The sequence below is a fragment of the Hyperolius riggenbachi genome, chromosome 11 (genome assembly GCF_040937935.1).
Source record: "Hyperolius riggenbachi isolate aHypRig1 chromosome 11, aHypRig1.pri, whole genome shotgun sequence".
NCBI classification, from domain to species: Eukaryota; Metazoa; Chordata; class Amphibia; order Anura; family Hyperoliidae; genus Hyperolius; species Hyperolius riggenbachi.
The window spans coordinates 188,661,778-188,793,126 of record NC_090656.1 but is presented as its reverse complement, the minus strand read 5'-3'; the positions used below and the strand labels follow the sequence as shown (position 1 = coordinate 188,793,126).

At 45.5% G+C, this 131,349-nt stretch overlaps 1 protein-coding gene across 2 annotated transcripts; it reads right to left on the bottom strand.

Moving 5' to 3' along the window:
- Positions 1-11,662: 11,662 nt before the first annotated feature.
- On the bottom strand, positions 11,663-86,222 carry C11H11orf24 (chromosome 11 C11orf24 homolog). Of its 2 annotated transcripts, XM_068261695.1 has the most exons (5): positions 86,011-86,222; positions 76,449-76,514; positions 33,054-33,232; positions 19,621-19,731; positions 11,663-13,099 (listed from the first exon to the last, which is right to left on the bottom strand). In XM_068261695.1, exons 3-5 carry the CDS (start codon positions 33,190-33,192, stop codon positions 11,814-11,816), a joined length of 1,536 nt encoding a protein of 511 aa, XP_068117796.1. In that variant the 5' UTR covers positions 33,193-33,232; positions 76,449-76,514; positions 86,011-86,222; the 3' UTR covers positions 11,663-11,813. The 2 variants fall into 2 exon arrangements, with proteins under 2 accessions (XP_068117796.1, XP_068117797.1); XM_068261696.1 differs by lacking the exon at positions 76,449-76,514.
- Positions 86,223-131,349: the final 45,127 nt, after the last annotated feature.

Genomic DNA, 131,349 nt, shown 5'->3' with positions numbered 1-131,349 from the left:
CATTATACTACTTCTCCCGAGTACGGCGATACCACATGTGTGGCACTTTTTTGCACCCTAACTGTACTAAGGGGCCCAAAGTCCAATGAGTAACTTTAGGATTTCACAGGTCATTTTTGTTTCAAGACTACTCCTCGCGGTTTAGGGCCCCTAAAATGCCAGGGCAGTATAGGAACCCCATTAATGACCCCATTTTAGAAAGAAGACACCCCAAGGTATTCCGTTAGGAGTATGGTGAGTTCATAGAAGTTTTTATTTTTTTGTCACAAGTTAGCGGACATTGATTTTAATAGTTTTTTTTCACAAAGTGTCATTTTCCGCTAACTTGTGACAAAAAATAAAATCTTCTATGAACTCACCATACTCCGTACGGAATACCTTTGGGTGTCTTCTTTCTAGAATGGGGTCATTTGTGGGGTTCCTATACTGCCCTGGCATTTTAGGGGCCCTAAACCGTGAGGAGTAGTCTTGAAACCAAATGTCGCAAAATGACCTGTGAAATCCTAAAGGTACTCATTGGACTTTGGGCCCCTTAGCGTACTTAGGGTGTAAAAAAGTGCCACACATGTGGTACCGCCGTACTCAGGAGAAGTAGTATAATGCGTTTTGGGGTGTATTTTTACACATACCCATGCTAAGTGGGAGAAATATCTCTGTAAATGACAATTGTTTGATTTTTTTACACACAATTGTCCATTTACATAGAAATTTCTCCCACCCAGCATGGGTATGTGTAAAAATACACCCCAAAACACATTATACTACTTTTCCTGAGTACGGCGGTACCACATGTGTGACACTTTTTTGCAGCCTAGGTGCGCTAAGGGGCCCAACGTCCTATTCACAGATCATTTTGAAGCATTTGTTTTGTAGACTACTCCTCGCGGTTTAGGGGCCCTAAAATGCCAGGGCAGTATAGGAACCCCACAAGTGACCCCATTTTAGAAAGAAGACACCCCAAGGTATTCTGTTAGGTGTATGGCGAGTTCATAGAAGATTTTATTTTTTGTCACAAGTTAGTGAAAAATGACACTTTGTGAAAAAAAACCAATAAAAATAATTAATTTCCGCTAACTTTTAACAAAAAATAAAATCTTCTATGAACTCGTCATACACCTAACAAAATACCTTGGGGTGTCTTTTTTTCTAAAATGGGGTCACTTGTGGGGTTCCTATACCGCCCTGGCATTTTACAGGCCCAAAACCGTGAGTAATCTGGAAACCAAATGTCTCAAAATGACTGTTCAGGGGTATAAGCATCTGCAAATTTTGATGACAGGTGGTCTATGAGGGGGCGAATTTTGTGGAACCGGTCATAAGCATGGTGGCCTTTTAGATGACAGGTTGTATTGGGCCTGATCTGATGGATAGGAGTGCTAGGGGGGTGACAGGAGGTGATTGATGGGTGTCTCAGGGGGTGGTTAGAGGGGAAAATAGATGCAATCAATGCACTGGGGAGGTGATCGGAAGGGGGTCTGAGGGGGATCTGAGGGTTTGGCCGAGTGATCAGGAGCCCACACGGGGCAAATTGGGGCCTGATCTGATGGGTAGGTGTGCTAGGGGGTGACAGGAGGTGATTGATGGGTGTCTCAAGGTGTGATTAGAGGGGGGAATAGATGCAAGCAATGCACTGGCGAGGTGATCAGGGCTGGGGTCTGAGGGCATTCTGAGGGTGTGGGCGGGTGATTGAGTGCCCTAGGGGCAGATAGGTAGCAGTGACAGGGGGTGATTGATGGGTAATTAGTGGGTGTTTAGGGTAGAGAATAGATGGAAACACTGCGCTTGGGTGGTGATCTGATGTCGGATCTGCGGGCGATCTATTGGTGTGGGTGATCAGTTTGCCCGCAAGGGGCAGGTTAGGGGCTGATTGATGGGTGGCAGTGACAGCGGGTGATTGATGGGTGGCAGTGACAGGGGGTGATTGATGGGTGGCAGTGACAGGGGGTGATTGATGGGTGATAGGTGATTGGCAGGTGATTGACAGGTGATCAGTGGGTTATTACAGGGAAGGACAGATGTAAATATTGCACTGGCGAATTGATAAGGGGGGGTCTGAGGGCAATCTGAGCGTGTAGGCGGGTGATTGGGAGCCCGCAAGGGGCAGATTAGGGTCTGATCTGATGGGTAACAGTGACAGGTGGTGATAGGGGGTGATTGATGGGTAATTAGTGGGTGTTTAGAGGAGAGAATAGATGTAAACGCTGCGCTTGGGTGGTGATCTGATGTCGGATCTGCGGGCGATCTATTTGTGTGGGTGGGTGATCAGATTGCCCGCAAGGGGCAGGTTAGGGGCTGATTGTTGGGTGGCAGTGACAGGGGGTGATTGATGGGTGATAGGTGATTGGCAGGTTATTGACAGGTGATCAGTGGGTTATTACAGGGAAGGACAGATGTAATTAATGCACTGGCGAATTGATAAGGGGGGGGGGGGGGGGTCTGAGGGCAATCTGAGCGTGTGATTGGGTTCCCGCAAGGGGCAGATTAGGGTCTGATCTGATAGGTAACAGTGACAGGTGGTGATAGGGGGTGATTGATGGGTGATTGATGGGTAATTAGTGGGTGTTTAGAGAAGATAACAGATGTAAACGATACATTTGGGAGGTAATCTGACGGCGGGTTTGCGGGCGATCTAATGGTGTGGGTGGGTGATCAGATTGCCCGCAAGGGGCAGGTTAGGGGCTGATTGATGGGTGGCAGTGACAGGGGGTGACAGGGGGTGATTGATGGGTGATAGGTGATTGGCAGGTGATTGACAGGTGATCAGTGGGTTATTACAGGGAAGAACAGATGTAATTAATGCACTGGTGAATTGATAAGGGGGGGTCAGAGGGCAATCTGAGCGTGTGGGCGGGTGATTGGGTGCCCGCAAGGGGCAGATTAGGGTCTGATCTGATAGGTAAAAGTGACAGGTGGTGATAGGGGGTGATTGATGGGTGATTGATGGGTAATTAGTGGGTGTTTAGAGGAGAGAATAGATGTAAACAATGGATTTGGGAGGTGATCTGATGTCGGATCTGCGGGCGATCTATTGGTGTGGGGGGGTGATCAGATTGCCCGCAAGGGGCAGGTTAGGGGCTGATTGATGGGTGGCAGTGACAGGGGGTGACAGGGGGTGATTGATGGGTGATAGGTGATTGGCAGGTGATTGACAGGTGATCAGTGGGTTATTACAGGGAAGAACAGATGTAATTAATGCACTGGTGAATTGATAAGGGGGGGTCAGAGGGCAATCTGAGCGTATGGGCGGGTGATTGGGTGCCCGCAAGGGGCAGATTAGGGTCTGATCTGATAGGTAAAAGTGACAGGTGGTGATAGGGGGTGATTGATGAGTAATTAGTGGGTGTTTAGAGGAGAGAATAGATGTAAACAATGGATTTGGGAGGTGATCTGATGTCGGATCTGCGGGCGATCTATTGGTGTGGGGGGGTGATCAGATTGCCCGCAAGGGGCAGGTTAGGGGCTGATTGATGGGTGGCAGTGACAGGGGGTGATTGACGGGTGATTGACAGGTGATTGACAGGTGATCAGGGGGATAGATGCATACAGTAAACAGGGGGGGGTGGTCTGGGGGGGGGGGTCTGGGGAGAATCTGAGGGGTGGGGGGTGATCAGGAGGGGGCAGGGAGCAGGGGGGGGGGGGGGGTAAAAAAAAATAGCGTTGACAGATAGTGACAGGGAGTGATTGATGGGTGATTAGGGGGGTGATTGGGTGCAAACAGGGGTCTGGGGGGTGGGCAGGGGGGGGGGTCTGATGGGTGCTGTGGGCGATCTGGGGCAGGGGGGGTACAAAATCAGTGTGCTTGGTGCAGACTAGGGTGGCTGCAGCCTGCCCTGGTGGTCCCTCGGACACTGGGACCACCAGGGCAGGAGGCAGCCTGTATAATACACTTTGTAAACATTACAAAGTGTATTATACACTTTGTATGCGGCGATCGTCGGGTTAACATACCGCCGGCGCTTCCGTACGGCCGGCGGGATGTTGCGGCGGGTGAGCGGCGCCAGGCGGAGGCGGAGGATCGCGTCACGAATGACGCGATCGCTCCGCCCATGCCCCTACAAGGACCGCCGCCATTTGTCAATACGGCGGTCCTTGCGGGGTGCACTTCCCGGCCGCCAATTGTACATACGGCGGTCGGGAAGTGGTTAAACGTCAATAATTTTAGATCAATCTCTTCAATAGGTTCAAAGGGGGGACCAGAGAGAACATTGAGAACTAGTGACAAGTCCCACTGAGGGACCACTTTTTGTTTGAGAGGCGTTGATCTCTGAACTGCCCGAAAAAAAATCTGAGCAATTTTTCCTGTGCCAAGGGTCTGTCTAAGAGAACTGATAGAGCCGAACACTGCACCTTCAAAGTACTTAAGGCCAAATTCATTTCAAGGCCCTCCTGTAAGAAATCGAGAACAGTCCCGGTCTCATTTTGATTCCGACTATGTGTAGTACACCAAGATGTATACACCTTCCAAACTTTTCTATAGATCTTGTGAGTGATCGGTTTTCCGCACTTTAATAAGGTGTCAATGGTTTTGTCTGAAACTCCTTTACTCCTTAAAATCATCCTTTCAGGATCCAGGCCGCCAGATTGAAAAGTTCCGGCTTGGGATGAAAAAGCGGACCCTGACGTAGAAAGTCTGGCCTGACTGGAAGATTCAGAGGAGTTTGAACTGACAACCGTAGTAGAGTGGAGAACCAGACTCTTTTGGGCCACACAGGAGCTATGAGTATGAGACTTACTTTCTCTCTTTGAAGTTTGTCCAAGACATGAGGAATTAATTTGAGGGGTGGATATGCATATCCCAGATTGAACGTCCATGGGACAGACAGCGCGTCCAACCCCAGAGAACTCGCATTTCTGTGAAGAGAAAAATATTGAGGAATCTTGGTATTGACTGGTGAGGCAAAAAGATCGATGTCTGGGAAACCCAATCTTTCTGTGACCCAGAAAAAAAACCTCCTGGTTTAGTTCCCACTCGGCATGGTCGATTTCGTGGCGGCTCAAAAAGTCCGCCTCGATATTGAGAGACCCCTTCACATGAATGGCCTCGATTGTCAAAAGATTGGCCTCTGCCCAAATAAAAATTTCCGTTGCCAGACGAGAAAGACTCAGAGATCTGGTCCCCCCTGTCTGTTGAGATATGCTACCGTCGAAATATTGTCCGAGAAAATCAGGACATGATTGCGTCGAATCAAGTCCTGAAAAGCCAGAAGCGCCTCTTTCACTGCTGAGAGTTCTCTGAAGTTGGAAGATTTTTTGGCCATCAACCTGGACCACCTCCCCTGGTAATGTTGGCCCATCGTCGTCGCCCCCCAACCCCAGGCACTGGCGTCTGTGTGCATTCTTATAGGGTCTATCTGTTTCCATACTCTGCCCTGTGTTAGATTCCGTGGTTGAAGCCACCAGTGAAAACTTCCTTTCACCTGCGCTGGCACCTGAACCTGCGAGTCCAAAGACTCCTGGGTCTTGTCCCATACCTTCAATAACCAGTTTTGGAGAACTCGAGAGTGAAAATGAGCCCAAGTCACTGCCGGAATGGATACTGTCATGAGACCTAAAATCCTCATAACTTCTCTTATTGCCACCTCCTGGAGTAGGAGTAACTCCCTGACCCCCCCTTGCAATTTCTCTACTTTCCCCGGAGTCAGAAAAATCCTCTCCTGCATGGAATCAATCACATACCCCAGAAACACAATCGACTGAGAGGGTTCCAAATTTGACTTAGGGTAGTTTATGATCCATCCCATCCGAGAGAGAACCCCCATGACCATGTCTCTGTGGGCTCTGAGGTCCGTCTCTGTCTTGGAAACAATAAGCAGATCGTCCAGGTAGGGAATAATGCTTACCCCCTGACTCCTTAACACCTTCATTATCTCTGCTAGTACCTTTGTGAAGATACGCGGGGCTGACGCTATTCCAAATGGCAGGGCCTGAAACTGGTAATAACACATCCGATCCCTCATTCGAATTGCAAACCTGAGAAATTTCTGATGAGATTTTGCAATCGGAATGTGGAGGTAAGCGTCCTGTAAATCTATTGATGCGAAATATTCGCCCCCCTGAAGAAGTGCCCTCACTGAAAAAATGTTTTCCATTCTGAATTTTCTGTAAACTAAAAAGGGGCTCAGAGACTTCAAATTTAGACTGAATCTGAATTCCCCGTTGGTTTTGGTCACCAAAAAAACACGGGAGTAGTAACCCTGCAACTCCTGACTTTGAGGTACTGAAATGATCACTTCCTTTGCAATCAGTTTCTGTATCTCCGTAAGAAGGTCCTGAGCCTTGCTCGGATCCTTTGGAAATTTGTCTACAAATACTCTGGGGGGAGAAGGAACAAAAAATTGTGGACGATACCCGTCTTTTATAATCTTTAAAATAAATGGATCGGGATTGATTTTTTCCCAGTGGGACAGAAAATAACTAAGTCTCCCCCCCACCGGAAATTTTTCATTTACCCCCTTTAGGGTCGGTTGGTTTCGCAAGCGCAAATCCCCCACGCCCTCTACCAGCTGGAAAGGACCATTTCCGCTGCTGGGCTGGCTGTTTGGCCTGGCTCTGTGAAGGCTTCCTAAACAACCCTGGTTTATTAGCTTTAAATGATTTGCGTTTATTAGGAAATTGCTTCCCCTTCTCTGCAGACCTAGAAAGTATATTATCCAATTCTTTCCCAAATAATAAATTACCCTCAAAGGGAACTGCACATAATTTATTTTTAGAAGTCAAATTTCCATCCCAGGTCTTGAGCCGGAGAGCCCTCCGCGCGGAGTTAACTAAAGCGGTAGTACGTGCAGAAATACGCACAAGCTCTACTGCTGCATCCGCTAAAAAGGCTACCGACTTCAAGACCACCGGAAGAGACTTAACATAAGTATTTAAATCCGAACCTGTTTTCACATGAGAAATTAAATTGTCCATCCATTACGGGAAATGCAGGCGGCGGCCACACCTGGTATAAACGCAAAAGAAGCGGATTCCCAGGCCTTCTTTAATAGAAGATCTATTTTCTTGTCCATAGCATCTTTTAATACCCCTGCGTCCTCAAAAGAGAGGTCCACGTTTTTAGAATATTTGGACAAGGCCGCGTCTAATTTTGGACATTTAGTAAATTCATCAATGTCCGAAGAGGAAAAGGGAAATTTCCTCTTAGCAGATTTGGGAATTAATAATTTGCGCTCCGGCTCCTGCCATTGTGACTTTATAATGGCCTTAAGAGATTGATGGAAAGGAAACACTCTACCTGATTGTTGGGTCAAACCTGAATAAACCTGGTCCTGAGCTGTAAACTCTTTTTGAACCTCAGGAATCTGTTCAGTGGAATAAACTGCTTTTAGTAATTCACTTGTTTCTTCAGTACTAAAAAAGGAACCTGGCTGCCTTCTTTAAATCGCTATCGGACTCCTCCTCAGAAGGAGCATTCTCCCCCTCTTCCATGTCTGACACATCTCCTCTACCCTCCAAATCCTCCTCCTCCCCCTCTTCCCCTAAGAGATCCACATTTAGTGCCCCCTGAACCGAATCGGAGACCGGGACAGAAATAGGGACAGAAAGGTTAACAGGAGGATCAATGGGTACTGTCGAGGGACCTGGAGCTGAAGAGGGACCTGGTATAGGATAGTCAGAAAAAAGAGATTCTTTAAATTTTCCAAGAGTTTCATCCATATCTTTTTTAACAGATCGCATAATATTTTTAAAAATGGAAGAGGATTCTGCAGTAATGACTGCATCTATACATGACTGACAAAGTGTTTTAGTATAACTAGATGAAAGCTTAGCTAAACACTGACAGCATTTTTTTTTATCTGGATCTAGTACTAGAGGAAAAAGACCCAGACTCCACTCTAGCCTGCATAAACAAGGGAAGAGAGAGAGAAAAAAAACACATACAACCCAGTTAAAAACTCATCATAATAGATCAACTGGAAGTATGAAAGGGAGAGTACTCTCCCACTCACCACACCATCCGTCTGCTGAGGCTTAGTGTCAGAAGCTGCAGCATTCGAGGAGGCTGTGGGAACAGAAGTGCCTTGACCTGTTGCTGGAACAGTGGCAGCAGGGCATTCGAGGAGGCTGTGGGAACAGAAGTGCCTTGACCTGTTGCTGGAACAGTGGCAGCGGTGGTAGCAGCACTTCGATTCTGTCCCTCCATCTTGCCGCCGCCCGCACGCCCCAGATGCGCTTAAATGAGGAACTTCCTTGCGCCTTCCGGTCCGCCTCCTCTAACGTCATCGGAAGTGACCTAAGCGCTCCGGCCAATAAATCTAAAGGAAGTGGCTCGCGCAGGAGGAAGGCGGAAGCTGAACAGCCCAATTCCACCCGTGGGCGTTCAGCAGTGATGGCGGCAGCCTGCACTACAGGGACTCTCTCCTTCCTTCTGAGACTCACCCCGCAAACACAGGTACTACCGCCGGATTAAAACACTCACCCTCCGGTGAGGATATCAAAATAATAAATGGGAGCTGCATGTTCGTGTGTTCCTCGGGCGGAGACACAAATAAAAACTGGGGATGAAGGGAGGGCGGGAGCTTTTTATACTTGTTCTTGTGTTTCCCCAGGATTGGGCAGGGACCAATCCTCCAGAGGGTGTCCCAGCTGATGAATGGGAGAAAGTAGGTATATAGGTGTCCCCAGTTTAGGTAGTAGGTATATAGGTGTCCCCAGTTAGATAGTAGGTATATAGGTGTCCCCAGTTTAGGTAGTAGGTATATAGGTGTCCCCAGTTTAGGTAGTAGGTATATAGGTGTCCCCAGTTAGATAGTAGGTATATAGGTGTCCCCAGTTAGATAGTAGGTATATAGGTGTCCCCAGTTTAGGTAGTAGGTATATAGGTGTCCCCAGTTTAGGTAGTAGGTATATAGGTGTCCCCAGTTTAGGTAGTAGGTATATAGGTGTCCCCAGTTAGATAGTAGGTATATAGGTGTCCCCAGTTTAGGTAGTAGGTATATAGGTGTCCCCAGTTTAGGTAGTAGGTATATAGGTGTCCCCAGTTTAGGTAGTAGGTATATAGGTGTCCCCAGTTTAGGTAGTAGGTATATAGGTGTCCCCAGTTAGATAGTAGGTATATAGGTGTCCCCAGTTTAGGTAGTAGGTATATAGGTGTCCCCAGTTAGATAGTAGGTATATAGGTGTCCCCAGTTTAGGTAGTAGGTATATAGGTGTCCCCAGTTAGATAGTAGGTATATAGGTGTCCCCAGTTTAGGTAGTAGGTATATAGGTGTCCCCAGTTTAGGTAGTAGGTATATAGGTGTCCCCAGTTTAGGTAGTAGGTATATAGGTGTCCCCAGTTTAGGTAGTAGGTATATAGGTGTCCCCAGTTAGATAGTAGGTATATAGGTGTCCCCAGTTTAGGTAGTAGGTATATAGGTGTCCCCAGTTAGATAGTAGGTATATAGGTGTCCCCAGTTTAGGTAGTAGGTATATAGGTGTCCCCAGTTTAGGTAGTAGGTATATAGGTGTCCCCAGTTAGATAGTAGGTATATAGGTGTCCCCAGTTAGATAGTAGGTATATAGGTGTCCCCAGTTTAGGTAGTAGGTATATAGGTGTCCCCAGTTTAGGTAGTAGGTATATAGGTGTCCCCAGTTTAGGTAGTAGGTATATAGGTGTCCCCAGTTTAGGTAGTAGGTATATAGGTGTCCCCAGTTTAGGGAGTAGGTATATAGGTGTCCCCAGTTTAGGGAGTAGGTATATAGGTGTCCCCAGTTAGATAGTAGGTATATAGGTGTCCCCAGTTAGATAGTAGGTATATAGGTGTCCCCAGTTAGATAGTAGGTATATAGGTGTCCCCAGTTAGATAGTAGGTATATAGGTGTCCCCAGTTAGATAGTAGGTATATAGGTGTCCCCAGTTTAGGTAGTAGGTATATAGGTGTCCCCAGTTTAGGTAGTAGTATCAGTGCTGCAGCTAGCTAAATCAGCTTACACCAGCAGTGAAAGGGTTACACACTAGAGACAGAGAGATGCTGGACTGTGTGATCAGGGCTGACATGTGACAGGCAGATAAGTCAAATGAAGTGGAGAGGAGGTGTCCTCTTACCATATAGAGTGCCTGTGATGTTTGTGCAGCCAGTGTCCCTCTCCCCTTGAGCTTGATGAGGCAGGAGGCTGGGATTGAGGGAGAAAACCTGACGTTGCGCAGAAAAGCTGCAGACATCAGGCAAGACAGGGACCCTTGCAGAATCATTTTAAAAGATGCGCTGCCTGCTAAGCTGTCAGGAAATGAATTATGCACTGCAGCTTCAGGTCGCACTTCCGACCCTGCCCGCCTGCAGTTCATTGGCCAGTGGTGTGCTCTGTCACACACTCACAGGCTCAGCCCCGCTGAAGAGGAGATCGGGACTAAACCACTGCCAGGCATGGATGGGGAGGGCAGGTGCCAGCTGCAGCTACCCTGGGCTGGACCAGACTCGCCCCCAACCCCCCCCCCCCCCCCCTTAAAAAATAATAATAATCCAGAGATACACTCCAGAGGACCAGAGGAAAAATTTTACATAAATTAAATAACACACCATATAGGAGGCTGCCCCCCCCCCCCCCAGGGGCCGCCCATGGCACCTGCCCACGGGTGCCTCTTAAGAGATACGGCCCTGGTTGTAGGCTCATACTGGCAGGCGTTCACAAGTCAGGAACTCCCTGCATTTAGATTATAAGACGCAGTGACTTTTTTCCCTCACTTTTGGGGGAGAAAAAGTGAGTATTTTATGCTGGGCATACACGGCTTGTTTCTTCTTCTTAATCGAGCCGCTGATGGCTCGACTGATCATTTCCGACAGGTCTGATTGCCCGCCGGATCGATTCCGCGCTCGATCCCGGCGGGCAGAACAATAGAAAAAACGAAGTGCTGATTAGAAAGCGCTCGCGGGGACGAGCGGGAATCGATCCGTGCGGACGAGCGGTGACACGCCGGCATCGAGCGCACTATCTAGCCGTGTATGCCCAGCAATAGTCCACAAAATACAGTAATTTGAAGTTCCTTTTTAAAACACTTTATCATAGTAGGATTTCAATAGAATTTTTTTTAACCAAAAAGTATGTGAATGGATTATAGGAGATGAATAAGGCTGGAGCTTTCTACGGTTACATATTGCTTGCTGTTTAACCACTTTAGTAGCAGCGGTCTCTGGCCCCTTAAAAACCAGAGACCACTGACACCAAAACCCACCACATACCGATGAATCGCTGCAACTGAAATCGCTGCTACCACTGTACACCTGTCGCCTCAGGCCACCCACTCTGCCATCTCTATGACGACAGAGCTCTGTGAGCCGGTCAGGAGCCAATTTCATTGGCTTCTGACCCTGTGATCAATGTAAGCCAATGGGAATTGCTCACATTGATGACAGGGTCAGGAACCGATCAAGTTGTCTCCTGACCTGCTCATGCAGCTCTACTGTCATACCGACAACAGTGAGCTGTGAAAAGCAGAGAGTGACCAGATTGGCAGGAGCGACGAGAACACGCGGCGGCGGTAAGGTGGAATTTATGTCCTGGCAGGAATAACAGCCTCCAAACGGCATTTATTTCAATCACCGCCGCCCGGAAGCAGTTAATAAAACCAAACAAAACATAAATAAAGATATGATGTATATGTTCTCTGAGTGCAAATTGTTACATTACTTAGTTATTAGAAAACATTTAATAAAACTAGTTGTAATAAAAAACAAAACTACAAACATTAAGGCAACCAATCCTTTATTTACATCATTTTTGGAAAAAGTTGCCTTCCGAAATGCACTGCTGGTGTTAAAGGCGAATCATAAAAAGAGAAAAAAAAAAGTGCTTGCTAGGCGAAATGTAAAATGAGGTCAAGTCTTGCATATGCCCAGTCACATCTCTGAGTCTGCATACATCCCATTTATTAAATAATCTACTTGAGTGTAGTCCTTTTTTTTGTAGCTTTCATAAGCTTGTACAACAAGAAGTACTATAACCGCTAGAAAGAACAGGATTCCCAACATCAGCACTGCCAGCAAAAAGCTGGTATTCTGGATACTCTTTGTTACCTCTCCGGCAACATTAAAAAAGCCATCAATATCCTCATAGTCATCTGGTGTTCCATCTCCGCCTTTAGTATCTGTACTGGGAACTGGCTTAGGAGAAAATGGTTTTGGCAATTTACTGGTGGTGGGCATAATGGTGGTGGCTGATGTTGTGCCTGGCAAAGTTACAGAGGTAGTTTTATCTGGTTTCCTTGGCACAGTAGTCGTCACCTTTGCTGGCGTGGTACTGCTTTGCTTTAAAGTAGTAGGAGGAGCTGGGGTCAAGTATTGCTTGGTGGGCAATAAAATCGGTGATGGAGCGGCAGTTACATCTATGTTAGTTGATGTAGTTTCAGCAGGCGTGGTGATTTTTATAGTAGGACTGACTGGCTGAGGCTCAGCTGTAGCGTTTGTTGTTTCATGTTCTACACTGGTTGTAGATGGAACCCCTGCTATTTCTGTTCTTGGTTCAGCGCTGCTCGCATTTGTTATTAGAGTAGTTATTTGTGTTGTCGTTAAAGTAGTGGTTTGTGGTGTTCTCGTCAATTTTGTGCCAGCTGCTGTTGTAGTTGTTTTGGTTGTTACCACTATTTCTGTAGTTTTGGCTGTTGGAAAAAGTTCTTCTGTTGCTGGTTTCTCTGGTTCTCTGCTGGTGGTTGTTGTTGCTACAGCTGCATTTGTTGTTGTTACTAATTTTATTTTGGCTATTGCTGTTGGAGAAATGTCTTTTTCTGCGCTAGGTAAATCAGTTTCTCTAGGTTTTACAGGCTCTGTGCTGTTGGTGGTGGTTGATGCTGGAGTTGTTGTTGACGTTGATTTGTCTAAGTTTGGATTAGCGGCTACTGTGGTAATTGCTGGATTTGGCATGGCTGTTGTCTCAGCTGGAGGTACAGCATTAGTATTAGTTTCTAGCTGTTTGTTAGAAGCATTGTTGCTCCTTACAGTCGTGTTGCCTTCATCAGCATTTTTAACGACTGGCTTAAGCACGGATTTAGTATTTGCTGCTTTTATCATTATTGTTGTAGTTGTGCTAGTTCCAGTCGTTCCTGCTGTCCTCCTGATCTTGCTTTTACTTTTGCCACGCTGAGATTTTGAAGTGCTTCTTCTCCTCCTCCTCCTCTTCAGACTCATATCTGTTGGAAGTCAATAATTGAAGATTTTATACTATATTTAAAGTACAGTGTACATCAAGCAAAGAGATGTTTCAGTGTAAAAATTAACAGAATGATCTCCCTAGGGGATTCTTACCTCCAAGAAATGCCACCTGGCTGCTGCAGCTTAGAGGAAACAGCTGTTCTCCTTGCCGCAAGATTATGGAAAACGGACAGAACACTCTGTGACTGAGCCGTACCATGTAGTTCGGGGAGGAAATGACTGGATACCGGTGTTATGGCTGATCCTGCTGCCCGGAAGCTGCCTTCCACACTGAGTAACATGCATGCTCAATGGGAACTTTAATATAATCCCCCTGAAATATCTCTGCAGCCACACATCCTACACCTTTTATTTTCAGGGTAGGGAGGGGACTCCCCGAACTACCTCTGTGCCAAATCGCAGCCCTTGAGCCCCGCTGGTTCCAGAGATAGAGTACAAAAACCTATCTTGTGAACCAGTGGGGTTTAGGGGCTGCAATTTGGCGCAGATGTAGTTTGGGGGGGGGGGGGGTCTCCTCCCTACCCTGAAAATAAAAGGTGTAGGATGTGTGGCTGCAGAGATATTTAGGGTGTTTAGCCCTGGCAGCATAAATGAATAGGAAATGTGGCAGCACAGGCTCCTTCTGCGCAGGCAGGGCAGCGTAAATCATAGGGCAGCACGATCAAACACAGCACCGGCTGTTGGAATGATCCTACAGGTAGTGCTGGAGAAAATCACCGGCTGGGCTACACGCAGAAACCGTATCAGGGAAATGGGCGGGCACATGACTAATCTCTATATGGTAAAAGTGTATTCAGCAAGATTGGGCACGTGAAAAAGACCAAGCCTCGCTAGGAGCTGTAATAGTTTGGGCCTGATTTACTAAAGCAAAGGTCTACAAGTATCAACAGAGGTGACACCAAAATGTGATCCAGCAACACTAAACTCAATTGGACTCCCAGTTCAGACACAAGATGTATTTAACACTGTATTTTAAATTTCCATGCGACAACACCTCCTCCAGCACCTATAAATACAGGTTCAATATGTGGCTAAGCTTATTGAAAAATTGTTCAGCAACTATGTGATGTGCCGGCTTACCTGTAGAGCGTGGGAAGGCGAGAGACGCATCACCTTACTTGCTGCTCAGTTTTTCAATTAGCTATGACCTTCTGCAAACTAAGCACTGTATGTACTAGGGCTGTGGAGTCAGTATAAGAATCATCAGACTCCAATTCCTTAGTTTATAATTCCACCAACTCAAACTCAGACACCTTTCATTTGCATATAACAATCTTGATGATAAAGTATGTAACATAAAAAGGTATATCATCACTGCAAATGCTTAGGAATTATAAAGATATATTAAGGTGGCTTCTGCTTTTGGGAACAAAATGCTCCCGGCCAGCAGTGGCGTAGCTAAGGAGCTGTGGGCCCTGATGCAAGTTTTACAATGGGGACCACCCAAGCACTATGTACATAACAATTGATACGGCGCACCAAAACCTGCTAATGGCAACTACAGTGTTAGAGGTGCAAGAAGGGGATGGGGAACAGTTTGTTAATGATTACCACTATTCAATGTATCTATAGAAGTGATTATTATGAGCACAAGACCAATAGAGAGCTATTACTGCAGTTTAGGGAGGGCCCTTTGGGGCCCCTCTGGCCCAAGGGCCCCAATGCGGTTGCAACCTCTGCAACCCCTATTGCTACACCCCTGCCGGCCAGGAAGCTGACATTCTACCCGTGTCGGCCATCCCGACCGGTTATTGTCAAGGTAAATATCACAGCATGTCGTCTGTATACTAAGATTCATTTTGCAGAAAAAGGCCTCTACCTTTTCTATATGCTGTAGGGTATTGTACCGTGTTAGCCATCAACAAAAGAAAGACGTTTTGAATCAGGAGGATACCATTTATTGGCTAACTTAAAAGAATAAGAGTAAGCAAGCTTTCTGCTGTATAGCCTTAGTCAGGCTCTTGAATCAGGATTGAAGCCTGATGAAGGCTATACAGCTGAAAGCCTGCTTACTCTTATTCTTTTAAGTTAGCCAATAAATGGTATCATCCTGATTTAAAACTTTGTACCTTTTCTATACAGTGGTGTGAAAAACTATTTGCCCCCTTCCTGATTTCTTATTCTTTTGCATGTTTGTCACACTTAAATGTTTCTGCTCATCAAAAACCGTTAACTATTAGTCAAAGATAACATAATTGAACACAAAATGCAGTTTTAAATGATGTTTTTTTATTATTTAGTGAGAAAAAACCCTCAAAACCTACATGGGCCTGTGTGAAAAAGAAATTGCCCCTGAACCTAATAACTAGTTGGGCCACCCTTAGCAGCAATAACTGCAATCAAGCATTTGCAATAACTTGCAACGAGTCTTTTACAGCACTCTGGAGGAATTTTGGCCCACTCATCTTTGCAGAATTGTTGTAATTCCGCTTTATTTGAGGGTTTTCTAGCATGAACCGCCTTTTTAAGGTCATGCCACAACACCTCAATAGGATTCAGGTCAGGACTTTGACTAGGCCACTCCAAAGTCTTCATTTTGTTTTTCTTCAGCCATTCAGAGGTGGATTTGCTGGTGTGTTTTGGGTCATTGTCCTGCTGCAGCATCCAAGATCGCTTCAGCTTGAGTTGACGAACAGATGACCGGACATTCTCCTTAAGGATTTTTTTGCAAACAGTAGAATTCATGGTTCCATCTATCACAGTATGCTTTCCAGGTCCTGAAGCAGCAAAACAACCCAAGACCATCACACTACCACCACCATATTTTACTGTTGGTATGATGTTCTTCTGCTGAAATGCTGTGTTACTTCTACGCCAGATGTAACGGGACACGCACCTTCCAAAAAGTTAAACTTTTGTCTCGTCGGTCCACAAGGTATTTTTCCAAAAGTCTTGGCAATCATTGAGATGTTTTTTTAGCAAAATTGAGACGAGCCTTAATGTTCTTGTTGCTTAAAAGTGGTTTGCGCCTTGGATATCTTCCATGTAGGCCGTTTTTGCCCAGTCTCTTTCTTATGGTGGAGTCATGAACACTGACCTTAATTGAGGCAAGTGAGGCCTGCAGTTCTTTAGATGTTGTCCTGGGGTCTTTTGTGGCCTCCCGGATGAGTTTTCTCTGCGCTCTTGGGGTAATTTTGGTCGGCCGGCAACTCCTGGGAAGGTTCATCACTGTTCCATGTGTTTGCCATTTGTGGATAATGGCTCTCACTGTGGTTTGCTGGAGTCCCAAAGCTTTAGAAATGGCTTTATAACCTTTACCAGACTGATAGATTTCAATTACAGTACTTTTGTTCTAATTTGTTCCTGAATTTCTATGGATCTTGGCATGATGTCTAGCTTTTGAGGTGCTTTTGGTCTACTTCTCTGTGTCAGATAGCTCCTATTTAAGTGATTTCTTGATTGAAACAAGTGTGGCAGTAATCAGGCCTGGGGGTGACTACAGAAATTGAACTCAGGCGTAATAAACCACCTTTAAGTTATTTTATAACAAGGGGGGGCAATCACTTTTTCACACAGGGCCATGTAGATTTGGAGTTTTTTTTTCTCACTAAATAATAAAAACCATCATTTAAAACTGCATTTTGTGTTCAATTAGGTTATCTTTGACTAATAGTTAACGGTTTTTGATGAGCAGAAACTTTTAAGTGTAACAAACATGCAAAAGAATAAGAAATCAGGAAGGGGGCAAATAGTTTTTCACACCACTGTATCTGATATAAAAAAGGCTAGGGCCATTTTCTGCAAGGGGGCAGATCTATGCACCAGAACCTAGCTGATATGGGGTTCCAGTGAATCTTATTAGACAGATAATGTGTTGGGACACTAAGTTTTAAGCATTAGCATACCTCTGTGGCTTGTTTATGTACACCAGGGATGCATTTTACCTAAAATTAGGATATAACTGTAGAGTAGCTGTTAAATAGAAATCAAAACTAGTCCTTGGTAAGAATACTTGTACGTGGTGAAGAAAGGAAAAAAAAAAAAAAAGAATACCGATTGTGCCCTAGGCAATCGAACTGTGGGTACATCTAAAAGTGATGTGCAGGTATTCTGCAGGAAAAAGAGGGGATTCTTCCTCTATTACACATTCATGCACAATCTGAACCAGGATTACGGGTGATAGACAACACCTCTGCGATTAGTGTGCACAGCATTCTCAGTGGATTCACAACAGCTCTGCGGGGAATGCATAACTAGAGTATTGTGCTGCTGTGTAACTTGATTTGCAGTCACCAACCCCAAATTAAACAACATATCAAACTGATGTCATGAGCAAAGGGAGTGCATACATTTGCAAACAAAATTTGCATAAAACTTGCATCAACGCAGAATTATTGTCATCTCATTGACCATTCGTACTAGTGACAACTACTAACCAGGCCTTATTCTTATAGCACATATGTTATTATACATAAAAGATTCATGTGTACACATCAGCTATATAGTCACAATCAGATATGTATATCGAAATATGGTGACTGTACACAGCAGAGAACACCTTCATGTCTCAGTCATGCTTTCATGCCTCCTTGCAGTCCAGCATCCCCAGTACACCTGTATAACATCTATACAAGACAGACTGAACAAAATGGTTGATTCAACATATGAGGGTATGTTTACACTCCAGCTAAACAGCAACCCCTATACTTTTTTTTAATATAAGAAATTCATTCTTAGTAGTAGTTATATGCAATGCATCTCCGGAAAGTATTCACAGCGCATCACTTTTTCCACATTTTGTTATGTTACAGGCTTATTTCAAAATGGATTAAATTCATTTTTTGCTTCAGAATTCTACACACAACACCCCATAATGACAATGTGAAAAAAGTTTACTTATAACATAACTGAGAAGTCACATGTACATAACTATTGAGAGGCACAGACTAACCAGCAAGCTCATGGTGACCCAGAACTCATTGGGGTGTGTAAGGGACTACAATGGTCCTAAAAGCCCCCTTACTAAGATGTTAAGAAAAACAAAAGTTTGCTTTCCTAAAACAGAAAGAATTTGCGATAATTCAGGTTGGAGTGAGCTCGAGATGTCTCCCAGGCACCACTGCTGAATATATGCAAATCAACCATTGTACCCTTAGAAGCTAAACACACCTCCAGAACCGCTGGAATGCAATGATGTGTCAGCTTGTTAATATGTACAGAGCCATAATAATCCAACATGCATACAGACTGTTTCGGATTGTTTGATCCTCATCAGTGCATTGCATGGATTAATTTGGCTCTATGGAGTAGGGCTTGTAAATGCGAGAGGCACAGACTAACCAGCAAGCTCATGGTGACCCAGAACTCGTACATAACTATTCACAGCCTTTGGTCAATACTTTGTTGATGCACCTTTAGGAGCAATTACAGCCTTAAGCCTTTTTGAATATGATGCCACAGGCACACCTATCCTTTGTCAGTTTCACCCACTCCTCTTTGCAGCACCTCTCCAGCTCCATCAGGGTGGATGGGAAGCATCGGTGCACAGCCATTTTAAAATCTCTCCTGCGATGTTCATTCGGATTCAAGTCTGAGCTCTGGCTGGGCTTTTCAAGGACAGGTTTCTTCCAAATGTGACTGGCATTCATGCTAAAGAGTTCAATATTTATCTCATCAGACCAGAGAATTTTGTTTCTCCTGGTCTCAGAATCTCTCAGGTGCCTTTTGGCAAACTCCAGGTGGACTGCCATGTGCCTTTTACTAAGGAGTGGCTTCCATCTAGCCACTTCCCCATACAGGCCTGATTGGCGGATTGCTGCAGAGATGGTTGTCCTCTCTCCAGAGGACCTCTGACAGCGAGACCGTTGGGTTCTTGGTGACCTCCCTAACCCCCCCTTCTGCCCCAATCACTCAGTTTAGAAGGCTGGCCATCTCTACTAAGAGTCAAGGTGGTTTTGAACTTCTTCCACTTATGGATGATGGAGGCCACTGTGCTCAATGGGACATTCAAAGCAGCACACATTTTTCTGTACCCTTCCAAAGATTTGTTCCTCGAGGCAATCCTGTTTCAGGGGTCTACAGACAATTTATTTGACCCCATGCTTGGTTTGTGCTCTGACATGAACTCTCCACTGTGGGAACTTATATAGACAGGATTGTGCCTTTCCAAAGCATGTCCAATCAACTGAATTTACCACAGGTGGACTTTAAGCTGAAATTAAGCTGCAGAAACATCTCAAGGATGATCAGGGAAACAAGATGCACCTGAGCTCAATGTTAAGCTTCATGGCAAGGGCTGTGAACACTTCTGTATATGTTTTTTCTCAATTTTTATTTTAATACATTTGCCAAAACCTCAAGTACATTTTTTTTTTACGTTGTCATTGTGGGTTGTTACATAACAACATGTGGTAAAAGTGATGCATTGTGAATACTTTCCAGATGCACTGTATGGCATGTAGAGAGTGAAATAATGAGAATAAGTATTAGATGCTATAGGGAACAAGTTTGCTTCCCTGGGGTTTTATAGATTAGCTCAGTTGATCTTATATCGTCTTACCTAATGGTTCCTGTGTAATGGGTTTTGTACTTGACTTATGGCACATTCTGATGCAATGCTTTAGGACATGCCAGTACCGTATTAGTGGTCTTGTACAATTGTGAAGATCACCTGCATAAAAAAAAAAAAAAGTATAATTTATAAAACAAACCCTACAATGGCATATAATTATCTGTGGATTGACCCAATCTTTACAAAAGTAGGCATACACTTTTAAAGCAAATCTGGAAAAAAAGGCCACAAATTTACCTATGGACAGAGAAGACACTGTTTCATATTGAGCCTTCCCTGTCCCTCTCAGTCTCCCTGCGTTCCAGCGATGCCCCCCCCCAGTAAAGGTATGTGACCCTCTGCAAGCCCTCAGAAGGCTTTAGGAGCACTTGTGTCCCCGAATGCTCCTGAAGACGGGCGGCTTCGTACTGCACATGTGTACTCAAGCCCGCATGCACAGTATGGAGTGGCCCGTCTTCAAGAGCACTCGGGGACACGAGTGCTCCCAAAGCCTTGCGAGGGCTCACAGACGTGGAGTATCAGAGTTTTTTCCCTCTTCACTATTACTTTAAAGTGGGAGTATCACCATAAAAATCTAATTTCAACAGCAACTGGTCTGAGTGTATAGTGATAAACTTTTTCTGCTGTTATGATTTGGAGTTATCACATACTTAACCAGCTGAGCGGTCTGGACGAGCTCAGCTCGTCCAACACCGCCAGCGGCTGCCGCTCAGGCCCTGCTGGGCCGATTTTAATGAAATAAAAAGCAGCACACGCAGCCGGCACTTTGCCAGCCGCGTGTGCTGCCTGATCGCCGCCGCTCTGCGGCGATTCGCCGCGAGCAGCGGCGAAAGAGGGTCCCCCCAGCCGCCTGAGCCCAGCGTAGCCGGAACAAAAAGTTCCGGCCAGCGCTAAGGGCTGGATCGGAGGCGGCTGACGTCACGACGTCGGCTGACGTCGATGACGTCACTCCGCTCGTCGCTATGGCGACGATATAAGCAAAACAAGGAAGGCCGCTCATTGCGGCCTTCCTTGTTTATTCTGGGCGCCGGAGGCGATCGGAAGATCGCCTCCGGAGCGCCCTCTAGTGGGCTTTCATGCAGCCAACTTTCAGTTGGCTGCATGAAATAGTTTTTTTTTTATTTAAAAAAAACCCTCCCGCAGCCACCCTGGCGATTTAATCAGAACGCCAGGGTGGTTAAAGAGGAACTGTCGCGAAAATCCTAAAATGTAAAACACAATAAGAAGTACGTTTCTTCCTGAGTAAAATGAGCTATAAATTACTTTTCTCCTATGTTGCTGTCACTTACAGTAGGTAGTAGAAATCTGACATTACCGACAGATTTTGGACTAGCCCATCTTCTCATAGGGGGGTTCTCAGGGTTTTCTTTATTTTTAAAAGCAGCTAGCGAATGGCAGTTGCTCCGTCCAACTGCCAAAATAGTGTGCAGCGAGCAGGTAGGCTGTCCAGCATCTTTGTATAAAGATTTTTTAAGGTATGTATTTATAAAGAAAAAAAGCTCTGCTGAGAATCCCCTACAGAGGGATGGACTAGCCCAAAATCTGCCAGTAATGTCAAATTTCCACTACCTACTGTAAGTGACAGCAACATAGGAGAGAGGTAATTTATGGCTCATTTTACTCTGGAAGAAAAGTATTACTTATTTGAATGTGTTTTAAATTTTACGATTTTCGTGACAGTTCCTCTTTAACCACCTGCCGCCCGCGTCACGCCAGTAGGCGTGGCCGCAGCCCCAGGACCGCCTAACGCCGATTGGCGGAAGGTCCTTTCTCTCAAAAATGCGCGCATCGCCCAGCATCCCTTGCGGCCCCCACGTGTCATCAGCCCGCCGGCCAATTAGCAGCGCCGGCGGGCTGCGATCTTTAAATCCGGCCAATGCAAAGCGTATAATACACGTTGTTATGTAAACAACGTGTATTATACTGGCTGCCTCCTCCTCTCCTGGTAACAGCGTGCCCGGACCACCAGGAGAGAGGACGGCAGCCCTGCTGATCATATATCCACACTGATCCTGCTCGATCCCACCTGCGATCGCCGCTGATCACCCCCCACAGCCCCCCTCACTGCCCTGCCAAGGCGTCTGACTGAGGTCTGAGTGTCATCTGGTCACCTGTCACAGCTCTGATCGAGGTCTGAGTGACATGTGAGTGACATCTATTGCCTGTGAACAGGATTTTGACATCTGATTGATTGCATTGTGATTGGTTATTGATCATCTGTGATTGCCCTGTGTTTTCAATTGCTGTTTACATTGGTTGGCATCTGACAGCTGCACTGTGATTGATATCTGGTCGCCTGTCACAGCTCTGATCGAGATCTGAGTGACATCTATTGTCTGTGCACTGATTTTTGACATCTGATTGATTTATTGATTAGTGATTGGTTTTTGATCATCTGTGATTGCCTGTGATTTCAATTGCTGTTTACAGTGGTTGGCATCTGACAGCGGCGCTGTGATTGATATCTGGTCGCCTGTCACAGCTCTGATCGAGATCTGAGTGAGATCTGAGTGACATCTATTGTCTGTGCACTGATTTTTGAACGCTGATTGATTAGTGATTGGTTTTTGATTATCTGTGATTGCCTGTGATTTCAATTGCTGTTTACATTGGTTGGCATCTGACAGCGGCGCTGTGATTGAAATCTGGTCGCCTGTCACAGCTTTGATCGAGATCTGAGTGACATCTATTGCCTGTGCAGTTTTTTGGCCAGTGAGTTAGCTAGGCCCCTTTTGTTAGGTAGTTAGCGCCCAGCCCACTACACCGCAATCACTAATGCATCGCTGATTAGCGTCGTCACTGTCGCTAATCAGCATTGGTACTATATAGTATCTGTAAGTGATCAGTACTGATCGCAGTCAGATCTATATAAGAACGTTAGGGTCACCTTAGAGTAGGCTCCACTAAAAACGCAGTGTTTGCCCGATCAGGCCTGATCGTTCTGCCGCACTTGCGTTCAGCCACGAGTGAAAGAAATTTTTGTTTTCTGATCACTGCAAAAAACCAACACCATAGCTGTGACGCTCAAAACTGAGCGATCGCAGCTGTTTACTTAACAAATACTCCCATTTGCTAGACAGGTGCATTTTTTTCCTGGGTAGTTTCAGAGGAATACCCTCTAAATCAGGGGTGCCCACACTTTTTCGGCTCGCGAGCTACTTTAAAATTCGCCGAGGCCAGGAGATCTACCGATGTTTTAAATGCACCAACCCCCCCCCCCCCCCCCCCCGAAACGTAGCTAGGTACAGGTCCCCTCAGTACAGGTTAGCTAGGTATAGGTCCCCTCAGTACAGGTTAGCTAGGTATAGGTCCCCTCAGTACAGGTTAGCTAGGTATAGGTCCCCTCAGTACAGGTTAGCTAGGTATAGGTCCCCCTCAGTACAGGTTAGCTAGGTATAGGTCCCCCTCAGTACAGGTTAGCTAGGTATAGGTCCCCCTCAGTACAGGTTAGCTAGGTATAGGTCCCCCTCAGTACAGGTTAGCTAGGTATAGGTCCCCCTCAGTACAGGTTAGCTAGGTATAGGTCCCCCTCAGTACAGGTTAGCTAGGTATAGGTCCCCCTCAGTACAGGTTAGCTAGGTATAGGTCCCCCTCAGTACAGGTTAGCTAGGTATAGGTCCCCCTCAGTACAGGTTAGCTAGGTATAGGTCCCACTCAGTACAGGTTAGCTAGGTATAGGTCCCCCTCAGTACAGGTTAGCTAGGTATAGGTCCCCCTCAGTACAGGTTAGCTAGGTATAGGTCCCCCTCAGTACAGGTTAGTTAGGTATAGGGCGGGCACATGTAATCACTTACATCCCTTCAACTGTGGAGGCTTGTCATCTCCCCGTACAGGCCTCCCCGTACAGGCCATGTGCAGCAGCGATGCGGGCAGCCATGACACCTCGTGCGCGCAGCCATGACACCTCGTGCATGCAGCCTTCATTACACAGGCTGCTGAGGGAGCGCTCCAATGGCCAGCGTGAGAGGAGGCGGAAGTGTTGCCAGCGCCGCCCCCAGCCATGACACTGCCGCCCTGGCCTCTCAGCCGCGCCTCTCTCCTCTCCTGAACAAATCAGCGGCCAGCAGCAGAATCTGATAGGCCGCGTTCTACAGCTGCTGGCCACAAAATTCAATGGGATGCGGCCAGGAGGCCGCGATCTACCAATCAGTCGGTCGCGATCTACTGGTAGATCGCGATCGACCTATTGGGCAGCCCTGCTCTAAATTTAGCAGCCCAAAATGGCAAAAAAGATGTATTCCCTGCAAGAGGCCTACAGTATTATGGCCGAGTCGGGTGAGAGTGATTGGGACTTCTCATCCGACGAATCATCCGGCTCAGAATATGACCCTGTAGAGGACAGTGACTCTTTGACCGATAGTTCTGATGACGAGGTTGTGGTCCCTGCTAGCGCCAGGCGTACCCTACCCCATGTCAGTGGACCACAGGTTGCGCAGGATCAACCTCAAGGGCAGCAGAGTGGTGCTAGCGCTGATCCAGATTTTGATGGTGAGGCATGCACCAACAGCGCAGCACATCCTGGACTTGAAACCAGTACTGCCGTAGACCCTGGTGAAGTGGCGAGCACCAGCATGGCAGTTGAAACTGGTTCGGTGGTACGTGCAGTAAGACCCCAGTCGCAGCCACCAGAAACACGGGCCCGTAGTACCCCTAGGCTCCCAGAGGTGCTGGCAAACCCTCATTGGAAGTTCCCTAATTCCGCCGCACCCGTAGTGCCCCCTTTCACCGCCCAGTCTGGAGTCCAGGTGGAGACAGATCATCTAGGATCGGCCCTAGACGCTTTTCATCTGATCTTCACCGAGGATCTCCACGACTTAGTCGTGGCAGAGACCAACCGTAAGGCCACACAATTTATCACTGCCAATCCGAACAGCTCTCATGCCCAGCCTTTTCGGTGGAAACAGGTCACAGTTTTCGAATTTAAAATCTTTTTGGGCCTTCTCCTTAACATGGGTCTAACTAAAAATAATGTATTGCGGTCCTATTGGTCTACGCACCCAATACATCACATGCCCATGTACTCTGCTGCCATGTCCAGGTCACGTTTTGAGGACATCCTGCGCTTCCTGCACTTTAATGATGATACAACCTGTCATGAAAGAGGCCACGCTGACTATGACCGGCTCCACAAATTTCGGCCCCTCATAGACCACCTGTCATCCAAATTTGCAGATGCTTACACCCCTGAACAGAACATCTGTATAGACGAGTCCCTTGTACATTTTACCGGGCGCCTTGGCATTAAGCAGTACATCCCAACCAAGCGCGCCCGGTATGGGGTCAAGCTGTATAAGCTCTGTGAAAGGGCCACAGGCTATACATATCGCTTTAGGGTCTATGAGGGAAAAGACACAAAATTGGAGCCGGTCGGATGCCCTGACTACCTGGGGTGCAGTGGCAAGATTGTGTGGGACTTGGTGTCACCCTTATTCCACAAGGGGTACCATCTCTATGTGGACAACTACTACACAAGTGTGGCCCTTTATCAGCATTTGAAGATACTCGGAATTCCCTGCTGTGGCACCGTGCGGCCTAGTCGCCGGGGCTTCCCCCAATATCTCACTGCTACCCGACTTGCACGGGGGGAGAGGGCTGCCTTGTGTAATGACGACCTTCTTGCAGTGAAATGGAAGGACAAGAGGGACGTTTACCTTCTGTCGACCATTCACGGAGACATGACAGTCCAAATTCAGCGAGCAACTGAGGTTGTTGAGAAACCCCTCGTCGTCCACGACTATAATTTAAACATGGGAGGGGTGGACTTCAATGACCAGATGTTGGCTCCCTATTTAGTTTCCCGAAGGACCAGCCGCTGGTATAAGAAAGTGGCTATTTACTTGATTCAATTGGCAATGTACAACAGCTTTGTTCTCTACAGTAAGGCTGGGAGAACAGGATCCCTCCTTAAATTTCAGGAAGAGATTCATTTCGGAACTCCTGTATCCAGGAGGGGCCGTGGCCAATCCCCCTAATGTAGTTAGCCGGCTACATGAAAGACACTATGCTTATGTCTTTCCGAGTACCCCAGGTCAACGCACCCCAAGAAAACATTGTCGTGTCTGTAAGAGGGATGGAATGAGGCGTGACACCACTTTTTATTGTCCCTACTGTCCTGACCAGCCTGCCCTATGCATAGGGGAGTGTTTTGAAAAGTTCCACGAACACATTCGCTATTGGAGTAGGGAACGTGAGACACAGTAGTAGTCTCTCAAGGCTCTTTCACACTGGAGCGATGTGTTGCAGCATATTGCCTAGCGAAAGTCCCACTTCGCAATCCCCCCTTACGCTGGAAGTGGTTGACTTAAAGCTAGTGCATACCTACGCTACTGCGCGGCTCCTGTGTGTGAAACCAGACATCTGCTTTTGAGAGACCCAAATACACTGGAGTGATGGTTGCAGCAAATTGCCTAACGAAAGTCCCACTTTACGGTCCCCCCTTACGCCGGAAGTGGTTGACTTAAAGCTAGTGCATACCTACGCTACTGCGCGACTCCTGTGTGTGAAACCAGACATCTGCTTTTGAGAGACCCAAATACACAGGGCTGCCAGAAACCTCTCCTTTCACTTGGGACAAAGTGCATAGTGTACTTTGCTACATCTCTGTGCGATTTGCGCTTTGCATACTGTCCCATGGGGAAGGAGAAGTTTGTCCTCGGAAGGTAAGTTAAAAAAAAACAAACAAAAAAAAAACAGGTAAGCAAAAGTTCCAAATGTTATTGTTTGGTTAAAAAGGTTTAATAAAGTCTACGAAAGTTAATGTTAATGAATTTCTTGCATTGCTGCTTGCTTGGTTTTTTTTTGTATGTTTTTTTCTCTCTTTTTCCATCCTTTACCCTTCCAGGTGGACCGAGCGAACGACTGATCGACCAACCAGCTGCAGCACTGATGGTGCATCCTGATAGAAGCATTGCGCGTCTGTCAGATTACACACAAGTCGGTGCATGCAGCGCTGCAGGACGAGATTTCTCCTCCGCAGTAAGATACGTTTGCCAAGGCATATGAGCTGAGGGGCAGTGTTGGAGTTCCTATGCTTTGGCAAGCACTTTGTATCAAAACTGGCAAAGGTTTTTTTCATCCACATCGATCGATGTGAATGGATTAATCTGGTTTGCCAGGGCATAGGAGCAAAGTGGGTTTGGAAAATTTTGTGGGCGGTGCTCCTATGTCCTGGCAAACGCCATGCCCCCCTCTTTTTTCACATATTTCAGCAGATATTTTTTCATCCACATTGATCAATGCGAATGTGAGAATCTTTGCCGTTCATTTTTCCTTTTATGGAGAAAAAAGTGCATCACCTGTATGCCCAATATAAGGAGTATAGCAGAAACTCCTAATACTGGCCATACATGTAATGATTGTGGAGACGCTAAAATGCCAGGACAGACCCCCACAAGTGACCCCATTTTGGAAAGAAGACACCCCAAGGTATTTGCTGAGGGGCATGGTGAGTTCATAGAAGATTTTATTTTTTGTCATAAGTTAGCAGAAATGGATTTTTTTACCCACAAAGTGTCATTTTCCGCTAACTTATGACAAAAAATAAAATTTTATATGAACTCAGTATGCCCCTCGTGGAATACTTTGGAGTCTCTTCTTTCCAAAATGGGGTCATTTCTGGGGTGTTTTACTGTCCTGGAATTGTTTGGTGGGGGCCTAAATTGTGAGCACCCCTGTAAAGCCTAAAGGTGCTCATTGGACTTTGGGCAAGTTTGCGCAGCTAGCCTGCAAAAAAGTGTCACACATGTGGTATCGCCGTACTCAGGAGAAGTAGTATAATGTGTTTTGGGGTGTCTTTCCACACATACCCATGCTGGGTGGCAGAAATATCTCTGCAAATGACAATTTAGTGTAAAAAAATGGAAAAAAAAATGTCATTTACAGAGATATTTCTCACACACAGGATTGGTTATGTGTGAAAATACACCCCAAAACACATTATACTACTATTCATGAGTACAGCGATACCACACGTGTGACACTTTTTTGCAGCCTAGCTGTGCAAAGGGGCCCAAAGTCCAATGAGTACCTTTAGAATTTCACAGGTCAATTTTAATTATTTGGTTTTCAGACTACTCCTCACAGTTTAGGGCCCCTAAAATGCCAAGGCAGTATAGGAACCCCACAAGTGACCCTATTTTGGAAAGAAGACACCCCAAGGTATTCCATGAGGGGTATGGTGAGTTCATAGAAGATTTTATTTTTTGTCACAAGTTAGTGGAAAATGACACTTTGGGAGGAAAAAACCTAAAAAATCCATTTCCACTAACTTGTGTAAAAAAATAAAATATTCTATGAACTCATCATACCCCTCATGGAATACCTTGGGGTGTCTTCTTTCCAAAATGGGATCACTTGTGGGGTTCCTATACTTCACCGGCATTTTAGGGGCCCTAAACCGTGAGGTGTAGTCTGGAAAACAAATGAGTAAAATTGACCTGTGAAATCCTAAAGGTACTCATTGGACTTTGGGCCCCTTTGCACAGCTAGGCTGCAAAAAGGTGTCACACATGTGGTATCCCCGTACTCAGGAGTAGTATAATGTGTTTTGGGGTGTCTTTTCACACATACCGATGCTGGGTGGGAGAAATATCTCTGTAAATGACAACTTTTTCAATTTTTTTACACACAATTGTCCATTTACAGAGATATTTCTCCCACCCAGCATGGGTATGTGTAAAAATACACCGCATAACACATTATACTACTTCTCCTGAGTATGGGGATACCACATGTGTGGCACTTTTTTGCACCCTAAGTGCCCTAAGGGGCACAAAGTCCAATGAGTACCTTTAGGATTTCGCAGGTCATTTTGAGAAATTTGGTTTCAAGACTACTCCTCACGGTTTAGGGCCCCTAAAATGCCAGGACAGTATAGGAACCCCACAAATTACCCCATTTTAGACAGAAGACACCGCAAGGTATTTTGTTAGGAGTATGGTGAGTTCATAGAAGATTTTATTTTTTTGTCACAAGTTAGCAGAAACTGATTTTTATAGTTTTTTCACAAAGTGTCATATTCCTCTAACTAGTGACAAAAAATAAAATCTTCTATGAACTCACCATACTCCTAACTGAATACCTTGGGGTGTCTTCTTTCTAAAATGGGGTCATTTGTGGGGTTCCTATACTGTCCTGGCATTTTAGGGGCCCTAAACCGTGAGGATTAGTCTTTAAACCTAATTTCTCAAAATGACCTGTGAAATCCTAAAGGTACTCATTGGACTTTGGGCCCCTTAGCGCAGTTAGGGTGCAAAAAAGTGCCACACATGTGGTATCGCCGTACTCAGGAGAAATAGTATAATGTGTTTTGGGGTGTATTTTTACATATACCCATGCTGGGTGGGAGAAATATCTCTGTAAATGGACAATTGTGTGTAAAAAAATCAAAAAATTGTCATTTACAGAGATATTTCTCCCACCCAGCATGAGTATATGTAAAAATACACCCCAAAACACATTATACTACTTCTCCCGAGTACAGCGATACCACATGTGTGGCACTTTTTTGCACCCTAGCTTTTATTTTTTTGTCACAAGTTAGCGGAAATTGATTTTTATTGTTTTGTTCATAAAGTGTCATTTTCCGCTAACTTGTGACAAAAAACAAAATCTTCTATGAACTCACCGTATTCCTAACGGAATACCTTGGGGTGTCTTCTTTCTATAATGGGGTCATTTGTGGTGTTCCTATACTGCCCTGGCATTTTAGGGGTCCTAAACCGTGAGGAGTAGTCTTGAAACCAAATGTCTCAAAATGACCTGTGAAATCCTAAAGGTACTCATTGGACTTTGGGCCCCTTAGCGCAGTTAGGGTGCAAAAAAGTGCCACACATGTGGTATCGCTGTACTCGGGAGAAGTAGTATAATGTGTTTTGGGGTGTATTTTTACACATACCTATGCTGGGTAGGAGAAATATCTTTGTAAATGGACAGCTGTGTGTAAAAAAAATTTAAAAAATCTCATTTACAGAGATATTTCTCCCACCCAGCATGGGTATGTGTAAAAATACACCCCAAAACACATTATACTATTTCTCCTGAGTACGGCGATACCACATGTGTGACACTTTTTTGCAGCCTAGGTGCGCTAAGGGGCCCAAAGTCCTATGAGCACCTTTAGGCTTTACAGGGGTGCTTACAATTTAGCACCCCCCAAAATGCCAGGACAGTAAACACACCCCACAAATGACCCCATTTTGGAAAGTAGACACCCCAAAGTACTCAGAGAGGGGCATGGTGAGTCTGTGGCAGATTTCATTTTTTTTTGTCACAAGTTAGCAGAAATGGAAACTTTTTATTATTTATTTTTTTTGTCACAAAGTGTCATTTTCCGCTAACTTTTGACAAAAAATAAAATCTTCTATGAACTCACTATGCCTCTCAGTGAATACTTTGGGATGTCTTCTTTCCAAAATGGGGTCATTTGGGGGGTATTTATAATATCCTGGAATTCTAACCCCTCATGAAACATGACAGGTGGGCAGAAAAGTCAGAGATGCTTGAAAATGGGAAAATTCACTTTTTGCACCATAGTTTGTAAACGCTATAACTTTTACCCAAATCAATAAATATACACTGAATGGGTTTTTTTTTAATCAAAAACATGTTTGTCCACATTTTTCGCGCTGCATGTATACAGAAATTTTACTTTATTTGAAAAATGTCAGCACAGAAAGTTAAAAAAAATCATTTTTTGGACAAAATTCCTGTATTATTTGATGAATATAATAAAAAGTAAAAATCGCAGCAGCAATCAAATAGCACCAAAAGAAAGCGGTGTTAGTGAGAAGAAAAGGACGTAAAATTTGTTTGGGTGGTAAGTTGTATAACCGAGCAATAAACAGTTATAACTGCAGTGGTCTGAATTGTAAAAAATGGCCTGGTCTTTAGGGGGGTTTAGCACTGCAGTCTTCAAGTGGTTAAGGAGCACTGGCCCTTTAGTAGTCAGTGCCAAATAGTTGCATGCTGGGGGATCTTTTTATCTATATTTCTCCTTTTCCCTTTATTTCCCTGCCAGCTGCTTATCTGAAACACGATCCACTGCTCACTTGTGTTTACAAGCAAGGCTGAGGTGACTCAGCAATTGGAGGAGAAAAGAAAAATAGTAAATGGAAGAAATGACACCCGGTTTTAGCCTAAACTGTGGGCAAAAGACATGGCCCCCACCAGGAACAGAATTCTGTTAATTTACATAACATTCACTGAAATCAAAACGTGGACAGTACAATACATGTGTTATGTAAGTAGAGCCAAGTATTTATCTACTTAAATACGTGTTTTTTTCCCTGCTTTAAAGTGAACCCAAGGTGAGAAACATATGGAGGCTCACATTTATTTCCTTTTAAACCATGCACACTGCCTGCCTGTCCTGCTAAGACACTGAACAAACATGCAGATTAGGCATTTCTGAGAAAAATCTGACAAGATTACCTGCATGCTGGGTTCAGGTGTGCAAGGCAAGTTTAGGCAGCACAAAGTCAGTCACCCCCAGAAACACCATGGCAGCTAGCCCCAAGTATAGGAAGTGTGGTGCCCCTAGTATAAATATAATGGTGCCCCCAGTGTAAGTAGGGTGCTGCCCCCAGTATAGGTGGGGTGCTGCCCCAGTATAGGTAGGGTGCTGCCCCCAGTATAGGTGGGGTGCTGCCCCCAGTATAGGTAAGGTGTCCTACTCACTTTGTCTCAGACCTTTAGATCAGCGCGGAGTCTGATAGACCCCAGAGCCGAGTGGCGAATGACAGACCTGCAGATCAGCACGGGACCCCAGTCAGAGCAGCCACAGCAACCACACGTATCACTTCAAATGCAGGAAGTGATGTTCGACGTCATTTCCGCATATGAAGTCTGCGGTACTGTGAGCTGCTCTCTCTCCCTCGGGTCCCGTGCTAATATGCAGGTCTGTCATTCACCACTCTGCTCTGGGGTCTATCAGTCTCCGCGTTGATCTGCAGGTCTGAGGGGGCCATGGCAAAAGGGAGGGCAGAAGAAGGCCATTTTTAAAGACGCAAAGGGGGATGCCTGAGGGCCTCTATGGACCCTGGGGCAATTGTCACCTTTACTTTGATTGTAGCACCAGGGCCTGCAGGGCACCGGGCTCTAGGCAACTGGTATAGTTTAAAAAGAAGTAAATATGGCAGCCTCCATATGATCCTCGCCTTGTGTTCCTTTTAGGATTCAGTAAACAATATCTACCCGATGTCGATCACACACCACCTTGATATGTCTTCCACTTAATAACCAATCAGATGCAGAGGTCTGCTCTAATACAAGGCTCCCCACTTGCTAAATTTGTACTGTTCTCTGCAAGACCAAGCTATGAAGTACAAAGGGAAGAGGTGCCCAATGATAGATAAAACGGTGTTAAAAACAGCTAATATAATAAAGGGAGAGGTGCTTTGCCTCAATAACAACACATTCATACACATTATAATTATGCTTAATATAGCTTTAGAATTCCTTAGCATTGGCAGTGATGAAATGCCTTCTATGTTATATACTTTCAATCAACAATATTGGTATATGCAAATTAGTTTTATCTATCATTGGGTGCCTCTTCCCACCCCTTGTGCTTTTTACCCTCCTTTGGAGGGGTGTGCTCTGGTACCCAGTGGCAGCACAGTGATCCTTTGTTGTTTTGCCAAGAGTGCGTCCGGATCCAGTTCCAGCTGGTTGAATGGAGTCGGGTTTATAAATCTCCACCTGCCTTTAGTGGTTGGTTGCCCCCTGTGCAGCCTTCCTTCATGTGTACCACAACCTTTTATTTACATTTGTCATTTAACTTGTGACCGACTGCACCATTTGGGCTCCCTTTGTTTCTGTGTTCTTCTTTTTTTAGGGTGTTGATCACCCTCTAGCACAGCAAGCTATGAAGTGTCACTCTCATCCGTAGGCAATTGATACACTGCAGGTACAAGGCAGCAGAAAACCGCCCAGTGACATATCTAGGTGCAGATGCTGCCATGTTTAGAGGTACATGCAGGGGACAGATGGCATCTCCCTGCCCGCGCAACGCAGCTACACACGATCAGCTGACCGGAGGTGGCTTTATGTCCGCAAAATAAGAAATACATAAGTAAGTCAAGTAAGCTCTCGCCTTGAAGCGCTGGGTCCCCGATTCAAATCCCAGCCTAGTCAACATCTGCAAGGAGTTTGTATTTTCTCTCTTTGTGGGTTTCCTCCCATATCCAAAAACATACAGATAAGTTAACTGGCTTCCCCCTAAGTTGGCCCTAGACTATGACACATGCACTACACGATACATACATGATATAGGACTATGGTAGGGATTAGATTGTGAGCCTCCCTGAGGGACAGTTAGTGACAAGACAATATACTCTGTACAGTGTTGCGTAATATTTTGGCGCTATATAAATACTTAAATAAGTCAGCCCAAGCGTGTGGCTATGACGTGATAAACATACCTGAGACTTGAGACGCTAGGCAATCGTTGCGGCATTGCTCAGGAGGCAGCAGGTCCTCTTCATGGTTTGGCAAGGTAAGCCTGATTCCAGCAAGACTCAGGCTAACGAAGCAGAAAAGCACTAGTAGCGTCCGCCACATTGTGGTGACAATCCGCAGTTATCAGAGCAGCATAATGACTCTATAGAGACACAACAAAAAGAGGAAAAGAATGAGTGGACATGACCCATACTGACCGACTGTAATATCATACTGCCAATTACATTATAACAGAGTACCCCGTAATGTCAATACCAAACAGAACTATTGTAGAGGGCCCAGGGCTGTGGAGTCGATTAGTCAGAGACATTTTGGGTACCTGGAGTCGGAGTATTTTTGTACCGACTCCACAGCCGTGAGCGGGCCAAACTAAACCAAAAAGCTCCTCCTACTGAATGGTAGTGGTAGGATGACAATAAATATGAGACGTACTAGGTACTGGATGTCTCCTATGCAGATCTGTCCAAAGGTATGGGTTGTACCAGTATTTAAAACCCTTGTTCTGGTTTGTGGTTTTTAAATGCCTAATGTGGAATGTACCATAATCTGCAATGTGCAAAGTTGTGTGTAGGACATAAACCATTTATTCATGGCTGATCCCGCCTACCTGCGCCCTGTGCTCCTCAGATAGGAAGGATGGGTGGGCTCAGGGAATGGCTCTGTGACAAGATACACTCATTCTGATAGCAGCTCTTTACTTAGTGCACACCTCCCTAGGTTGTGAGGCTGACTTTTCCAAAGGGAAATAGTCTGAAACAGCTGCAAATATGAACATTCTGTTAGTAATGGCACACCCCCCTATTAAAGTGGACCTGTACTCTTGCACAGGACAGAAGGAACAAATATAGAAATGCACCCAGTATGTATTTGAAGAGTTTAGCCCTTCTAATTCCCCCTCATCTGTGACTAATCACAAATTGTAATTTGATCCCTCAGCTGTCAGCTGACTGCCACGGCAGATAGGCTAATTTGAAAGAACAAGATTTTAACAATATGTCTGCTTCCATGAAAGCAGGAAGTAGATACACTGAAGATTTATATTTGCTGTAACAAAAATGTTTTTCATTAAAGGTTATTATGCTGTTGCGTTTCTTCTAGAATACAGAGGAAGTTCTGAGTTCAGGTCCGCTTTAAATGCCTAATGTGGAATGTATCATGATCTGCAATGTGCAAAGTTGTATGTTGCACAACTGTGAAGGGATAAGCTCTCATTCTGATATAGGCTCTTTACTTTGTATACACATCCACAACAGTAAATAGTCAGGAACAGCTGCAAATATGAACCCCCTAATAATTAAGGCACGAAACTGAAGATTTAACCACTTCAGGACGAGAGCAACTTTCACATATGAATCTGCTCCCACTTATTCACCAATAACTTTATTACTACTTATCACAAGTAAATGATCTATATAGTGTTTTTTTCAGGAGAAATTAGGCTATTAGCATGTGATAATTTTGTTTAGTAATTACCTTATTTTCTATGCATTTTGAAGGGAAAAAATAGAAAAAAAAAAACACAATTTCTGCATTTACATTCAAGAAGTTTTGAATCAGGATGATACCATTTATTGGCTAACTTAGAGACGGATAAACAGTGAGCTTTCGACTTATAAAAAGCCTTCGTCGAACTGGTTCCTGACCAAAATGGAAAAACACAGCTTATATACACGGACATACAGAGGAGAAACATTCTTTAGCAAACATAAATGTAATTAGATTCCCTAACTGTTACTTAGGAGGTTTTCCCAGGCATCCTGGCTAAATTGATAAGATCAATAGAATCCTCAACATGACATAAAGCAGACTCTGGTGATGGGGAGACATCGTAAATTCCGAGTTCAAATGGTAACTGGCCTGGTTACATGAACCATTAATTCTAAACTTAAGAGAATTGTAGCATTTAAAGCCAGCACATGAAAGCAAATAAAATGAATAGTGACAGTGAATTCCATCTTACACAGCATATGGCACAAAAATGAATGAAAAGATTAAAATTAAAAGAATTGTGGCATTTAAAACCCATCGTACCAGCACAAGAAGTTAGAGTCCTTGTTTAAACCATCTTCTACAGTTTTTAACCAATTTATAAACTTTGTTTCTTGTGTTAGTCTCATGTTTCCCGATTTGAAGCCACCCATTAATACAGCGACGTGAAAATCGCTTAAACTGTGTCCAGGTAAGCAAAAGTGTGTTGGTATTGGGAGATCAGTATATTTTGTAATATCCTTTTTCCTGCTGTTAATAGTGGATCTGTGGTGTGTCATGCGATCACGCAGTGGTTTACTTGTTTCTCCCACATAAATTCCTTTGGGGCATTTTGCACACATGATCAGGTATACCACATTAGATGAGTCGCAGGAAAAGGTGCCTTGTACTTTGTATTCCTGTTGTGTTCCTGGTATTAGTATCCTGTCAGTGGAATGGATGTGTTTACAGGTTCCACACTTTTTTCCCTCGGCAGGGGAATGTTCCATTCTGTTCTTGCCTATTTAAGGCACTCCTCACTATCATCTGCTTAAGATTGGGTGGCTGTCGGAACGCTAGGAGGGGAGGTTCAGGGAATATCTTTTTCAGTCTCTGATCCTTGTGTAGAACAGGATGAAGTTCTTTTGCAATCTTTCTTAAGATTTCCAGGTGTGGGTTGTAGGTGACTACCAGTGGGACACGGCTCTCTTCCTGGCTCTGCTTGTACTCCAGGAGCTAAGTCCTAGGGATGTTGTTAGCTTTCTTGATTTGGGTCTCAGCCATTAGAGGATTGTATCCCTGTTTTATGAAATTCTTCTTCAGGTAATCCAGGTGTTTGTCATACTTGTTAGAACAGATCCGATTGCATCTTATTGCCTGGCTGTAAATTATGGAATTCTTTATATGTTTGGGGTGGAAACTGTCATACCTGAGGTATGTGGGACGATCCATCGGTTTGCGGTACATGGACGTTTGTAAGCTGTTCTCTCTGTATATGGTGGTGTCAAGAAAGTTAATCTCCCTGTGAGAGTAGATCAGTTTCAGTTTGATTGTGGATGGAAGGCATTGAAGCTCCTGTGAAATTGGATAAGATCCTCCTCACTTGCAGACCAGATGATCAAGATGTCTTTGATAAAAATGAAGTAGGCCATGGGTTTTATATGACAAGTATCCAGGTATTCTTCTTCAATCTTTGCCATGAAGAGATTTGCGTACTGCGGTGCAAACCGTGAGCCCATTGCCACTCCCATTTGTTGTAAATAGTGGTCCTCCCCAAAAGTGAAATAATTGTGGGTGAGAACGAATCTCATCAGTCCAGCAATTGAGTTTATTGGTGTGCCCAAACCTTGAAGATATTTGCGACAGGCTGCAATACCATCATTATGGGGAATGTTGGTGTACAGAGACTCTACATCCATAGTGGCAAGAATGGTGCCTCCAGGCACTGGGCCAATGGCTGCCAGTTGGTTCAGGAGGTGTGTAGTATCCTGTATGTAGCTGGGTCTTTTACAGACTAGAGGCTTCAAAATGTTTTCCAACCACCCTGAGATATTCTCTGTGAGAGTTCCATTCCCTGAGATTATGGGCCTGCCTGGGTTCCCCTCTTTGTGGACTTTGGGAAGCATGTAAAAGCAGGCAGTTCTCGGCTTTTCCGGGATAAGAGTCTGTACATGAAGCCTGGTGTTTACGGGCAATTTCTTTACTTTTCTTTATTGAGTGCCATCCTGTACCTTTTTGTTGGGTCCTCCTGTAATTTGGCATAGTGCATGGTGTTAGACAACTGTCTTTGTGCCTCCTGGATATAGTCACTGGTGTTCATGATGACTATGGCACCCCATTTATCCGCTGCATTTACATTCAGTATAGCTTTACAATAAACAGTGCTAACTATAAGTGAAACCCACAAATTGTATTTGCTTATTCATTCTGGTTATTAAAACATTTAGATTTTGTGCCTAGCACAATGTATGGTGACATTTTCTTTCTCATTATACACGATCGATGATTATAAGACCTTGTTTGCAAACATAATAGTAATATACCCTCATGGCATACATATTTAAAAAGCCATGTTCCTAAAGTAATATTTTTTTTCTTTTATATTCTGTAACTTTATCATTTTACAAGTCTTTAATTTTGGTACAGAATATGCGAAAATTTAATTTCTTTTGATTCAGTTTGTGACTAAAAAGAATACACAAGACATGGGCCTCACCCCTAAAACTGTCTAAACTGTATTCTACTACTTATCAAGGTAAAAATGTTACTACATATGTCTCTTGTAGTTTTCTTACAACTTTCCCAAGTTAGATCATAATTTTGAAAATAAATTTTTATGTTTTAATTGAGTTTGTCCCTTCCTATTTTTTATGTGACAGGGGGCTAACCTGTAAGACACACCAAAATGTATTCTACAACTCAACATGGTTAAAACGATATCACATGTGCCACATTTAGTAACAAACTGGTGGTGCATTGGCCACAAATACAATGGATGTATAATATATATATATATATATATATATATATATATATATATATATATATATATATATATATATATATATATATATATATATATATATATATATATATAGGCAGGAAAGAGCAGTTCCCCTGGTAATGGCGATACACATCGCCGCTACAGGAAGCCGCGCTCTTTCCTGCCTCGTCACAGCAGCAGCGCTGGGCGCGCTGCTGTGAAACACTTATACGCATGGAGAGGGGAACCCGGATTAGAGGAAGCGGCCACTGGCTGAGCAGGTAATAGCAGCGGCGGCCGCGGGGGGAGCACTATACTGGACACTACCTACCTATACTGGGCACTATACTAGCTATACTGGACACTACCTACCTATACAGGGCACTATACTAGCTATACTGGGCACTTTACTAGCTATACTGTGGCACTACCTACCCATACTGGGCCCTATACTAGCTATACTGGGCACTATACTAGCTATACTGGGACACTACCTACCTATACTGGGCACTATACTAGCTATACTGGACACTACCTACCTATACAGGGCACTATACTAGCTATACTGGGCACTTTACTAGCTATACTGGGCACTTTACTAGCTATACTGGGGCACTACCTACCCATACTGGGGCACTACCTACCCATACTGGGCACTATACTAGCTATACTGGGACACACTGGGGGGATCACTCGGCCTGCACCAATCCAGCATTTTCTTACCCCCGGCTTATATGGGGGTCAGCCATTTTCTCCTGGTTTTTCAGGTAAAAGTGTGTGTGTGTGGGGGGGGGGGGGGTCGGCTTATATGAGAGTATATACTGTATAACTATATACTGTACAACTGTATAACTGTATATATATATATATATATATATATATATATATATATATATATATATATATATATGTCCTGTCATGAAGTGGTTAAAAAAAACAAAATTGAACCTGGGGAGGGGCTTCAAAACACAACAAGTCTAGAACAGCAAAACTCATAATGCATCACTTCAGAACAGTGGGGGAGCCATGCAAATCCCCCCTTTATAAAATGTATTGTGTGTTTGTATAGAGTTTAGTCCAACTTGCACACAGCTGTCTCAGCATATTTCCAGTTCATAAAAAAATATATAAAGACAACAATTTGATTACAGCACTTCGAGAAAGATCAATTGCAATCCATTTTTAGCTTTTACATATTCTGCAGTATTGTAAATGTTGAATCAGATGCTTCAGAATCATTTAATTCAATCACACAGAAAAACAGACAATACAATCTGCAGGGCCTCCACTAGCAGTATCCAGTAGAATAGTATGCTACTACGCCCTCTAGTGTTGCATAGGTTCCTCTTAAATGAATGGAAAAAAAAAAAAAAAAAAAAGCTATTGCAGTTTTGGTGTGCACCAGTCCAAAGAGAGTGAGAGAGAGGAAGAGAGAGAAAAACAGGGAGTGTGTGTGTGTGTGGGGGGGGGAGGGGGGGGGGGGGGGGCTTGGATATCAGCATTTTGCCTCTGTGAGATTCTGGGTATGTTACATACTTATAACTGCATTTCTATAAATGCAATAAGAACAGTAATGATAAAAGATGAATGGAATAGAGCTTTGGAACATGGTACAGGTAAGTCACTAAGTGGCCACATATCACTACACATAAAGCGTTTGGCTGTTTGTAGACTCTGCACGAGCCGCCCTGTGCCAGGAGAAAGCCGCAGTGAGCCAGATGGATGAAGACTAAAGACAGAAGCAGGGTGCCCATCACAAGATTAACAATCAGCAGGAGTGATGAGAAGACAGAGCATGCAGTCATGTGTTTGCCGTCATTTACAGTCGTCACAGCAGTGAAGTCATGAAAACTGCTGCTGGGGAAGCCTTGTCACATCTGCCAGCTATCAGTTCAAGGAAACAGAGAGCAACCTCTGAAATCCCCACAACTTTAATATATCTTTATTTACTATGTAGCTACCTACGCCCATTGCTATTACTACTGTATGTACTGCTGCCTGAAAGGTAAACACAGTCTGCATAACACACATAACACAACACAAGCTTTCTTAGTCATGTTAACATTATATGCATGCCTTGCACACATTTATACAGGCTTGCCTTTAATAAACATGTTACAGAGCCCATAATCTGCACTTGTATGTAACCCACAAGGGGGAACTAAGTAACAATCAGCTATTTGTCATAAGGAGCCCTCAGAGTGGAACTAAACTCAGAACTTCCTCTCTGTTCTAAGAGATAAGCCACAGCATAATAACATTGAGGCCCCTTTTACACTTGCATAGGAATTCTGTGTTGAGTTACCCTGTTGTACCGCCGGGTAAAGCAACAGCAATGTAAGGCAATGTGGCCTAGCACACTTGCTGGAAGTGCCCGATCGGCTGCGGCAAAGTCAACAGTGCATTACTGTCGGTCTTCCATGGCAGCACAGCAGCAGCAGAAGTAATGCAAGTTAATGGACAACGCAGAAATGTTAAATATGTTGGCGGCGGTGTAGCACACATGCGCAGAACGAAAGGAAGACGAGGAGAAACCCGGGAATCCCAGTGAAGTACTTCCTGTCCAGCAGGCAGTACTTCACTGGGCAAGGGGCGTGTGGGGGAGGTCAGCACTATGCATATGACTGTTGGCACACTCTGCTGCAGGGTCATATGACCAATGTTGTGGGCGTTGCGGTGCGATGGGAGCAGAGCATCGCACCACAAAGAGGTGTAAAAGCAGCTTTAGGAAAAAATGATTCGAATTTATGGAAATTCCCCCCCCCCCCCAAAAAATAAAGTTTTAACTTCCTGCATACTTGGGAGCACAGAAAGGGTTAAGCCTCACTGTTTACTTATCAGAGAGCCACAGCCCTGATTCACAGCTGCTAAGCTGCTATGAGATAATTAGATCTCACTAAACACACAGAACACACAGCAGTGGTTTTTTAGCAACTATTGTGTTTTCATTGTGTGCTGCGCAACAGTTCAGGTCCACTTTAAAGTGGAAATGAATTCAGACAGTATAAGCCAGAAATTCCAAGTTAGACATAACTTCACCATCTGCCACTACTGTCTGTATGTTAAATTTCTGCTCCACTGTGCACAATGGGGCCGTGCTAGCAAAAAGAAGTAAATGGTTTTCATTATTGAGAAAAAAACACACTCCTCCATCATACCAAGCTCCAGCCTCTGCATTGGTGCAGGATTCTGTGGGTGACATGGAGATAAGTAATGCTGCATATAACCCAGTGTAAAGCTATGTGCACACTTCTATAGGGATGTAGACCTGTTCCCTACGGCGACAGTTCCATGCATGTGTGCATACTTATGTGTAAGTCAATGCAAGCTGAGTGATGCACGCTGTTTCTATGAGAAAGGGAAGATGGGCGATGGTACAGCACATGATAAAGCAGCTTCAGGTAGGCGGCTCACTTAAAGATCCCATGTGATGAATCTTTAACCACTTGAGGACCTAGGGCTTTCTACCCCTTAAGGACCGGCCACTTTTTTTCCCATTCAGACCACTGCAGCTTTCACGGTTTATTGCTCGCTCATACAACCTACCACCTAAATGAATTTTGGCTCCTTTTCTTGTCACTAATAAAGCTTTCTTTTGGTGCTATTTGATTGCTCCTGCGATTTTTACTTTTTATTATATTCAGCAAAAAAGACATGAATTTTGGCAAAAAAATGATTTTTTTTACTTTCTGTGCTGACATTTTTCAAATAAAGTAAAATTTCTGTATACATGCAGCGCGAAAAATGTGGACAAACATGTTTTTGATAAAAAAAAAACCCATTCAGTGTATATTTATTGGTTTGGGTAAAAGTTATAGCGTTTACAAATTATGGTGCAACAAGTGAATTTTCCCATTTTCAAGCATCTCTGACTTTTCTGACCCCCTGTCATGTTTCATGAGGGGCTAGAATTCCAGGATAGTATAAATACCCCCCAAATGCCCCCATTTTGGAAAGAAGACATCCCAAAGTATTCACTGAGAGGCATAGTGAGTTCATAGAAGATATTATTTTTTGTCACAAGTAAGCGGAAAATGACACTTTGTGAGGGAAAAAAAAAAAAAAAAAAGTTTCCATTTCTTCTAACTTGCGACAAAAAAAAAAATGAAATCTGCCACGGACTCACCATGCCCCTCTCTGAATACCTTGAAGGGTCTACTTTCCAAAATGGGATCATTTGTGGGGTGTGTTTACTGTCCTGACATTTTGGGGGGGTGCTAAATTGTAAGCACCCCTGTAAAGCCTAAAGGTGCTCATTGGACTTTGGACCCCTTAGCGCAGTTAGGCTGCAAAAAAGTGCCACACATGTGGTATTGCCGTACTCAGGAGAAGTAGTATAATGTGTTTTGGGGTGTATTTTTACACATACCCATGCTGGGTGGGAGAAATCTCTCTGTAAATGACAATTTGTTAATTTTTTTTACACACAATTGTCCATTTACAGAGATATTTCTCCCACTCAGCATGGGTATGTGTAAAAATACACCACAAAACACATTATACTACTTCTCCTGAGTACGGCGATACCACATGTGTGGCACTTTTTTGCACCCTAACTGCGCTAAAGGGCCCAAAGTCCAATGAGTACCTTTAGGATTTCACAGGTCATTTTGAGAAATTTCGTTTCAAGACTACTCCTCACGGTTTAGGGCCCCTAAAATGCCAGGGCAGTATAGGAACCCCACAAATGACCCCATTTTAGAAAGAAGACACCCCAAGGTATTCCGTTAGGAGTATGGTGAGTTCATAGAAGATTTTATTTTTTGTCAAAAGTTAGCGGAAAATGACACTTTGTGAAAAAACACAATTAAAATCAATTTCCGCTAACTTTTGACAAAAAGTAAAATCTTCTATGAACTCACCATACTCCTAACGGAATACCTTGGGGTGTCTTCTTTCTAAAATGGGGTCATTTGTGGGGTTCCTATACTGCCCTGGCATTTTAGGGGCCCTAAACCGTGAGGAGTAGTCTTGAAACGAAATTTCTCAAAATGACCTGTGAAATCCTAAAGGTACTCATTGGACTTTGGGCCCTTTAGCGCAGTTAGGGTGCAAAAAAGTGCCACACATGTGGTATCGCCATACTCGGGAGAAGTAGTACAATGTGTTTTGGGGTGTATTTTGACACATACCCATGCTGGGTGGGAGAAATACCTCTGTAAATGGACAATTGTGTGTAAAAAAATCAAAAGATTGTCATTTACAGAGGTATTTCTCCCACCCAGCATGGGTATGTGTAAAAATACACCCCAAAACACATTGTACTACTTCTCCCGAGTACGGCGATACCACATGTGTGGCACTTTTTTGCACCCTAACTGCACTAAGGGGCCCAAAGTCCAATGAGTACCTTTAGGATTTCACAGGTCATTTTGAGAAATTTCGTTTCAAGACTACTCCTCACGGTTTAGGGCCCCTAAAATGCCAGGGCAGTATAGGAACCCCACTAATGACCCCATTTTAGAAAGAAGACACCCCAAGGTATTCTGTTAGGAGTATGGTGAGTTCATAGAAGTTTTTATTTTTTTGTCACAAGTTAGCGGAAATTGATTTTAATAGTTTTTTTTCACAAAGTGTAATTTTCCGCTAACTTGTGACAAAAAATAAAATCTTCTATGAACTCACCATACTCCGTACGGAATACCTTTGGGTGTCTTCTTTCTAGAATGGGGTCATTTGTGGGGTTCCTATACTGCCCTGGCATTTTAGGGGCCCTAAACCGTGAGGAGTAGTCTTGAAACCAAATGTCGCAAAATGACCTGTGAAATCCTAAAGGTACTCATTGGACTTTGGGCCCCTTAGCGTACTTAGGGTGTAAAAAAGTGCCACACATGTGGTACCGCTGTACTCAGGAGAAGTAGTATAATGCGTTTTGGGGTGTATTTTTACACATACCCATGCTAAGTGGGAGAAATATCTCTGTAAATGACAATTGTTTGATTTTTTTTACACACAATTGTCCATTTACATAGAAATTTCTCCCACCCAGCATGGGTATGTGTAAAAATACACCCCAAAACACATTATACTACTTTTCCTGAGTACGGCGGTACCACATGTGACACTTTTTTGCAGCCTAGGTGCGCTAAGGGGCCCAACGTCCTATTCACAGGTCATTTTGAAGCATTTGTTTTCTAGACTACTCCTCGCGGTTTAGGGCCCCTAAAATGCCAGGGCAGTATAGGAACCCCACAAGTGACCCCATTTTAGAAAGAAGACACCCCAAGGTATTCCGTTAGGTGTATGGCGAGTTCATAGAAGATTTTATTTTTTGTCACAAGTTAGTGAAAAATGACACTTTGTGAAAAAAAACCAATAAAAATTAATTTCCGCTAACTTTTGACAAAAAATAAAATCTTCTATGAACTCGTCATACACCTAACAGAATACCTTGGGGTGTTTTTTTTTCTAAAATGGGGTCACTTGTGGGGTTCCTATACCGCCCTGGCATTTTACAGGCCCAAAACCGTGAGTAGTCTGGAAACCAAATGTCTCAAAATGACTGTTCAGGGGTATAAGCATTTGCAAATTTTGATGACAGGTGGTCTATGAGGGGGCGAATTTTGTGGAACCGGTCATAAGCAGGGTGGCCTTTTAGATGACAGGTTGTATTGGGTCTGATCTGATGGATAGGAGTGCTAGGGGAGTGACAGGAGGTGATTGATGGGTGTCTCATGGGGTGGTTAGAGGGGAAAATAGATGCAATCAATGCACTGGGGAGGTGATCGGAAGGGGGTCTGAGGGTTTGGCCGAGTGATCAGGAGCCCACACGGGGCAAATTGGGGCCTGATCTGATGGGTAGGTGTGCTAGGGGGTGACAGGTAGTGACAGGAGGTGATTGATGGGTGTCTCAAGGTGTGATTAGTGGGGGGAATAGATGCAAGCAATGCACTGGCGAGGTGATCAGGGCTGGGGTCTGAGCGCATTCTGAGGGTGTGGGCGGGTGATTGAGTGCCCTAGGGGCAGATAGGGGTCTAATCTGATAGGTAGCAGTGACAGGGGGTGATTGATGGGTAATTAGTGGGTGTTTAGGGTAGAGAATAGATGGAAACACTGCGCTTGGGTGGTGATCTGATGTCGGATCTGCGGGCGATTTATTGGTGTGGGTGGGTGATCAGTTTGCCCGCAAGGGGCAGGTTAGGGGCTGATTGATGGGTGGCAGTGACAGCGGGTGATTGATGGGTGGCAGTGACAGGGGGTGATTGATGGGTGGCAGTGACAGGGGGTGATTGATGGGTGATTGATAGGTGATTGACAGGTAATCAGTGGGTTATTACAGGGGAGAACAGATGTAAATATTGCACTGGCGAATTGATAAGGGGGGGTCTGAGGGCAATCTGAGCGTGTAGGCAGGCGATTGGGTGCCCGCAAGGGGCAGATTAGGGTCTGATCTGATGGGTAACAGTGACAGGTGGTGATAGGGGGTGATTGATGGGTGATTGATGGGTAATTAGTGGGTGTTTAGAGGAGAGAATAGATGGAAACACTGCGCTTGGGTGGTGATCTGATGTCGGATCTGCGGGCGATCTATTGGTGTGGGTGGGTGATCAGTTTGCCCGCAAGGGGCAGGTTAGGGGCTGATTGTTGGGTGGCAGTGACAGGGGGTGATAGGTGATTAGCAGGTGATTGACAGGTGATCAGTGGGTTATTACAGGGAAGGACAGATGTAATTAATGCACTGGCGAATTGATAAGGGGGGGGGGGGGTCTGAGGGCAATCTGAGCGTGTGATTGGGTGCCCGCAAGGGGCAGATTAGGGTCTGATCTGATAGGTAACAGTGACAGGTGGTGATAGGGGGTGATTGATGGGTGATTGATGGGTAATTAGTGGGTGTTTAGAGAAGATAACAGATGTAAACGATACATTTGGGAGGTAATCTGACGGCGGGTTTGCGGGCGATCTAATGGTGTGGGTGGGTGATCAGATTGCCCGCAAGGGGCAGGTTAGGGGCTGATTGATGGGTGGCAGTGACAGGGGGTGATTGATGGGTGATAGGTGATTGGCAGGTGATTGACAGGTGATCAGTGGGTTATTACAGGGAAGAACAGATGTAATTAATGCACTGGTGAATTGATAAGGGGGGGTCAGAGGGCAATCTGAGCGTGTGGGCGGGTGATTGGGTGCCCGCAAGGGGCAGATTAGGGTCTGATCTGATAGGTAAAAGTGACAGGTGGTGATAGGGGGTGATTGATGGGTGATTGATGGGTAATTAGTGGGTGTTTAGAGGAGAGAATAGATGTAAACAATGGATTTGGGAGGTGATCTGATGTCGGATCTGTGGGCGATCTATTGGTGTGGGGGGGTGATCAGATTGCCCGCAAGGGGCAGGTTAGGGGCTGATTGATGGGTGGCAGTGACAGGGGGTGATTGACGGGTGATCAGGGGGATAGATGCATACAGTAAACAGGGGGGGGGGGGGTGGTCGGGGGGGGGGGGGGGTCTGGGGAGAATCTGAGGGGTGGGGGGTGATCAGGAGGGGGCAGGGAGCAGGGGGGGGGGATAAAAAAAAATAGCGTTGACAGATAGTGACAGGGAGTGATTGATGGGTGATTAGGGGGGTGATTGGGTGCAAACAGGGGTCTGGGGGGTGGGCAGGGGGGGGTCTGATGGGTGCTGTGGGCGATCTGGGGCAGGGGGGGGGGAGAAATCAGTGTGCTTGGGTGCAGACTAGGGTGGCAGCAGCCTGCCCTGGTGGTCCCTCGGACACTGGGACCACCAGGGCAGGAGGCACCCTGTATAATACACTTTGTAAACATTACAAAGTGTATTATACACTTTGTATGCGGCGATCGCGGGGTTAACATCCCGCCGGCGCTTCCGTATAGCCGGCGGGATGTTGCGGCGAGCGAGCGGTGACAGGCGCCGGCGGAGGATCGCGTCACGGATGACGCGATCGCTCCGCCCATGCCCTTAGAAGGACCGCCGCCTCTGTGGGTGAGCCGGTCCTTCAGGGCTCCACTTCCCGGCCGCCTCTGTGCGTTAGGCGGTCGGGAAGTGGTTAAAGGCTCATACACACCTACCAACAATCTGTCCAACTATCTTCCTGTTGGAGGATAAGTTGGGTGTGTACAGCTGACAAACAACCAGATGACCAACTGATACCAGGTTGTTTGCCAGATCCAACCGGTGGATCAGTCTGACCAACTATCAGGTAGGTTGGAATGTGTGTAAAAGTCTTTTGAACTGCCAGCTAGTTTCGTTTTTGCCGACAGGTCCGTCAGGACTGGCCACGCGTAGCTTTTTCTGCATTCCCGACTGCAATTAGCGGTATTACGGGGCGCAACGCGTACAAAAATACGCGTTGCCGCATTACGCACTCATAGATATGCGGCAATGCGTATGTTTGCACGCGTTGCGGCCCGCAATAGCGCTAATTGCAGTCGGGAATGCGGAAAAAGCTACGCGTGGCCAGTCCTGATGGGCCTGTCGGCAAAAACGAAACTAGCTGGCAGCGGGGGACCAGAGGATTAGTGAGTAGCTGCGAGGGCACAGGACTGCTGCAGGGGGCTGGTAGAAGCCCCAGGTGAGTAAAACACATTTTTTTTCTGACTTAAGGTTCACTTTCAGGACAACTGTAGTGAGAAAACTATAGAAGCTGCCATATGTATTTCCTTTTAAACAATACCAGTTGCCTGGAAGCCCTGCTGATCTATTCGGCTGCAGTATTGTCTATCACAACAGAAGCATGTATACAGCTAATCTTGTCAGTTCTGACAATAATAGTAGTGTTGTATTTGGGAGATCTAAAAATCACAAATATTCCCTGTTGGTGGACCACAATCACCACTATGACCACTATTGCATAAATCAGGGATATATGCAGAAAAAAAACAGGAAACCAAAAAATGCAAAGTAACTTTTTTCTGTTAATGATATGCACTATATGTGGTATAGTGCATATCACTAATTCATAGTAGAAAAGGCATTTTCTTCTATAAATTAGTGATATGCACTATACCACATGATGTGTTATTTCTATGGATTGGTTTCCTGTTTTTTTTCCCCTGGATATATACTTGATTATGCAATAAAGTTCTGACAATAATATCAGAAACACCTGATGATGATGCATGCTTGTTCAGGGTCTATGACTAAAAGTATTAGAGGCAGAGGATCAGCAGGATAGCCGGGCAGCTGGCATTGCTTAACCACTTGCCGACCGCCCCCAGCCGATGGGCGGCGGCAAAGACTGGGCCCAAACGACCGCAATACGCCCATCGGCGGGGGCGGCTGCGGGAGTGGCTATGCGGCGATCGCGTCATTCGTGACGCGATCAGCAGCCGGGGACTGGCTCCGCCCACCGCTCGTAGTAACCCGCCGGCCGTTCGGAAGCGCCGGCGGGTTACTAGCACCCGGATCGCCGCATGTACATAGTATAATAGGCTTTGTAATGTATACAAAGCCTATTATACTGGCTGCCTCCTGCCCTGGTGGTCCCAGTGTCCGAGGGACCACCAGGGCAGACTGCAGCCACCCTAGTCTGCACCAAAGCACACCGATTTCCCCCCCCCTGCCCCCTGATCGCCCACAGCACCCCTCAGACCCCCCCCCTGCCCACCCCCCAGACCACTGTTTGCACCCAGTCACCCCCCTAATCACCCATCAATCACTCCCTGTCACTATCTGTCAACGCTATTTTTTTTTATCCCCCCCCCCCTGCCCCCTCCTGATCACCCCCCACCCCTCAGATTCTCCCCAGACCCCCCCCCCCCAGTGTACTGTATGCATCTATCCCCCCTGATCACCCGTCAATCACCCCCTGTCACTGCTACCCATCAATCAGCCCCTAACCTGCCCCTTGCGGGCAATCTGATCACCCACCCACACCAATAGATCGCCCGCAGATCCGACATCAGATCACCTCCCAAGTGCAGTGTTTACATCTCTTCTCTCCTCTAAACACCCACTAATTACCCATCAATCACCCATCAATCACCCCCTATCACCACCTGTCACTGTTACCCATCAGATTAGACCCTAATCTACCCCTTGCGGGCACCCAATCACCCGCCCACACGCTCAGATTGCCCTCAGACCCCCCTTTATCAATTCGCCAGTGCAATATTTACATCTGTTATTCCCTGTAATAACCCACTGATCACCTGTCAATCACCTATCAATCACCCCCTGTCACTGCCACCCATCAATCAGCCCCTAACCTGCCCCTTGCGGGCAATCTGATCACCCACCCACACCAATAGATCGCCCGCAGATCCGACATCAGATCACCTCCCAAATCCATCGTTTACATCTATTCTCTCCTCTAAACACCCACTAATTACCCATCAATCACCCCCTATCACCACCTGTCACTGTTACCCATCAGATTAGACCCTAATCTGCCCCTTGCGGGCACCCAATCACCCGCCCACACACTCAGATTGCCCTCAGACCCTCCCTTATCAATTCGCCAGTGCAATATTTACATCTGTTATTCCCTGTAATAACCCACTGATCATCTGTCAATCACCTATCAATCACCCCCTGTCACTGCCACCCATCAATCACCCCCTGTCACTGCCACCCATCAATCAGCCCCTAACTTGCCCCTTGCGGGCAATCTGATCACCCACCCACACCAATAGATCGCCCGCAGATCCGACATCAGATCACCTCCCAAGTGCAGTGTTTACATCTCTTCTCTCCTCCTAACACCCACTAATTACCCATCAATCACCCCCTATCACCACCTGTCACGTTTACCCATCAGATTAGACCCTAATCTGCCCCTTGCGGGCACCCAATCACCCGCCCACACCTCAGAACGTCCTCAGACCCCAGCCCTGATCACCTCGCTAGTGCATTGCTTGCATCTATTTCCCCCCTCTAATCACACCTTGAGACACCCATCAATCACCTCCTGTCACCCCCTAGCACACCTACCCATCAGATCAGGCCCTAATTTGCCCCGTGTGGGCTCCTGATCACTCGGCCAAACCCTCAGATCCCCCTCAGACCCCCTTCCGATCACCTCCCCAGTGCATTGATTGCATCTATTTTCCCCTCTAACCGCCCCCTGAGACACCCATCAATCACCTCCTGTCACCCCCCTAGCACTCCTATCCATCAGATCAGGCCCAAAACATCCTGTCATCTAAGAGGCCACCCTGCTTATGACCGGTTCCACAAAATTTGCCCCCTCATAGACCACCTGTCATCAAAATTTGCAGATGCTTATACCGCTGATCAGTTATTTTGAGAAATTTGGTTTCCAGACTACTCACAGTTTTGGGCCCGTAAAATGCCAGGGCAGTATAGGAACCCCACAAGTGACCCCATTTTAGAAAGAAGACACCCCAAGGTATTCCGTTAGGAGTATGGTGAGTTCATAGAAGATTTTATTTTTTGTCACAAGTTAGCGGAAAATGACACTTTGTGAAAAAAAACAATTAAAATCAATTTCCGCTAACTTGTGACAAAAAAAAAATCTTCTATGAACTCACCATCCTCCTAACGGAATACCTTGGGGTGTCTTCTTTCTAAAATGGGGTAATTTGTGGGGTTCCTATACTGTCCTGGCATTTTAGGGGCCCTAAAGCGTGAGGAGTAGTCTTGAAACGAAATTTCTCAAAATGACCTGTGAAATCCTAAAGGTACTCATTGAACTTTGGGCCCCTTAGCGCAGTTAGGGTGCAAAAAAGTGCCACACATGTGGTATCGCCGTACTCAGGAGAAGTAGTATAATGTGTTTTGGGGTGTATTTTTCCACATACCCATGCTGAGTGGGAGAAATATCTCTATAAATAGACAATTGTGTGTAAAAAAAATAAAACAATTGTCATTTACGGAGATATTTCTCCCACCCAGCATGGGTATGTGTAAAAATACACCCCAAAACACATTATACTACTTCTCCTGAGTACGGCAATACCACATGTGTGGCACTTTTTTGCAGCCTAACTGCGCTAAGGGGCCAAAAGTCCAATGAGCATCTTTAGGCTTTACAGGGGTGCTTACAATTAGGCACCCTCCAAAATGCCAGGACAGTGAACACACCCCACAAATGACCCCATTTTGGAAAGTAGACACTTCAAGGTATTCAGAGAGGAGCATAGTGAGTCCGTGGCAGATTTCATTTTTTTTGTCGCAAGTTAGAAGAAATGGAAACTTTTTTTTTTTCTTTTTTTTGTCAGAAAGTGTCATTTTCCGCTAACTTGTGACAAAAAATAAAATCTTCTATGAACTCACCATGCCTCTCACTGAATACTTTGGGATGTCTTCTTTCCAAAATGGGGTCATTTGGGGGGTATTTGTACTATCCTGGAATTTTAGCCCCTCATGAAACCTGACAGGTGCGCAGAAAAGTCAGAGATGCTTGAAAATGGGAAAATTCACTTTTGGCACCATAGTTTGTAAACGCTATAACTTTTACCCAATCCAATAAATATACACTGAATGTTTTTTTTTTTATCAAAGACATGTAGCAGAATAACTTTCGCGCTCAAATGTATAGGAAATTTTACTTTATTTGAAAAATGTCAGCACAGCAAGTTAAAAAAGTCATTTTTTTGCCAAAATTCATGTCTTTTTTGATTAATATAATAAAAACTAAAACTCGCAGCAGCAATCAAATAGCACCAAAAGAAAGCTGTATTAGTGACAAGAAAAGGAGGTAAAATTCATTTAGGTGGTAGGTTGTATGACCGAGCAATAAACCGTGAAAGCTGCAGTGGTCTGAATGGAGAAAAAGGCTCTGGTCCTTAAGGGGCGAAAAGACTGTGGTCCTCAAGTGGTTAAAAGGAAATAAATATGGCAGCCTCCATAGCCCTCTTGCTACGGCTGTGCTTTAATGTCAGGTCCGTGTCCCTTTCAGTAAAAAGTGAATAGGCTTGCCAAGCAGAGAAAACTGTGACCAATGGGCATGCCAACCAAAAACAATTAGGTATAAAATGTTTACAATGACATCACTGTGGAGTAAGTGAACAGAGCAGGCACATGATTGCCACTCACTTTGATTTGCTCTTAGATAACACAAGTACAGAATTTTCAAGTGGGCTGCAGAGAAAACTGGAGCAGGGGTAGAGCACGCACTCAGAGCAACCAGTCATGCTCCTACTATTGACGGAAGACTAATCCATCACTACAAGGGCAGAAAAAAAAATAGATTGTTTTCACCAATTAGGTATCAACTAGTAAAATGAACCATATATTCCAACTGTTTGCTTTCTCCAGTTCTCTTTGCACTAATCTTCATAAAATCAATGGCACACCAGTGTGTGTTGCTGGGCCCAGTCTATGCATCAGTCATTCATTTGGGTTATACTGCAGTAATAATCAACCTTTGTTTCAGCACTACAGAAGTATGAAGTCATCTAACACCACACAGTAATCAATTGTTCTTGATGCAAAGCACAGCTGTGCCAGTCAAGCGCTGCCCATGACCCTCATGTGCCAAAGCCTGTATCAACTTCTGCATGTCAGTCCTATACATTCAATCACATTCACAAACTGCACAACTTCACGATTACTATGAAAGGGTTTATACTTATATGGGCTTAGCATAATATTTGGGGTGACACACCAATACATGCACAGTATACGCACATTGTACACAGTATACAAGACTACAGACAATTATAAAGTCAGAGACTTGTAGTCCTGTCTCCTATGGCTATCAAGAAGAGAAAAAAGTTACTCGCTGTGAGAACAGTTCGTCTCTTTCTTATTGGTAATGAACTGTGTCCTGTTCCAGGATAGACAGCAGGATAAGCAAACTCCTCACAGCAGGACTGAAATCTATGCAAGGTTAAAGTGGAACTCCAGACAATTTTACTTTTGTTTCAGTTACTGAAAGTATTGGCCAGTTGCGTGAGGTCCGGTATAAGTCATGGAGAGAATCCGAAAGTCTTGCAACACCTTTACCACCTTTTTCATTAGCAGGAATCAGCAACACCTGGCAGTAAGATAAGGAAGCTGCAGCAGTAAAGTTATTGAGAAATTGTCCTGGGTAATATATACTGTAGTTAGCGATCCCCACGTACATTACTCATCATCAGATACAAAGTACAACTTTCACAAACTGTTAGATCAGGGCAATGATCTGAGAGCAAGAGTCATGTTCAAAGCTGTACAACTGTTGAGAATGAGGGAATCCCTTCAGCTCAGCTATAGACACTGGGTATACCTGACTGTAGACTGCGGTAACTATCACACCTTTCTCTTATGCCCAGCACTAAGTTTTTCAGGCATTTGTGGTACAGTATCCCCCTCTACCGGACCATACTAGAAGATTAGCCATCGTTTCCCTATGCACATCAGAGAGCCTTTAGGGTCCACAAACCTGTCGCCAGTTTTAAGTGGCAGTTTCTCTGCAATCTGACTGCATTCAAACTGTTGCACAACTCACTGATAACTAATAATTCTTGTGAAAAACATTATTCAAAGTTCAAAGAAAGGATAATAGTTCCATACAGAGCTGAGCTACATCACAAAGCTGCCATTGTGTACCTGAGGCACATCAATAGTTTAAAGGTAGATTTTAACCTTTAAAAATAAAATAAGACTAAGGGATTTCAGGAAAGTCCTATTTAGGACTAAGACCATAGGGGAAAAAATATTTTCACTTTAGGTTTGCTTTAAAGGAAACCAGATACGTACAACAAGAAAGACTTGATACTTACCTGGGGATTCCTCCAGCCCTATAAGCACGCCTGAGTCCCTCGCTATCCTCCTGCGGTCTGCCGATAACTCTCCGGTAACTGGTTCAGTTGCGTCAGCCTGGGTCTTCTGCGCATGTGTGGACTTCACGCACATTTGCAGAAGACCACGACTGACACAACTGAAACGTTTCTCGTAGGTCTCTGGTACACTTTAAAGAAGGGGATATTCAGTAGAACAGAGGGAGAGAGACACACACATACTCTGAAATTGCAGGTGGGTACCTGAGGAGAACCTCACAGAATAAAGGACCTAAGCAACGCCCCCAAGCTAGAGTTCTGCAAGTTCATATTGTGATCATTTTTTTTTTTTTGTTAAATTTTTTTTTATCCCAAACACTCAGCAGCTTTACCAAAAAGCCAAGTCCCAACTGTTAGTTTGGCTTCATCAGGGCCCTCCCATGGTTGGGGGTGGTTTGCGTTATTCTATGAACACCTTTATTGCAAAAATAATAATCTAAGAAAAACAAAAACAGAGCCTTGCACTCAAAAATGTTTATGGTTGGGCGGTACGTCCCTCATCCCTAAACAAAATCATCTTTAAACAAGCGCCCCCACCTTACAAACTATAGAGACAGCAAAGTGCGCCCCTCCATCCCTCCCACCCCAGCCGTCACACACTGATTGCTATTAGACTAATAGGTGCCCCAAGGCTCCGAACCTCCCCAACACCTTAATCTCTAGTTATCTGGCTTGCAGTCACCGCCATGTATCCCCTTTTCTTATTTCTTTCTGCTTCAAACACAATTGACAATGACAGCTGAATGAATTGTGCACCCCCTCCTACACTACGCCCTGAGGCTGGAGCCTCTCCAGCCTCTGCCTTGGCCCGGCCCTTTTTCTCTCTTTTTTCCCTTTCTTTTCTTCTCTGTGATCATTTCAGGTGACATTTTACTATTTATACAAGCACACAACTGGCATCTCTGGCAGCCACCTTGTCCTTTCATATGAAGGTAATTAAGAGGAGGATGAGCAGGAGGCACAGTATTGTGAACAGCATCGGGAACTACAATAGCGCCTGGCTGAATATTTTTCATTTCAGCAGATCACTGAAGAGGGAGGAGCTAGTGTCAGGTGGTCAGTTTTACACTTGAAATGCAACAGCCACGCTGCAACACACAAAATGACTAACATAAGACCCTGTGGCAGAGTGCGACACCAGGGTAACCCCCCCCCCCCCCCCATAATCCCTTCTGGACAGGAAGTACGTCATTGGGAATCCCATATTTTTCCGTCATTCGTCTTACATTGACTTTTATTACTTCTGCTGTCACCACGGAAGTCAGCTGGTAACACACTGTTGACTTTGAGGCAGCTTGGGCACCTCGGCGCAATGGAATGCCTTGCATGGCCGTTGCAATACTCTGCAGTAAAATAGGGTAAAGCAATGCAGGTTTACAATGGAAGTATAAAAAGGGGCCTAGAGTGAGACTTCCCATCAAGTCAGTTTTATTTTTTTATGAATATGAAAGTTACCATACACATTTCTATAAGGCAGTTAATACATTTTTAAAACCTCTAATGCTGAGGTTCCTGGAATTTTTAACCTTCCTGGCGGTAAGCCCGAGCTGAGCTCGGGCTATGCCGCCGGAAGGCACCACTCAGGTTCCGCTGGGCCGATTTGCATAATTTTTTTTTTCTGCACGCAGCTAGCACTTTGCTAGCTGCGTGCAGTGCCCGATCGCCGCCGCTACCCGCCGTTATCCGTCGCGCCGCCCCCCCCCCCCAGACCCCGTGCGCTGCCTGGCCAATTAGTGCCAGGCAGCTCTATGGGGTGGATAGGAATCCCCTTTGGCGTCACGACGTCGATGACGTCGGTGACGTCATCCCACCCCGTCGCCATGGCGACGGGGGAAGCCCTCCAGGAGATCCCGTTCTTTGAACGGGATCTCCTGATCGCCGGAGGCGATCGGAGGGGCTGGGGGGATGCCGCTGAGCAGCGGCTATCATGTAGCGAGACTTTGTCTCGCTACATAAAAAAAAAAAAATAAAAAAAAAGATTTGCTGCCCCCTGGTGATTTTTTAGCAAACCGCCAGGAGGGTTTAGCTTGTGCTTAAATATCAGCCTCCAAAGATGATCCTCACTTCTGAAAACTGCACTTCTAAAACACTCCTTGTAAAAACAACAGGTCATCGCAGTCGCCAGACAAGTAACTGCCACATCCTAATGTAACAATAAGATGAAGTGCCAGTGTAGAAGACTTGTTTGACAGGATTTTTTTATATCTACAAAAGTACGGTAAGAGCATTTCCTCGTTTTATTATTCATACAGTTTCGGTCTGGGTGGTGTTGCCCCATTTCTAAGGCTATCTATAATGGAGATCAGTTTGAGGTGTGCAGAAATTCCACTGCTGCTTCCTTAAAGGGAACCTAAACTGAGAAGGATATGGATCTTTCCTTTTAAAATTAAGCCAGTTGCCGGACTCTCCTGCTGATCTCCTGTGTCTCTAACAGGGATGCTCATAAAACCGAATTCGGATGAAATCCGAATAGGCGCTATTCGGATTTCATCCAGTTAATTGCAGCACCTGTACGGGTGGGCGAGGGGGGGTTATCTTACCCATAAGACGTCTTCTTCGCTCATCCCTCGGTGACTCCCACGCTGCGCTCCAATCCGGCGTCATGTGACTAGAAACACTTCCTCCTTCCGGGTTGAAGGAGGACGTGTATTCGCCACATGACGCCGGATTGGAGCGCAGCGTGGGAGGCGCCAAAGGACGAGCGAAGAAGACGTCTTATGGGTAAGATAAACTCCTCCCTCGCCCACCCGTACAGGTGCTGCAATTAACTGGATGAAATCCGAATAGCGCCTATTCGGATTTCAGCCGAATTCGATTTTTTGAGCATCCCTGGTCTCTAATACTTTTAGCCACAGCCCTTCAACAAGCATGCAGAGCAGGTGCTCTGACTGAAGTCAGGCTGGATTAGCTGCATGCTTGTTTCAGGTGTAGGATTCAGCCACTATTGCAGCCAAAGAGATCAGCAGGACTGACAAGCAACTGGTATTGTTTAAAAGGAAACATCCATATCCCTCTTAGTTAAGATTCCTGACAACTGAAGCCAGAGAAATATGGAGGCAGCCATATTTATTTCCTTTTAACGGCTTCCCGACCGCTCCATGCCAAGTGGCAACGGCAATTGGCGAGAAGTACTAGGGCTCCGCCATCAGTCCACCTCTACTGGGGACAGCCGTGTGACATGGCTGTCCCCTGGGAGGCACAAGAGTGATCGGCTGTCATAGGCTGATGCCTATGACAGCCGACCACGGTGATTGGCTGGCGAGGGGAGGAAGGACTGAAAAAAGATAATTGTAAAATTTATTTTTATTAAAAAAAAAATAAAAAAAAAAATAGACAAACAGGGCGGCAGGGATCAGAGCCCACCAACAGAAAGCTCTGTTGGTGGGCAGAAAAGGGGGGGGGGTGTTAAGCTTGGAGGTGTAATCTCCACAGTCAGCATACAACACATAAGCTGACGTGAAGGAGGTACACACACCAGCACAAGGGATCAGGATATCCCCAGTTTAGTGGAGGAGAGGACTGACTCCAATAGGAGATTGTGGTGCACAGAGCCGGTGCAGATCTGAACAGCCACAAACACTTTCGTAATAACGTCTCAGCGCAAAGTAGCGCTGAGCGCATAAACCAGGACTGAGGAGATCAGGACAGGTAGACAGAATGAACGCTTGCTAGCTAGCGATTACTTAGCGACAGCAAGCGTCCAAAACCAGACAGACTGGAATGAGGCAGCCAATGCGTTGCGGCGATGGCGTGCCTCACAAAGACAGGACAGAATAGTCAGAAAATAGCAAGATCGAGACAGATGAACGTAACACAGATAAATATACAATAAGTATGTTTTCCTAGCGTATTACAATTACAGCTATCAATGAAACTCTTTGTAACGTCTGACTAACATATGTATATATCGGCAATGAACCGATATATGACATAAGCAGGAACGCTGACTAAGACTGGAGTAATACAGGGAACAGGACTCAGAAGGATTCGCTATCTCTTCGCAGAGATGAACGCAATCCACAAACAGGACCAGGAACAGGATTCAGAAGGATTCGTTATCTCTTCGCAGAGATGAACGCAATCCACAAACAGGACCAGGAACAGGATAACTAGCTCAGCACGGGTGTTCACGATACGCGCAAACTACCAAAACGTGCTGGAAAACTGACTAACTGAACACAGGAAATAAACAGTTCGTGTACGTATATATCAGCGACACTGATATATTAACGTAACACGAATACAAGGAAAATAACAAAATGCGCAAGTATGCGTATATATTGGCGATGAACCAATATATGACACAAGACAAGCAAGTAGCAACTTCTAGAACAAGAGCAGAACTAGGAGGACTCGCTGACCCCTTCGCAGGAGTCAGCGCAGTCCACACGGACCAGGAACGAGGTGGGGCACGAGCAGAGTAACAGATAGAGTCTGAAACTATGATAGCCCATGAGGCATTGCAGGAAGCAGTTCTTTATACTGAGGTCATCCAATGGGAGCAGACCTGCAGATTCCCACACAAGTGAATGGTAATTAATCACAGGCTGATAGCAGGAAAAGGCAGACAATGATATGCAGCCTGCAGGAAAGGGACCGCCCCTCCACTGCAGCAGACAATGTTTGTTTACACAAAAGCATATTAAACTGTCATAAACTTCAGAGCGACTGCAGATGGAATCAGCAACTAGTTTAAGTGCAAACCAAACTATGCAAGCAAATGCATGTAATGACATTAGAACTGCTTGGTTTGCAATACCAGTGCAGTCAGCAGTAAACGCTACAGAAGCGATCATAACAGTACCCCCTCCCTTAAACGCGGCCTCTGGACGCCTATGAAAACTGACATATTTCTCCTGAACCACCCAAACCAAAAAATCAGAAGTGGGAAATCCAGCAAACTGATCTGACTGAAAATTCATGAAGGTCGGATCCGTCCGACAAAACCAAATTCCCGAATCAGTCTCACCAAAACTAGACCAATTGGAACCAGAACCTACCGAACCATGCCCGTCAGCACTACAAGCCTCAGTGTGACACCCATCAGAACCACGACTTCCAGAAAACAACCCCAAGAAACTCTCTGCGCGATACCCACCGCCTTCCAAGGACTGTCCAAAAACGCCAAAGCCTTTGCAATGCCCACCGGAACTGTCCCTACCAACACAAAACCCACCGTTGAACCAGTCCAAGGTACCAGGACAAGTTTCCTCAGAGATCTCCCAGAACACTTGGAAGCTCCAAAGAGATCCCCACAGGTCAGAACGCCCCTTAGGCTCACATGGAGAACTATCAAGAACCCCTATGGAACCCAGGGCAACTCCAGAGTCAGGGTCACAAGGACAAACATCAAGATCAGGGCTTTTAGGGACCAGAACCATCTCCGGGCATGCAGGCCAACCGGCAACATCAGAACATGTCTCCACTAGGGAAGCACGTGAGCACGCTAACACAGACACATCTGGGCAGTCTGGCATACGAAGCACATCTGGGCACACCGGCACAAGAGAAACCTCTGGGCATGTCAAGGAACTGCGAACCTCAAAGTTAGTCAAGACAGGACCGAAACCAGAACTGGGCAAAAAAAATTCATCATGACTAGACTTCATAGTTACTGGATTCTCACTAAAAACTGCAGGATCAGACTTAGATGTCGCTGATTCCAGCAGGGTTATTAACAAATCATGTTCAGGGGCATTTACAAGACAGGGCAAATCTTCTGATGTATGCACTGAACTAGACAGGGTTCCCATAGCTTCTTCTGGACTAGACAAAGACTCATCAAATACACTGGACTGGAGCTCATGAAGGGCTGCAAAACAAGTCAATATTGCAGCAATCCCCACTGAACTAGGCAAAACTGAGTAACTCACTGGACAGGAAGGGGGCTCTGGAACTTCTGCCACACCGGCCAGAGAACCAGAATTTTCCAGGATACAGGGCTGGGTTTCAGAAACACTCATTAACCCGGACTGAAATTCTGAGATTTCTATTATTTTTTCCAGCGAGTCAGAATTATCCATGTTACAGGGCAAGACTTTTGAAACATTCAGAGGACAGGGCTGGAGTTCCTCGGCTGTTACAACACTGGAGAGGGACTCAACAACATTGGTTAAATCAGACTGTGTACAGGGCAAGGTATCTAACACACTTGCTGACGAGGACAATATTTCAATGGCTTCTGCTTCGCTGGGCAGAAATTCATCAAGTTTTATTAGAGCAGACTGTAATTCCAAAACAGCTGCTAGACAAGTGAATATTACTGCAACACCAACTGAGGTAAGCAGTGCTTCAGCCTCCTCTGCTAAAGGGTTTAAAGTATCCAAAGTACTGGGTGAAGCATAAGACTCTGCGACCACAGCTTCACTGGACAGGATCACTGAACAGTCCATATTGCAGGGCAAAACCATGGAAGCACCTGCTGGACAGCATAATGATTCTGTGACCTGAGTTTCATTGGAGAGATCTACTGCACAATTCATGGTACAGGGCAAATTTATTGGAAAATTTTCTGAACAAGGTAATAATTCTGCGATTTCAGGTTCACATAGCAGATGCTCTGAGCTATTCACGAAACTAGAGCGAGGTGTAGAAACAGGAAGATCAAGACACAATGTTTGCGCATCTGAATCACCATTCATTTGTAAAATTGGAAAATTCAGATGCTGGGGTTCTGAGTTTACTAGACAGGATTGCTGGGACTCGGAAACTGATGTAGTGCATCTATTGGCATCTGCTGGATCAGACAGGAGTTGAACTTTATTAACACAGGTAATTTCTGCAGAAGTGTTTGCAGAGACAGGCAAGATTTTTCTGGTGTCTGTTTCACTAAACAAAGAGTCATGAGTACTGGCTAGGCTGGACTCGAAAGTCAGCAGGACCTCTGGGTCCTCTGCTGAGAAATTTGTGCAGGGCAAGATTAAGGAAGTATTAGTAATTTCTGTCTTACTGGGAAGTAACACTGAGTTATCCATGGTACAGGGTGGAATTACAGGAACTTCAATTTCACACAAAAGGAGCTCAGAATCACTCGCTGAATCAGCCAAAGGTGCTGAAGCAGGCGAGTCCTCAGGAACTGAGGAAGTGGAACAATCTCCACTTGACAGTGTGTCTTCCCTGGTATCAACTGATTGAATTGCATAAAAATCGTCCAGAATCATTCTCCACACATCGATCAATGGAGCCACAAAGTCATACCCACACACACCAGTTTTTATTAGGTTATAAGCAGACTTAATGCATGCATTCAATACTAATTCACTTTTTGCACTGTAAAACTGACAAAATGAACTTGCATCTTTCTTCCATTCATAGACCAGAGCTTCCATCTCTCCTTTCTCAAATGGAGGATCCCATGCATATTTAACAGCTGAGCATTCCGGCTGATCATAGTTTGCAAATGTGTTAGTGGCAGAAACATACATTGGGTTATTTAGCAGGTGATTGGCCGATTTCTTATTCCTAAGGATCTCCAATACCTGTAGCAAGTATTGAACTGTAGTGTATGCAAATTTCCCTTGCTGCACGAATAAATTGATCTGTTCAATACTCTGTAATATATCTTCATAATCATATTCAGATAATTCATTTAAACAAGAACCTTTATTTTCCCTGGCTAGCAATGAAAGTTCATTAGTAGTTTCATAGGTCCATTTGACTCCCCTGAATAGTGACTGAATTTCATTATCTGCTAATGGTGGAGTCTCGTTACAGATCTGATGCGCAGTCGCCAAGGGCAACGACTCCGCTGATTGTAACGCTTTTCTTTTGGAGCGTTTACGTTTGGCTTTAGACCCTGCTGCCTTAGCAGAAGAAAAGTTATCAGAACATTTATCTGCTTGCTGATTATTTTTGTAGGCAGTAGAAGGAGCAGCTGATTGACAAGCTGCCAGGAGCTTATCAAAAGGGCTAGGCAAATCGGTTTTGCGCAGCCAGTTATGGATCACAAACGCTAGAAATTCCAGTGGTCTTTCTTTTAAATTGGTATGATCCAAGACATCGTAGGCCCACTGAAACAATCTTCCCTTAAATAAAACATAAACTAGCTGGGGGGCCCACGTTGAAACAGGAGTAGCCTGGAGCTCAGGATTGGCCAGGAACCTGGCACATTCAGAAAAAAACTCATTTTCTGTTTCAGAATTGAGCTTCTCAAATTTCTTAAAGGAACAGGAACCATAACAAATAGTGTCATTTTTGCTGGGAACCCCCCCCACAATGGGGATTGGTAATGGGGCTATCATAATGTTAAGCTTGGAGGTGTAATCTCCACAGTCAGCATACAACACATAAGCTGACGTGAAGGAGGTACACACACCAGCACAAGGGATCAGGATATCCCCAGTTTAGTGGAGGAGAGGACTGACTCCAATAGGAGATTGTGGTGCACAGAGCCGGTGCAGATCTGAACAGCCACAAACACTTTCGTAATAACGTCTCAGCGCAAAGTAGCGCTGAGCGCATAAACCAGGACTGAGGAGATCAGGACAGGTAGACAGAATGAACGCTTGCTAGCTAGCGATTACTTAGCGACAGCAAGCGTCCAAAACCAGACAGACTGGAATGAGGCAGCCAATGCGTTGCGGCGATGGCGTGCCTCACAAAGACAGGACAGAATAGTCAGAAAATAGCAAGATCGAGACAGATGAACGTAACACAGATAAATATACAATAAGTATGTTTTCCTAGCGTATTACAATTACAGCTATCAATGAAACTCTTTGTAACGTCTGACTAACATATGTATATATCGGCAATGAACCGATATATGACATAAGCAGGAACGCTGACTAAGACTGGAGTAATACAGGGAACAGGACTCAGAAGGATTCGCTATCTCTTCGCAGAGATGAACGCAATCCACAAACAGGACCAGGAACAGGATTCAGAAGGATTCGTTATCTCTTCGCAGAGATGAACGCAATCCACAAACAGGACCAGGAACAGGATAACTAGCTCAGCACGGGTGTTCACGATACGCGCAAACTACCAAAACGTGCTGGAAAACTGACTAACTGAACACAGGAAATAAACAGTTCGTGTACGTATATATCAGCGACACTGATATATTAACGTAACACGAATACAAGGAAAATAACAAAATGCGCAAGTATGCGTATATATTGGCGATGAACCAATATATGACACAAGACAAGCAAGTAGCAACTTCTAGAACAAGAGCAGAACTAGGAGGACTCGCTGACCCCTTCGCAGGAGTCAGCGCAGTCCACACGGACCAGGAACGAGGTGGGGCACGAGCAGAGTAACAGATAGAGTCTGAAACTATGATAGCCCATGAGGCATTGCAGGAAGCAGTTCTTTATACTGAGGTCATCCAATGGGAGCAGACCTGCAGATTCCCACACAAGTGAATGGTAATTAATCACAGGCTGATAGCAGGAAAAGGCAGACAATGATATGCAGCCTGCAGGAAAGGGACCGCCCCTCCACTGCAGCAGACAATGTTTGTTTACACAAAAGCATATTAAACTGTCATAAACTTCAGAGCGACTGCAGATGGAATCAGCAACTAGTTTAAGTGCAAACCAAACTATGCAAGCAAATGCATGTAATGACATTAGAACTGCTTGGTTTGCAATACCAGTGCAGTCAGCAGTAAACGCTACAGAAGCGATCATAACAGGGGGGGTGTAAGAATCACGTGTGTGCTGAGTTGTATGGCCCTGCAGCGAGGCCGTAAAACTGCAGTGTCCTAAATTGTAAAAAAATAGCCTGGTCACTAGGGGGTGTAAGCCTTCATTCCTCAAGTGGTTAAAGTGAACCCAAGGTTAGTGTTATATGGAGGCTGCCACATCTATTCTCTTTAAGCAATACCGGTTGCTTAGCTCACGACCTGCAGCCAGGATCTTCTGCGCATGCGCGCTGTTCGTCTCTCGCCATCGCACTCTGCGCAGTTCAGTGAGAATTGAACTACGCAAGCGCAGAGTGCTACCGGCGCCGGAAGCGTGATGACGATAGACACAGGGCGCAGCCACGCAGAAGATTCTCACCGCAGGTCAGAGAGGAGACCAAAAGCTCCGTCTGACAGTGGGACCGCAGCGTGGCACCTTACACACTTCTAGGGGCTGGAGGAAGACCCAGGTGAGTACATTTTTTTTTTTACTGCTCAGACGTATCCGTTAAGCTGGCCATGCATCAAGCGATTAACATTTTCGGGGTGGCATCACAAGGCTGATTCCTGAGAGATTTCATCCTGGAATTCATCGAGAATCGGCCTGTGGTGTGTGTGTGCAGCCAACAGATCTCTGCGATCAGATAAAGCTGTGTCTCTTGGTCGGTCTGCCCATCGCTAATGCATGGACACCTTTACAATATGAAGCTGCAGTGGGTACAGCGGGATCTCATCTAACCAAATGATAAATAGAGAGTCATGTGCTCAGGTTTATGGCAATATTATCATGAAAATGAGGTGCTTTTTAATGCATGCAACTTCACCATTTTTTTTTTAATATGAACTGATTACTGATGTACTTATATTCTGGAATTTTCTTCCCTCTTAAAATTATCTACATTATTTTCTAGTTTGTATTTAAAGGGTATCAGATGAGGAAAAAAGAGATTAAGTTTTACTTACCTGGGACTTCTTCCAGCCCCTAGAAGTGTATCGGGTTCAGTGGTGCAGTTCTGTAGTCCTCCAGGGTGCCGCTGTCACTTCCATAAGATTCCTGACCCCAGCTGGGCTGTGGGCTTCTGCGCATGCGTGCCTCTTGTGATTACACCCCGTAGCTGCACTTGCCAAGATGCGAGTGGTGAGAGAATATATATATATATATATATATATATATATATATATATATATATATATATATATATATATATATATATATATATATATATATATATATATATATATATATATATATATATATACACATATATACACATATATATACATATATACGTATATATATATATATATATACACACATATATATACACGTGGAGTTGCAGCACGTAGCTCTTTTCTTTATTTAGAGCACAAACTAACTGTAAACAGCAGACAGTTTCGGTCGTCCCCGACCTTTATCAATGCCAAATAACAAATGAATGCATGGTTATATATATATATATATATATATATATATATATATATATATATATATATATATATATATATATATCCGCCCCAAGAGGAAATGACATCATGGCAAGATGGGGTTCCACCCCTTAGCCCTTAGTTACATCACCAAGCAAAGGTAAACAAAAAAAAAATACAGGAAGTGTCAATCATATACACTTATCTCATTAATCATAAATCAGTCCATGATCCAAATCGCGTAGTAATATTCTCTCAACCAGTGTAACAGTCAATTTCTTTATATAACCCTAAGAGAGGAGAACGTTATTGTCCGAAGAACAGGGTAGGAGGAAGAAAAGTGAACCTGAGGGTCCTCGCCTGCCCTTTGTGTGCCAATTTCATGGACTCTCGGGGAGAGTGGTGTCTTGTATCAAGAGACATTGGCACATTTTGGGCAGTGCTTACCCTGAGATTCCGGAATTCCGAACACCGCCAATTCCTGCTTACAGAAGGAATGAAACTTTAGGTAGTAGACTGGTGAGGGCTGACACCCTGCCAATACAAAAACATACTGAGACCTTTCTGGGTTCAAAAAGGATGGGATCATACCCATGCCTCACATGCAGTGAATGTCCTAATGTGATTAAGGGGTCCACGTTTGGGGATGGATACAAGATCAAATACTTCCTTACCTGTCAGAGCTCCTATGTTGTTTACTTAACTTGCCCTTGCGGGCTGTTTTATGTGGGAGAAACCACTCAGAAGGTACGGGACCGTATCTCACAACATAGGAGCTCTGTCAGGGCATTGAGTTCTGATCTTCCAGTTGAAAAACACTGGAAGGAAGCTGGACATAGAGATGTGGACCTAAAATATATGATTATTGATCATATACCAAAACCTAGACGTGGGGGTGACAGGATCTTAATGTTAAAACGCCGTGAAGTCATGTGGATTCACAAGTTAGGCAGTTTATATCCAGGTGGCCTAAACAAGGATTTCGACTTATATTTGTTTCTATAATCTTCTCCTCTCTTAGGGTTATATAAAGAAATTGACTGTTACACTGGTTGAGAGAATATTACTACGCGATTTGGATCATGGACTGATTTATGATTAAGGAGATAAGTGTATATGATTGACACTTCCTGTATTTTTTTGTTTACCTTTGCTTGGTGATGTAAAAGAAATGAAAAGTCTCAGAACAGTATCATTTCAATGGTAGGTTTATTTTAACAGTGGCAGATAGCACATCAAAAGGAAAATCGAAAAAATAACCTTAAATAAAAGATAGCAACTGATTTGCATTTCATTGAGTGAAATAAGTTTTTGAACCCTCTAACAATAAAAGACTTAATACTTAGTGGAAAAACCCTTGTTTGCAAGCACAGAGGTCAAACGTTTCTTGTAATTGATGACCAAGTTTGCACACATTTTAGGAGGAATGTTGGTCCACTCCTCTTTGCAGATCATCTCTAAATTCCTAAGGTTTCGAGGCTGTCTCTGTGCAACTCTGAGCTTGAGCTCCCTCCATAGGTTTTCTATTGGATTAAGGTCCGGAGACTGACTAGGCCACTCCATGACCTTAATGTGCTTCTTCTTGAGCCACTCCTTTGTTGCCTTTGCTGTATGTTTTGGGTCATTGTCGTGCTGGAACACCCATCCACGACCCATTTTCAGTTTCCTGGCAGAGGGAAGGAGGTTGTCGTTCAGGATTTCACAATACATGGCTCCGTCCATTTTCCCGTTAATGCGATTAAGTTGTCCTGTGCCCTTAGCAGAAAAACACCCCCAAAGCAAAATGTTGCCACCCCCATGCTTGACGGTGGGGACGGCGTTTTGGGGGTCATAGGCAGCATTTTTCTTCCTCCAAACACAGCGAGTTGAGTTAATGCCAAAGAGCTCTATTTTGGTCTCATCAGACCACAGCACCTTCTCCCAGTCACTCACAGAATCATTCAGGTGTTCATTGGCAAACTTCAGACGGGCCTGCACATGTGCCTTCTTGAGCAGGGGGACCGTGCGAGCCCTGCAGGATTTTAATCCATTGCGGTGTAATGTGTTTCCAATGGTTTTCTTGGTGACTGTGGTCCCTGCTAATTTGAGGTCATTCACTAACTCCTCCCGTGTAGTTCTAGGATGCTTTTTCACCTTTCTCAGAACCATTGACACCCCACGAGGTGAGATCTTGCGTGGAGCCCCAGAGCGAGGTCGATTGATGGTCATTTTGTGCTCCTTCCATTTTCGAACAATCGCACCAACAGTTGTCACCTTCTCTCCCAGCTTCTTGCTAATGGTTTTGTAGCCCATTCCAGCCTTGTGCAGGTCTACAATTTTGTCTCTGACATCCTTGGACAGCTCTTTGGTCTTTCCCATGTTGGAGAGTTTGGAGTCTGCTTGATTGATTGATTCTGTGGACAGGTGTCTTTTATACAGGTGACTAGTTAAGACAGGTGTCCTTAATGAGGGTGACTAATTGAGTAGAAGTGTCTAACCACTCTGTGGGAGCCAGAACTCTTAATGGTTGGTAGGGGTTCAAAAACTTATTTCACTCAATGAAATGCAAATCAGTTGCTATCTTTTATTTAAGGTTATTTTTTTTCGATTTTCCTTTTGATGTGCTATCTGCCACTGTTAAAATAAACCTACCATTGAAATGATACTGTTCTGAGACTTTTCATTTCTTTGTCATTGGACAAACTTACAAAATCAGTGAGGGGTCAAATAATTATTTCCTCCACTGTATAGATGGGCACCTCTAACCAGGGCTGTGGAGTCGGTACAAAAATCTTCGGACTCCAACTCCTCAGTTTATGAAACCACGACTCCGACTCCGGGTACCCAAAATGGCTCTGACTCATCGACTTCGACTCCTTAGTCTAATACTTAACCGGGCTGTGGATTCTGTACAAAAATCATCCGACTCCGACTCCTCAGTTTATGAAATCAACGACTCCGACACCGGGTGCCCAAAATTGCCCCGACTCCACCTCTAACCCCATTTAGATCTCCCTAGGGCATTGATTCTCAAACTTTTTGGGCTTAGGGCGACCTTGATGGCTCTGAAATTGTTTCAAGGCACCCCTCAGCAAAGACTACCGAAATGACATTATGACTCTCATTAGGCAGCCCCTCTCTAAGTAGCTAGTGATGCTGATTAGGCAGCATCCATGCTCCAAGTAGTCACTGACTGACTACCCTATGGCAGCACCCCCCAATAGTCAGGAACCCCTATGTTAGCATTACCACTTCCAAATAGTCATTGGATCCCCATGAAGCAGTAATCCCCTCCAAATACTCAGTGGCCCCCTATTAGTCTGCATTAGTCACTCCAGTTATAACATAAAAATCAAAAATGGGGGGTTGGGAGGCATATTCAATAAATTCAACCAAACAAGTCTATTTATAAAAATACAAAAAAACTTTAATTATTCTTTCAGAAAACAATTAAAAATGTCACACATATAATGCAGCCAGACACTCAGCACAACCACAACTCACATGTCCACATACAGCCACTCCTAACTGAGACCACCTAATGTGGTCAGGGATCCCAGAGACAGTTATGGCCAATCCAGTGTAACAAAATAAATATGTCCTGCTCAATCACAGCAATAATGCAAGCTACAGCGATGAAGAAAACAGTCTAGTAACATGATGTTAGATGATATATGAATTTGGATGTATGACCCAGGAAAAAGGGCCACATCTCAGGTTAGTAGAGAAGCTCATGCAAGCAGCAGCAGTAAGCAACATAACCACATCAGGCAGTAGACAGTTCATGCGGCAATGTAAATAAATGAGAACAGTATACTATACCCACTCCGGGCAGCAATATTTGCAAAATGCAGCTTGTATTTCTGGTCCCTCAACCCACCGCCGGAGCTCACGGCTAGGGGAGAGACACTGCAGTCCCAAGGGGTCCACTTGTCATGGTATAAGGTCCTAGTGATTCATCAACTTGTTTGCATCCACAGCAGGATCAAAGGATTGTCAGCAGCAAACAGCGAGACCCCAGCAGGCAGCGGGATGCGAGGACAGAGAGCGGCGGGAGACGAGTCTGGCTCAGCACCATGTGCAGCATCCATAACACGCCAGACACCCTGACATGTTTCGCCGGGACTTCCGGTTTTTTCTAAGGGAGGCGTGGTAAACGTTACGTCCGTGCCCTGCCTAAATACACACGCGCAGCCATTCAAGCAGGCGAGCGTGCGCATCATCCAATCCCAGGTACGCCACAGTCACTCCAGTTAGTCAGTGAGGCAGCATTGCCCCTATTATGTAGCATCCCCCCTGAAAGAACATGACAAGTATTAAGAGTGAATATTGTAGAGCACATAGACATTTCCCCACATGGGGAGCTGGGGGACTACAGTCAATAATAACACCCCTCTTAAATTACGCAGAATCACCTCAGCACCCACTCCAGATTATGTATGCACCCACTCCAGGGTATGTGACCACCATTAGCTGGATAAACATGTCTTTACCTAGCCAGGCCAAGGAACACTGATCTGTCACTCCCCCTCGATTCCTCTGATGCCCAACTTCAACCACAGCTGCCAGGACTAAAGGATAAATGGCAGGTAATGCAGCCTCATTGCATATCATTGTGTGGTGGCATTACCGGGTGGCAATGCACAAAGGATGATGGTACACGCTGAGGCATCCCTGGGAGGTGCTCAAGGCACGCCAGAATGCCACGGCACCAAGTTCGAGAACCCTGATCTATGGAGTTACGTTGGTTTTGAATCCCAGAAATGTAAAGCGGGCCCCTAACTGTACAATCTTTTTCATCCAATCTTACCATTTCTATGTAATATAAGGCAACTGCCTAAATTATCCATTCAATGTATTCACTCAGTTTACCCTTATACTACATAGATTTGGTAAAATTGGATGAAAAAGATTGTACGTTAGTGGCCACCTTAAGACTTCAGCATTTGATTCAGCTTTTAGAATCCACCAACATGTGATTTACCAGAACGGAGCTGACCCTGCATCTAATTAAGCGTTTTATTAGGCAAATATGAACGTGTTTGTGGTCAGCTTTCTGCAGGTGTAAGTATTAAATGATTGCACTAAAGCGTTGTTCTGTAATTCTAGACCACTCTGTCGCTGTGCCAAGTCTGTTACAGGTTACAGTTTCCATCCAGTCGTATTCACCGTTCTTTTCTTGATATTACTGTATTATTATCATGCTTGCTTTGTCTCTTATCGTTTAGGTACCAGATTTGCCATGACAGCGAATAGCAACAGGTCTGCTTCAGTGTTAATAAATGCTTCCCAAAATTAGAAGAAGCTGTTATAATTAGCAATATGGTGGACCTCACGGTGGAAAAGGTCTGTTGGAATAAAGAACTATTACTATTAGTAATTAGATACGTTCTAGTTGGCGCTAGCAACAACACTGAAAATTTAAAGAGGAACTGTAGTGAAAATAACGCAAAGAATAAATTAATATATTTATTTATACATTTAGTCAGTAGTTTGCCCATTGCGAAAATCTTCCCTCACCCCGATTTACATTGAAATGTATCACGTGGTGACATCTTTAGTCCGGTGATCAGGTCAGGTGATCTCTACAGAATGTTTGGTTACTGAGAGTTCCAAGGCCAGTACAACATACCTAGTCTCCCAAAATGCTCTGGGAGACTAGGCTAAACACTAGTAGGGCAGGGCTTCATGCAATATACAGCAATATATAGATGTAGGAAGTGTTTCTGATGCTGAATCCAGGAAAAATACGGTAAAAGTGAGTATTGCCTCTAAGCTAAAAATATCCAGAAGAGCTTGCTTAGAGAGTCGCTGCCACCGTAAAATGCTGTTTTTCTATCTTATGGGACTGTGCCATGAAGGATTAGCAGACAAGCCAGCGATTAATACTTGACAACACAGAGAATTAGTCATCGGGAGTTATCTTAAATCTGACCTGCTGGCTATGTTTTCTCTGCTGAATGAGATTATGGCAGCATATGATTGAGCAAGAAGCATAAAGCAAAAACTGAATGTCTGTTTCCCTGACCCTGACTCACCACTAGATGGATACACCCCATGTAGCCTAGAGCTTAGTCAGCTCATATATCTGTTCTTGCTGATTACATTGTACCTGCATCACACTTTCCAGCACAAAAAAGACTTAAATTACAATATAAATATTAGATTCTTGTCTAGTGTGTACAAGTAGTTACATTTATGTCACAATATTGTGATAAACACAGATAAGATCGCCCATTTTTACCATACCTGCTTCCATGCGATTTTTGGATTGGGAGCTAGTCTAGTTGAGGGGACCCACGGCTGCTTCCTGTTTGCAGAAATTTGGTGGAGACTATTATGCTGGATACACACGGTGCATTTCCGCACTCGATTTCCCGCTCGATTCCCGTCGACTCGATTTCCAACATGTCCAATCTGCGTTTCGATGGATCGTTAGGTCGATTTGGCATACTTTACATGCGAATCGACCTAATGATCCATCGAAACGCAAATCGGACATGTCGGAAATAATCTAGTCGACGGTAATGGAGCAGGAAATCGAGTGCGGGAACGCACCGTGTGTATCCAATATAAGACAAGAAAACACAGAACATTTATATCACACTTTTCTCCTGGCGGACTCAAAGCGCCAGAGCAGCGGCCACTAAGGCGCGCTCTATAAGCAGTAGCAGTGTTAGTAAGTCTTTCCCAAGGTCTCCTACTGAAAAGGTGTTGGCTTACTGAACAGATGGAGCCGAGATTCGACCCTTGGTCTCCTGTGTCAGAGCCATAATTTGTAAGAAATAGGGGACTCAGCAGGAAACACTATCCACGTCACCAAATAGGTTTAGTAAGGTTGTACAGGCGGAAGGGGTAGCCAAAGCGAGAGCTGTGCCCCAAGCCCAACGGCCAAACATAGGGAACCCGGCAACGCTGTTTTCTGCTGGCTCCCCGATTTCTTATCAAATTAGCCAACAGGAACAAATTGCTGTGAGCAGAGAGCATCTGTTAGTTTATGAGGTTTCCCGCTGGGTTCCCTCAACTAGACTAACGCCATCAAAATGCAAAATTAACAGGTAACATTAACAGACAACATCTACTGAAAAAATTCGGTACGGTTAAAGGACAACTGAAGTGGGAAGAATATGGAGGCTGCCATATTTATTTCCTTTTAAACAATACCAGTTCCCTGGCAGCCCTGCTTGTAGTGGTTAGGTTTTAAAGTTTCAGCCTATGTGGTGGCGCCCCTCTACGCAGAGTGCGCATTGAAAGTGTGCCCATAGCTATACTTACCTCTCCTGGCTCCAGCAGCAGTCCCTGCATCCCCCCCAGCAGCTTTGAACTCCCGGCAAGAGTTTTGGGGGTTTCCCTGTAGTCACATGAAAGTGAACCCAGAGATTTTTCAAGGAATTCAAAGCTGCACGGGAGATGCGAAAACTACTAGCGAAGCCGGTATATAGCTACAGTCATGCACTTTAATGTTCCTTCTTGAAAATGATAAACAGCTTGTAACATACTTCAGATTTTATATGTACGCTGTTTAATCAATATCCGTTGCTACTACCCCTGAAGAAGTAAGAGTCGACCCGTGAAACATGTTCTATGTCAGTAAGATTATGGGCCATTCATAAAGATACACAATTTAGATTAATTCATGAAATGTGGGCCGTCCCTACATTCTGAGCCAAAATGGTATCTTCCTATGCAATTTCTTGTCAAAATTTTCTATCTGTATGCATAGAATACAATATTTACCTCTTTATTTAAATTAGCAAGAAATGTGGACTGTAAAGGAAAAAAAATCCTTTCCAAGTACAGGTACTTACGAACACCCGACTTACTAACGCTCCGCCGATACGAACGGCGTGGATTCTGTGTTGCCATGGGAACAAGTCAAAAGGTGGTGACAGAGGTGACACAGTGAGGGACACTGGAGGCACAGGGGGGGGGGGGGGCACAGAGTAGGTACAGGGGGCAATGTTCTGACTTAAGAACAGATTCAGGTTAAGAACAAACCTACAGTCGCTATCCCGTTCGTTAACCGGGAAATACCTGTAATATTACATTCCTTAGGTCCTTAAGTCCACAGTACCCATTAGATAATCCTAGTTATTTTAGAGGGTAGAGCCTGTGACCTCTGAACACATTTGGTGTTGCTGGTTTGTGGTCTGCTCAGTTTAGGCCTGTTTCCAGTAGACGGCATGCTGCAGCCCTGGTAAATACTAGACTAAGGAGTCTGAGTCGATGAGTTGGAGTAATTTTGGGTACTTAGAGTCGGTGGTTTTATAAACTATGGAGTCAGAGTTGGAGGACTTTTGTACTGACTGCACAGCCCTGCTGAAAACTACAGCAACTGGTCGCCTCAGTTCCCCAAATGCATAGAGTGTTAAAAGAGGTGCAACAACACTGCAGTAAACATATCTCTGTCAAGTCAATGAGAACAGGAAAAAAACAAAGACTAGCCCATTACTTCCAACACAAACACGTCTGTTGGTGAGTATGTAAGCAGTGAAAGTGCAATGAAGTTTACAAATTGCAGAAATTCAGATCAGAACTAGAATGACCAGACTGACAACTAGTAGAGCAAAGAATGTTGCCCTTTAGTTTTCCGCCTTCAGTGGTTAAAAGGTGAAATATATGTTATCGCAGGACGTAGTTTTGGCAAACTTTATACAGTAGAGCAGTGGTCCTCAAACTAAGGCCCGCGGGCTGAATGCGGCCCCCTGAGGCTTTTGTACCGGCCCTCCACACACAAAATGTATTAATTATAGATGCGGCAGCAGTGCTGGCACCATGTTTCCACATGAAAGCCAGAAAGAAGTACTGTAATTCGCTGGCTTCCAACTCCGCATTAGGTGGCACTGCTGTCCAATTGTATGGCAGGTTGTCACCTGGGTATGCTTCACTGTCTGGTGCGCAAAAACATTGTGGTAGTGGTGGTGAGGTGGTTAGAGGTAAAATAAAAGTAGTGTGTGCGCACACGTGTGTAGGGGGGGGGGGGGATAATTTGCAGTCCTTGTACTTACTGGGGAAAGGGGGTTGTTTTGGAGGGACTTTTGTAAATATGTATTTTGAACACTGATTGCTTTGCGTGTGGGAAGATTGTGTTTCAGGCGCTGTTTACACTACCTAGGTTCAATGTAATGTTTTTCTACATCATTTTATGTACACTCCGGCCCACCAGCAGTCTAAAGTATGTTGACTCGGCCCTTGACTAAAACAGTTTGGGGACCCCTGCAGTAGAGTCTTGGTTATCTGGCCCCATGCGGGATAAATGTGCTTTCTGGTTGCTTGAGATTCAATGTTAAAGAAAATCTGTAATGAAAGAAACTCACCTGGGGGGTACTCACCTCGGGTGGGGGAACCTTCCGGATCCTATTGAAGCTTCCCCCGTCATCCTCGGTCCCAAGGCGGCGGAGAAAATCCTCCCGGAGCGGTGGCGATGTAAATATTTACCTTTTGGCTCCAGCGCAGGCGCATTATCCGCTCTTCCCACTGAGATAGGCGAAAATAGCCATTCTTCGTCAGGCCGCTCTACTGCGCAGGCGCAAGTCTCCTGCTCCTGCGCAGTAGAGCGGACCCGACGGAGATTGGCTATTTCCGCCTACCTCCGTGGGAAGAGCCGCAACAGTGCCACCCGCTGGAGCCCAAAAAGGTAAATATTGCACAGGCCGTCGGATTTGTTGCCTGTGTGTTCCGGGGGCTGCAGCAAGACCGCCGTGGGACACAGGAGGACGGGGGAAGCCTTGATAGAGTCCAGAGGCTTCCGACTACTGAGGTGAATACCCCCCAGGAGAACTTTTTTTCAGTACAGGTTTTCTATAAAGTATACCGATGGTAAAAATGTAAGATGCAGTGCGTGTGGGTTAAAAGTCAATGCGTACCGCGCCTCTAGTTCCCAGCAGTAAGCCGCCGGTCTTCTCGTATACCTCCCGGTGTCCTGGCGACTTGGCTGACCTTTAACCCGGATAGTCTTCCCTTCAGCCCGGCGCATAATTACAGGCAGAAGTATGCACACTTCTCCGGTTGTTGTGTGTCCGCATGTCCTCCCATACCGCACATGCCTCCTCCTGCCCCGCTCTGATTGGCCGAAGCACTGTGTTCTTGTGCCCCACCCTGCAATGACTGGCCACAGCTTTGGCTGGATAGGATGCACGCGCATGTGCGCCCGGATGCCGAGAGTGACGACCAGAGAGATGACACATGCACTCCTGCCCTGCGCAGCCTACAAGCATCACCAACTACTTTTAAGATAATTGCAAAAGTGCCCATTAACAGTACAATATTTTCTTCATATGTAATCATTGAATTAGACTTAGCAAGATCGTAAGTAATTGGAATAGGAAAAAAAGACGCGTACCTGGCACTGTCGTTTGCTGTTGCTTGTTTATTCAAATAGGGTGATATTCAGTGAAAGCGTGCATATAATAAGCACCGCATACCATGAAAACGTTGCTGGTCAGTGCAGTGGGTGCTGGCACAAGGAGCCTCATGACCATTTTGTGCCATCCGGCGCTTCCTCTGAGGCTGTGTGCTTCCAAGTAATTGGAAGGTAATTATCAGTTGTTCCTATAAATGGGTCAGTTAGAGCAGTGTTTCTCAACATTTTATAAGTGTGTACCCCTTTTAAATCCCTGTATTCACCAAGTACCCCCTGGCATAGTAAACATGATCACAAGTACCCCTTGACAAATATATATTTAATCGTAGTACATGATAATTGGTTCTAAACAATGTGCAAGCATTTATTATTGCTTTTAATTAGCTAAAATACTAATTTGATGTTGTTTAAATAAGAATTATAATTTTCTAAATCTCTAAATTTGTTATTCTTGGTCAAGTATATGAAGCCCGAGTACCCCCTGGACCCATTAGAAGTACCCCCTAGGGTACGCGTACCGCATGTTGAGAACCTAGGAGTTAGAGCACTTTCTCTATTCAGATACGATCGCCACGGTTATCAATCCTGAACACTACATGTCGTGTCCAGGAAAAAATATAAAGCAAGGGAAACAGGATTGAGCGCAGTGTTTGCACAAACGATGGTAAGCTATTGTACCAAACAGCTGTCCATTCAACGACGAGCGCCATGGCCATCATTAACGCAACTAAGATCTTCTTTTGTCTGTGTGAGTTTCCTCTGGGCACTCTGGTTTCCTCCCACACCCCAAAAACATACAGATAAGTTAATTGGAATCCCCTAAAATGGCCCTAGACTACGATACATACACTATAATATTATATGACTATGGTAGGAATTCGACTGTGAGCCCCTCCGAATGGCAGTTGACAAGATAATATACTCCATACAGCGCCGCAGATGTCAGCGCTATATAAATACTAAATAATAATCATCATAGTTAGTTAATTGGCTCCCCCTAAAAATTGGCCCTAGACTACAGTACTTACACTACATAATATAGACATATGGCAATGGTAGGGATTAGATTGTGAGCTCCTTTGAGGGACAGTTAGTGACAAGATATATATATATATATATACACATTGTACAGCGCTGCGTAATATGTCGGCGCTATATAAATACTAAAAAATAATAATAATAATCATAATAGTGGGGTAGAACAAGCACAGGATAACAGTCCAATAGCCAGAGTTTTACCAGCAAGGTCAAAGCGGGCAGAAAAAGAACATGGAGAGTAAGACACTGCCCAATTTCTGCCTCGACTAATGTTTACCTATACCTCAGCATATTCAGTATGCCAACTTATTTCATGACTTTTATTCTAGACTAAGGAGCATTTTAATGTGCACAACAGATATAGGCGCTCCAGCACTCTTATCCTACAGAACAACAAGATCACTGCCAGGAGATATTTCTCACCTGTCCCTGAGCTCTACTGTACAGTGGAAACTGAAGATAGACAGAACCACCATTTCTTTATCCCGCCAATGTTGCAGGATTTAGACTACTCTGGCCACCATGCAGTCGTCCTCCAGTAGACATGTCATGCTCCATTGACTAATCATTCTGAAGCCTTTAGTATTCAAGAGAATACCATGTCGAAGGGATAAATTATGTCTTAGTTCCGCCTGTGGGACAAGATTTTCAATTGAATGGCATGCAGCTAGCCGTACTGGCAAAGCAGGCTCAACAACCAGGTTTTTACCCCCAAGAACTCATTCTAGCAGAGATTGATTAGACAGAACAGGTGCTAATGTGATACTTTAAAAGGAATAACTGAACAGTATGCAATACCTGTGGAACGTTACTCCGCCCGCGAGGCAAATATCCTTGTGTTCGAGCCTGACAGAGAGGCCTTAACTGTAACCAAAACCAACACAAAAGAAATTAAAAAGGGAACAAAATAAACATTCAATCTAACTGGTAGACTAGCACACCTAGATGCATAGATATTATGCGGCTGGTTACTTGGCACACTGTTCTGTGCAGTTTCCTTTAGGGGTGCACTGAAAGGAGAGAGCTGCAGTCCACAATCATGACTACATTCCTGAAACAATTTTCCACAAGAATTCCAACCCATAAACTAAATACATGCTGCAAATCAGATTTCACTGACAGTAAAGAAAACCCTCTGCTGGTCACATGATGAAATGCCAAACAGCTCCAGATGCTAACTCATCCACAGATATAAAAGTAGCCCTGAACTCAGAACTTCCTCTGCAACAGCATAAGCTTTACACAAAAAACATCTTGTTCACCTTACAGAGCTCCTGGCAGGGAACACACTTGACAGTTTTCGTACACGTTTTCTGCAAAGAAAAACTGAGAACTCATGTTAATCAATGGGCTAGTTCACACTTCATGTGTTTTTCGCGCGCAGAAAAAACTGACATTCTGCATCATGATTCTGCACATTTTGTAATTTTTCTGTATCAATTACATCAGCTGCGTTTTTCTGCACAGAAACACACTTGGTGTGCAGAAAACGTACTCAGGAAAAACACACGCAGAAATCTAAAAGACAAGTGTGTTCCCTGCCTCAGAGATGCTGCAGTGTAGTTGCTTCCTGGTTTGCTAGGAGCACAGAAAGGGTTAAACTCCTGTGTTTACATATTGTCTCAACTCGTCAGACAGCTGGGAGCTCAAATTACACCACCTTATTACTTGCTGAGAGTGGAGAATTAGACAAGCTGTTCTCTATAAACACATCCATGGTAGACACAGATTTATTTCTTTGTGTTCTCCTCCTCTCCTGTGCAAGAGTTAAAATCCGCTTTAAGAGGCTGATGTTCAAACTGAACCAACCTCTCATCAGCTCTGGCTGAACTCAGACGATTTTTGTTAAAGATGTACTGAAGTTTTCTTAGGAGTTATCTGGCCTTGGCCCAGATGTTTTAAAGCGCAAAAGCCTCACTCAGCTGATTTTTACTTGACAGAAATGTTTATGAATCTATCTAAAGTGAAATGTGGATGGAAGGGGAAGGAATAACCCCCTTGGCGGTATGATTATTTCCACATTTTAAGGTCTTTTTAAAATGTTTCAGACCCTAAAATCAGGGAAAAAAATCATGCCGCCAGAGTCTCTGCAGCAACCCCTGCTCTCACTCATCACCGTGGGCTCCAGCGCTGCAATTTTACTTCCGTCCTCTGGGTGGCGCTGTAACTCTGTGGTGAGATCGATGACGGCGATCTCACTAGAGTGATTTAAAGCCTTGGAGGACTGTAAGGAGAACGGCTACCGACGTCTGGATCCCCTGGGAGGTGAGTAAAAACGCCCGCTGTGCGCTATACTCTGCATAGAGCTCTCGGCAGCATAGCTCGGGATTATCATCAGGGAGGTTAAAAGACACACAAGGTGAGTTAAAAAAAAAAAAAAAAAAAAACTTTGTATTTACTTACCTGAGGCTATTTCCAGTCCCTACATGTCACGTGTGTCCCTTGCTGCCGAGAACCCATGAGAGAAGTTTTGTACGGCCCTATTAGATCAATGGCCCATATTTTTGCACCGCATCAAACCTTGCAACAATGCAGATCAATTGATTTTCAATAGATTCCCCGCTGGAATCTTTTGGAAATGAATGTGCTGTGTGTGGCAGTAATTGATTTGATTCAGATAGGAATCGATGGTTTTGGAAGATTTGGTGGAAATCTATGTGTATAGCCTGCTTTACCATGTTGTAAGGCAAAACAAATGGTGAACAGAAGCGTGGTCTTCCTTGTACCCAGTGACACTGCTAAATGCATAAAAGAGGAGTAGAAAATGTACCTGATAGGCTCAACAGAAAGGATATAGTGAGGGGCAAATCATAGCTGTGACTTGTCCTTCACCATTTCCTCTCTCTGTCCAATCGAGGTTTGCAAATCCGCCAACTTTCATGCTAAGCGCTGCTTATAAAAACAATCTATGACCTCAGCAAGAATGTGTCACAAGACCACAGTGCTAAAGCCATAAAACTTAGAATCCAAGGTCCTGTTTATCTGAGACTTAGATAACGACACAATGTGACTTCAGGACTAAAGGTACCCATACATCAGTTGACTTGGTGGCCAATTGAGCATCCGATTTGATAATTATTAGCAATTCCAAATTATTAGTCCAAAATTGGTGGAATGTATCGATCAGACAGTCTGCAAGATGACGGGCCGACGCGGTCGATCGGGTGCCCTGGGGTAACTGTGTGTGATATCAGGATGAGCAACGAAAAAACAAAACAATGGAACCCCCGTCAACTTTCACGTATTGCGAATTACCTCCTTTTTTTTCTAATTAGTCACTGAACGACACTATGGACCATGGCAGGAGACAACAGACAAGTAAATTATAAAAAAAAAAACCACAGGTATGGGGCACATTCACATTGGGGGAGGCAGTGACGGAAAGAAGAGGCAGGGGATTAAAGGATGTGTTGCATCAAATAGTACAAAGCTAGAGCAAATCCCCTAATTTCAGCGCCGCCATAGGCCGTAATGAGAATTACGGCTATAGTGGCTGGCACTCAGTGACTAATTAGAAAAAAAAAGGTAATTCGGCTGCCGACAAAAGCCTTTGGGGAATTATGTGCTTGCCTCCCCACTTGGAGGAGGGACAGCATTACCGCCACCTAGAAGTTTTCCTGCAGCAGGGTGAGACTAAAAAATTTAATGAGAACACAAGCAAGCTCTAAGTTGGATAGGTACTATACGTACCCATGTTTATGTTGTCACGAAACATGTCCCTTCAGATATGGTTTAAGGAAGAGCGAGGTTTGAACTTTGACGTGTCTTTCTTCAAACTGGATACCAACTGGACCTGGTGTCCAGTTGGTCATTCAGCTTATCTCAAAGAGAACCCGAAGTGAACCTTGGGTAAGAAAACACATGCTTACCGAAGAAGAGGGAATCCTCTGAATACTGTAGAGGCTCCTTACCACTGGAAGATCCAGCCTGTACTTCTTATGCAGGAGCGCGGCCATGCTGCATCCAGGCGAGCACGGGCGTGCCTGCGCAGTAGAACGGAGCCACTCTTGCAGGAACTGCTCCTGCTTACTGCACAGGATTGACTATACGTGCGCAGGCACAGTATAGCCGTACTCATTCCTGAAGAGGAGCGTGGCCCGCTCTTCAAACTGCCAAGCCCTAAAGGCTGCGAGCAGCAATGACGGTCTGGAGGAAAGCATGAGAAGCCTCACCAGGATTCAGAGGCTTCTCTTTGCTTCAGTATGTATGTATGTATGTATGTATGTATGTATGTGTTTTCTTACCCGTAGTTTACCCCAGGTACACTTAAAAACTCATCAGATCACTGAAAGAATGGCTGCCATTATCAGGTGACATCTGGTACTCATAATTTTCAAAACTTAAACTACAGAGAAATGGGAAACGCAAAATAAGTGGACTAATGCTAAGGGAATCAGACAAAACAGAGGCCCCAGGAAAAAAAAAAAAAAAAAAAACACTAAAAACGGTTCAAAAATGGGAGGTAGTGTCTTACCTAGGGAGTCTTACCTCCCCATTGAAGACTTGAATTTTATAATTCAGGCAAATTTTATTGTATATTCTACAAAACAATGCAACATGTTTCGTAGGTATTTCACCCGCTTCTTCAGGCAGTTAACATGAGTAACTGATTAGGAGCTCTTAGCAGGCACAGGCTGCCTCTGTGCAATTGAGTTAGATAATTTGAGTCTTCAATGAGGAGGATAGCCCACCACTACCTCCTATTTTTAAACTGTTTTTAGTGGGTTTTTTTATTCTTCCTGGGGCCTCTGTTTTGTTGGTGGAAGAGTGTACCCACTATTTTCCGATCTACAGAGAGCGATTTCTTAAAGAGAACCTGTACTGAGTAAAAATATTTAAAATAAACACATGAGGTAACTTCAAATGAACATTACATAGTTACATTGCCATCAGTTCCTCTCAGAAGCGCTCCATTTTCTTCTGACAATTATCCCTTCCAGTTCTGACAACATTTTGTCAGATCGGAAATATATCAGTTGCTGTCAGTAAAATATCAGTTGCTGTCAGTTATAGCTGAGAGGAAAACTGATGTACCAGGTAATGTCCATGTTTCCCTATGGCTCAAGTGGGCGATGTTACAGTTTAACTGTGTGCTGACCAGAAAGCTGTTATGGGTAATGGCCATTTTCAAAATGGAGGACGGAAAATTCCCTTGATCACAGTGAACAAACAGGACGCGGGACAGGAGAAAGACACTGAGGAGTAGACTACATGGAAGGTAAGTATGACTTGTGTATGCTTATTTTGACTTTTAATTTTCAGTTCAGGTTTTCTTTAAACCGAGTGGGGTCAGGTTTAATCTCCACACCTGCCTATAAAGTGGTTGCCTTAGTGGTAACTCTTCCTTGTGAGAATTCATTCACATTGATTTAACATACAGCATTATTATAGACTCTAGATTTACCTTTCATTTTACAAAGGGAGAAGGGAGACTTCCTATTGGCCTGATCGGTATTGCAGCGCATGACCCCAGTGGCGGCAGAGCGAATGCATCAGGCACTGCGACAGACACAGAGTATTCGCACAGGATAGGCTGTGAACACACCTGGTGCATTCAGTGTAGTGTGGACTTAACCTTAAAGCTGACCGGAACTCAGAACAACCTCTCTGCTCTAAATGATATGCAACAGCATAATAACCTTTAAAAAGAAACATTTCTTTGTTACAGCGGATACAAAGCCTAAAATAAAGCTGCACAGTTTCTACTTCCTGCTTTCATGGAAGCAGACATATTGTTAACATCCTGTGCTTTCAAATGAGCTTATCTGCCACCTCTGCCATGGCAGTCATGTGACACAGAGGAGAGATCAGATTACAGCTTGTGATTAGACACAAATGAGGGGGGATTAGACAGGCTAAACTCTCTAAATACATACAGGGTACATTTCTCTAGGGTTTTTCTTCTGTCCTGAGCAAGCGTGCTGGTCCACTTTAAAAAGTTCCTGCATGCCTGAACTGATCTGTGGTTTCACTCCAGAATGCTGTGGGAAAGTGGCACCTGTAAAGATAATGACATTGTATAGCAAACACAGACATCAGGAAGTTTAATACTCTGAGGCTGGGAGTGTACTGCATGCAGGAATTCTGACGGCCAAGCACTGCAGAAAGCATCATTAATAGCTTACACGTGTCCACAGCATTGTATGTTCAATACACTCTACAAAGCACTCATGAATATGGTGCAATAGCAATAGAGTTGTGAGTTGGAGTAAAAAACTGCAATTACCGGAATTGGCGTAAGCTATAATGAAAATTTGGTTAATTAATAGGCAGTTCATGTAAATCAAAAATCTATCAGAAAGTCAAATAATTTATTCATCTTGCTATATAAAGTAATAATATTGTTCATGGTGAGCATGTCGGGTCAGGTCATTTTAAAGTGGACCTGAACTATTACACAGGTCAGAAGGAAAACAGATAAATGCATTCTGTATATATTTAGAGAGTTTTGTCTAATTCCCCCTCATCTGTGTCTAATCACAAGTTGTAATTTGATCTCTCCCCGTGTCAGCTGACTGCCATGGCAGAGAGGCTAATTTGAAAACACAGGATGTAAACAATATGTCTGCTTCCATGAAAGCAGGAAGTAGAAATACTACAGATTTATTGTAGGATTTGTATCAGCTGTAACAAAGAAATGTTTTTTCTTTAAAGGTTATTATGCTGTTGTGTATTTTTTAGAGCAGAGAGGAAGTTCTGCGTTCAAGTTCCCTTTAAAGTAACTTCCCATCCTACAATATGATTAGACATGAGCTATTCCTTCCACTTTGGCGCTAGTCTACTTTAGGGGATCCAGCAGCAAACCTCATAGGGAACTGTTCTCCAATCACAGCACCCTCTACTGCACAAAGTGTTGTGATTGGCCAATAGTCTGGGTGTAGTTTATTACAACGTATCTGAAACCTATAGGTTCAAAAGGGGGCTGTCCACCCAATCACGTTAGCAGAATTCCCCCCTGAGGTTTCCTGCCGGGCCCCCTAAATTAGACTAGGGTCAGCTTTTCTGTCGATTTTTGGATCAGATTTAGGCTAGCCATACATTTCCAACGTGGCCAAAAGATACTCTGATCAGAGAGGGATCTAGCTGATTGAATCCTTCCATACACTGCACACAGAACAGCAGCGTTGTATTACTCGATACAGTGAAACAATATTGCCCGTCAATCTGCCAACATTCTTAACCCGCCAACGATCAATTTCTTAGCTCCGGCACAATCAACCAGTTTAATTTTAGATGAATATCAATCTAATGATCGATTTTGCCGGCATGTTGGAGCGTCAATTTCCAGCAGGTTTAATTCGAATTGGCAGTAAATTGACAGGAAAAGTTTTTGTGTATAGACACCTTTATGCTAGATACACAAGATGAGACTTTCTGGCAGATTTGCTGTCAGATTATTTCCAACATGTCTGATCTGATTTCCGATCGCTTTTCTATAGAGGTGAACGGAAAATCGATCGGGAAATCAAATGTGACAGGTTGGAAATAATCGATCTGACAGTAAGGCTTTCTTCACATCTAAAATCGAAATCACAAACACCAGCGTTTGCGAGTGTTTTGTTTTTCCCCTGCCGGCGCTTACCTGTGCGCTACGATTTTGTGTAAAGCGCTTTTGTAGAGCGATTTGTTTTTTTTACTTTCTGATGCAAGTCAGGAAGTGAACTATTTGACCCTCAAAAGAATAAATACAATGTATTTATTCTTAAAAGCGCAAACGCAATCGCCACTCAAAGCAATTTTGTGAGAGTTTTGTGTTTTTCCTATACCTTTTATTGTAGCAAAATCGCCCTAAAAATGATACATGCAGCACTTTGATGAGCGGAAAGCTGATGAAACGCTCAGATATGAACTATCCCATAAGGATTCATTACAGGCGCACTAGAAAAAACCGCAAATCGCCCTAGGTGTGAACAAGTCCTTTGTTCACAGTACAAGAGCTTTTCTAAGCATGTCATTTTGTAAAAATTCCCCATAGCATTGCAGTAGAAAGAGCTTAGCAAAATCACTAGCTCTTACATAGCTCTTGCAGTCTGAACAAGCCCTAGATCTGCCAGAAAATCTCATTGTGTGTACCTAGCATAGGATCACACTGAACTGGAAATTGCCGAGGGCTAATCAAGTTCAGGAGCAAAGCGTAATATTAACTGACGGTTGGATTAATTAGTGAAGTTATCAGCTAATCATTAGCTTCTGTATCTGATACGCCTTGTGCAGAGTTCTGGTACAGCCCACACTGGTGATTACAGCAAAAACCTAGGAAGTTTAATTCGTAAATCTAAATATGATGAATGTGACACGTCCATCAATCCAGAAAAATCACTGCCTCCCAGTGGCGTAGCTAAGGAGCTGTGGGCCCCGATGCAAGTTTTACAATGGGGCCCCCCATGCACTCTATACATAGCAATTGAAACGGCGCACTAAAAGCTGCCAATGGCAACTACAATGTCAGAGGTGCAAGAAGGTGATGGGGAACCTGCATTCCGTTCAGCCGAACAGATCCATTCCAACGGAGCAATGTGAACCGCTCCTATTAATTAACTTAGGATCCATTCACATTTGTTAGGATCTGGTCTGTGTGAACTGGTTCTAAAGCCTGGTGCACATATCTAATTTGGATTGGCCAATTTTACCACCTTTATATTGTGAGAACTTACCTGAACAAGGTTTTCATAGTATTCACAATGCGTTGGCCCTCATACTACCTGGAAGTGGTAAAATTAGCCAATCAAAATTGGAAGGGTGTACCAGGCTTAAAGTAAACCAGAGACCTCATTAAATTGGATCTCCATCCAAAAATTAAAAACCCGTCAGCGCAACTGTAAAGAAAAGTTATATTAACCTGCGGAGTCTCGTCCCACAAAGCTGTCCCGAAGCCCCTGCATCACTCCACTTCCTGCGCCTGGCCCCGCCTCCCCTCAGAGAAAAAAGGCCAAGCTATTTTCTCAGAGGAGAGAGAGGAGGAGGGGCCAGGTGCCAGAAGTAGAGTGATGCAGGGGCTTTAGGACGGCTTCGTGGGAGGAGACTCCGCAGGTAATTATAACTTTTCTTTACAGCTGCGCTGACAGGTTTTCAATTTTTGGATGGAGCTCCACTTTAACCTCCTTAGCGGTAACCCCATGCTGGACACGGGGTAAGCCGCCGGAGGGTGCCGCTCAGGCCCTACTGGGCCGATTTGCATCATTTTGTTTTTCAAACACACAGCTAGCACTTTGCTAGCTGCGTGTTTGTTGCGATCGCCGCCGCCCGCCGCGCCGCTACCCGCCGCGATACATGGGCCCCCCGCATACCCCTTGCGCAGCCTGGCCAATCGGCGCCAGGCTGCGCTATGGGGTGGATCGGGATTCCCTGTGACGTCACTACGTTCGTCGACATGGCGACGGGGGAAGCCCTCAAGGAAATCCCGTTCAGAACAGGATTTCCTTATGGGCAAGCGGCGCCGATCGGAGGGGACGGGCGGACGCCGCAGGGAGGGGGGAAGGATGTAGCTAGCGCTAGGCTAGCTACATGCTAAAACAAAAAAAAAAGGTGAGAAAAACCCTCCCGTGGCCGCGCAGCCGCACGATTCATACCGCCAGGGCGGCTAACTAGATATTTGATACTTACCCTGAGCTTTCTCCCGCCCCATAAACACATCCGAGTCCCACGCGGTAAGCCCCGGGAACTGGCTCAGTCATGTGTCTGGGTGGCCATGCGCAGAAGACCCAAATAAGCAAGTTACCAGGGCTCATCTTGGCTGAACAGCAGACCGCTGGAGGACAGCGTGGGACTTATACAGGTTTATGGGGCTGGAGGAAGCCCCAGGTAAGTATCAAATCTTTTGTTAATGAGGTCTCTGGTTTACTTTAATATTAGACAAAAATATTACATCATTAGTGAGCACCTTTAGAGGTAACAACACATCACATACAGGTTCTGTCATTCACTAAATGCATGCCTAAGGCTATTGTGACAATGGCATATCACAGAAATAGACATAAACTGCAATGAAATAACAAAGCTCATAGTAAAGTCCACATAGCAGCCAACCCCCTATTTTGCTTTTCCTTGACCAGCCTCAGCACTGGCAGCATGCGAGGGCAGCCTCAGCACTGGCAGCATGCGAGGGCAGCCTCAGCACTGGCAGCATGCGAGGGCAGCCTCAGCACTGGCAGCATGCGAGGGCAGCCTCAGCACTGGCAGCATGCGAGGGCAGCCTCAGCACTGGCAGCATGCGAGGGCAGCCTCAGCAGTCAGCACTGGCAGCATGCGAGGGCAGCCTCAGCACTGGCAGCATGTGAGGGCTGCCTGTACAGTCTGTGCAGGAAGTACTGCGAGCATTCCACCATCCACACAACTTCTAGTGACAGAGGGAGCTGCTTACCCGGCGTGTGCTGCAGGCTGAGCACGGAGCTGCGGGAGGGCAATGTCATATCACACAGCACAGCGGCAAGGTCCAAGCTATGAGGCGGCACTTCCTACACATCAATGCCAATCATTCCTTCCCAGAACACAGAACAACAGCCCGACCGCCTGCAACGTCATCAGCAGCGGTGGCAGCTCCACATCCAAACAGCGCCCCCTCACAGCTCGTCCCCGCCCGCATTCCTCTGCCTGTACTGCGGGGCGGGGAATGGAGCGCACATCACACTGATGGGGCGGCTCGGCTGTACGGGCGCCTCGTTCAAACTATCTCTTCCAGTGACGGTATCATGGAAAATGCTATCAGAATGGTAGGGGTTTAGTGATACAGGTAGTTCGTTTATTTTCCTTATATGTGATGTAATGAAATAAACAGAGAAGACACAAACCCAGAAACTGCACAGGAGGGGAGACTTTCAGAAGCTGCACACACTGATATTTTGATGGGTATGCTGAACTCAGTAACTAGAAAATTTGGATGCAGCCCCCTCACCACTCACCCCAGGTATAGGTGCGGAAGTAGGTGGTTTAGACCTATGGAGCTCACTGCCCCCAGTACAGATAGCCATGTATAGGTGCAGGGGTGGCTCCAGGAATTTTTTTTTAGGGGGTGCTATGCAGGTGCTGGATCTTTTCTAGGGGTAGCTGCTAACTTGCTGCACGTGAAGTGTGCCACCGGTAGTGATGGGTCGTTCGCGAACGAGCCGGCTGTAAGAGCAGGTGCTCCAACACTTTATCCTACACGTCGAACTAACCTACATCCCATAGACTTTTACTATCCCCTCCCCTAACCCTCCTGGTATACGTTTGATAGTGGATGTAGGCAAATTCGACGTGTAGGTTATCACGTCGGAACACCGGCTCTTTGCTGCGAACGACAAGAGCCGGCTCTCAGTTTTAAAAAAAGCCGATACCTCAGCAGTCCCACAGAGCTCTGATTTGCTCTGCAATAAAGGGCGCTGAGGCATGCTGGGAGATGTAGTCCTCCTCTTCCAGCTTGTAGGAGTGTATGGGGCGGAGCAGAGCAGTAGCAGGAGGGATTGCCCCATTCTGAGAAGCAGTCTGGAGTTGTCATATAGGCGGGGGCGGGGCTTTTACTCCAATTCTGAGTGGTGTCTAGTGATATGTAATAAAGAGCCGATTCAGAGCCGTAAGAGCCGGCTCTTTGATGGGAGCCGATTCAGAAGAGCCGGAATTCCCATCACTAGCCACCGGGGAAAAAATACAATTCAGGGGGCGTGGTCAAAACAGGGGGTGTGTCCAAAAGGGGCATGTCTATGCACTGGAAAGTGGGCGTTTATAGGTAATAAAGTTGCCCCAGTATAATTGCCCCAGTATAGGTAGTATAGCTGCCCTAGCATAGGTAGTATAGATGCCCCAGTATGGGTAGTATAGTTGCCCCAGTATGGGTAGTATAGCTACCCCAGCATGGGTAATATAGCTGCCCTAGAGTAGGTAGTATAGCTGCCCCAGTGCTACTCCAGTATGGGTAATATAGCTGCCCCAGCATAGGTAGTATAGCTGCCCCAGTGTAGGTAGTATAGATGCCCCAGAAGTATAGATGCCCCAGTAGTATAGATGCCCTAGTATGAGTAGTATAGCTGACCCAGTATAGGTAATGTAGCTGCACCAGTATGGGTAGTATAGATGCCCCAGTATGGGTAGTATAGCTGCCCCAGTATAGGTAGTATAGCTGCCCCAGTATAGGTAGTATAGCTGCCCCAGTATGGGTAGTATAGCTGCCCCAGTATGGGTAGTATAGCTGCCCCAGTATGGGTAGTATAGCTGCCCCAGTATGGGTAGTATAGCTGCCCCAGCGTAGGTAGTATAGCTGCCCCAGCATAGGTAGTATAGCTGCCCCAGTATGGGTAGTATAGCTGCCCCAGTATGGTTAGTATAGCTGCCCCAGCATGGGTAGTATAGCTGCCCCAGTATAGGTAGTATAGCTGCCCCAGCATAGGTAGTATAGCTGCCCCAGTATGTGTAGTATAGTTGTCCCAGTATGGGTAGTATAGCTGCCCCAGTGTAGGTAGTATAGCTGCCCCAGTGTAGGTAGTATAGCTGCTCCAGTGTAGGTAGTATAGCTGCCCCAGTGTAGGTAGTATAGCTGCCCCAGTGTAGGTAGTATAGCTGCCCCAGTGTAGGTAGTATAGCTGCCCCAGTGTAGGTAGTATAGCTGCCCCAATGTAGGTAATGTTGCTGCCCCAATGTAGGTAGTAAATCTTCCCCAGTATGAGTAGTATAGCTGCCCCAGTGTAGGTAGTATAGCTGCCCCAATGTAGGTAATGTTGCTGCCCCAATGTAGGTAGTAAATCTTCCCCAGTATGAGTAGTATAGCTGCCCCAGTGTAGGTAGTATAGCTGCCCCAGTGTAGGTAGTATAGCTGCCCCAGTGTAGGTAGTATAGCTGCCCCAATGTAGGTAATGTTGCTGCCCCAATGTAGGTAGTAAATCTTCCCCAGTATGAGTAGTATAGCTGCCCCAGTGTAGGTAGTATAGCTGCCCCAATGTAGGTAATGTTGCTGCCCCAATGTAGGTAGTAAATCTTCCCCAGTATGAGTAGTATAGCTGCCCCAGTGTAGGTAGTATAGCTGCCCCAGTGTAGGTAGTATAGCTGCCCCAGTGTAGGTAGTATAGCTGCCCCAATGTAGGTAATGTTGCTGCCCCAATGTAGGTAGTAAATCTTCCCCAGTATGGGTAGTATAGCTGCCCCAGTATAGGTAGTATAGCTGCCCCAGCATAGGTAGTATAGCTGCCCCAGTATGTGTAGTATAGTTGTCCCAGTATGGGTAGTATAGCTGCCCCAGTGTAGGTAGTATAGCTGCCCCAGTGTAGGTAGTATAGCTGCCCCAGTGTAGGTAGTATAGCTGCCCCAGTGTAGGTAGTATAGCTGCCCCAGTGTAGGTAGTATAGCTGCCCCAATGTAGGTAATGTTGCTGCCCCAATGTAGGTAGTAAATCTTCCCCAGTATGAGTAGTATAGCTGCCCCAGTGTAGGTAGTATAGCTGCCCCAGTGTAGGTAGTATAGCTGCCCCAATGTAGGTAATGTTGCTGCCCCAATGTAGGTAGTAAATCTTCCCCAGTATGAGTAGTATAGCTGCCCCAGCATAGGTAGTATAGATGCTCCAGTGTAGGTAGTATAGCTGCCCCAGTATAGTTATTATAGATGCCCCAGTATGATTAGTATAGCTGCCCCAGCATAGGCAGTATAGCTGCCCCAATGTAGGTAGTAGATCTGCCCCAGTGTAGGTAGTAGAGCTGCCTCAGCCTGCTCCCCCCCCCTCCATTCCCGCGGCCGCCACTCGTGTATACTTCTGAGCTGGCAGCCGCTACCTCTATACCCGTTCCCGCCGCCGCCTCTTCTCCTGCGTCATTCTCTTGCTTCTCCCTGCCTCATCTCCCTCTGTAGTTAGATAGCTACAAGAAAATAGCCGCCGCATTTGTGGACATCGTCGGCCACTTTCTTGTAGCACTACAGGAGAAGGGCGAGAGAACGGGGCGGCGAGCGACTGCCGCTGCTAATGCTTTGACTTTTTTTTTTACACATTGAACCACTAACGCGTAAAAATGTATGTGTTAATGTTCCTGCACTAGCGGGAATGCGTAAAAATTTACGCAATGCGACCCGCTGACCTCCGAGGTCGGCATGCTGCCAGCATGGGGACTGGAGCAGCAGTGAGTGACTACGAAGGGCACAGGATGGCTGCATGGGGCTGGTAGAAGCCCCAGGTAAGTGAAACTCATTTTTTTTATTTTGCTTGGACCTTCCCTTTAAGGAAACGTGATCGGCAGGGACAGCAGACAGTGCATTGACTGCACTGTGTGCCGTTTCCATCTATGTGCGGCAATTCACTGCTGAAACGCCATGCATGGTTTGCTGCATTTCGGGGTGCTTCAGCCCTCAAACCCATTCAGTATAATGAATAGGATCGCAAGCCTCGCCCCCCACTGGAAGTGACGTGCAGCGCAAAGCTGCATGGAAACGAGCCCTTAGAGTGGACCTGAACTTTAGAGCTAAGATAAAGTTCTGAGTTTAGGTCCGCTTTAACCTGTTTTTATCTGATTTGATTTTAGATCATGTAAACTAAGGCTCAGAGGTTTCCCATTATGTTAAAAAATAGAAAGACAATACTGTACAGAGGATAACTGATAAAATAAATATTTAAAAGCATTCTAAGGAATCCCACTTGTAACTACGTTATGAACTGCACTTCTTTGGCACTGGATTGGACTGAAGTACAAGCAAACATGTTACAAAAGAATGCTGTGCACAATGTTAACTAAAGAGTTAAAAGACATAAACCAACATACTGCAATGGCTTCCTGAGGTGAGCATTTCCGGATGTACTCCAACCTTTGTATGCATGTTCTTGCTTTTCTTTTTTGCCCAAAAGCAAAAAACTTTCATTTCCACTGTATTAATGAGTGATGAGAGCTCTGAAATCTTTTTAACAAAACGATATTGGAACAGCGTTTTGTATTTATGTTATGCTAAAAATCTTTAGCAGTGCTTTACAGACTACAATATCATGTATCCCTAAGTGTCCCTTAGAGGGGCTCACAATCTAATTCCTACCATAGTCATATATCATTCAATAAAGTGAACACAAGCCTATGTTCGGGTTCAACACAAGATCTTACCCTGTAGAGGGAAGCCTCATGTTCCTATTGAGGCTTCCCTCGCTTGTCGGCAGCCCCCCGTTGCAGAGCGCGGCCCCCTTCCACATCGGGGCCGCGCAGTCCCACTTCCTTATTTAGATTACAAAAGGTCTTTATTAGAATAAAGTCATCAACAGAGCGTAGTACAATATAAAACTTTTGATATAACAAAATTATAAGCAACCATAGCTTACAGTATAATAAGATGACGGTATAACAGTAAAACAGACAAAACCTCAAACAATTTTTGCTCCATAGTACAAAAAGGCACATATTAAATTAGACATTGCCGAAACATTGGTTCTCAATACAGCACATGTAAAATCAAGCAGGAGAAGAATTGGACTTATATTCCAACCAGGCAGACCACCTGTTTTGAAAGTTATCATAAGAGGAGATGACACTAGCTAATCTATCAGATTCCATAATAAGATTCAGTCTCTGTTCAAATAATGTAAAAGGTAGAGTATGTTGCTTCCAATTATAAGCGATAACCCATTGGGCCCACTTCCTTATTTAGGGCCGCACGAGCCTGCTCCCTCATGTGCAGTAGCACAAAGCCCGCGGCTCACTACGCATGTGCGGTGCGGCTCAGTCGGCTATTGCGCGGCCATGAAAGAGGAAGAGGAGTTGCGCGACCCCAATCTGATTAGCGACAATGGCTTGTCGCTATTCGGGGGGGGGGGGGGGGCGTTTAGCGACGGGGGACATTAGAATAGAGTGGGAAGCCTCAATAGGATCCTGAGGCTTCTCTAAGTATCTGATTTTGTACATCCGAGCTTCAGCTTAGTAGACCTAATGGTACCCATACATGGTACCATTTTTTTCGATTAGATAGTTTTGTTCAATTATTCCATTAGATTGAATATAAAGATTTTTCCAACATGTCCGATCAGATTTTTATTGTAAAAACAGTATAATCGATTTTTTTTCTTGATCGAAAAATCATTGATCATTCGAATTGAACGTTTTTATTGTACCGTGTATGGGCACCATTAGCATGATATCTACAGTATTGGAAATCTATTTAACCACAGCATTGCACTGCTCAAGCAATATGGGCCATCGCTGTACCGCTGCTCCTGCCCTTGATTGATGCAGATCTTCTGTCTGGTCAGACCAATACGTTTTCGCTGAAGCTTAAACAAAATTGTGATTGATCTGACGTGTTCAGGCATAGATTTATGGCAGACTTGATCATATTGATCGAATCTGCTGGGAATCAACCAAGAAAATCTATCATTGTATGTATATTTTAAGGAAAGACAATTAACTTATCTGTATGTTTTTGGGATGTGGGAAGAAACCGGAGATCACAGAGGAAACCCATGCAGACACGGGAAGAACATACAAACTCCATGCAGTTAGTGTCCTGGCCCTAATTGGAACCAGTGACTCAGGGCTGCTGTGTTTGTTGAACTTTGGTTTAGTCTAGCATAGGCATTTTCATCTACGGAGAAGCATCATAGGAATTTTTCGGTTTTGTTATGTGTAGAGGTAGAATGTGTTCCAAATGCTTGCAAATCTGTTTAATAATTTTTTAAAACTTGGGGTTAATTCTTGTATGAATACTTTCCCATGCGTTAATTTATTAGTATACTATATACCAGGGGTATCCAATAGGTCGATCGCGATCTACCAGTAGATCGTGACTGCCTGATGAGTAGATCCTGGCCGCATCCTGTCAAAATCTGAAGCCGAGCAGCCGCGGCTGTCAGATTTTGCCGCCGCTCGCATCAGGGAGAAGAGGGGAGAGGCGTGGCTAAAGGGGAGGTGCGGCTAGAGCGTAGAGGAGCCAATGAAGAGACAGGTCTCCTCCCCTCCAGGCTGCTTGTGAGCCATGCGTCTCTTCCCCTCCAGGCTGCCTGCGTGCGCAGCGTCTTCTTCCCCCAGGCTGCATGACATGTGAGGTAGTGTAATGTGGGCAAATAGCTTCAGGAGGATTCTGAAGCTATTTGCTATACTTATATATGTATGTCTGAAGGGGGGGAAGGATTGTGGACTGCCTAACTGCCGGGACAGAAAGGGGGGATTCGTTATACTGTGAATGAAGGGGAGAAGGCTTTTGTAATGTATTCACTAGGCTTGATATGGGGGGGGGGGAGCTAGAATACTGTGACTGTCTATGCATGCTGGGGGGGTAGATCCCGTGGCCGCAGCGGTTTTAAAAGTAGCTCGTGAGCTAAATAAGCGTGGGCACCCCTGCTATATACTAATCAGTCTGCCTGTGTAAAAGTAAATGGGTATATTTCCAGTTCACTACCAATAAAAAAAATAGAGCCTGGAACCCACTAGGAATCGCTGCATCTCTTTAAAATCGCTGCAGCGCTGTGTGCAGCAATTCCTAGGGAGTTTGCAAACACGATTACCTGACGCTTGGAACCAAGTGTCCTTCTTCTGTCCGTAGCCTCGCCCCCTAAAAGAAGAAGTCTTAGGTGCTTCTCTTTGACCTATCAGAAAATCGCCTGTGACCTCTTCTTTTAGGGGGTGGGGCTATGGAAGGAAGAAGGATATACAGAGATCCAGTAAGTATTATAAAGTTTTTTAAAAGCCTAATCGCTCGGCCCCCCAAAGTGCTGCATAATTGCTTTGATAAATGATTTATGCAGCGCTTACATACTTTGCATTGAGCGCAAACGTGCTCAAAATGCTGCATGTCTTGTGATTGCGATTACCCAGGGCTGTAGCAATAGGGGTTGCAGAGGTTGCGACCGCATCGGAGCCCATGGGCCAGAGGGGACCCGAAGGTCCCTCCCTCAACAGCAGTATTAGCTCTCTATTGGTCCTGTGCCCATAATAATCACTTCTATAGATACTTTGAATAGTGGTAATCACTAACAAACTGTTCCCCATCCTCTTCTTGCACCTCTGACACTGTAGTTGCCATTGGCAGGTTTTGGTGCACCGTATCAATTGTTATGTATAGAGTGCTTGGGGGGGCTCCAATGTAAAACTTGTATCGGGGCCCACAGCTCCTTAGCTACGCCACTGCGATTACCCCTAATTGCAATCTCATTCATGGGTTCACCCCCACTGACTTTCATCAGCAAAGAATTTTTGGGAATAGTCGGTGATCCCAAAGTGCTGCCAGAAACTCCCTAGTGGGTTTCTATCCTTAGGCAGGGTTACCCACTCTTCTCATACTTTTTAATTTGGCAGTTGAGATACTAATTCTTTCTGCACAGCACGATAACCAGATTGAGGGGCTAAACATGAGAAAACAAAACCGAGGGACACATAAGCTGCCAGGAGCTAAAAGAAGCCCCAGGTAAGTAGATCTCATTTTTTTTATACCTCGCAACTGTCCTTTAACCCTCCTGGCGGTATGAAAAATTCCGCCAGGAGGCAGCGCAACAGTTTTTTTTTTGTTTTTTTTTAAATCATGTAGCGAGCCCAGGGCTCGCTACATGATAGCCACTGCTCAGCGGCATCCCCCCGCCCGCTTCGATCGACTTCGGCGATCTCCGATCAGGAAATCCCGTTCGAAGAACGGGATTTCCTGGAGGGCTTCCCCCGTCGCCATGGCGACGGGGCGGGATGACGTCACCAACGTCAGCGACGTCGGGACGTCATTGGGAGTCCCGATCCACCCCTCGGCGCTGCCTGGCACTGATTGGCCAGGCAGCGCACGGGGTCTGGGGGGGGCCTGCGCGCCGCGACGGATAGCGGCGATCGGGCGCGGGGCGGCGGCGATCAGTGTGCTGGCGCAGCTAGCAAAGTGCTTTACAGCAAAAAAAAAGTAAGCAAATCGGCCGAGCAGGGCCGGAGAAAACCTCCTGCGCGGCTTACCCCGAACTACTGGGGTTACCGCCAGGAAGGTTAATATGATTACCTACGCCGATGACCTGCTGTTCCTACTAAAAAGTCCAGTGACGGGGGCGTGGCTTGGATCCCAGGCAAGATGGCCGCTTAAGCTCTGGGCTCCTGTCCTACGTCTGCACGAAGCATCCAAAACGAGCTTATCCACGGCCTTTGCCGAGCAATGAGGAGCACCCGTAAACGGTTAACTTCCAGGGAAGATCAGGCATCCTCGCAAGCCTCACAAGGATACACCATTCCGGAGATATTCCGATCGCAGCGTAGCACCAACGCGGACTCACTAACCTCCAAGATGGCGCCCGTCAAAGATACAAACGCTGCGTCACCACCGAACACAGGCCCTAACCAGCCTAAAGACAAAGGGAAGAAAGCCGCTCCTACCCTCGCTGACCTCCAGGCGATGACTGCTGACATCAAGTCCTCTCTTCACTCAGCGATAGCGGAGGTACGTCAAGATGTTGCTGTCTCAAATGGATTACATATTGGTAAACAATTCAATGTTGATGAAGACTCTGGCTTCTGAAATTCGTGATCAGGTCATATCAGATCATAGCCCGGTTAGTATAGATTTTACAAATTCAACACCAAGAGGACCAGATTATATCTAGAGATTTCCCTCCTATCTATACGAGGATTAATCTTTTATGGCCCAGTTAAAAAGCTGGTGGTTAGATTATACAGATTTGAATGCTTGTCATGTTGTGGATATCTGTTCTGGGAGGCGGGTAAAGCAGTCATGAGGGGTAAAATTATGACACATGTAACCAGGCAAAAACAACTTGCTCTTGAAAAACATGCAGAAGCTGTGCAGAAAGTGAGAGAGGCTTATAACATCTATAAGGCTTCCATGTCTAAACAAGACAGGATGCTTTGGGAAGAGCAAAAGAAAAAGAATGATTTCTGGTTAAAGCGAAAGGAAATGTTCATCAGGGATAGGTTGCAGGCAACATTTTTTCAATATGGTAACAAGTCGTGGAAGATGCTAGCAAACTTGGTCAAGCTACATTCATATAATAATAAATTGCCTGTACTTCGCGATCACAATAATGTTCTTAGATCCCACCCTAACGAGACACGGGGATTTTCCAGGAGTTTTACAAATCATTATACGATAAACAGGGTTATGATGAACAGGCTGCAACTGAATTATTAGACCAACTGCAACTACAAAAACTGTCCGCAGAAAACGTGAGTTTTTAAAATGCCCCTGTCACTTGCACCTGAGATTTTGGGAATAATCAAAAATTTAGCTGGGAATAAAGCTTCAGGATCAAACACTATCCGAATGGTATACCAGGGAAATAATTATATACACTGGGTCACAAAGGACAAGCCCTATAGGTATAAGTTATGCAAGCATATATCCCTTGCAAATAGTTAAATATAGTAGAAGTTTAAAACAAAAGGGGATAACTATGCTCTGTATCCCCTAGTAAAGTCCTTAAAATTGTACAATGGTAAGTCTCTGAGACAGGATGTGATCTCAAACCGGAAGTGATGCATGTGGATACACAAGATGCAGGTAACTGCTCCATCTGCCTTTTTTACACAGCACAACAAACGGAACCTGGTAATCAGTATACCTTAAGCAACTACGGGCGGTAGACACGCCCAGAGTTACTCCACCCCTCCTCATCCCTCTAGTATTTAAATCCATGCCTGACATGGCAACTCAGCTCTGACTTGGGCTATATACATGGGGGGCATGCTGTGACTTGGTGGGGGGGTGCACGTTTTGATATTACTGTATATATGTATAGCACTCTTTGATAAAGCCGTGAGGTGAAACATGTTAGGCGGCGTTTCTCAACATTTTATTGTTATGTACCCCGTTTAAAACCCTGTACTCACAAAGTACCCCATAGCATAGCAAACATTATCACAAGTACCCCTTGACAAATATATATTTAATCGTAATACATGATAATTGGTTCTAAACAATTTCCAAGCATTTACTAATGCTTATAATTAGCTAAAATACTAATTTGATATTGTTGAAATGAGATTTATTATTTTCTAAAACTCTAAATTTGTTATTCTTGGTTAGGTATCTCAAGCCCGAGTACCCCCTGGAACCATCAGAAGTACCCCCTGGGGTATGCGTACCACACGTTGAGAACCTAGGTGTTAGGGAACCAGTATACAGCACTTTGTATATAGCACCTGCACTATATATGTTATTGCATGTCGTCCATTTTCAGCAGGCACATCTGAGAGGGCCTGACAATAGGTGTTTGAGGGTTGAATTATATACTCATTCCCTCAACACCATCCCTCCATATGTGTCTTATCTAGGTATTGTCCTTTTTTTTTGATGGTGGAATAGCTATACCAGTCCTCCTGATACGCATATATGGGAAGCACTGGGGGATAAGCAAAGACCTCCACCAGTCTCAGAGACTTACCATTGTACAATTTTAAGGACTTTACTAGGGGATACAGAGCATAGTTATCCCCTTTTGTTAAAATAAACTTCTACTATATTTAACTATTTGCAAGGGATATATGCTTGCATAACTTATACCTATAGGGCTTGTCCTCTGTGACCCAGTGTAAATAAAGCTTCAGGCCCTGATGGCTTTACGCCAGAATTTTACAAATTATTGCAACGAGAACTTCCTGAAGTTTTGACTAAATTATATAACTCTATTCTACAGGGGAATACTCGATTAAAAACTTCTGAATTGGCCTGCATTAAATTATTACCCAAAGAGGGGAGGGATCTTACTAATCCAGGTTCCTATAGACCCATTTCCTTAATTAACCACGATATTAAAATTCTCTCAAAATTGATGGCAGATAGATTGGCTATCTTAATGCCTCAACTCATTTCATCACATCAGGTAGGATTCATTAGGAGGAGATCGTCCATGATGAAGATTAGAAAAGTGATGCTTATGATGGAACAGGCGAGAGCGTATCCTGAAAAATACAAGGAATGTGCTATCTTCATTGTAGACATGGAGAAGGCTTTTGATTACGTCAACAGAAAATGGTTAAATTTAGTATTAAAGACCATGGGTTTTGAGGGACAGGTTATGACCCTGTTAGTCAATTAATAAAAATTCAACAGCGAAAATTCAATTACCCGGGTACTTATCGTCGGCTTTCCCTTTGTACTCAGGAACAAGACAAGGCTGCCCACTCTCACCTCTTCTATTTGATATTGCAATGGAACCAGTATCAAGACTCTTGGCTAATAAGATCAATGGGAAATCTTTGGAATCACATAAGGTTACTTATGCTTTATTTGCTGATGACCTTCTGATATTTATGGAAAATCCCAAAGAACAATTAGGGGATTTAATATGGTAGAAAGTAGAGGAGGAGGCACCGCTTCTTTAAAATCCCTTTATTCCGGTGGGGGAAAATGCAGGTACATGGCAGTGGGGGCAACAGATGCCTGACAGCTGTTTCGCTGGTTTAAACCAGCTTCTTCAGAGGCAGATTGTACAAAAGACACTATAAAAACGCTCCTTAAATGCCTAGGTGCAGGTCTTTGCCAACTCCCACTTCCTTTCCACAGGTACAAAACCTTATTGGACCAACGACAACGTGAACCGCCTCCATGCCTCTCTATAGGCAGTCCCACGGCATACAGCCAATAGCTGTTATCAGCCGTAACTAACCCAGAGGGCTCATCGTCATTGGCAGCCACATTGACCAATGAGTCAGGAGTGGGAGGAAGCCTAAACCCGCCCCCTGTCCGGAGACAAACGAGTTTGTGCGTCACACACTGGAGCGCATCCATTACGGAAAGAACTTCTGCATTGGGCGGCAACAGCCTACCTCATAGAATCACATGGGAAGCTCAAGCCAATAGGCGAGCAGCGGGTCTCCCCGCATCCAAGTCCCACGATTCTTACTGGTCATTGGCTCTGCCTGCCCTATCTAGGACGCGCCTCCTGAAAAAGTAAACACACCTCGAGATTATCATACCGGACAGTGTTATAAAAAATAAAAACAATTAAAATAGCTCCCAACATGGATATTAGATACAATTAATTAGTTAGAGTAGAGTAACATAACATACTAAGGATAAAACACAGCCGCATAAGTGTTTCATTATTCTTCACCATAGAATCTACACCTTTGCATGGGTCATAACTGGACATAAAGAGGGGATTTCAGTATGGACTCAGAAAACAATGTAACTCATTTCTATCATTCAAACCTAAAGGACCACAGGCTTTTGTTAATGAAATGATATGGGAGGGGCTATCGCAAAAGGAGATAGATGATCAATTATTTGTTAATGCTGAAAGTGAACTTCAGATTATTAATCTAGCTGCTGTTGAATTGCCTGAAGGTTGTATGTCAGTTCTGCAGAAGGGCCTTAACTTTTCAGTTACTGCCAAGTTTGATTATTTTGGGTTCGAGGTTGATTGGTACAAGACTATACGCAAATTGAATATCACAATGTGGCGTTTAAAGGAATCTACACCTGACCCCATTGAGATGAAAGTGAGTAAATTCACCACTATCAGCAACTTGGGCTACATAGCCCCTAGTCTCAATACTACCACAGATATGGAGGCTCTGTTTAATTTACAAGCCTTACTGGAAGAGAGTGAAACTGGTCTGTATCCAAGCACTGATTTGGAGGTTAACAAAGAGAACTTTCGTCCTTGCAAATCAGTAAAAGACTTTGCCACCACATTAGGTTCTGCAGTGGACATTTTCAACCGTCGGGTACTGGCAGATATGCAGGCGCTTATTTATCCTAAAGATGCGCCTAATATCACTGAAAGCGAGAGGAAAGCGTTAGATTGGTTGAAAAATAATGATCAGATCGTCCTGAAAAAGGCAGATAAAGGGGGTAACCTCGTAATTATGCCAACTGACTATTACCTGAAAGAAGCACTGAGACAATTGGAAGGCCCTGACAATTTTTACATCAAATTAAGGCAGGATCCCACCCCTCGCTTCAGTACTGCCCTACAGTCCCTACTTAGGAGAGGGGTAGAAGGTGGATTTATCAGCAAAAAAATGGGGGAGGGATTATTGCCAAAGTTTCCAACTAGGCCTGTCTGGTATTTTCTCCCCAAGGTTCACAAGGATCCGGTCTGTCCGCCGGGTCGTCCGATTGTGTCAGCCAGGGGGTCACTCACGGAACCGTTGTCCAAATTTTTGGACTTCAAACTCAGGCCATTCCTGAAACATGTCACCACCCACCTGGCTGACACCTTGGACGTCCTTAACAGACTGGACGACGTGAACATTGGGGAGCATGCCAGGCTGGCATCAATTGATGTGGTTAATCCTTATACAAGGATCCCACAACGTTTAGGCACCAGGATCGTTGGTGAATTGTTGGAAGAAAAGGGCAAAGATGAGATCTGGGTCAATTTCATTTGTGAGTGCCTGTATTTTGTGATCTCTCATAATGCCTTCTTATTCAATGATACTTGGTATCAACAGAACTCAGGAGTTGCTATGGGGACCCCAGTAGCACCAACATTTTCCAATCTATTCCTTTGGGGGTGGGAGAGTAGAGTGGTTTTGACAGAAAGAAACCCCTATAAGGCCCTCATAGGATGCTGGCACCGTTATGTGGACGATGTCCTGTTAATTTGGAATGGTAGCGATACCCAATTTAATCAGTTTTTGGGGTTCCTCAATAAGAATGAATTCAACATGCAATTCACAGGAATACTGGGAGGGGACAAGCTGCAGTTCCTGGATCTGGAACTCTTTGTGCAAGAGGGCCAAATTTTATCAAAAGGCCATAGGAAATCGACTGCAACCAATGCTTTGCTCTCAAGCACCAGTTATCATCCTAGACATACAATCAGGGCTATACCCTATGGCCAATACGTGAGACTCAAGAGGAATAACTCCAGGAGGGAGGACTTCCTTCAACAGAGTCGTGAATTAACGGCACGTATGGCCAATCGGGGGTATAGCATGATTGAACTTAACAGAGCCTTTCGTCGGGCAGATAAGCTGAACAGAATAAATTTGTTACAGCGCAAGCCCCAAAAAAAATAATCAAAAAGAATATAATACCAATCAACCTCTCACATGCGTCTTTGATTATACTCCAATGGCCGACCAAATTAGATCGGCCATATTAAGACACTGGCATATTCTCCAGGGAGATTCTCTTCTTGGGACATATGCCCAGACTAAACCCCTAATTTCGTTCCGACGGCCGAAAACGATTGGTGACACGGTTACCAGAAGTGAATTCAGGAGAGTAAAAGCCTCAAATTGGTTGCAGAGATGTATCCCTATTGGAAATCACAAGTGTGGTAACTGTAACCATTGTCACCAATTTAAACCAGGACGTAGCATACAGCTAGCTGGTACTACACTTACCATCAAAGATTTTTTTACATTGTAGATCCAACCATGTAGTGTACTGCATCCTATGCAGATGCGGCTCTTTCTATATAGGGCAGACAACTAGAGCTCTATGCACCCGTTTTCAGGAACATGTAAACTCTATAAAGACAGGGGTAGGCGCAGGGAAATTGATTAAACATGTCAGAGAGTGTCATGATGGTAAGGCAGACTGCCTGCAATTCTTGGGCATTTTGACAGTTCCTCCACCTCGCAGAGGAGGCAATCGAGAGATCATGCTTTTACAGCAAGAGGCTAGAATCATTTCATTAACAAAAGCCTGTGGTCCTTTAGGTTTGAATGATAGAAATGAGTTACATTGTTTTCTGAGTCCATACTGAAATCCCCTCTTTATGTCCAGTTATGACCCATGCAAAGGTGTAGATTCTATGGTGAAGAATAATGAAACACTTATGCGGCTGTGTTTTATCCTTAGTATGTTATGTTACTCTACTCTAACTAATTAATTGTATCTAATATCCATGTTGGGAGCTATTTTAATTGTTTTTATTGTTTATAACACTGTCCGGTATGATAATCTCGAGGTGTGTTTACTTTTTCAGGAGGCGCGTCCTAGATAGGGCAGGCAGAGCCAATGACCAGTAAGAATCGTGGGACTTGGATGCGGGGAGACCCGCTCCTCGCCTATTGGCTTGAGCTTCCCATGTGATTCTATGAGGTAGGCTGTTGCCGCCCAATGCAGAAGTTCTTTCCGTAATGGATGCGCTCCAGTGTGTGACGCACAAACTCGTTTGTCTCCGGACAGGGGGCGGGTTTAGGCTTCCTCCCACTCCTGACTCATTGGTCAATGTGGCTGCCAATGACGATGAGCCCTCTGGGTCAGTTACGGCTGATAACAGCTATTGGCTGTACGCCGTGGGACTGCCTATAGAGAGGCATGGAGGCGGTTCACGTTGTCGTTGGTCCAATAAGGTTTTGTACCTGTGGAAAGGAAGTGGGAGTTGGCAAAGACCTGCACCTAGGCATTTAAGGAGCGTTTTTATAGTGTCTTTTGTACAATCTGCCTCTGAAGAAGCTGGTTTAAACCAGCGAAACAGCTGTCAGGCATCTGTTGCCCCCACTGCCATGTACCTGCATTTTCCCCCACCGGAATAAAGGGATTTTAAAGAAGCGGTGCCTCCTCCTCTACTTTCTACCATATTGGATTTCAAACTGCGTTCTGGACGTGCACGCTTTGGTTCCCATCGCCGGTGTGTCTGCCCTGCTGCATTTGGTGCCAGGTACTGTGTCTCTCTCTCCATTCCAATTAGGGGATTTGTTGGATTTCTTTCATAGCTTACTTTAAGAATCCTTTAAGGTTACTTTAAGGTACTTTAAAGAGACACTTAAGCCAGAAAAAAAAAAAAGTTTTACTCACCTGGGGTTTCTACCAGCCCCCTGCAGCTGTCCGGTGCCCTCGCAGCTACTCAGTTATCCTCTGGTCCCCCTCTGCCAGCTAGTTTCGTTTTTGCCGACAGGCCCATCAGGACTGGCCACGCGTAGCTTTTTCCGCATTCTCGACTGTAATTAATACGAAAATACGCGTTGCCGCATTACGCACGCATAGATATGCGTCAACGCGTATTTTTGTACGCATTGCGGCCCGCAATAGCGCTAATTGCAGTCGGGAATGCGGAAAAAGCTACGCGTGGCCAGTCCTGACGGGCCTGTCGGCAAAAACAAAACTAGCTGGCAGAGGGGGACCAGAGGATTAGTGAGTGGCTGCGAGGGCACAGGACTGCTGCAGGGGGCTGGTAGAAGCCCCAGGTGAGTAAAACTCTTTTTTTTTCCTGACTTAAGGTTCACTTTAAGGTTCCCTGACGACGGCGAAAAGCCGAAACCGGTCGGAACAGGAGACTGGGCAAATCAACGGAGACCGTGAGACTAATGAATGTTAATTGGTATACACTATACGCTTGTTGTTACTAAGGGTCCCTGTTAAAAGGACCCTTAAAGTAAGCTATTGTACATGTGTTATTTCTTGATTTTTATTAAACTACTATGCTTTTAAGGACAGTGAGTGACCTTCTGATGGTTTTATTTCTGGTGATGGTCACTATCTGAAAATATACACTGTGGTGCAACTGCAGATACCGTGGTGTTCACCTAGCGCTGTGGATATATACTGTATACTGCGCTAGGCTAGTGTTAGTCTGTGTGCAGGCTAGGGCCTGCTAGCCTAGGGTAGCCTTAGCCTACTAGCTTAGGTAGGTTAGGGATTATAGTTAGTTGTTGTTTACTACTAGTTTACTTAATTTGTACTGCTAGTCTGTCAGTTTATTTAGTGCCGCAGCTGCAGTAGTGTGTTAGTTACTTTACACAGGCCAGCATCTGTGTTGTGATCTGTGACTGGCTGCATCTGCCTGACCCTATTGATTGCGTCCGTGTGTGACAGACTTTGATTGTCACTGTCTGCCACACTAGTTATCGACTACTGTCGGTAGACTTGGGGATTATAGTTAGTAGTAGTTGTATTACCTACGTACTAGTTTACTTAATTTGTACTGCTAGTCTTTCAGTTTATTTAGTGCCGCAGCTTCACTACTGTGTAATAGTTACTTTACACAGGCTAGCATCTGTTGTGATATGTGACTGGCATCTGCCTGACCCTATTGATTGCGTCCATGTGTGACAGACTTTGATTGTTACTGTCTGTCACACTAGTTAGTTATTGACTACTGTAGACTACACTACTAGTAGTAGTACTACTACTATTTAAAAAAACAAAACAAAAAACCCCCTTTTTTTTGGTCACACCACCAACCCAGACTCTTTATTAAAGTTTCTGATTGTATTTCTATATTGCACAATGACTGGCAGAGGTAGAGGGCGAGGCACCACCAGGAGAGGCAGCGCTATTGCTGCAGCCACTGCCAGCACCAGCAGGTCTGTGACTGGTCCGCCGCCACCCACTGACCGCAGAGTTGTGGAGGAGGGAGCAGAGGCGCAACAGCAGAGTGTTGCGCTCATCTTTGAGACGGGTCATAACCCCGGCCCATTGCGGAAAGCCAAGCAGAGGCTGTGGTGGAAATGATGGCGGAGCAGCAAGCCACCGTTTCCACCCAGACCTCCAGCGCCAGCGAGACCAGTGCCGCCACCACCAGCACTCCGGTCCACAGCAGGCTTCTACCACCGCTTGAGGTCACGTCGACCGAGCGACCAGCCTGCCCTCACTGAGCTCGCTCTTCACCCCAGGGATCGCGAGCGTTTTGAGGGATGTTGTGGAGCAGTTTGAGGAGGAGATGATGGAGGCATGCAAGGAGGAGGAGGAGTATGAGGTGGAGGAGTTTGTTGTTGGCGCACAACAACCAAAATTTCATGAGGAGGAGAAGGGGCCTGATGCAGGGGATGTTGGGGCAGAAGATTTGGTTGGGGGATCAGCCTCAGAGGAGATGTTTGGGGATGAGGATGATGATGAGGTGGGGGACCGTCCCTATGTGCCACCACCACAGTTGGGTGAAGGCAGCTCGTCATCGGAAGAGGAGGCGTCTCAGGCACAGAGGCGAGGCAGCAGCATAGCGGCCGGCACAGGGCATGGAAGGCAGGAGCCACAGCCTGCTGCTTCAGCCGCTACCACCCGCACCAAACCTCCAAGCAAAGGGAAAAAAACACAGCCCTCCAAAGGCAAAAAACCTCCTCAGCCCTCAAGCAAGAAGGGCAAGTTAAAATCCCAAGTCTGGCGGTACTTCACTGTGTGCGATGACGATGAGACCCATGCCATTTGCCACAGTTGCGGTGACAGTCAAAGCTGAGGTCACGATCTCAACAAGTTGGGTACCTCGTGCCTGCAGACCCACTTGCAGAGCAAACATTTTGAGGCCTACACTGAGTTTGTGAGGCTGAGGGACAGTGGCGCAGGCAGTGGTCAGAGCCAGACAGCCACAGCACAGCCTTCAGCAGCAGCAGCATCCCACCATCCTGCTCATCCAGCAGCAGGAGCACAGAAAGACACTGCCCCCCTCCCCCCCGGGCAGCCAGTCCTCAGTGGCCTCATCTGCTCCCTCCACAGTCGCCTCCTCTTCCCTTCCTCCCGTGCAGGCAAACGCCGCCAGACCCTTCTCAGCGAGTCTTTTCCCGGTGTGTCCAAGGTTCTGCCTCCCACCAACAGGCGCATCCGGGTGCTGAACGGGTTGCTTGCCCGGGCCATGTGCTCCCAGCTCCTGCCATACTCCTTTGTGCAGGAGGGGAGTGACATGAGAACGCTCCTACAGTACGGGATCCCGGAGTGGCAAATCCCAAGTCGACACTATTTCTCCCGCACGGCGATAACAGCACTGCACCGCTTTGCTATGGCGAATGTGGGCCGCTCGCTCGATCACGCCGTGAGTGAGCGGATCCACATAACCATGGATTCATGGAGCAGCCGATTTGGGACAGACCGCTACTTGTCCTTCACGGCCCACTGGGTCAGCCTGGTGGAATGCGCCAGCGAGGAAGCAGCAGGTCCATCCTCAGGCGCATCGGCGACCCCAGTAGCCAACTCTGTGGTGCCACCACGCGGAGTCAGGGGAGAAGCAACTGCTCCCGCCGCCAAGCGACCCCGCCTCAACAGCAGTGTGAAGGCCCGCCACTGCCAAGCGCTGCTGGAGATGATCAGTCTGGGGAAAAACAGCTTGACTGCAGCCAACGTGCTCCGCTACCTGAGGGAGCAGGAGAAGACGTGGCTGACCCCCAGAGGCCTCAGAGTCGGATTGGTGGTGTCCCACAATGCCGCTCAGCCGCTGCCGCAGCAAACCTGGCCCGCATGCAGCAGCGCGAGGGCCTGCCACAACACCAGCTTGTCATCGATGTGCCAACTCGCTGGAACTCCACCCTGGCAATGTTGGAGTGGCTGGTTGAGCAGAGGAGGGCTGTCAACCGCCACATCGTTGAGGGCACTCTCGCCGGCACCACCAAACTCCAGTTCCTCTCCAACGCACAGTGGGGGCAAATGCAGCAGGTCTGCTTGGTGTTGGCTCACTTCCTGCAGGGAACCAACCTGGTGAGCGAGGGACGGGCATCCCTCTGCCAGTGTGTCCCCTTTGTTGGTCTGCTGGACAGGGCCCTGTGTGATTTGATCGATGTGGGAGAGGAGGCCCTGATCCAGCTGGGACAGCAGCCGCCTGCGCTGTCCACTTCTGCGCAGGAGTTTGAGTTGTTGGAGGAGGAGTTGGAGGTCCTGGACATTGCTGTGGAGAGGGAACAGCGGAGCGCAGCTGCAGTGGTGCGAGGGTGGAGAGAGGAGGAAGAGGCTCGGGGGCCAGAGGAGGAGGACGGCGTTGTGGCCACTGACCCTGATGTCTCTGCTGGACGGACCACCCTGTTCCCCATGGCAGCGCACATGCTGCGGTGCCTGCGCACAGACCCCAGGGTGAAGCAGATGCAAGCTCGGGAGGACGCCTGCATCAGCATGATCCTGGACCCACGGCTGAAGGGGAAGGTGGGTCAGTTCCTGCCTGCTGGAGACCGTGAGCAGCGAACAAGGGAGTTGCAGCAGATCCTTGCTCGGCGATTGGAGGAAGCCTTCCCCCAGCCTTCCACCCCCTCTGTCCCTGTCCAGCCAGTACAGCAGCCTGTGCCAGCAGCAGCATCAGGTGCCCAGGAGACCTGCTGTCCTTGACTAAGGCACTCTAGATGACGGTAGAGCAGCTGAGAGAGGAGGTGCGTGCAGCAGCATCCTCCTCTCAAAGTCACAGCCAGCGCCTGACCCGGATGGTGGCCGACTACATGGGGTCCTTCAGCGGCCTTGACACCGGCAGTGAGGAGCCTGTGGACCCCTTGAAGTACTGGGTCGAGCGCTTGCAGATCTGGAGTGAGCTGGCGCAGTACGCCCTGGAAGTCCTGTCTTGCACCCCTTCCAGCGTGCTGTCCGAGAGGTGCTTCAGTGCGGCCGGTGGCGTGGTCACCGAGAAGCGCTCTCGTCTGTCCCCAGAGTCCGTGGACAGACTCACATTCCTTAAGATCAACCAGGCCTGAATAAAGGGGAGGTAAAACTCAGAGAACAGCACCACACTACATTAAAGTATCAAAAAAGTCAATAGCATTTTATTTCAAATATAATTCTTTCCAATGTAAACACACGTTAAAAACATTAAAAAAAGCCAACCACAATCTTCCACATGTAAATAACAGACTCTATCCATCATAAAGTAATACACATAATCATATGCATGATAATCCCAATATTGAGGATAGGTGTGGGGTGTTCAAATGACTGAGCACACCAACACCTATATGAACCCGGGTTCAGTACCTCCTAACCACAGTGAATAAACAAACAAACAACAAACAAACAAACAAACACAGAACATTTATATCGCGCTTTTCTCCTGGCGGACTCAAAGCGCCAGAGCTGCAGCCACTAGGACGCGCTCTATAGGCAGTAGCAGTGTTAGGGAGACTTGCCCAAAAACTCCTTACTTAATAGGTGCTGCCTTACTGAACAGGCAGAGCCGAGATTCGAACCCAGGTCTCCTGTGTCAGAGGCAGAGCCCTTAACCATTACTCCATTCAGCCACTGATAAACCTCTAAAATCTACAAATTGCAAGTAGTGAACATATAAATGTGTCCATAATGCTGGACCTAGTGCTCAAATATACATAGCAATGCTATAAAGTGCGTACTTTGCGTACAACAGACAATAGGTAGAGCATACAGTGGTGTGAGTCAGGAGGTATACTTAGCCGGTAAGGATGACCCAAGGGGAAGTGGAGGTTGGCAGGGGAGCCCTAGGTGGACTACTCCATCGGTTCCGCGGCCGACACGCCAATTTTTTATAGAGTGCGAGGGAATGGAGATTCCCTCGCACTCTATGAAAAAGCGGCGTGACTGCCGCGAAACCGGTGGAGTAGTCCACCGAGGGCTCCCCTGGTGGTTAGGAGGTACTGAACCCGGGTTCATATACGTAGGTGTTGGTGTGCTCAGTCACTTGAACACCCCACACTGATTCTTATCCTCAATATTGGGATTATCATGCATATGATTGTGTATTGCTTTATAATGGATAGAGTCTGTTATTTACATGTGGAAGCTTGTGGTTGGCTTTTTTAAATGTTTTTAACGTGTGTTTACATTGGAAAGAATTATATTTGAAATAAAATGCTATTGACTTTTTTGATACTTTAATGTAGTGTGATGCTGTTCTCTGAGCTTTACCTCCCCTTTTTTCTGCTTACTATTGCTCTAGCACACATTACGGTAAGAGTGCAGTGTTTTCTGTAATAAATCAACCAGGCCTGGATTGAAGGCACGTTCCAGGCACCTGTTGTCGGCGAGAGGAGGACATGAGGTGCCTGGGAATAATTTTTTCACAACATCAACCTTCAGTGCCCTGCTAATTTGGCCTGTTTTTTCTGTAGGTGCTGTGGTACCACCGCTAGGTGCCATGGCCTAGGCTGTCTGCTGCCATATATGTCCTTCGGACTGCTGCTGCATTAAACCTCCTGTCTGTGTTCTCACCACCACCACCAGGGTCCATTCCGTTATGCACTAGCTATTTTACACACCCTCAAAATAGCTACTATAAAAAAAATGTTTTCAGGTGTCTGGGATGCAAACTGTGCTGTCCAAGTTGTGGGGAGAACCCAACTATGGCTGTACGACCACTTCCTGGAACCTCACGTTTGTTTATTTTTGTTTGTGCTGTGGTACCAACGCTAGGTACCATGGCCTGTTACATTGCCTGCTGCCACACGTCACTCCTCCTCCTGCTGCTGTTTTAACCTCCTGCTGTCTGTGCTCCCACCGCCAGGGTCCACAGAATTATGCACCACTAGCTATTACGCCACTACAATAGCTTACTTTTGTTGTAAAAAAAAAAATTCTGAGGTGTCTGGGTTAAAAACTGTGCTGTCCCAGTTGTGTATTGGACACAATGTGGGCTGCACGACTGCTGTCTGGAACCTCCTGCTGTTCATGTTTATTACAGCCGTGGTACCAACGCTAGGTACCATGGCCTGTTACATTGCCTGCTGCCACACGTCACTCCTCCTCCTCCTGCTGCTTTAACCTCCTGCTCTCTGTGCTCCCACCGCCAGGGTCCACAGAATTATGCACCACTAGCTATTACGCCACTACAATAGCTTACTTTTGTTCTAAAAAATAAAAAAAAATCTGAGGTGTCAGTGTTGAAAACTGGGTTGAAAACTGGGCTGTCCCAGTTGTGTATTGGACACAATGTGGGCTGCACGACTGCTGTCTGGAACCTCCTGCTGTTAATGTTTATTACAGCCATGGTGCCAACACTAGTTACCATGGCCTGTTACATTGCCTGCTGCCTGCCACACGTCACTCCTCCTGCTGCTGCAGCCTGCTGCTTTTTTAACCTCCTGCTGTCTGTGCTCCCATCGCCAGGGTCCACAGAATTGTGCGCTGCTGCCATGCGCCACTAGCTATTACGCCACTAATTTAGCTATGCTGTTGAAGACAACATTTTGAAGCAATTCTGTAAAGGAAAAAACATTAAGTTGGGTACAAAAGGAAGAATATAAACAAAAAAAATTAAGAAGAAGAGGATGGTGAAGAAGAAGAACCAGGTGAAGAAAAAGAAGAAGAAGAACCAGGTGAAGAAGAACCAGGTGAAAAAAAAAAAACCAGGTGAAGAAGAAGAACCAGGAGGAGAAGAAGAAGAACAACCAGGTGAAGAAGAACCAGAACTAGGTGAAGAAGAAGAACCAGATGATGAGGAAGAAGAACCAGGTGAAGAAGAAGAACCAGATGTTGATGAAGAAGAAGAACCAGATGATGAAGAAGAACCAGATGAAGAAGAAGAAGAACCAGATGATGATGAAGAAGAACCAGGTGAAGAAGAAGATGAAAAACCAAGTGAAGATGAAGAAGAAGAGGAACCAGGTGCCAATGAAGAAGAAGATGATGGTTGGTGAGAAAGAAGATGGTGAAAAAGAAAAAGAAGACGGTGAAGAAAAAGAAGAAGGTGAAGACAGTAAAGAAGAATAAACAAACAAATACAGAAGAAAAAGTTTTCCATCAACTTTTTTTTTATTACACCTCCACATATATGTGGTTGCCCTTTACAAAAAAAAGAAGATGCTTTAAGGCCATTCGAATTCGTGATCATGCCGAATTCAATTTGTGATCATGGCTCGAATTCGAGTTCTATGATCGTGATCACGGCCGAATTCGGATTTGACCCGGATTCGAATGTACTCGAATCGAATTTGGGTACAATCGAGCACCACTGATTACATCACATCGTACATATGGCAGAATTATTATTGATTTATATAACAACAGTATCTTCTGTGGTGCTGTACAACAATCGGTGCATGAACGATGGAGGATACAGAAAACACAAATAGCTCAGCTTGTAAATAATACATAGAGGTGGAAGATATGTACATGCATAATACAGAATGGGGAGGAGGTGCCTCTAATGTGATAAGCCTTTTTAAAAACAATAAAAGGGTAAGAAAAAAAGCTTACCTTGTTGGCACTAAAAATATATATTTATTAGATAGATTGTATCTAATAAATTATAAATATCTTTTTAAGTGCTACTCTGAGGTAAGATTATTTTCTTACCTTTTATTGTTTTTAAAAAGTTTTATCATATTAGGGGCACCTCCTCCCCATGCAGTCACTCATTACACGAGTATCGGCAGTTTAGAGTTCTCACTCCCACACTACCCTACTCTTTTTCCTTGAGAGCGATCCGAATCCTGCTAATCATTGAGTGAAGACGGGTACCCCTCTTCTTTTGGTGGCTGGATAGTGTAATGGTTAAGTGCTCTGCCTCTGACACAGGTGAGTCCTTGGGCTAGACTCATTAACACTGCCACTGCCTACTGAGGGCACCCTAGTGGCTTCAGCTCAATCGCTTTGAGTCTGCCAGGAGAAGCATTTTGAAGCGTCAGAAGAAAAGCACAATATAATGGTTTGTCTTGTCTTTTAATACTCCTTCCATTTACATGACTTACTACACTATACAGCAGGCTTTCTCAACCAGGGTTCCTTGACTACTCTGCAGGGGTTCCTTGGCATTTTCCCCCATCGTGGGGGAAGTATAATAGAGCACATTATAATAGAGGGTACTGTAAAAAGAAGTACTAAATTGGGGGTCATAATAATAATGAACACATTAATATAAAGCACTAGGATAAGGAGACAGTATAATGAGTGGCAGTGTAATAGGGGGTAGTGAAATAAACAGCCTCACCTACTTTTATAGACCATGCCTCTTGCAAAATAAGTGCAGGGGTTCCTCGAGAAAGAAATTGTTTGCAGGGGTTCCTTGAGATCCAAAAGTTATTTGCAGGGTTCCTCCAGGGTAAAAAGGTTGAGAAAGGCTGCTATACAGGCTCCCATGTTTTCTTTGTGTGGCTCTCATTTTTTGGTACAGACATCCTTTATACTTTACTTCTACATAATACAGAAGTACTGAGAGCACCAGGAAACAGAGACACCACTTTCAAAACTTAAACCTTGTACACTCGTATAAAGACTGTTGCTCCCAGGGATTCAGGCCTCTTGCACACTGCATGCGATTCCGATTCAGATTCCGCTTTTTAATCAGTTTTTACATCCGATTCAGATTCTGATTTGCAGTGTGCAGGGAGCAAACTGCAAATCTGAATCGGAATCGGCAGTAAAAACAGATTACAAAGCGGAATCTGAATCTGAATCGCATGCAGTGTGCAAGAGGCCTAAGACTTGTTCCCTTGGGTGACAGTTTGGGGCTAAGTTCTATACAGATGCTTCGCTAACCTAGAAGCTATCAACGTCAGATCTGACAAGACTAGCTGCATGCTTGTTTCTGATGTTATTCAGACACTATTGCAGTGAAATAGACCAGCAGGGCTGCCAGGCAACTGGTATTCATTAAAAGGAAATAAATATGGCAGCCTCCGTGTTCCTCTCACTTCAGTTCCCCTTTAGGCTTAGTTTTTGTGGCTTGAGGTATCAGAGGTATACCATGTATGTATGCATTGTAGTAAAGGAGTTTGGCCAATAGGTGGCACCAGATTCCTATTCACACTGAGCAGTTATTAGTATGGATAGTGTGTGTAATTCTAATTAACTCTAAATCACAGGAAATAAACCAGGAATAATGAATAAAATAGCAGCACTGCTCAGGCAGTTGTCCAGGATATGCAAAGTTGTAAATGAGGAGTAAAACAGTAAGTGTATGCAATTGTTTATTTGTGCTGTAAGTATAATTTGCCTTCTTCCAACATAAAGTATTTGGGATTATTCTGCATTAAGTGAGCCACTGTGGGTTCCCATGATGCATCACTTCCAAATATGAAAATCTTCTCTAGATGCCTGAAGCCAAGCTCACATCCAGAATCGCTGGTGTTAGCTATAGGCTACTTTTACAGAACCCCATCAATCCAGCATGCACACAGCCGGTTTTAAACTTGGTAGTCCTCATCAGTGCATGGTGGGGAATGATACAGCTCTATGGGATAGGGCTTGGACCAGTACTACAGAATTCCCAAACAGCTCCTGGTGCCCCAGAAGCACTAGAAGAGTATAGGGGGTAAAGGTGGCCACACACCATACAATTTTTAAATATCTGTTCAATTTAAGAATTGCAATCAATTTTTCTAACTGATTGTAACATTTCAAAAATCTGACCAATGTACCACACACCTGTGTTCAATGTTTCCCCAATTATGATAAAAATGATTGGAAACTCTGACAAAATTGCTAGGGTGTGTATATTAATAAATTGACAATCTAACACACACCATACAATCTTTAGAAAGATTGAACAAAAATATCTGGCATTCCGGATCGATAAAAATCGAAGAAAACAGGAAATCCGATCGGATTTTTCAGTCGAATGGAAAAAAAAGCTTTCGATTTTTGGGGGAGATCCAATCGTTTTTATCGAATTGCCGTAAAATCGGATCATTTTATTGTATCGTGTGTGGCCACCTTAATAGAGACCGGGTCACAATGAGCTATCTGGGTATTCTGATTGTGCAGGATAGTAAAAGTGGCAGTAAAAAAAAGTAGAGCCACAGCCGGGACAAGGTCATCCACAAGGCTGAGACACTAAAGTGCGTCCCTTCATCCCTCCCACCCCCACCGTCACACACTGATTGCTATTAGACTAACAGGCCCCCAACACCTTAAAGGGAACCTAAACTGAGAGGGATATGGATGTTTCCTTTTAAACAATACCAGTTGCCTGACAGTCCTGCTGATCTCTTTGGCTGCAGTAGTGGCTAAATCATAGACCCAAAACAAGCATGCAGCTAATCCAGTCTGACTTCAGTCAGAGCACCTAATCTGCATGCTTGTTCAGGGGCTGCGGCTGAAAGCATTAGATACACAGGATCAGCAGGAGAGTCAGGCAAATGGTTTTAATTTAAAAGGAAAAATCCATATCCTTCTCAGATTAAGTTCTAATTATCTGGCTTGCAGCTTGGAATGATAGTAAGTTGTGCGCACCCTCCTAAACTGCACCCTGATGCTGGGGCCTCTATCGCCTCTGCCTCGCCCTGGCCCTGACCACAGTGAAAATGTTTTTTTGGGGCTTGGACTAAGAAGAATTAGTACATCTGACATGCTTTTATTGCTTTCTGAGTCCCCTTCGAGTGAAATTATTACTGTAAGTAAGCAACATTTTCTCACAGGGAACGCATACAGCAATAAAAAGCCTTGGAGTTGTCTACTCCCAGGAGATCACGGCTAGTAGTTCAGCCTTTGTTTCTGCGGCACAGGGGAACAAAGATACAATGCCTTTATGGGGCTATAGAGCATCCCCCCACAGGTAAGTAAATGCAAGCTGCCCACCTCAAAACATTTACAAACCTCCCTTAATGGGCGATTCATTTTATATATTAATTTTACTTAGGAGCACCCAGGTGCTCAGATTCTTCAACAGGTGTGTGCGCTGGCTGTGCTTGCACAATTGCTATTTGACTCACCTTTTAGAAATCCACACTACAATCTGATATGATCCAGGGGAAGGTTGCAAGTGTTTGACACCGATTAGCAGACATTAAATTGTATGCGTTCATGGGAAATTTACTTACGAGGAACGTTATCCTGGAAAGATTGGAGGAAATCTTTTGAATCACTTTCCAAGGGTAGCCTACAAACCATTACTATGGAAGTATCTCTCCGACTTTTGCATCGAACTTACTTGGTCCCACAAAGACTTTCTCTTATTTATCCCTCAGTCTCCCCTATGTGCTTCAGAAATTGTTCTTCTGTGGGCACTATGTTTAGTGTTGAGACAAAATTTTCGTAATTTCATGTTTCCTTAATTACGGATGCAAATTTTGCCGATACGATACTAATTCATAATTTCGTAATTGCCTTGCAAACAGTAATTCGGAATTCCGTAAGCAAAAATTCGGTTTCGTAATTTCACGGTTTCGGTGCAAATTTGTGTTTAACGCAAAGTTTCATAATTTCGTGTTTTCTATAGAAACAAAGTTATTTTAATTACGAAAATGGACGTCATTTTGTTTCTAATAGTAACTATGCACATTTAGGTAATGATTAAACTCAGGAAAGTCACTAATTGATGGTAATTACTGGTAATACAAAGGTCCCTGCACATGCTGTTGCTTTAAATGTATCCGGAGGCTCTATCTGCAGCCACTTCTAAGACAGGTGCTCTTTGCCATGATTCACTTAGCGGTCATGTTGAGACACTTGGTTTTGGGCCTTGCAATATCTGATAATGCAAAGGTTCCTGCACTTTAAAGAGACTTTAAAAATCGCTTTAACATCACTTCCCTAACTAAAACGCTGCATCCCCGCGGCTGAACACTAACGTAATCCCCCCAAACTCCCCGGGGCACACTGCGGGGAGCGCTTCCGTGAGAGGCAGAGCTTTTGCCTGTAGCTCTGCCTCTCCACGCGTCTATCATCGCAGATCGCCGCCTCCGCCCCCGCCCAGTGAAAGAATACAGACGAGCAGGGGAGAGGCGGAGATACGCGCGGATTGACGCGCATGGAGGCAGAGCTGCGGCTGAAAGCTCTGCCTCCCGGGGCAGCAAAATCCACGACCAAGAAATATGGGGGAATTTACTTAGTGTTCCACCGTGGGGATGCGGCAATTTAGTTAGGGTAGTGATGTAAAAGAGATTTTTAAAATAAAAAGGTGAATTTTATGTCGCTTCAGTGTCTCTTTAAATGCATCAGGAGGCTCTACCTGCATCCACTTCTAAGAAGGGTGATCTTTGTCAAGGTGAACTTAGCGGTCATACATGCTGAGACACTTGGTTTTGGGCCTTGCAATATCTGATAATGCAAAGGTCCCTGCACGTGCTATCACTTTAAATGTATCAGGAAGCTCTGGACTGGAACACAATTATGAGAACGGACAAATTTCTGCAATTCTGATTTGTTTGTGTTACGTTAACTATTACGTTAACTATCGTAATCACGAAATTCCCTAAAACCACAAAATTTCGCAAAATTCATGAAATTACGATTACGGCCATATTCGTAATTTCGCAAATTACACAAAATTTTGCATAATCGTAATATTGGGTCATTGCGCTCATCACTAACTATGTTTCATATCTAGTGGGAATGCTCAGAAGTTTCTCTTCTCTGGACTAGAATTGCTAGCCTCCTTTCTACAATTACAATTTTTAACACGCTTATAACCAAAGATCCAAAATTGTTCCTATTAGGAATTAAACCCCCAGGTATGAAAAATGCCCCACATAACTTAATCCAACACATCCTAGCCTCAAGCCAGCATCACAGTGGAAACTCCCCTCATTAAATTACGACCATGTCTTAGCTTGTATAGACAAGAAAATGACCTATTAACGCCAGAATCACTGTTTATCACGCCAGGTGCTATGTGGACCAATACACAATATCAGTTGCTGCAGTACGGTGACCTAGGCAGAATCGGAGTCGATAACAGGCGAGGGTCACACATGTTAGATCAGATGGCTGCAGTACAAAGGGCTAAGCAGAATCGGAGTCGGTAACAGGCTAAGGTCATACACGTTAGATCAGATGGCTGCAGTACAGAGGATTAGGCAGAATCGGAGTCGGTAACAGGCTAAGGTCATGCACGTTAGATGGCTGCAATACAAAGGACTAGGCGAGGGTAGTCATATGTATAGGGGGGCATATGTATACTTGGAACGTCGTGACTAAATAAAGAGGAACTTCAAGGAGTGTGCCGGAGTCCGCCTTTCTTTTGTTTATAGGTCAGTAAAGCTAAGGTCGTAACTAAGTGAATCTGGCAGTCGCATTGAAATACAATAATGAAAGTCGCATTGAAATACAATATGATTATCACGGAGTGAGAAAGCGCCCAACAAAACCAGCGTACTGATTGCTATCACAGGCAGTGAGAAACTGAATGAAGAGACCTTATATACAGGTGGAAAAGATCACAGACCAGCCCAGAAAAGGAACTGGCCAATCAGCAAAGGTTCCAGCAGAAAAGTGTCAGCTGACACCCACTAGACCCGCCTCCTCAAACTATAAGAACTGCTCTGGGACGGGCACGTCCCCCTGGGGAGGCTGGAGGAACGTACATGCTGGGTCACAGCCGCAGGGGTGCTGGGGATGCCGCTGCAGAAATTGGAAGAGGAAGCTGGAACCGCTGACAGGTAAGAGCGTTACACTGATGCTTTAACTCATTTTGAGAAAGTTTGGCAACCTTGGTTAGACCACAGAGGAGGTTTGCAAATACAGTGGGTTGCAAAAGTATTCGGCCCCCTTGAAGTTTTCCACATTTTGTCACATTACTGCCACAAACATGCATCTATTTTATTGGAATTCCACGTGAAAGACCAATACAAAGTGGTGTACATGTGAGAAGTGGATCGAAAATCATACATCATTCCAAACATTTTTTACATATAAATCAGGGGCAATCAATATAGCAACCATAGCAGTTGCTATGAGGCCCGCGGCAGCCCTACGTCTCAGGGGGCCCGGAGTCAGAGGACTTTTTTTTTTTTTACTATTATAATAATGCCGGCCCGCAGCCCAGGCCCCTCCCCCGACCCCTCATCTCTTACAAACGCTGGTGTGCTGTGAGGAGGGGGACGGGACTACATCAGGCCGGCGCGCATTGATACTCCCTGGCAGCCGACCCGGCAATTAGTCTATAGTTCCGGCCGGCCAGCCAGGGAGAAAGGAGGAGGAAAAGTGAGTGACGTCGACGGCCTCACGGAGAGGGAGCGCAGCGGACCGCGGACTGTGACTGAAACCAAAGGCCTGCCTGCCTGGATTGTGCATCAGCCGACCCGTCACCCGACCTGACCCCATGCCAGTGTAAGTATGTATGTGTGTACCTGTCCTGTATGGCTAACCTATATGGGGGGCGGGCTGCAGTGGCACCTATATGGCTGGCTAACCTATATGGGGGGAGCTGCAGTGGCACCTACTGTATATGGCTGGCTAACCTATATGGGGGGGGGGGGCTGCAGTGGGGAAATCTGCTGCCAATAAGATTGCATTTTGTGGGGAAATCTGCTGCCAATAAGGTTGCATTTTGTGGGGAAATCTGCTGCCAATAAGATTGCATTTTGTGGGAAAATCTGCTGCCAATAAGTTTGCATTTTGTGGTCGGCCGGCCCTCCACCATGTGGTCTGGAAAAAAAACGCCCTCTATGCCCGCGAAGTTGGACAGCACACTGCTAAGGTCTTGTATATTTGTCCCCACCCATGACCACGCCCACATGCTGTTGTGATCGTCCTCTTTTTTTGGAAATCAAAATATGGTCACCCTAGGCTAACCTATATGCTGGGGGGCAGTGGCACCCATGTCTGGCTAACCTACTGTATATGCTGGGGGGGGGCAGTGGCACCCATGTTTGGCTAACCTGTATGCTGGGGGGCAGTGGCACCCATGTCTGGCTAACCTATATGTTGGGGGGGGGGGGGCAGTGGCACCCATGTCTGGCTAAAGTATATGCTGGTGGGGCAGTGGCACCCATGTCTGGCTAACCTTTATGCTGGGGTGGCAGTGGCACCCATGTCTGGCTAACCTATATGCTGGGGTGGCAGTGGCACCCATGTCTGGCTAACCTATTTGCTGGGGGGGCAGTGGCACCCATGTCTGGCTAACCTATATGCTAGTGGGGAAGTGGCACCCATGTCTGGCTAACCTATATGCTGGGGGGGGGGGGGGCAGCGGCACCCATGTCTGGCTAACTTATATGCTGGGGGGGCAGTGGCACCCATGTTTGGCTAACCTATATGCTGGCGGGGCAGTGGCACCCATGTCTGGCTAACCTATATGCTGGGGGGGCAGTGGCACCCATGTCTGGCTAACCTATATGCTGGGAGGGGGGCTGGGGTAGTGTCACCCATGTCTGGCTAACCTATTTGCTTCGTGGGGTTGGAAGGTCGTGGGGGGGCCCATAACATTTTTTTGCTATGGGGCCCAGTCATTTCTAGCTATGCCCCTGATATACATAACTTGCAAAGTGGGGTGTGCGTAATTATTCGGCCCCCTGAGTCAATACTTTGTATAACCACCTTTTGCTGCAATTACAGCTGCCAGTCTTTTAGGGTATGTCTCTACCAGCTTTGCACATCCAGAGACTGAAATCCTTGCCCATTCTTTGCAAAACAGCTCCAGCTCAGTCAGATTAGATGGACAGCGTTTGTGAACAGCAGTTTTCAGATCTTGCCACAGATTCTCGATTGGATTTAGATCTGGACTTTGACTGGGCCATTCTAACACATAGATATGTTTTGTTTTAAACCATTCCATTGTTGCCCTGGCTTTATATTTAGGGTCATTGTCCTGCTGGAAGGTGAACCTCCGCCCCAGTCTCAAGTCTTTTGCAGTCTCCAAGAGGTTTTCTTCCAAGTTTGCCCTGTATTTGGCTCCATCCATCTTCCCATCAACTCTGACCAGCTTCCCTGCCCCTGCTGAAGAGATGCACCCCCCGAGCATGATGCTGCCACCGCCATATTTTACAGTGGGGATGGTGTGTTCAGAGTGGTGTGCAGTGTTAGTTTTCTGCCACACATAGCATTTTGCATTTTGGCCAAAAAGTTCCATTTTGGTCTCATCTGGACAGAGCACCTTCTTCCACATGGTTGCTGTGTCCCCCACATGGCTTGTGGCAAACTGCAAATGGGATTTCTTATGCTTTCTGTTAACAATGCCTTTCTTCTTGCCACTCTTCCATAAAGGCCGACTTTGTACAGTGCATGACTAATAGTTGTCCTATGGACAGAGTCTCCCACCTGAGCTGTAGATCTCTGCAGCTTGTCCAGAGTCACCATGGGCCCCTTGACTGCATTTCTGATAAGCGCTCTCCTTGTTCAGCCTGTGAGTTTAGGTGGACAGCCTTGTCTTGGTAGGTTTACAGTTGTGCCATACTCCTTCCATTTCTGAATGATTGTTTGAACAGTGCTCCTTGGAATGTTCAAGGAAATCTTTTTGTAACCTAAGCCTGCTTTAAATTTCTCAATAACTTGATCCCTGACCTGTCCTGGACCTGTCTTGTGTGTTCTTTGGACTTCACGGTGTTGTTGCTCCCAATATTCTTTTAGACAACCTCTGATGCCCTCACACAGCAGCTGTATTTGTACTGACATTAGATTACACACAGGTGCACTCTATTTAGTCATTAGCTCTCATCAGGCAATGTCTAGGCAACTGACTGCACTCAGATCAAAGGGGGCCGAATACTTTATGTGGAAAACTTCAAGGGGGCCGAATACTTTTGCAACCCACTGTATTTAACATCCTCAACGACTGATAATTGCCGTCGCTACGTACTTTGATACCCCATGCTCTTGTAATCTTAAGGGGCCTATACACTGGTCAATTTTAGCCATCAATCGACGGCCGATTCGACAGTTTTGATCAAATCGGCTAGAATTTGATGCAGCAGAAAGCATAATCGATCGTCAGAACGATCGATTTCCAGGAGATTTTGATTTGATCGTTCGTTCCGGACAGAAAATCTGGGTCGATAGGGTTGCATTGGGTCGAATGGTGCAACACTGCATTTCGATTTCAATGTGAAATCTATTGAAATTCGATTCCTACACATCAGATACATTCCTGTCAGTTTCAACCTGACAGAAATCTATCTGATGGTCGAATCTGCTGCAAATCTATAAGTGTATGGGCAACTTTTATACAACTGATTCCCAAGAATCCTATATTGCCAGACCCTAACCCATTTAACTAACAGTTGATTTTCTCTATCGAGACCGTCATTTTCTCTGTTAATTGTTGTGACAAGAAATTCCTGTTTTATGGTTTATGTTTTATTCTCAAAATATCACTTAGAATATTTGTATTAATGTTAAATGATCAAAACTGATGTTTTATTTCTCCGAGCACAGAATGTCATATTCTATGTCCCTTGTTCTGTATGTTTATTTGACTGTGCTTTCAATAAAGAAGATTTTGAACACTAAAAATAAAGCAGTCTATGTTTGCTGGATCACATCTGGCTCTTTATTGCTCTCCAATCTTTGTAAATCAGAGACAGTTTGAAAACAAACCAGCCAGAAAATGATGTGTTCTACTTAGAGGTCAGTTTCCTGAAAATGAAAGGTCAAGGATATATCTTTCCAATCTCCTCGGGTTTCTGCTCTCCAAATATAACATTTTCCTCTTTTCAGCACACAGTGAGCCAGTTCACTGACAGGATAGGTAAGGGCCCGTTTCTATTAGAAGTGGTGCGATGCGGCTACATAGCTGCGCCGCACCCACCGCGGGTGTCCTGAAACCAATGCACGCCAATGGAACAGTTTCCATTGCGTGCGGAGCGGTGTGCAGCAATCTGATAATCTGCAGCATGCTGCAGATTCTCGCAAAGCCGCATCCGCCCGCCCTCCCCTCCATACAGTGATGCAGCCTTCAGAGGAAGTGATGTGATGCGGTGAGGTAGCCGCATTTGCATAATTTTACAATGGAAAAGGGACCTTAACCACTTTAGCCTTCAGTGTTGTTTCATCTTATGCATCCGAGCAACGTTAATCTCCCATTCATTAGCCAATAACTTTATCACTACTTATCACAATTAATTGATCTGTATCTTGTATCTGTATCAAAAGTTAGCGGAAATTGATTTTTATAGTTTTTTTTCACAAAGTGTAATTTTCCACTAACTTGTGACAAAAAATAAAATCTTCTATGAACTCATTATACACTTAAAGGAATACCTTGGGGTGTCTTCTTTCTAAAATGGGGTCACTTGTGGGGTTCCTATACTGTCCTGGCATTTTAGGGGCCCAAAACCGTGAGGAGTAGTCTGGAAACCAAATGTCTCAAAATGACTGTTCAGGGATATAAGCATCTGCAAATTTTGATGACAGGTGGTCTATGAGGGGCCGAATTTTTTGGAACCGGTCATAAGCAGGGTGGCCTCTTAGATAACAGGTTGTATTGGCACTGAAGTGCAGGAAGCGCAGGATGTCCTCAAATTGTGACCTGGACATGGCAGCAGAGAACATGGGCATGTGATTATTATTATTATTATTATTTAGTATTTATATAGCGCCGACATATTACGCAGCGCTGTACAGTGTATATATATATATATATATATATCTTGTCTATACATATATCTATGTCTATATTATGTGGTGTAAGTACTGTAGTCTAGGGCCAATTTTTTTTTAGGGGGAGCCAATTAACTTATCCATATGTTTTTGGAATGTGGGAGGAAACCGGAGTGCCCGGAGGAAACCCACGCAGACAAGGAGAGAACATACAAACTTTTTCCAGATAGTGCCCTGGCTGGGATTCGAACCAGGGACCCAGCGCTGCAAGTGATGGATGTGATGGATTGGGTGCATAGACCAATAAGACCGCAATACATCCTTTTTGACTAGACCCATGTTAAGGAGAATGCCCCAAAAAATGCTACGTTCGGAAACTTGGAGTGGTTTCCACCGAAAAGGCTGGGAATGGTAGCTTCTTGGATTGGCGGTTGCGTGTTGTGTGGCATAACGGTTGGTCTCAGCCACAATTAAGTAGTAGAGGCCAGCAGTGATCAGAAAAAAAAATCTGTCACTGCAGTGGGGCGGGTGAGGGTTTGGCCGGGTGATCAGAAGCCCGCAGGGGGCAGATTAGGGCCTGATCTGATGGATAGGAGTGCTAGGGCACTCCTATTACCAGGTGGTGACAGGAGGTAATGGATGGGTGTCTCAGGGGGTGATTAGAGGGGAGAATAGATGCAATCAATGCACTGGGGAGGTGATCGGAAGGGGGTCTGAGGGTTTGGCCAAGTGATCAGGAGCCCACACGGGGCAAATTAGGGCCTGATCTGATGGGTAGGTGTGCTAGGGGGTGACAGGAGGTGATTAATGGGTGTCTCCAGGTGTGATTAGAGGGGAAATAGATGCAAGCAATGCACTGGGGGGTGATCAGGGGGGGTCTGAAGGCGATCTGAGGGTGTGGGCGGGTAATTGGGTGCCCGCAAGGGGCAGATAAGGGTCTGGTCTGATGGGTAGCAGTGACAGGGGGTGATTGGTGGGTGATCAGTGGGTGATTAGAGGGGAGAACAGATGTAAATAATGCACTGGGAGGTGATCAGGGGGGGTCTGAGGGCGATCTGAGGGTGTGGGCGGGTGTTTGGGTGCCCGCAGGGGACAGATTAGGGTCTGATCTGATGGGTAACAGTGAGGGGGTGACGGAGTGATTGATAGGTGATCAGGGTGTGATTAGAGGGGAGAATAGATGCAAGAAATGCACTGGCGAGGTGATCGGGGGGGGGGGGTCTGAGGGCGATCTGAGGGTGTGGGCGGGTGATTGGGTGCCCGCAAGGGGCAGATGAGGGTCTGGTTTGATGGGTAGCAGTGACAGGGGTGATTGATGGGTGATCAGTGGGTGATTAGAGGGGAGAACAGATGTAAATAATGCACTGGGGAGGTGATCTGGGGAGGGGGGTCTGAGGGTGATCTGAGGGTGTGGGCGGGTGTTTGGGTGCCCACAGGGGCCAGATTAGGGTCTGATCTGATGGGTAACAGTGACAGGGGGTGACGGAGTGATTGATAGGTGGTCAGGGTGTGATTAGAGGGGAGAATAGATGCAAGCAATGCACTGGCAAGGTGATCGGGGGGGGGGGTGTCTGAGGGCGATCTGAGGGTGTGGGCGGGTGATTGGGTGCCCGCAGGGGCAGATTACGGTCTGATCTGATGGGTAGCAGTGACAGGGGGTGCCGGGGTGATTGATAGGTGATCAGGGTGTGATTAGAGGGGAGAATAGATGCAAGCAATGCACTGGTGAGGTGATCGGAGGGGTCTGAGGGTGATCTGAGGGTGTGGGCGGGTGTTTGGGTGCCCGCAAGGAGCAGATGAGGGTCTGATCTGATGGGTATGATGGGTAGCAGTGACAGGGGGTGATTGATGGGTGAGTGATGGGTGATCAGTGGGTGACTAGAGGGGAGAACAGATGTAAACAATGCACTGGGGAGGTGATCAGGGGGGGTCTGAGGGCGATCTGAGGGTGTGGGCGGGTATTTGGGTGCCCGCAGGGGCCAGATTAGGGTCTGATCTGATGGGTAACAGTGACGGGGTGACGGAGTGATTGATAGGTGATCAGGGTGTGATTAGAGGGGAGAATAGATGCAAGCAATGCACTGGCGAGGTGATCGGGGGGGGGGTGTCTGAGGGCGATCTGAGGGTGTGGGCGGGTGATTGGGTGCCCGCAAGGGGCAGATGAAGGTCTGATCTGATGGGTTTTATGGGTAGCAGTGACGGGGTGATTGATGGGTGATCAGTGGGTGATTAGAGGGGAGAACAGATGTAAATAATGCACTGGGGAGGTGATCTGGGGAGGGGGGTCTGAGGGTGATCTGAGGGTGTGGGCAGGTGTTTGGGTGCCTGCTGGGGGCAGATTACGGTCTGATCTGATGGGTAGCAGTGACAGTGGGTGACGGGTGATTGATAGGTGATCAGGGTGTGATTAGAGGGGAGAATAGATGCAAGCAATGCACTGGCGAGGTGATCGGGGGGGGGGGTGTCTGAGGGCGATCTGAGGGTGTGGGCGGGTGATTGGGTGCCCGCAAGGGGCAGATGAGGGTCTGATCTGATGGGTTTGATGGGTAGCAGTGACAGGGGGTGATTGATGGGTGATCAGTGGGTGATTAGAGGGGAGAACAGATGTACATAATGCACTGGGGAGGTGATCTGGGGAGGGGGGTCTGAGGGTGATCTGAGGGTGTGGGCAGGTGTTTGGGTGCCTGCTGGGGGCAGATTACGGTCTGATCTGATGGGTAGCAGTGACAGGGGGTGACGGGGTGATTGATAGGTCATCAGGGTGTGATTAGAGGGGAGAATAGATGCAAGCTATGCACTGGTGAGGTGATCGGAGGGGTCTGAGGGTGATCTGAGGTGTGGGTGGGTAATTGGGTGCCGCAAGGGGCAGATTAGGGTCTGATCTGATGGGTAGCAGTGACAAGTGGTGACAGGGGGTGATTGATGGGTGATCAGTGGATGATTAGAGGGGAGAACAGATGTAAACAATGCACTTGGGAGGTGATCTGAGGGCGGATCTGCGGGCAATCTGAGGGTGTGGGCGGTGATCAGGTGCCCGCAAGGGGCAGGTTAGGGTCTGATCTGATGGGTGGCAGTGATAGGGGGTGATTGATGGGTGATTGACAGGTGGTCAGTGGGTGACTACAGGGGAGGATAGATGTATACAGTACACAGGGGGGGGGGGTCTGGGGAGGATCTGAGGGTTTGTGGGGGGGGGGGTGATCAGGAGACCCAGGGGGCAGTTTAGGACCTAATCTAAAATATAGCGTTGACAGATAGTGACAGGAAATGATTGATGGGTGATTAGAGGGGTGATTGGGTGCAAACAGTGGTCTGAGGGGGTGATCGGAGGAAGGTCTGAGGGGTGCTGTGGGCGATCAGGGGGCAGGGGGGGCTGGATCAGTGTGTGTGTGTGTGTTACTACAACAAGGGCTGCCTCCTGCCCTGGGGGTTCCTCAATCACTTACAAAGCGTATTATATGCTTACTATGCGGCAGATCGGGGGGGTTAACAACACGCCAGTGCTGCGAATTGGCCGGCGGGTGGGCGGAGCCTAATGCCAGCGGATGCGCACACATCACTGTGCACGATTCCCGGCAATTCAGTCCCCCAGCAGCCGCCGCCGATCAGCGTTACGCGGTCCTGGGGGTGCCACTTTGCCAACGCCCATAGGTAATGGGCGGTCGGAAAGTGGTTAAAGTGAACCTAAGCTGAGAAGGATATGGATTTTTCCTTTTAAATAATACCAGTTGCCTGACTCTCCTGCTGATCCTGTGTCTCTAATACTTTTAGCCACAGCCCCTCAACAAGCATGCAGATCAGGTGCTTTGACTGAAGTCAGACTGGATTAGCTGCATGCTTGATTCACGTGTGTGATTCAGCCACTGCTGCAGCCAAATAGATTAACAGAACTGCCAGGCAACTGCTATTGTTTAAAAGGAAAAATCCATATCCCTCTCAGTTTAGGTGCACTTTAAATTGAGACAAATCCGTATTTCTTCTGCTCAGGGCCAGACAGTGAATATTTTAGGTGCCGCCGTCAATGTTTCCATGTTGCAGATAATTTCAGGCATGCCACAAGAAGTAGGTCAGTGTGTTGTAAGCTCTCGGATCATCTGATTGCTGCAGGAGAAATCATGTCTGGGTACAACAGCTGCTGCACTAGTGAGAGGCATTCTCCCCTATCCCGTGTCTGTTTTTCCAAGTGTTTAAGAGGGGACACATGCAATGCTTCACAAAGGGGAATAACACCTTAATTACACATGTAGCAACTACTCTATAATGCACAATGAACTGTGCACCAGTAACATGTTTAGGATATTCAAATTGAAGAATTAGCTCTTTGGTCTGTAATGATCAACAACGGTCTCAATAGATCAGGAATGGCTCAAAGAAAAGACGTCTTTATCTGGAGTAGAGGCTGATGCACAGCGCTGCTGCCCTGATTCTGATTAGAATTGATTGAATTCAGCACTTAGCTCTGTACAGCTCTGTACAGCATGACGCAGAACCACAGCTCTGCTGCTCAACTCGCTGCCTTTGTGATCAACATTCTACGCCATTCCCACTCCGGGCTCTGATTCAGAATCGCTTGACTATTATTGATCAGTTTCACCAGAAAAAGATTTAGGTGGCTTTGATCGAAACAATCATATTTTTCGATTAATTGGCTGCATGGAAGGTGTGTGTGTGTGTGGTCGGGGGGGGGGGGGGGGCTATTTTTAACTCCTGAGGGAGTATTCTGGTTAATGTGGATGAACGAATGCATTCTGCGGGGGATATTGTTAACAGCATCTAGCAGGGCAGTATAATAACCAATACAATGAGCTGTATGTTAGGATTTATTGCTGCATTTGAATGATTTTTTTTTCACATTCCAAGCTTTTATTGAAACACAGTAAACCACAATGTTCACTACTACAGTAAATGCCATGCATGAGTACAATCATTAAAATCACATCAGGTCAAAAAGAGAAGCAGAAATTCATCAGAATGGTAGAAGAAGTATATGAAAACATGGCAAGTAAAATAGAGGTTTGCACACAGTAGAAAATCAGACAGACGTTTGCAAAATAAAGTCAGCGATGCAGAGTACATCATACATGCCAATAATACCAGGGCTGGTTCTAGCCACAATGGGGCCCTGGGGCAAAATAGACCTGGAGGCTGACCTGCCCCACCCCCACATCATATTTAGCCACCAGGGCCCCCAAGCTGGGTCACTCCCCTCAACATTATTGTGCTCTCAGGGGCCCCTGCACCGGTTTTGTCAGCTTAGCAACTCCAGTCTGTTCGTTATCGTTTTCAACCTCACACGGGCTCATGTTCATAGCAACCTGGCCCATGTTATTGCATAATAATATGCGACGGGTCATGGAGAAAGGACAACCGGGGGGCCAGGGGGGGATTGGGGGCCGGGACACAGCAGTGCAATGGGACTGGTGAGTGGCTATGCTGACAAAGCTAAGCAGGGGCCCCAGGGAGCTCAAGTTAGGAAGGTCCTGGCAGTGCGCAGGGGCCCTGAGGTAATTGCCCCCCCCCCCCCCTTGCCTCTATGGTAGCGCCGACCTGAGAATACTCTCAGCACCTGAGTGATGTTTGGGAACTTGTGACTGAAATATGATTATGTTCGATGTATGCATACATATCAGATTAAGCTCCATATTGACACTGGTTTCTAAACTCAAAATAACCCTGACATCAATTACCTGTGCTCTAATATTTAAAGAGGAACTGTAACCAAGTATTGAACTTCATCCCAATCAGTAGCTGATACCACCTTTTCCATGAGAAATCTTTTCCTTTTCACAAATCAGGGGGCTCTGTATGGCTGATATTGTGGTGAAACCCCTCCCACAGTGTGATGTCAGCACCTAGGTATTGACATCATACTGTGGAAGCCTTGTTGCATTGTTGGGAATAAAAGCTGTTTCCAACTGCCAAAAAAGCAGCAACTCCTTCCACAGACTTCACCTGCCAGCAGCAAAGATGTCGCCATGTGATAAATTTAAGAATGTAAATCAGGGAGAGGAAAGTTTTTACAATGGGCAAACACTGACTAAATCATTTATAAATAATTGTTGTAAAAATTAAGCACTTTTTTATTACGTTATTATCACTACAATTCCTCTTTAAGAGACATGCTCAGATTTCTTTTTTATTTCTTCTGTATCCTTTGTACTTATCAAAATAAAAATATCAATAAACAGTTTTATTTAAAGAAAAATAGTCCAAAAACAGCATTCACCCAACTCAGTCAGTAACTTCAGTGCAACATAACCATCATTATATAAAAAGCCAGATTCATAATTTGGAATGTACAGGAGCAACAAAAACATGCTCTATCTCTTCTTTATAACTGTGTCTCACTAATCTGTAATGGATAATCACAGCCAGTGACTTGGACTTCAAGGGCATAAAACATCAGATTCTATTTCAACAGACTTAAAACCGTATCACACAGTATATTTCTTCACCATATAATTTTGTTCATAAAGGAGTTTGTTTTATTGAGGTTGCCTTCCAATGAGAGACTTGCGAAGTGCTGAAGCTATTTTAATGGCCCATTCTCGTTCTTCCCCAGAAATGCAACAGTGATTGAGTAATAACATTTTATATGATAAAACAAAGAGCTTCCAAAACTGAGATGTGTAGATGATTATACCACCACTTTTTTGAACATATTGGGGGTGACTTGCTAAGGCGAGGGATTGCGCATTGTAGGCAAGCAGCAATGCAAAGCCCAAAGTGGAAGCTATAAGGCTTTTGGACAACATGGCTCTATTAACGTAAATAGGGGAAACAGTACATGCCTGTGAACAGTGCCCTGTACATTGCTGGCCATAGATGGTGCCCCAGCCAGTGTGATGGCTGCATTGCCACATTTCACAGCACAGTGTTTCAAAAGTGGGGTGTGATTTTTTTTAATTTTTAATAAAATTGTTTTTAAAAAGTGATACCCCCTAATCACTTTTAACTCGTTGTCCCCAATCAGTCCAACATACTCCCGGCCATTTGGAGTCTACTAACATTGGACTGTTCTATCTGGGCAGCACTAGCCCACATGGTCCATAACATCTCACAAATGAGACTATTAAAAAACAACCTTGACAATGCTCAATGCTGTGGGCTTATCCACCTCCACTGTCTATGGGAAAGGGGGGGGGGGAACTACTCTAACACATGTCATGATAGGTTCTGTGAGACATAAAATATACTGAAATCTGGGAGCCTCTTGTAATTAAAGGGGGAAATATATGTCTGCCCCTTCCAGGCAAATAAGAGAATAGGTGTTTCTTTTTTAAACGCCTACATTTTCTAGTACTCAAGGTGCTTATGGTCATTCCCGTTAGGTCCATGTACCCTGCCTGTTGGACCTTGCTTAACCACTTAAGGACCAGGGGATACGCGTTTTGCATTTTGGCCAAAAAGTTCCGTTTCGGTCTCATCTGACCAGAGCACCTTCTTCCACATGTTTGCTGTGTCCCCCACATGGCTTGTGGCAAACTGCAAACAGGACTTCTTATGCTTTTCTGTTAACAATGGCTTTCTTCTTGCCACTCTTCCATAAAGGCCAATTTTGTGCAGTGCACGACTAATAGTTGTCCTATGGACAGATTCCCCCACCTGAGCTGTAGATCTCTGCAGCTCGTCCAGAGTCACCATGGGCCTCTTGACTGCATTGCTGATCAGCGCTCTCCTTGTTCGGCCTGTGAGTTTAGGTGGACGGCCTTGTCTTGGTAGGTTTACAGTTGTGCCATACTCCTTCCATTTCTGAATGATCATTTGAACAGTGCTCCGTGGGATGTTGAAGGCTTTGGAGATCTTTTTGTAGCCTAAGCCTGCTTTAAATTTCTCAATAACTTTATCCCTGACCTGTCTGGTGTGTTCTTTGGACTTCATGGTGTTGTTGCTCCCAATATTCTCTTAACTACCTGCGGACCGCAGCAGTACAAATCTACGGCGGGCAGGGGGCGCTGCGGTTCTGACCGGACGTAAACTCTACGTCCCATTGACCGCGCGCCCCCACCTGTCCCCGCCGCTCCTTCTGCTCTGCCCTCGCCGCAATGTGGTGCCCTGCCGCCTATATGACGGCAGAGCACTGTGAGCCGGGCAGGAGCCGTTTTCATTGGCTTACATGGAGTGACAAGGTCAGGAGCCAATGAAAGCGGCTCCTGACCGGCGCACAGCACTCTGCCGTCATAGCGATGGCAGAGAGAGCAGGCTGCGGCAGGGACAGAGCGACGTGACCGGCGGGAGCGGCGTATTTTAGCGGCGATTCGTCGGGAAGCGGCGGTTTACTGGACCAGCACCCTCTGGTCCTTAAGGGGGCAGAGGGTGCTGGTCCTCAAGTGGTTAAACAATCTCTGAGGTCGTCACAGAGCAGCTGTATTTATACTGACATTAGATTACACACAGGTGCACTCTATTTAGTCATTAGCACTCATCAGGCAGTGTCTATGGGCAATTGACTGCACTCAGACCAAAGGGGGCTGAATAATTACGCACACCCCACTTTGCAGTTAATTATTTGTAAAAAAAAAAATTGGAATCATGTATGATTTTTGTTCCACTTTTCACATGTACATCACTTTGTATTGGTCTTTCATGTGGAATTCCAATAAAATTGATTATTGTTTGTGGCAGTAATGTGACAAAATGTGGAAAACTTCAAGGGGGCTGAATACTTTTGCAAGCCACTGTGTATGTGTGTGTGTGTGTGTGTGTGTGTGTGTGTGTGTGTGTGTGTGTGTATATATATATATATATATATATATATATATATATATATATATATGAATGGAATTTGGAATACCGGAAAAAGTGATTGACTCGCATATAAGCCCCTTCCACAGTAGCCAGATGTGCTCCCAGTACAAGTCAGCCTCCCTCCCCATAGCCAGATGTGCCCCAAGGATGATACAGCTGTGTCTCAAGGCCCCACCAGATGGCGTCATAGATATGAGACACCGCGATTGCCACACAGGAAGAATCCCTGGGCATTGCACAGCTGAAAAATCACTTGCACGCTCTGCTCCACAAGCCAGGGGACACAGTCCTGAGCAGTGTACTCTGCACACCATGTTGCGGGGATGGGGGGCATGGACACAGCAGGGAGCCAGTAACAAAGCCTGCTCCACCATCTGTTCTGCTCCACCGACTCGCATATTAGCCGAGGGGGTAACTTTTCAGTACTTTTTTTTATTAAAAAACTTATACGCGAGTATATACAGTATACTTTGTTACGGACATTTGGGACTTGTCTGATCTTTTAGCTGAGGCTAGTTTATATAGATATTTAATGTTTTTGAGGATTAGTCTAGACTGTGGCGCTCATTTTTATATTCTCTGTATATGTTTTATGGTTCTCTTTTAACTTTCTTGTAGACCATTAGGGATGATTCACACTGCAAGTGTGTCCCGATCTCACCTCCTCCTTGATCCGGCAGCAGGTCAGACACTTCCGCTGAGCCGGCGTGAGTGGCTAGGTTCCTTGCAGAGCAGAGATGGTGTCTTCGGAGTCCCTGTGCCTGTACGCATGTGTGCGTCCTCCAGTGTTGCCAGGCGACAACTGCTGTTACACGCTCAGCATATGCTCTCTGGTACCATTGCTGAAACCAGGAAGTTACTGAGTCCTATAATAGGAGCCATTCACTATAGGTGAAAGTTGTTTCCATTGGAGAGCAGTGTATGTAGCTTTTCCTTATTGGCCTGCATTAGTATAATACCGTAATGCCTGGAAGATCTCCTGCTTTCTTTCAGCCACTATACCCCAATCTAGAGCCGTAGATCTGAGCTCGGCCAAGTCTTCAACTATAGACAAGCCCCCGCTTGAACAGGACACTGAATATGTCTCCTGACTTCGGTTACCCCCAGGTCTTAACGTGCAAGATATAGCGGCTGAGGCTGAGAAAGCCAGAGTACCACCAGAGCAAACAAGACTATGCAACTGGGTAGGTAGTAAAGCAGAATGCTTTTGTGGAGGAAGTTACACAGATCACTGCAGGAGCTATGGACAAGGGAGCAAAATTGCTCAGAGCGACTGCAGCTTTGAGCTTCCGATAACCGCCCCAAATAAACA

Coding starts and splice junctions, on each gene's coding strand:
- C11H11orf24 (XM_068261695.1), bottom strand. CDS start 33,192: ATGTGGCGGACGCTACTAGTGCTTTTCTGCTTCGTTAGCCTGAGTCTT. Junction 19,732..33,053: donor CCTAGCGTCTCAAGTCTCAG/GTATGTTTATCA, acceptor TTTTTTATGCAG/GTGATCTTCACAATTGTACA. Junction 13,100..19,620: donor CATTACACAGGAACCATTAG/GTAAGACGATAT, acceptor GACTTCCAACAG/ATATGAGTCTGAAGAGGAGG.